Raw genomic sequence first — 144179 nt, 5'->3', positions numbered from 1 at the left:
ATAGCCTCAGAATTTCTTGGCCATGATAACCCAGCATGGTGTTAAGCAATGCTTAAATCAATACAGTTCATTGCATCATTAGTATGTTTGACTTTGTGACTTTTCAGTCCAAAAACATTTTGCATGCATTGCATTTATGACTCTACCAGCATGCATCAGGGTTTTGGAAACTTAGACATAGCTCTGTGTTCTGATTTTCTTTCCTGGGTTAGGTATTGGAATGAATTGTGTTCAGTTTCCATTTCATTGCTAACTTACCATATTCAGACTTCCAGATTCAGATATGATCTGTTTATCCACTGGTATCCAGTTTATCAGAAAGTTGTGATACAGTTCTTCAAGGTGCCAACACAGACAATACACAAGTCCCATAGTTCAAAGCATATACAAAAATGTGTGTGTAACAACAGCAGCAGCAGCAACAGCAAAAGCAAATTGATCACACCTTAGCAAGAATATGTTATAAAAATACAAAAGTGTGTATTTCATAGTAAATATGTCTGAACGTTCAGATCTTCTTTTTTTTTAAAATGTAAACCAACAGAGAAACATGAATAATGAGAGACAAGGACTGAAAAATGAGAAATACAGAGCAGCTGAAAATGACTGATTCAACCATCCTTGTTGCAGTGAAAGGGGCAACATCTTTATCTTGACATACCTTTGGAGTTTTGCATTGTGACTATTGGCTTCATTTGGCTGAGATTAGCTGAAGAGGTTTATGAATACTGATGCTGAGGTATGGAGGAAGATGCAACTGTCTCTACTTGACACTGTAACAATGGACTGGCACATCTAAGGTTAAAGTTCCGAAGTATGTTCTTGTAAGTTTAAGTGCTGAGGACCCTACTGACTTCTGCATGACTCTGGCACAATGTTAAATGTACTGTTATTGAGCATTTCTGATGCTGTGAGTAGGCATAATTGGTTTCAGAGGATCTGCTGCCAGAAAGCAAACTGGCATGTGTTCTCCCCACCACTGTCTCTAGTTTACCAAGATGTTCTTTACCATGACAACTTTTATATTTTTCAATGCACAGCTGGGCCCAATTCCAAATAAAACACTGTGTAGTCATCACCTGCCATTTTTATTTTCTAAAAATGCCAATGTGGGCAACTTAAAGACCAGAGGTAAACATAGATATAGATATATCTCAGATGGTTAGAGAGCCAAGAAAGAAGTTCAGACATATTGATGCCATAAACAGATTATCTCCCCCATACATATATGATCCTTTTATTTACTCAAGCTCACAAATATTTTTTTGATATTTTCCTATAATTTATGCATTTAAAATACATTTTAAAAATATATTTTTGTTCAAAGTAGTGAAAGATAGCTACATTTTACTGTACATAATGATTTAAGATGAGTGACTCTGGTATGGTCTTATCAAAATCTAAACTAAAAAAAAAAACCCTCTCCCCCTTTGTTATATTTTAGAGCAATATATGGTAATCCACTGTTATTCAGAACATCCATTTTGTTCTCTGTCACTCTGAGTATTAACTTTTAAAATGAATAACAGACACATAAAACTGAACACCACATATCAGTGCTATCTATTTTAGTCCCTTCTTTAATGGACTACAGTTTGATGCAGGAAAATCCACTCTTGTTCTCTTGCACATTTTCTGCTCAAAAATAATTCTGCCATCATTGGGATTCTGTAAATCTGAGGCACCGTTTTTAATAAATCCCATAAGATTTACTGAATGCTCTCTGGAGATTCAGTCCTTCTTAATTGCAAGAAACAATAGGCTATCAAAATTATTTGGATGGTTGCCAGAAATGTAGGATGCATTCAAGGATAAAGATTATTTCATTTTTTGTAATTGTTTAATGTGCATGATCACATAGCTATTCCAGAAATGCTGGTGAAGAAACTTCTCATCTACAAAAGGTCTTTATAAAACTCAGTTTGAAAATGAGTAAGATAGCTACAAAAGCCTGACACTGCTTTAAGTGTACTGAGCTTTTTAAAAATGAAAGAAAGATGGACCAGACCTTCCATACCTCTTATATTTTAAAAGGTAAATGCAATCCATACCTAGGAAATGTGTGATCTGGAAATTTTGTCTTGCTATTGTTTTTCCTCTTATGGATCTACCGGGAATGAGACATACAAATTTGTTCTGGAATCCATGACATATTTTTAAAAAATTGCTAGAGATCAAGTACAAACTTTGAAAGTTTATTTTAGTCATTTATTTGTTAGATTTGTATCCCAGCTTGTCTTCAACAGCTCAAGGCAGCTTGCACAGGGTTCTCCATTTTATCCTAACAACTACAAGCAGAGTACGTTGGGCTGAGAGAAAGCTACTGGCCTAACATCAGCTGATGACTTTCCTTGGCTGAAGAGAAACTTGAATTTGGATCTCTCCAGTCTTAGTCCAACACCTTAACCGCTATCATACTGTCTCAAAATGATAAAGATCTGCCATGCCTCATAATTGTCAGGTTTTCCTGTGAATTATAAAGTGTTATTGGTTTATTTTGGCCCATGAATAAATTCCACTGAGGCAATTAAAAAAAAAAAGTCTGATCTCGTTTTAATGGTTCATTTATTTATTTATTACCACCATCTTATGCATCTCCATCTCAACTCAAGGGAGTTCGCAATATAATAGTAGATTGTAATTTTGTAATTTTAATTGATTTTAACTATTTTGTAAACTGCCCAGAGTTGTTTCAACAAGATGGGCGGTGAAAAATTTGATAAATAAATAAATAAATAAATAGATAGATAGATAGTTAGATAGATAAATAATGAAAACAATGAAATAATAAAACACAAACATCCAAATATAATAAAATCATGTCACAAAATTACACATACACATACAAGATGCATCAGCCATCTTAAGCAGGAATCTGTTCCTGTTTCTAAAGTATAAGCCACCAAGAAGCAGCCTCTAATTTAGAATATATATATTTTTTAAAAAATGTCTTGAAACTAGCCATTCCCTTGGTATTTGTTGTTTGACACATGCATCCCAAAGGCTCTACAATCTTCATAACCCTCCTAAATGTCAATAGTGGTAATTTGTTCCAGAGTGAGAGGTCTGTGACTGAGGACTGTCTCCTCTTCCCAGCCTTTTGATACCCCAGGGGTATCTGCAGCTTGCTATCTTGGCCCATTCATACACCATGATTAGATTCTACATGAGCAGATGGTCTTAACACAGCCAGAATCTGTGCTGAAGATGACCTTATAAGTGATAAGCAGCACTTTGAATCGGACCAGTAAGAAGACTGGAGGCTGATTCATCTTCCTCAGTATCCATGTTAATGTTAATTCTGCAATAACGTACCCATTAGTAGGCATGCATCTTTAGTGTTGACCTTAGCTTTGGATTTATTATTTTGCTTTGTGAGTTGTTCACTTCTGTTTTATGTGATCTTAGGAAGGTTGGCCTTAATTTATTTTTTTTAGGAACTCTAGACATCATTACAGTCAAGCAAGATGAAATGGAATTGTTCTGATTGGAGATCAATATCAAATGAATTAGAAGATTCTTAAAAGATTTTGGCTTTGCCCATGCTATCCGGTCATGTCTTACCTTATGGTAGAATATGTATCTTCAAGTTCTTCTGCCTCTTGGCTGCAGGCATGAACCTTTCAAGGATGTGTGTATATGTGTATACATACACATGCATGTGTGCATACACGCACACACATAAATATACACCATGCCAGGAAATATATTTAGTCATTATAGTGATTCTCCTAAAAGGTGGGACTATAGTGCAGGAAGTTGAAAAAGGAAGAAGTCCTGAAAATCAGATAGATCATTAGGCAAAGTTCCCAGTCAAAGAAAGTGCCTCTGTATAATTTCTCCCTAACACCTCAGCGCATCATATTTGTTCAGGACAAATCCCTGATCCTCTGAAGAGATGTTGAGGAGGTCTGTTTGTCGTCAAAACAAACAAATATGTGTGTGTGTGTGTGTGTATATGCACACACACACACACACATGACCAGTGAATTCAATTTGCCCATGTTATAAATTATAAAAGGAGGTAGAAGAGCACTTTTCTTTTAATTATATGAATTTTTGGAAAACATGATACCAGTTTTTTCAATAGGCATACAATAGATTCTGTGCAACCAATTTTTCCCATCTTCATAATATATTATTTACCTCAGGGAAAGAATGAACTGTGTCACACAAGTTTCAGACATGTTCCTCAAAGGAAAAAGGAAAGGAAAGAGGAAAAAAAGGGAGCTTCTATAGGTTGCTCCTTTCTTAAAAGGAACTCATAGTTGCATATTTTCAGGAAGGTTGTTCCTGTAAATCCCATAGGCAATATTGTCATGATCATTCTTGGGCATCAGACAGGTATTTAACAGTTCAGATTGTCTAGGATAACAGGAATGCTGTTATGCTGAATCTCTCTACCACTGGAATGAAATGAGTTGTGACATATAAGGGAAGATTAAATTTGTAACAGAGCACATTTTAAGCACTAGCTTATAATTTCACAGTGACATTAAAAGTCTAACAGCAGTATTTAAGCAATATGACAGTTTGCTTTTCATTAGGGTCTGAATGTTATAAAAAAGGATTTGATTGTCTGGAAAGAGCCATGATAATGGCTTGTGTGAGCCAAGCACAAGATTTGGGGGCTGTTGGCTTGCAAAGCTCAGATCCTTAAATAAAACGACCAGTTTTGTTTCCTCTCCTTAGTCATTGGCCATTGGCTGCTTTAAAACAATGTAACAAATGAACATGCACATTTTGGTCCATGAAAACAGCTTCTACATATTTATATTTATGGTCCCTGTCTTTTTTTCAGAAATATTTGCTTTTTTGTATTAGTTGTAAATGTTGCTGTTATAACAGTGTGTTGTTGTTACTGGGTTGTTTTGCTGCAGCCTGTACAATAGTTGTGTCTTCTCCTTTTTTTATTCCATGCATATAAATAGTGCTATGTTAAATTATACAATATGAGAGTCCTTCTGGAAGGGACAGGTATATAAAAAATATATTGTGAAAGAGGCATTTGGCTGGGTCTGGGTCTGGTGGACTTCTCCAGAGTGTCTTCAGCTGCATAAAGAGAGGCCAGCCCAAGGCACTGTGATTGGGGTTGGCAAAGACCTTGGGAGGATATAAATAATTAAGATCATAAATCAGTCCCAGAGTTTTCAGCTTCTTTTTTGCTATTGATTAAACAGATGTACTATTTTGTGCCCAAACTCTCTTTCACTGTTCAATAAAGCATTCTGAGACCCCTGGGCACACCTACATGCCTCTTTCTGTCTCTTTCTCTGTATCCCCTAAAACAAATGTGATAACATCTCAAAAAACTGAGTATTCAGATAAAACACCTTTAGTCCAAACAAGAGGTATAAATCATGCATTCTTCATTCACCTTAAACTTACGGTTTCTGTGCTTCACAAAGACAAACTCATTAATAGAAATTCTTCTTTTCTTTAGGTCTCCACATCATAACAAATCTGCTCTTGGCCTCCCATCCTTCAGATCAGATTCTGGGCCAATCAAGCAGAGGCCATTGTTCCATGAATAGTCCATTGCATTGCTACTGTGTTTCATCCACAATGTGAATGTAATAGTCCCTGTTACATTGCATTTTGATGTTTGCTCAGAGGCATGTCCCATTTTATTCAACAGTGTTTACTCCTAGCAATGTGAACATATAACTGCTCCAATTCTCAGTCTATGTGACTAATAAAAATGCAGCTCCACAGAGGAATTGTCTTTTCTAAGGATCAGGTCTGGAGAAAGATTCTGGCAGATCTAGACGTTGTACTTACAACAAAGGTACATATTATTGAGTCAATTTTTTTTTTTACAGTTGTAACATAAGGCTATGAAAGATGGATCATCAGAAAAAGAAAAACGGATGCTTTTGAGTTATGATGTTGGAGAAAAACATTGAACAAATCATTCAGTACTAGATAAAGTAAAACCAGATTGCTGATGAAGCACTAAGAATGAAACAAAAGCTTACTTGGAGTACATAATGAGAAAGCAAGTGTCATTGGAAAAGATCCTGATGACTGGAAAAATCAAGGCAATAAAAAGAAAAGAGAGAAAGACTTACTGAAAACATAGGTAAATTTTATCACTGATGACACAAGCAGGGGTTTACAGGAACTCAAAGTAGCTCCTAACTGAGCCATTGTGAAATGGTGGCCATCAGGTCATGAAAAGCCAGAAGACACTGAATGATTCAACAATAGCAACAAATAATGCAAAAGTACATTACAATCTCTAAATCCAAAAATTAATTCCAGTTGATGAGATTGGCTTTGTAAAAAAAATCCTGATTTATAAATTCATTTGCGGAAATTATTGTAGGGCCCATTTAATGATTTCTTCATATGTTTTTGAAATTAGTGTTTCTAATATTTCATGTTTAAAACATATACTAAACTTTGCTGGAATGCAACAGGTTAAGTTTTCTATGCAGGTTGGGTTATGTTTATATTTTCTTAGCCTTGGTTAGGAGAAATGAGCTTGTGTTCTCTATGTTGTGGCAAAGTGATAGGGTTTCATTTGTTTGAAAATCTAGCACATCCCAAGAGGTTACCTTAGTGTAGATTTCGTTTTCTCTGAATTAAATTGCTTATTGTCACAAACTGTCCAGCACTGCTGGGCTTTGAAAAGACGCCTAAGAAGGATTTTTTTTCTGGTGGGTGGGGGAGGAGCTTCTATATTGAAAGGTTTTTTAGTCCTGAAAACTGGAATACAGTTTGCAGCTGTTTGGCTTGTGACAGTGATATGGATCTGATTGTATGCAGTATGCTAAGGAGCCATGGATGCAGCTGGAACAGAAGTTATGAATGTTAAAAGCAATGGAAAGGTTGCCCATTAATTGGCCACTAATAAAAGGGAACTCAACTGTTTCTAACTGTGGGAGCTGGTTCTCTGTATCTGATAACAAGAATTCATACATATTACACAGTTTGGTGATTCAGACCATGACTAATTGAAATATGAGGCATAGTGATCAAATTTAGCTTTACCAGCATGCACTCTGGTTTGGGACTGCATGGCGACAAGGTAGCATTTATTACTTATTCTCCATAACACAGCCTGATTGAAATATCTAGCTACGTTGTCAACAGAAGCCCAGCTGGGTTTTGGAGCAGCTAATTAAGTCATTAAAATGAGAGGTCAACCAATCTAACTCCTAGACGCTGAATGATAGCAAAATCTGTATTCTGCTCTCTTAAGAAATTAAAGTTTGAATGTTTACAGAGCTGTTTGGCTAAATGTCTACTGTTTTTGGAGTCTGACTAGAGAAAGTCTCTATTCGTAAAGAAATAAATGTCTCTGAACCTCTTTTAATTTTTTTTTAAATGTTATAAATGTGTTATAGTTCAGATATTACTATAAGCCATGGTTTCCTTGATTATGGCTGTCTGAAAAAAAATTGACTAGGTTTGTATAATATACTAGATTACAACTGTGATTTAAAATCCACAACATCTAGATTTGCACAGCACACTAATTTACAGATAAACCACAACCAACTTTTATTTATGGTTATTTGTGGTTAATATAAAGAAGATTTGATCATTCCTGGAAAAACAATGCTGACCTTTTTAATGGCATTTTATCACACTGATTTAAAGCCTAGGCTAGCAAATACTTGCTGGGGTGGGGGTGGGGGTGGGGGAATCGTCATTCTGGCAAGGAGATTAATTGTAAAAGATCCATCTCCAAGAAGAGCCAAGTGGAAAAATAGCGGGTACAAGCATGGATTGAAACCCTGCCCCTTGGTACATGAATTTTTTTTTTTTAGATTTTTTTATCCCCCCTTTATTTTTTTTTATAATTAACTCAAGGGGATGAACATACCTAATACTGCTTCCTCCTCCTATTTTCCCCACAACAACAGCCCTGTGAAGTGAGGACTGAGAGAGAGTGACTGGCCCAAAGTCACCCAGCTGCCTTTCATGCCTAAGGTGGGACTAGAACTCTCAGTCTTCTGGTTTCTAGCCTGGTGCCTTAACCACTAGACCAAACTGGGTTTCTCAGAAAGTGGTGGGGTTCCATCTGCTTTAATGGCATCTTCCAGCTTGACCCCTTGATTTCCCATTGTAAATGGATCTGAAATGTAAAAAAAAAAAAAAATGCATGGACATGTTAAATCCAAAGTCTATTTTATCCACTAATATGTTATGACCAGATACTTATGATAAGCTCAAAAGGGGGACATGAACAGCTAACACTAAGAAGAAATATTGCCCTGAAAAATAAATATGATATTTAGCCATCATCACAGTTAACTACTGATACCCCAGTCTGCCATGAGGATTGCCTAATAATCTTTAAAACTACCCAGTTTGGTAGATGTTACAATGTATGAATGCTCTAAGTTAACAATGTCCTCTAATAAAGAAATACCTCCTTTATCTATTCTGGATCTGCCCCATTGTTATTGCATTGTGATAGATACTTTTCCCTTACAGTTTATATATTTCTATCATGATCCTCCTTTCTGGCTCTTTTTTACATATCCCAAACTGAACTGGTTCACACACAATGCTAAACCAGGTTTTTTTAATCAATGGATTATATATAATATTAAGCCATAATAGGCAGGTTTGCACATCATTCTACTCTTAAAATAGGCAAACTCCTATATTGTCTAGCATTATGTTTGAACCAAGCTATTGTAATATTTCTTCACTGGGCAGGAAAAATAGGAGAAATATAGTCCAAGAAGGATGTCTTTATAATGAGATCAATGGCCCCTGAAGTTATTCATTTATTTGTTTGTTGTATTTTATATTGCACAGTGGTTGAAGCTTTCACACCAATTCACAAAATAACTTTACACTTATTATGTGGCATATGTAACATAACATACTGTACCAACCACAATGTAATAGAATATAATCAATGTAAAACTGACAGAAGAAACAGCAACAGTAGGAAACTTTTATTAAAAAGACTTTTGTTGAGGTAGAAAACCTTACGATTTAGATACTAAATTTGTCTCTCTGAGGAGGACATTTCACAACCAGGTGTTGCCAAGGAAAAGGCATTCTTTCTGCTAGCCATCTGCCTCACCTTATTTGATGGAGAAAGGCCTCAAAAAAAGTATTCGCATCTGGATCAATGTATATACATACATCATATAAATCTGTTCTTTCAGGTAATCTACTTGCAAACCTTTCAAGGTTAATAACATTACTTTGGGCTGCTCCTAGAAATAAAAGCTACTGCTTATTATCCAGACTTAACTAAGAGACTTCAACACCTGGTTGTGGTGTTGATAGCCATATCTATGTTGGAGTTCCAGATCACCTTCAAAAACAGCCTCATGTATAATTACTACAATACGTCAACCTGGAGACTGCCAGAACATGGATAACTATAACTAAAACTAACTATAACTAACTAACTAACTAACTAACTAACTAACTAACTAACTAACACTCTCTCTCTCTCTCTCTCTCTCTCTCTCTATATATATATATATATATATATAATTATTGTTACCTTTTCAATGGACACACTGTACTTTTTACAGAGACAATTTATTACCCAGTTATAAAGCTGAATCCAAGAGCAGTTCCAAATTTCAAAATGGATCCTTGAGAGGGCATGTAACTATTTCGAGGCAAATTGAATTCAGTCCAGTTAAGAGGATTAAGCAGCCACCAAAAGCAAGTGTACTTTATTTGGCCTTAGCCTCAGTTTATTGACCCCTCCCCCCATCCAGTAAGTCACCACAGTAGAAAAACAGCAATAACAGGGACATAAACTAAAAACTAACTAAAGGTCTGTTGAAAGGTGAATGTTTCAACCTGCCTTAAGAATGCTGAAGGGAAAGGGCCAAACGCGATGACATTTCTTAGCTCCAGGGCACCCTTGAAATCATCCTATTTCTCATGGATGCTCTTAGTATAATGAAAACAGAAGCAGGTTTCCCTCAGCTCATACTCAGTTACATAAAATACATATGCCAGTTGCAGTTTCAAAACAATCTTCATAGGAAAACCTGTGCAATAAACATTCCAGTAGTGCCATTTAAAAGAAATTATCCACTTGCATGGACTTCAGCTGCTGAAGCAATGTTTTGTGGGGCACCCTAGAGTGGATTGTAACATGGCCTCCATATCTTTATTGCTTCACAAATTTTAGAACAAGAGCAGGAAAGAGAAAATAAGATATAAATATGGAGATGGGGTGGGGGTGAGGGAACATATATAAACTAAATAATGAAAATAGAGTTCCACCTCACATAAGAAACAGTTATGGTTTTGAGATTACAGGAAAATATAATAGCTGAAACATTTTTAAAGAGTTTAACCCCCCCCCCCAGCTCTCTATATATAGTAGTCAGAGGCCACTATATTTTAGAGTTTATGGCGGGGGGAGGGGGGTTATTCTCTGTAGGAGGAGATATTTGCCACCATATTAGGCTATGGTGGCAAAATATCAAAAGGAGTCTGGTAACCTTTTTCTGACTAATTTTATTAAAAGCCATAAGCTTTCCTGACCTGCAGCACACTTCATCAGATGCATATATTGGCTAGATTGATGTAGGATTTAAGTTGGGATGAGGGATCAGGGGGAGAAGGAGGGGAAAACAGTGTATGTGAGTTCATCAACTTCTTGCTCAATAGTGAAAAAGTCCCATTTTTTTCCAAATACTATAGACCTCTGCTTTTCTTCTCTGCCATCTAATTCTCTGCTATTCTAAAAATGTGTAGCCCATTGTAGACTACCGGATACCTACCCCTGCCTTAGATTCTCAAAGTGATATACTACAATCATTAGTTACTATTAGTTTCTCTCACATATATAATGCCCTATTTGCTATATTTGAATATCCATTTATATTGTACAGAATTTGGGGGAGGGGGTGCTTAGTAGCTTTTACAGTTCTCTCCTATTCATGGTAAAATATCAGCTCACTTTAAAACATGGTTTCTTTAGAACAATTTACAAAACCTAGACTAAAATAGGAATTCTCTTGATGGCAGATGACCTTTTTGATTTCTTATGAGCAACAGGTTGCAATTTTTTAGTTAATACAGCCAGAAGCATAACAGAAAATAATTTTCAGTAACATGAATAAATATAATGAGATACATTTTGGAAGAAACTAGACTTAACTAATAAATTATGCACTTGTAAGATGAAAACTTTAAATTGCTGAATGAAGTGTTATCAGTGCTTGAAAGATAAAAGACTGTATAATTAAATATCATTAAGAGGTCTGTTTGCATGCTGGTTGTACTGGAAAAATTCTATGGAAAATTGTCAGGTTTGTTGTAAATTGTAAGTTTGGTTCATGACCTTAATACTAGTATATAGTTTCCTCTTTGCTGAATATTCTTTTCCAGAGTACTTTATGCCCAATGGCCTGACTCATGTATAATGTCTACTTCTAATGTAACACTAAATCATAATTTGGTGCTACTTGAAAGAACATGAGTAAGCTTGTACAATTATGAATTAGTCCTTCATACCAATGTAGCCATGGGCAGGATATTAGAAGCATTCCTGATTTAGATTAAGCACAATTTGCCATTATCAATGAACCAAGCCAAATTATGGTTAGTTTAAAATTATGACTTTAATTATCAATAGTTTTAGCTAATTGCAGCTGTTGATAGGCCATAATTTCAAACTGAAATTAGTTTAAGCCAGGAAGTTGATTCTTGTCTCTTTCCATACTATGCATACTGATGAACAGTCTTAAATTTTACAAGAGTAACCCATTAATAACCCATGCTTGTTGAACACACAGTCATGGCTTTTAAGTCCACAATATGGATTCTATGAAGAACTTTAGATTTATTGAGTTCTGTTAGGCAAGGAAAAGCCATAACATCTACAAAGTGCAGAGTGTGATATTCTGGCCAGCCATATTGTGAGTAAAACGATCTGTATTCCCTCAAGCTGGAGTAATATGGCTTGTCCTAGGCTCAGTTCATTTCCCCAGCCTGTTTAATATCTGCATGAAATGGAAGAGTCATCCAACAACATGGGGTGAGGTAACATTAATATACTGATGATGCCCAGTTATACAACTCTACCTTTAGCCAAATTGGAAGTGTGGTAGAAGTCCTGATCTGGTCCTTGGAAGCTGTTAGGGCCTGGGTGGAGAAAACTAGGCTCAGACCCAAACCAAGCAAGGCAGAATGGCTGTTGGTTCAGAAGCCAACTGGTTCTCGGATAGGACAGGGCTGGCATCAACTTTGGATTTTTCATTCCATCTGAAATTGCAACTTGGGTGTATTTATGACTCTTGTTAGGGAGCAAGGGTGACCAGGCATCCTTATCTATTCTGGAGATCCCACATTTGGGTGGCTGCAGTTTGCTCTACATAGAGCTGGTCTCAGAGAGCACTTTGAAATTTTAGTTGGTACAATGTGCAGCTGCTTGCGTGCTTACTGGACAATTATGATATTGTCATATAGCATCATTGCTATAGTAACTGCACTGGTTGCTTATTGGTTTTCAAATAAAATTCAAGATGCTGGTTATTACCTATAATCCCTATGTACCTCAGAGTTAGTTACGTTAGACACCATCTATCCCATGTAACTTCTGCCCACCTGGCCTAAGTGCAGAGAGAACACCTACTTCATATTAGGAGGTACAACAGGATGGAGCACACATCTTTGGAAAAGCTTACCCCTTGAGTGGTCCCCACTGTCATGGCTTTCCAGAGAATAGTTAAGAATTGGTTCTTCCAGAAGATCTTTGGAGATGAATATTTGGTTCTGAATCAATAAAGATACTGTTAATGCTTTATTATTTTATTTGCTGCTTTATAGAATATTGTTTCTATACTGTATTGAGAATTTTCTTTGCTTGGTTTGCAGCTTTACATGTTGCTAGGGCCTAGTGCATCTGTGAGAGTTATGCCATCAGTATACTAACTTCTGGCAGGGTCTTCCAAGGTGGACAAGGTCTCAGTTGACTAAGGCAAACCACCCATTTGGGCAGTAGCAATATGAGAAAGTGTTAGCAGAGGAGGATCACATATCTGTGACCACAGCAACAACACTGGAATCTATTTTAGGTTTACCATGAAAACCTAATGGATAGTCACTTCAAAATAAAATGTGATAAAGTACTAAAAGATGAGCCTTTCAGGTCAGAAGACACTCAATGAGCCACTGGGGAAGAGCTGAAGAGCCTTCAGAGTGAAGCTGGCATTTATGATGTAATTGAAACAAACACTTTGGTTGTCTGATTGCTGATATACAGTAGCTATGCATGAAATGAGGATCAGAACCTCTAAAGATGTCCCTCATATCTGGAAAGTACAAAGCATAAACCAAGCAAAACTGGAAGTGTTGAAGGATGAAGTGGAACATCAACTTGATCTACTTGTGTTACTGAACTGAAATTGACTGGCATCAGACACTTCAAATCCGATGGTACTATGCTGGAAATAAAAGATAAATAATTAATGGTGCTGTATTTATAATCAAGAAGAAGCTTGCAATATAAGATAAAGAGAACCACTACAGAGAGAACTATGTATACAAGGAAACAGAATTAGAATATATTACAGAAAAAAGAAGATTGCCTTTGCAAAAGTTATGAGAGTTAAAGAGAAATTCTAGCTTTGGAAAGATACTTGAGGATCCATGTTGAATGATGCCAAGGTGATCAAGAAAAGGTGGAAGGAATACATCAAGTAATTCTACCATAAGGATCAAGTGGATCAACAGCTATTTCAACCAGTAACTTATGATCAGGAACCATTGTTGCTGAAGAAGACGTTGAAGCAGCACTGAAAGCATTATCAAAGGACAAAATATTAGGTATTGATGGCATTCCCACTGAAATATTACAGTGGGAATGCCAATAAGGTGCAGCTGTTCTAATATTTACAAGACTTTGCCAGAAAATTTAGAAGGCAACATCATGGCCAACTAACTAGAAAACCTCAGTGTTCCTACCAAGATGGAAGAAAGGTGATGCAACTGATTGTGAAGACTATATCACAATCATCATAAGCAAGCCATATTCTGTTCAAGTCCTTTTAATGGAGACTAAAAGCAAGGAGTCAGAACTGCCTAAACTACAAGCAGGGTTCAAGAAAGGGCAAGGAACAAAATACATCATTACAGCTGTGAGATGAATCTGTGAAAATACAAAACAATAGTATAAGGATATTTACATGTATTTCATTGACAATAACAAGGCTTTTGACTGCTAAACCGTGAAAAGTCTGAGCCCAATTAAGAAGCATAAGTATACCAGAACACTTGGTAATTTTCATGTACAATCTTCTGTTGATCCAGAAGCAACAGTCCAAATAGAATAGGGAGCAACAGAATGGTTTAAAATGAACAAATGCTGCATACTTTCCTCATACTAGTTCAACTTACAGTATATGCAGAACAAATCATTGGAGAAGCAGGATTGTATGAAGAAAACTGAGCTGTGAAAATTGGTGGAGACTTGTGAACAATTTATCTATGCTGATCATGCCACATTAGTGGCTGAAAGTGCAAATGATCTGAAACATCTGCTTATTAACATCAGGAAACACTGTCTCAAAATTGGTCTTCACCATAATGGGAAATAGACAAAGATTCTAACAACTGATAACATCAATAATTTTAGCCTTGACAGAGAAGAAATAGAAATTAGCTGACAACTTCAAGTTGCTTGGATCAATAATCAATAATGAAACTAGACATAGCCAAGAAATCAAAAGACAAATTGTCCTTGGTAAAAGAGCTATGAAGGACATAGACAACATCTTTAAGTGCAAAGAGGTATTCAATGATCTGACATTCAGACATGATATTTTCAATAATATCATATGGATGTGAAAGTTGAATGCTGAAGAAACAAGACAGGAAGAAAATAGATGCTTCTGAATTATGGTGCTGAAGAAAAATACTGTGAGTACCATAGATTGCCCAATGAACAAATTAATCAATACTGGAGGAATGCAAACCTAAGCCTTTTTTAGAAGCTGAAATGACAAGACTATAATTTTATATTTTGGACATCTCATGTAAACAGAAAGATCATTTAGAAATAGATGCTATGGTTGGCAAGGCTGAAGAAAAATGCATAAAAGGAAAACTGGCAATGCAATGGATTGATTCAATAACAACAGACATGGATACCATTCTACCAATGATTACCTAACAAACACACTTCAGGACAACTATCTACTGGATGGCAGCTAACAAAACAACACTGAAAATTTATTTAGAGCCTTTGGAGTGAGTCAGTTTATAAATCTTGCAAATAAACAAACACACAGAAATGGTTTTCCTTTGTTGTGTTCACTTTTAGCCTTTGAATTGACTTTTTCTGAAACAGTAAAAAAAAAGTGGGAAAAGGCATGATTCTGTGTGGTCAAATTTTTCAATGAGGAGTCTGAGCAAAGGCCACAGGATAAAAATCTAACAAACAAATACATAAATAAAATGTCTTGGCTGAGTTAATATTTTCAGTCCTTGAAACCATGCTCTTTGTCTTCTTCATTGCATGCTCAGCTATATGAATAAACTTCTAGTTTATGCAGACCAGAGTTTGAAACAGAACTGTGGGCCATACTAAATTCTGGTTTGGAGGGCTGTAAGAATTGTAGAGTCATGTCTCAGATGTAAAATCAAATTGATTAAAGGATGACATTACTCGATAACTTAATTGTGCAACAGTAGGAGTATGCTTACAAGGATGGGGCTAATTTCCTATCCTTTGGTAGTCATCTGGGTTTGGACAGCCTAAATGTGATAGCAAAGTTGTTGGCACTCATTACTCCTTAATTTTTAAAGAAAAATTCAAAGTCTAGGCTTGTAGATAAATGCTTATGCACATGACCAGGCAGATACATGGATATGAATGCCTTTTTAATTTTATTTACTTTTAGAATTCAAGGGCTGGTCATTACCTTTAAAGTCCATTATAATGCAGTACTGGGTTATATCAGGCAATACCAATACAGAATTGGCCCATCTGTTTCAGGCATCTAGAAAGGACCTGTACAAAGTGTTCCTTCCTCCTAAGGTTCACTCTTGGTGGTTGCCCTCACTTTATAAAAGATCTTCCTCCTAGAAATACAGGTGGCCTCAATTCACCTTGTCTTTCAAGGAGCAAGTTAATTGGTGTGAAATAATGTAGATCTGCCCTTGGAGCAGGGGAAGGGAGTAATGAACCATTAAGGGAGAAGAAAAACTCAGTCCTGAGAAAGACAAAAACATGAGAAAGATCACCTTGGCAGGATTTTGTTGGTATAAGATGTAGAGAGAAACTCTGACAAGATTCTGTTGTCCCAGTGTACAAGAAGAACATTTCTGAAATCCCTTCTGTTTTTTGCTTCTGTTTTTTGACCTTGCCAGCCTCAAAGGGGCTGATAATTGGTATTATTTCAGTGAACCTTTAGCCTATAGTTCTGTTTGGATTATCATCATAGTTAAACAAGTTTAATTATTATTTTAATTGTTTTGTTTTATATTTGTATTGTATTCTGAACCACAGTATCCTGCCCATATGAACTGGAAGAGCTTATAAATATTGTTAAATAAACAACAAATTGTTGTTGTTATTATCCTAAAAGGCAGAAGCTATCCACCACTTCAATATCTTAATTGCCAATTCTAAGGGTGGTTGTTCTACCTGTTGTCATTAGTTTGGTCTTCATTATGTTTAATTTTAGTCCCATTTTTTTCACTGCGTCCTTTGTCTTATAATACTAAAGCTTGTAGATCCTTTGCATTTTTGGCTATCAGGGTAGTGTCATCAGCATAGCGCAGATTATTGATGTTTCTTCCTCCACTTTTAAAACCACACTTATCTTCTTCCAATCCAGCTTCCCTTAATACATATTCTGCATATATGTTGAATAAATAAGGGAAGAATATACAGCCTTGTCACATTCCTTTGCCAAACCTGGAGCCAGTCTGTTTTACCATGTTCTGTCTGTACTGTGGCTTCCTGACCTGTATAAAATCTTCTCATGAGGACAATGAGATGTTTTGGGATTCCCATTTTTCTGAGCACATTCCACAGTGTGACATGATCAACACTATTGAAAGCCTTTCTATAATCAATGAAGCACACAATGACTTCTTTTTGGTATTCTTTGGCTTCCTCAATTATCCAGCATGCATTAGCAATAAAGCTTAAACATCTGGCATCTCTTTTTCCATGTAAGGGTCTAATATGTGTTGGATGATCCTAAGCATTATTTTGCTAGCATGTGAAATTAAGAATATTGTACAATAGTTTGCACACTCTGTTAAGTCTCTTTTTTGGTATTGGAATGTAGATTGACCTCTTTCAATCTGTTGGCCATTATGTGGTCCTCCAGATTTGCTGGCATAGCTTGGTTACAACCTTGGCTGAATCTTCTTCTGTTGCTTGCTGTATTTTTGTGGGCATTCTATCACTTCCTGTAGCCATCCAACTTTGTAATGACCATAGTGCTAATCTAACTTCATCTTCTAGTACCACAGGTTCTTGTAAATAGGGAATATCTTGGATGTTGACATCTATACTGTACTCCTTCCATCTTCCTTTGATCTCCCTTGAATCAATTACTATATGCCTATTGTTGTCCTTTAGCATACCAATTTGATATTGGAGACATCTTCTGAGTTCAGAGATCTTATGAAAGACTTTCTTTGTTTTTCCATGTCTGTGTCCATCTTCTATGTCTTTAAAGATGTTGTTGTAATACTGCTTCTTGTCTCTTCTAACAGCTCTCTGAAACTCTTTGTTAAGCTCCTTTCTGAGATTACTGTCTTTCTTGGCATTAGCTTCTCTTCTTTTCTTGGCAATTGCCATGGTTTGTTCTGACATCCAGTTTGCTTTGTTCTCTTTCTTCAAAAGGAGATTTTAAATTCTAAGGTCTTCTATCGTCATTGCCATTGCCTAGAAGAAGGAGACATTTCTGAAACCAAAAGTTGCTACTAAATTATAATTTTTGGTGTAACAGAATGAGGATATTATTAAATGCATGCCAAGGAATAATGTTAAGGATTATGAATTAAATGTTTAAATATAAAAGCCAATTGTGATCCAGGCTCCCAAAATATTTCATATCACTGGCTGGAGAACCCGCATATCCCTTCTGCTCCTTCCACATTTGTAAATTAGAGAGAAACACGGTAATATTAAAGTTAATTACTCAGTTTTGGGCAAGCAGTTACTCTCATCTTTAAACACAGACTAAATGTTGTAACATGCTGGCAGATTTACATCTCTATGTAGCCCTGCAGGCCTATACACACTTGCATGATATGAAGAATAACAAGCTCAAAGACATCAGTAGGTTTGTATCACATAATATGCACATGCAAACAACTTTTGCAAGGAATTAAATGTTGAACAAAACATTTTCTTGAAGTTTTAAGCCCCTTCAAGAGAGAAACTGAGTGGCTCTTGTAAGAGACGGATGCCAATATAATTGCTGATAGTCAGTGATGCTCTGAAGTGTTTTTTTAATCCAGTTGTTAGACATGCAAATGAAAAATTGCCAGCATGAACCTTTGAAAATTAAAAATTGTGATACTGTTTGTGCTCTGTGAATAAAATGATAATCTTTTCATAGTTTATCATTCCCCACTTGATGAGTCTTTAAAGTCTAAAGTGTTAAAAATAAACATAATGAAGTTTCAGAATAAAACTTGTACAGTACTTATTTAAAATCTGGCCAATGTCTTTAAACTGTTTCTGTTTTATTACACTACTTTTCAGAAATTACATTGCTTCCTTCCTTCCATAAATATTTTGTCTAAGTTTTTTAACTGAGAATTTTCAGAAAAATAATCTGCGGCATTTTTATTATATAATGTTTCATTTTCCTTAGTGTTTTTATTATCAGTTGCTTGACAATCTTTGCAAAGAGATGAAAGAATAACAAACCCAGTGCATGATGGAAATTATTTGCTGACAGAACACCAAAGAACTAAAAGATAAACTTGCGAAACTGCAAAATTTTTGCTTTGAATGTATAGGAATGAAGATGACACTGTGGCTTATAGAGTAACTATTGTAGTATCTGTTATTATTGTATTGGGGGATCATTTTAAAAGCTAAATGACTTAGACAACAGTTAAGACAATGCAATGAATAAATGTACACAGTAATGATTTCACATGCTGTGACATAGATTTATGCCATATGTTCCCCTGTGATGTATCAGAGAATGCTGAACTTTAAACTATTTTTGAACATATTGAGGCATGGAGGCTCAAAGAGAAGCTTTAAAGGATCTGTGAATTTTAAAGACAATAAACAAAAGAATATTGTTGTTTTGAATTTTTTTTGCTTTCTTTGAAATGCATGCTTGTTGCCTAATACATTGAGAGTATCCTATTGTTGTCTTCAAGCATTTCCATGCTGCAATACTTATTTCAGATGGTAACTTTACTGAAGCAAGGTTTCAAATAACTTGGAAGAATTTACACTCTTCTGATGAGGACAGTCTCTTATTAACTGGGTGATTTTGATACCATTCTCATATATTAGACTAAAGAGCTAATCTAGAAAAACATTCCCAAGCTATGCAAACCATATCTTTATTGTAAAGTTTCTTTTTCCCTTGTATGGGGAATGATGGCTTACATATGGAAAAATAGTTGCCAGCAAAAGATAGAAAAATGACACGTTTTCAAAGCACTTATGATTTGAATGTATAATCCTGATTAAAATGCATGTGTGAAACCCTTTTGAATGAGGTGCATGTCTGATAGCATATTCAGGGATTTTTTGACGTGGGAAAAGAAAGCACATGGTCTCCCCACTGTTTTCATCATTATTTGCTGAACACTTTGTTTTTCCAGGGGAAATGTCTAGCAACTGCAGTTTTGCTGAAGCCCAAAGCTGGCAGGTACTGGAATCAATGGGCAAAACAGCATAAAAAAGAACAATTGATTGAACTTTGGGGGGAGGGGGAAGGAAACAAACAAATCAGCCAACATGTCCATTTTTATTGACAGTTTAAGCAAGGAGTAAAAGGTTTGCTGCTGACCTTGTTTTGAATAATCATACTTAATTTTAAATAATGATCTTCACCTGGCAATTGTTAAGTCTAAAATTTATATTCTCACCTCCTGCATGTCTCATGAGTACCTGTCAGCATCTCGATTCATTTGAGAAACATAAATCACTTCTCGATTTCAGAGATGACAGTGATAAATATTTGCCAAATATCCTTTCTGGTGACACGGGGAGGGGAAAAATTATTTTTGATGAATTATGATGTTGTACATCAGTACTATAGGTCAGTCAGAAAAATAAGAAGAGGAACAGACAGTGGGGAGAGGACTTGTTCCTGCAGCTCCTCTCCAAACACTGTCTAGAGCCTAGTAAAATAAATGAAACACTAATTTGCTCTAATTAAGAAACTGATATCTTAGAAGATGTGTTAGTATTTGTTGAAACTTTTTAAAAGGCTTAAACATTTTCAGTGCTGTAACCTAAATGACATTCAAAATGCTGATATTGTGTTATATTTAGTTATTATTTTTCGAGCGCTTTAATGCTACTTCAATAAAAAAAATCTAAGCATCTTACAAATGCAATATATAGTAATTTTATGCAATACATTATAATATTAAAAGCACAAAACCAAAAAGCATTGCCCACATATGTACATCCTAGATACATATATCCTCTGTGTCACCCTGTGCTTTAGAACATAAACATAATAGCCTATGCCCATTAACTATGTAGTTAATTCACAGTCTTATGTGGATCATGTTCTAAATGACTGTGTGCTTGATAAAACTTAGGAAATCCTCCCATATATTTATGGTACTTTTGCTTCTAACTTACGGAGAAGGCAAATTGTCAGAAATGTACTGATAGAGAGGCATAAAATTGGGAAGGCATCATCTGTTCTTTCTTCTGTCCAAAGACTCATGCTCGATTCCAGTTTTGTACCTGTGATTCATGAACAGGCACCAACATTTTAAGAATATATCCATTGAGATCACTTTTGATAAGCCTCTAAAGATCTTTGTGCTCTGTGTTAAAATGAAAGAGGGGTGTGTGAAGACAGTGTTTACTGCATTGCCTTAAGTTGTAGACTTAGTCTTCTCCAAATCTGAACTTGCTCTGAACAACCATACCTTAGCTAATATTGGCAATAATAAGGGATTGTGGAAGTTTTAAGCCAAAACACCCAGAGAAAAGAAAATGGCTATGCTAATTTAGTGCCAGGTATTAAAAAAAAACTGCTGTTTTATCTGACTCTTCTTTGCTCTTGAGCTTTAAGTCAGTTAAAACTAGTTTATTGACTGTTCCCATCAAAATGAATAAATGTTTATTTTATACTGCATATCTTGTCTTTTCCTTGGTTGTCTCACTGTCTGGAATTCCTGCTTAATTATATGAGCTTCCCAATTGATCCAAGAGAAGCTATCACTAGTTGCAGCACAATAGGCAGATCACAAGCTCTCATGTTGCACTTTGGATTATGATTGCCTTCTTTCATTTCGCAAGTTTATCTTTTAGTTCTTTGGTGTTCTGTCAGCAAATAATTTCCATCATGCGCTGGGTTCGTTATTCTTTCATCTCTTTGCATAGACTGAAGACAGGACTTGGAATGTTGTACAGCAACTGATCTGCTCTTTGGTGGAGCCCACGTTGACAAAGTTTGGAAGAGAAACTATGCCAGTATTTCTATCTGTATGATAAGCCTAAACTTTTTGTGTTCATGGAATCCTCTGACCCTTTAATTGTTCCTCATTCAGATAACAAAACTGCAGATATACGTGGAGAAAACTTTGCATTCAGCACAAAATTCTCATACATAAAAGATACAAATATATAAAAGATACAGATACAGCATGTTAGCTTTTGCTAGCTTCATTTTATTTATTTATTTATTTTTTCCTGGCAAATTGACTAGCTCTTCGGTGTTGTTCTGCTTTGGTTTTAGTAGGCAATACAAGCCCAAATGTAGAAGTGAATTTAAATTGAAGCTTGGGGATGGGTGGCTTCCACAATTTGCAATTGAACTGAAATAATTTTTCTCAGTTTTCTCTACTACCATGAGGATTTTTCAGCATTCCAGATGAAAGTGAAAGAATTCTCAGAATTCTGAGAAATAAATAAAGTTCTGTGACTAGCTAGCATGAACACGGTCAAGTTATTTTATCATCACCTGGATCCAGGAACTGCAGCAAAAAGGATAATATGCCGAATTTGATACTCATTTAGTATAATTATGCTATTCAAAGTAGTTGACAGCCTCTAATTAACTTTCAGATCTAAAAGAGAAAGGAACAAAGGGAAATGGGATTTATTACTTGCAATTTAATTTTAGTGAGTTATGGAGGTTATGGATTACTGAATGCTAGAAACCAGAAATATATGCATGGTTCCCTATGTAAAACCTATTAGTTTAAAAAATTCCCAATAAGAAGTATCTGCATAAGAGACAATATATACCTATATGAAGTTTTACCTGGAAACAATAATGGCAACTGCCCAATATTTCATATGAACTATAGCAATGTAGTTCTACTGATACCTTTAAGTATGTTAGTTTATATATTTCTAAGTCTTTATGTAGGGAATACACAAACATGGATATATCCATACACCACCAGCCATGTTTCTTATAGTAAGAACTCTGATTTCAAGTATTAATAGATTTCAGCCTTGATATAAATTTTGAAATATTAGATTTGCAGCCCAAGATACACAGTATCCAAACAATTGTCAATGAAAGCCCCACTTAGGACATGTGACAGTATTTCAAATGGGGTGCAACCATGCTAAATATCATTATGGACAAGTCTGACTTCTTTAGGAATAACTGCCTATAGTTGCCACCCTAATCTTACCTGTGGAGGCATAGTCTTAGAAGACTATGAAGATGTAGGTCAGAGCCATCTTCAACAGCATATCCAATAAGTGATTTTTAGGATTAATTTCACATTGTCCAGTCCTGGAAAACAAATTAAATATAGATTAAACTGATGATTCCAGAGAGAAAGGATGTACTGGGAGTAGTGATTCATCAACTAGCCCTGGGTCATATTGCCTATTTAGGTGAAACTTCAGTGGTCAAAATTATTTTATTTTCATTTTAAAAGAAATGTAAAAGAAAATCTCAAAATAAAAATAACCATATGGAAGAACATTTAATGTGGCTCTTCCTTGAAGTTCTTAACTCTGGCTTAAGCCTGGCATTGTTTGGGGTTTGTCAAAGTTCTGTGATTTCAGTCTGCTTCACATTATCGGTAAGGTTATGCTGCACTTTAGTGGAATAACCAAAAAGATGACTAAGACCTTCCACAGTCCAAGCAAATAATACAGCCATTTTCTCAAATTCTTTGTAGTGTATGTTGTTTTGGATTGTTAATTTTTATACTCTTTAAATCAATAGGATACAATAACATCTGGCTCTATATTTAGATCCAAAATATAGAATCCTTGTGCTTACATAAGGCAGGAAAAAAAAAAAAAAGTAAGCCGTTGCCACATAGACAAGTTTTGCTGACTGAAGTTCAAGATGCTGGGTTCTTTTGGTTATTATTTTTAGCATGCTTCAATTTTTAAAAAATTATGTTTTAAGTTCTGTTTTAATTATTGTTGAAAAATTATTTTTAAGACTCCTTGAACACCATACATTTGTGCAAAAGTAGGATATAAATCCCACAAATAAACAAATCACAAAACTTTCTTTTTGCCAACTTCTCCTTTGCATTTTATAAACACACATAACCCAAAGCCTGAAATAATTAGAACAGTTCCAGATGTCACCAATTCAATGACCTTGTTGCTTGGCAGCTACATATACAACAAAGAACTGCTTGGGGAAATCAGAAGATATTAATATCTTGTTAATTTCAGATAATTTAACAATCCTATATTTTGCTGATGGTAATGAAATAATATAGGTAGCAACCAAACAAGGTTATCCCTCTAATTAGTTAGAGTAGCCATGGAAACATGGTGGATGCTCTGGTAAAAGGATCAGCGAATGACAAAATGGCACCTCAGTGACAATGGAAAATAATGTCCCATTTCCTCATATTGAGGTAAGATTTATCAGCTGATCCAGGAAGCTTTTGCAAGTGAAATGGCAGAGGGTGCTATCTAAATCATTCTGATCACTCCTGCAAACAGAAGAATGTAGGTAGTTTTTCAAAATACTCCTAGAATCCAGAGGAAAGAAATGAAGGTCTTAGCTATGCGTTGTAATCCTACTGATTTTATTATGACTCTCAGTATTCATAAATATGTATTTTTGGGGGGAGGGGGGTTGACATTGGAGTGAGACATTTGATCAGGGCTGTTCAGATACATAACGTGGCAGGAGTTTGAATTTCTACTTAGACAAGACATTCAGTAAGTGACCCTGGTCTAAATGCTGCTTCTCAGTCTATTTTGCATCATGGCTGTGTTGCTAATATAGCTAAACTGTTATTTTCTGCACATTGAGCTTTTTAGGAGAAAATCAAGCTCTAAATATATTTTAAACAATATATATATAATATATTCGAAGAACTAGTCTCAAGACCACACAGCTTGTTCCAAGATAATGTTGGGACTCTTCTGAGGCTATGAATATGCTCTCTATCTTGGGCACAAAGTACTTGCTGAATTAGGAAAACAAAACCTTTTTCCGTCTCTGAATTAGCACAATTTCTTGCCTGAGTAATAGTCAGAATGTATTATCTATAATAAATTATGCTGGCTGTACTGTCGTCAATATTCTTATCTGTTTTGCATTTGAATGGCTCAGAATAATATCAAAGAGAAGTATTTTTTGCTGTTTTTTCATGCTGTTTCCTGCTGTTGCTAGAGGCATCTTGCTTTGTCATAACTTATACAATTATCAATAGCCCTTTTTAATTTGACATTTTAAGAGCTGTGTTAGGTAAGGGATAATTAATAGCACTTACTTGCTTTAAAGTTGAGCTTTGATTTATATATAGCATAATTACTTCTAAAGCCTCTAACTCAGTGCTTAGCCCAGTAGGTATTTCATGTGTATTTTGCTTTAATATGTCTCCTTCCTTATAGCAGGACTAATCCTTTACTTGGGCATATTAAGCTCAGAAACACTGATTACATATTGTGATCTTCTTGCAAGCACTTTCATTATTTCCTTTTCTTCAGTTATTTTGTCTTCCAGTTCAATATAAAAAAATAAAATGGTGGATGAAAATTCATAATAAAATTTGTTGCAGATGAAAATCCAATGCATAAAATTACTGTGCTTTCAGACCCCAAAATATTACAGTCTTCTAAAACCCTGAATATTTTCCCCCTAATCCCATGGTGCCATTTAACAAGTGAAACTATTTTTATTTTACTTTTTTCTAAAATTGTCAATGGCTTTTCTCAAGATTTATTGAGACATTGCTTCAGCTTCACTCATCTTTTGTATACCAAGAATATCCATAGAATTCATTTGTTTCTGGCTGTGTATTTCCCCATTTTATTCTGAAATGAAAGTTAGAAACTTAAACTGCTTACCATAAACCTGAACAATTATTTATTCATTTCTGAGTGTGCATTAAAAAAAAACCTTTCTAATAATGATGTGCCTATCAGTGTTAATGAAATGTAATTCAGCTTCAGCATTCTCAATATTTTCTTTTGAATTAATTATCCTTCTAGGCTATATTTATATTAATATAGGTTCCTCTCAGTCTCAAATTCTAAGGAGAGTAGTACCTCTAATTTATTTCCTATCTAGGAGATTATTTAAGCAGGGTCTTAACGCTGGTGATCTCTTCCTTAGTTACAAATACACTGCACGAGTGTTCTGAGATTTCTATGAGCAAGAGCAATCTGGATCATGGGCTTTATCATGCTTCTTCAGTTAAGATTAATTAACCATTATTAATAAAATTCACAAGGTAAGTAAAATGGTATCAGTGTGGTTTCATCGTTTCTTTTATTTTGGCTTAGCAATTGACACACTGTGAAATTGTTTTACATCTGGGCTTGAAAAATAACGTTATAGGAACTACAGTATACTGTTTGAGCAAGAAATGACTTGATGGCATTTTTATGTACCAACCCTTCCATAATAAGATTGTTAATTAAATAAATAATGAAATATTTAAAAAAATTATTGTAGTCAGCAGAAATATTTAAAAACAAAACAAAACTGATTTAAAATGTTTCAGTCTTAGATATATGAATATATATAAACACTCAACTGATTTTTTTTACAAATGAATGAACAGTAAAATGTAAAGGAAAGGAAATGAAGTTATGCTCTCATCTAAAATAAAAATACAGTTTGCATTTTTAAAATATATATTATTGTCATTATTACTTTGCTAAAATTATGGCAACGAAAATGGAGTTTACATGGAATATAATACAAAAATATATAATTCACAATTTATATTTCACATTTTAGTCCTATAATGAAGAAACAGGGAAATACAAGATTAAAAAATAACCTCCAATCGCATTAAGGCATATTTTATGCAACATAGGTTTTTTCCAGAATGAGGAACTGCTGTTTTTAACATGTTGCTTACATTTTAATATGCTCTATAATTAGATTCAAGTCATTACATAAGATTCTAAATCAAATTGTTGATTGAATGTTGAAGAAATTATATAAGCGTAGCTATAATTTTATTAAACTTCATACTAGAAAATAGCTGTATTTCTGACATTAAAGGTGTTTTGTGTGCAAGATCTAGATTCTGATCATCTTTAGTAGGAATAAACTGAATTTATATTTATACAATTTTTATGTTGTGAATAAGTTTGCTTGGAATTGCAACTGGCAGCTGTAATACAAAAGCTAGCCATTATTGAAACTATTTGAAACTGGGACAGAAGTAAGTTGCAGGCTATGATATAAAAGTGTAGCTGGAATTTTTCAATGACAATTAGCAATTTTTAAAAAGCTATATTTGTTTAAATTATTCACAGCCATTACTAGAAATTAAACACAATCTTTTATCATAAGCTTGTAATAAAATTGGAAGCTTATGAAATGAATATTTTGTCCCCACAGTACCTCAATGTCTCTTAAAGGAAAGTGAGTGATTCTGTGTATATTGCAAATAAGGGTCAAACCATTTGGGTTTTGATTAACCTTTCGAGCATGTGCTATGGAACTTGGTCACCCACCGTAAATAGCTTTATATACCCACCATTTATATAATAAAATTTCCAAGCCAACATGTTTGGTCTTACTCTTAACCAATATCTATTGGGAACGGTATGGCAACCTACCTACAGTCCTTAGTTAAATCATCAGTTTGCTAACTGCTGTTTGCAATCTAAACTCTCCCTCTGGAATGGACTTCTTTAAAGCAAAATGAAATAAAATAAAGGTAAGTAAAAGTAAATAGATTTTCCTATTGAAAGTTATTACTTCAAGAATGAAGAAGATAGATATTGATCTGGCCCATCCTTTGCCATTACAGTCAGGTTCACATAGATAGCACAGACACTTTATTTTAAGCAAACAGCCATTTTCTCTTCTGACTTGGATTCCAGCGAGAATTGGGAAAAAAAAAAAAGTGAAACATTTTTCTGTCCTTCTTACAGGGACAATTTAAGTTGAAGTAACAGTTTTCTGAGATACCTGCACCTGTTATTGATTTATCTCTTCTATGTCATGAACAATCTCCTGTTTCATAATACCCTTGTATACTGGCCTGAAATAGTTAATTAGAAAGAGTTTTTACTCTGAAAAAAGTTAGGAGAGGTACAAATAAAATCTTCAGAATAAAACATATACATTGGCATGTGTATTTGTAACATAGCCTCTGTTCTTTCTTATACTGCATATATTTCCAACAATAATAAAATGGAACCCTATCATAACTTCTATATTACTGAAAATAACATTTGGAATGCAAGAGTCCCATTCTTCTGGCGTATCCTGCTAGCCAAATATCACAAGATTACCTCAAAAAGCTGTAAAACCAAGAATAAAGTATCAATCCTCCAAAACGTCTATATTTCTTGTAAGAACCAGTGTGCTTCAGATTTGTACGACTGAAACGGATGCAAAGGGTAGTCTTCTCTATGTACACAACTACTTCCTTGTTTGAATATTGTATTCTCCTTTTGTAGTTCTCAATTTGATAGTTGTGGATTAAGACCTCTGGCTTTTCCCAACTATCCTTTTTTTTTTTTTTTTTACCTTTTTATCACATCTTTTGACATTTTAGCAAATAAAATTTGACAGCTATGAACATCTGCAAAAGTTATTATCATACTTTGGGCTTGATGGTGCTACTAGATGCTTATCAGATCAAATTACAGTAAAGATCAGGAGTCCATTTCAGTTTCTTTCTCTCTCACAGTCCTCTCAGATTTTCAGGAAGAATTTGTGTGTGTGTGTGTTCAGTTTTTCTTCAATAAATTGTCTTTAAAGCACAATTTATCTAGCAATCATACTCACTTAGATGTGTTTTATGACCAAAATGCATATGATACGAAAGAATACACAGGCATATTTTATATCTATTTCCCCTCCCCAGGGCCCATTTTTAATTTTTAATATATAGGTCAGTGAGCTTTCACCTGGCTTAAATCCCCTAAAGTAGCTTTTAACTTGTATAGACCTTTAGTTCTAGTAAAAGTATCCCACTTTATTATGTCTCTCTCTTATTCTGTATGCACCCAAAGAACTGCATGTATTATGTGTTTCTTAGAGAAAGCGATAGAGACAGAAATATGCAGTTAGTCATTTATGTGCATATCACATTATAAATCACAAAGATTAAGGGGAATCATATTTGGGAGCATAGCAATTTTGCAACCAAAAGCACTTAAATAATTACCTTTTTAAGCAACTTTTATTGACTATGCAGGAGGATCAAAAGTAATCTTACTTGTTTTAAATGGTATAAAGTGCCCAAATGCCATTAACAGAGTGTTACAATTCTTATTTCACTAAGATTCTTGAAGCTTATCAGGAACAGATAAAAAATGTATAAATTCAGGAGCACTGGCTAGTAATATCCCAATTTCCCAAACCATTGTCAGTGGACTTCTGCTTTCTCCTGCCAAAATATGTGGAAGCATGCATGGATTCTACTAGATTAGTAAAAGGGGCTTGTTTCCGTGGCATTAGCCAGGTATCTTAGCAACAGGATCATACCAGATTCTATCAGTGCTCTGTGGTGGTGCATGTAATATCCTGGACATAATCTGTCTTTTAATTTTCTTTGGATTGTCATGATATTACAGATACATGTGTTCAGTTATAGATCTTTATTTAATAAGAGGAATGCTTTAGCTGAAGATTTGTACTATGTCAGAAATGGGCAACTCACAATAATGTTATGGGAGGTTTAGCCTCTGCACAGCCTTGTCTCACATAGCAGATTGACAGGAAAACTTACTCCCTTCATTAAGATGTGTCTCGTAGTTCATATCTTTATGCTGTAGAGATGAGCATGCTGCCTGAATTCATAATGGTGATAACGTTATTTAATGTCAGATAGAATGCAAATTGCTTGTACAATTGAAATGTCATTCGAAAACATGCCACCGTATGCAACACCACTTTATTATAAGTCACTGAGAGCAATAGCTTAAATTTGGAATTGCACTAATCCTTCATCTGCTTTTGTTTACCTTTCATCTATAATAGAGATGTTGAATTTCCTGCAAACCACATTTGCATGGTTTATCTGCTAGCTGACATAGTACAATATGGGAAGGGAACTGTGGGCTAGGAACTTCCCTTTCATTTTTTAGTTGTTTGTATAATACAAATTAATCACACATGAGAAAAATACAAGCTAAAATGCCCCGTCAAATCTTTTCAGAGAATAAGCTAAAGCTTAGATATGAACATTTCATTATTTAAATTTGTAATACAAATTTGCCATTGGTTTACTGGTAATTGATTTTCCTGGTAATTTAGTCTCATGCAGTAGTTTTTTAAAAAATTGAAACAATAACAAGGAGTTTGCAAGATACAACATAAAAATAAATAATGTATTTGAAATAGTATACTTCTCTTACACAGACATACACTCAAACACACATATTCACAAACAATTTTACCCATAAGTTTTTCCAAAGGAAATGAATGTGTATTCCACATAACAAATCTTGTATATGAACCATGGCTTGATCACTTTGCATATAAGAGCAGATGACTAGTCCTGCGGGATCGGATCAAGCCCATATTTGTCCACAATTTTGTTCCTCCCAGTGACCATCCAGAATGCCTCTGGAGGGCTTGCCGGCAGAAAATGGAGACATATTCCTTTCTGATCACTATTCCCCTGCAACTGGTATTTGGGAGTGCTATGTTTTAATAAAGCCTTGAAGACCTGGCTTTTACAACAGGCCCTGGAGGAGAGGGGCTTGAGAACAGGCTCCCTGATGTATTTTCCATGCTATTTTGGCAACTACCTATGTTTTTATCCCAGATATAGGCATTTCATAATTCTGTTGCCAATTGTTATTACTCGTTTTTTTAAATCTTAATTATTATATTCTGTAAGATGCCCAGAGTTATGGCCATAACTGAGGTGGGTGGTAGGTTTGGTGAAATAAATAAAGCCAAAGTCAACCCAAGTAAGCAATGAGGCTCAAGATTAACAGCCCTTGATAGACCTGACCCCCAGGAATTTATCTCATTTTAAACGTGTCTGTATTAATAGCCATTCCCCCCATCTTGTGGGGCTGAATTCAACAGGTTATATCCTGTGTCAAAAATTTCTTTTGTCTGTTTTCTTTTGTCTGTTCTAATCTCTTCCCAAACATCTTCATTGGATGACCTCTGTTCCAAGTGTTTTGAGACATAATGTGCAGCAGAAATAGAAAATATAGACTGTTTTATAACTGTAGAGAAGGCAAAAACAAAACAAAACAAAAAACCATTAACAATAATGCCTTTCTTCTTCCCATAGTATTTATATTCTGGTACTAATAATGGCTCAGAATGCCATAATCCTTTATTATAATAATTATAATATTATTTATATTATAATATTTAAATTATATTATTATATATTATATATTATATAATATATTATAATATTATATAATTATATAATACTAATTATAATAATCATTATTATTACCAGAATTTATATTCTGGTACTAATAATGGCTCAGGATGCCATAATCCTTTATTATAATAATTATAATATTATTTATAATAATTATATTATTTTATTATATATTATATATTATATATTATAATATAATATAATTATATAATAATAATTATAATAATAATCCATTATTATTACCAGAATTTATATTCTGGCACTAATAATGGCTCAGGATGCCATAATCCCTACAGGATTACTGCAGTGAGTTTCTTTATTATAGTTGTGGCAAATCCTATCAGTGACTTTCTGTTTTGAACTGGAGAAAGTTGATCTCTAGATGGAAAACTTGCTTAATTTTACTGCCATAATTATAATCTTAGCTTCTCTTCACTTTATACCAATAAATGTGATAAATCCTATAGCTTTCCAATTTGCTTTAAGACAAAGGCAAAACATTTTTTAGCAAGTCAGGGGTGAATAGAGACCTTTTAATGGCACGCTGGGGTCAGATTAAAAGAGATTTAAGGAGTGATGCAGGACTTCTTTCAAAAGGTTTTTGAAGTGTGTGTATATGTCTGAGGAGCTGGGAGGAAGGCTTTAAAGTAAGTGTAGGAGGGAGAAGGCAGAGAGAAGGAAATATCACTGGAAGGAAGAGAAAGAAGAACAGGAAGAGCAAGCAAGAGCAGAGGAGGTGGCTCTTGGGAAGGAAGGGAAAAAGGCTGAGGGGCAACTATTGGGAATGGGAGATGTTGCAGAGAAATAGTGAGGGCATTGTGAGGCAGAAAAGAAGGGTAAGAGAAGAACTGGAGGATGGAGGGTCCAGGCCATTGAAATTCTGCAGCAGAATTTGGGGATATTACCAAATGCACCTAAACAGTTGATGGGTCAGATGTCATGCATAGTATGTGATGCAGAGGTGATGCAAATTCTAGAAATTTGGCTCCTGCCTTATTTAATTAAGAGTTGGGCAATGATTAGAATTTACCAGGCAGAAAAATCACAATTAATTTCATTATAGACCAGAAATTTTATGAGGGTGGTGGCAAACATACATTTGTTTTTATTTCATAATTGCACCCATATTCAGAGCTGTTTGGAACTGTTTATGGGATATTAGCAAGAAGAAAGAAATGTTTTGCCATTGCTTGGTTCCATTATATTTTATTAAAACTTCCCATTCTATCTTATAGCCTTTGGATTTTCCAGTGATTTCCCATCCATGCACTAACCAGGTGCAACCCTATGTCTCTCTTCTATGACTTCTTAAGGCTAAACTGAACCACCCAGAGACATCCATAAATGGGTAGTCATATAAATTTAATAATAAATGGGCAGTCATATAATAATAAAAATAACAACAACAACAGTGGACCACCTAGTTAGCTGCTGCAAGAAGATTGCACAGACTGACTATAAACAAAGGCATGACAAAGTAGCAACAATGGGGCATTGGAATACCTGCAAGAAATACCATTTGCCTGCAAACCAGAACTGGTGGGACCACAAAACAGACAAAGTGATAGAAAATGAAGAAGCTAAAGTGCTCTGGGACTTTAGAATTCAAACAGACAAGCAGGAAGGACTCAATAGGTGGATAAAAATGTCAAATCCAGTCTAAACATCTGGCTGACTGTGCGACCAACCATAATAATAATAAGGTATTCCCATTCTTTCAGTCTGTCTTCATGGGATTTAGTTTCTAGTCCTCTTTTGCTCTTCATTAAATTTGTTGCATTTTTTCTGAATCCAAATTTCCCAATATTGTTCATAGCAGAATGAGCTGCTCTTGGGAACCTTAGGCCAATGGACAGCAGCAATAAATGAGGTAGATTGGCTATATAATCACTAGAGACAGTGTTGTAGATATTACTGAATTACAATAGTAAAGAGGGAATGTCAATGGATGATAAATGATGAAACTGTTGTGCGAATGTAATGCAAGCTTTGTCCCTTTTATGTGTGTGTTGCGACATTTTACACACATATGAAAGTGGTGGAGCTTGTTTTGTGATGCTGCTTTCAATGGTTCAGTGAAAGCACTAGTTCTTGCAATGCTTCTGATCCAGACCTCAGAGTGCTGGTGCAGATATTTAATGGTATGCCTGCCAAGATATTGAAATCCTGAGAGCTGCTCCCAAGTGTTGGAGACTAATTCTGGATAGTTATTTGGAAGTTGAGTCATGACAACTTGACTTCTTTTCTTTTGGCTAGATACGTTTTGCTGCTTGTCCAAGCAGCTTCTTCAGTCTATATTGTCCCTTCAACAAGCCCATCATGTTAGTGAGAAATGCAGCCACCCTGGAAGACATTTATGGGTCCCCCCAATCAACTTTCTAGACTGAAGAAGCTGCTTGGACAAGCAGAGAAACATATCAAACCAAAAGAAAAGAAGTCCAGTTGCCATGACTCAACCTCCAGATAATTCCACCTGGATGACTGAGAATCTTCATCAACATCTGGATAGTTATGTACTACTTCAGTCTAAATCTCTTCAGTGTGATAGGAATAGCATGTGAAACTGCAGCTTTAGTTCTTTACATGTAAGAGGAAAATGACATTAAACAAGATGGGATGCAGATAATTAATAGTACATTTGTGTGATTTCTACCTAGGTGCTTTTTTTTTCTAGGCCTGTCCTGAAATAAATTATTTCTGGTACCACTCTGCCATGTTAAACTTATTTTTACTTTGAAGTATAAAGTATAAAATAACTGTTTTAAAACCTTTTGCTGCAAATTTATGTTCAATGTGCCTAAACAGATATGGCTGCAACATAGAGCTTGGCTGTAGCTGAAGATTTTGCATTGCAGGTAGAAGTTCAAACCATAACAGTGTTTATAGTATATATAAGGTGGATAATTTATATCAAAATATAAAGCGAGTGGAAATTCAGATCCAGTGCTTTGTAATAATTTAAGACTACAGGTGATCCTCACTTAATGATGGTAATTGTGACTATAATTTCCGTCGCTAAGCAATGTGGTCATAAAGCGTGATGTCACATGACTGTATCACTTAGCAATGGCAATCCCGACAGTCCCATTGCTATTGCGGCTGTGTGGGTAGTGAGGTATTGTGTAAGTGGGGCCAGACAAGAAGTGGTTGCTTCTGGGTCAGGGAGGGTACATCGGTGGCATGGATCTTTTCATGTGGTACCTATCTCAGATGTTTCACATGCTGCATAGGCAGGAGATGAAGGGAGAGGCATGTTCTGCTTCAGTATGTAGATGAACTTATTCATTTTCTGTGAACCAAACGAAAGATATGGGATATGATCTTTAATTGCCTACATAACTGTAGAATAGCAGCCAACCTATAATCAAGTAAGCAAGTTAATTATAAGCAGAAGGAAACAACACTGTTCTTCTCAGACATGGATGCCTGTCCCATGCATCTTTTCTTCTTACATCAAATCAATTTTAAACAGCATCGCTTGTTCCAAATAAGTCATTTGCTTGACACTGGCTATTTGACACGGACTGTCAGTGAATGTTGTTAGGTTCTGATACTCTCAGCACACCTGCTGGACTTTGTAAATCAATGTTCATTTTTTCCCAAGCACTGTTCAACAAATACCAACCTGAGAAGAGGTGACCCTTTTAATTCCTTAATATAGGCTACAGTTTGGCTTGATTTATGGAATCTGAGTGACCTATTCATAAAATATGTATCTGCAAGATGCAGTTTATGAGAAACTTGGCTTTTGGGACACATTAATTCTAAGTGGAGATCCAACTTTCATGTTTTATAATATAACTCTGACAGCTGTAATTTCAGATTAAAGATTTTTCACATTCCCACCCTGATTGCTCAGCATGGGCCTTGTATTACCTTAATGTCAATAGCAAGTGTTAGTCCTATAGGGAGTCATCTAATAACCAGCTGCCGTTTAAAGTGGAGACAGAATATTTGTTTCAGCCAGCTCAGCTCAAGGATAGTTGTTCTTCATAGGAAGCTGGGACTTCTTCAAGAAAAATAACAGACACTCACTATTGTCTTCGTTCTTTTCTTTGCAGAACCTAGTTAAAATAAACACCAATACTCTTGATGAGTTTTTCAGAGTGTCTTTGTAAGCTGTGTCTGTGCATCCATATTTTAGTTAAAGGCCAAACTTTCATATTTCTTTCTGTGTATGAATTTATAGTGTCCATTTTATAAAACCCCCTTAACATACAGGCGTAGTTACTTAAAACAATGCCAAGTTTGAAATTTTACACCTTTTTACCCATCATTTGCTTCCCCTAAGAATATTAATTTCATTTTCCATTCATCTGCTTTGTTACTGGAAAAATGTAAATTCTGCATGCACCATGTATATGAAATAAAGCGGTTTCAGAAAGGTTCTGTTTGAAATAACTTAATTTACTAGGTTTTATAAAAGTGGTTTCATGGGGGGTAATGCCTTTATTAAGTAGTTGCCTTTTAAATTTTTTTAATGTGACAGCAAAGGATTATCTTTTCTGGCTGTGACCTGTAATGTGTGGGTTTGTGTATGTATATACTGGAGGGGAAGAGATTTCAGGACAAATGGCCTCTTTCATGGCTAATTAAACTGGAAAACAAATCAATCAGTTGAAATGGCTGATGAATTTATTATATCTTCAGCAGCTTTCTCTATCCTAATGTTCTTGGTGTGCACTAAAATTACCTGTCCCATCACCATATAGAGTAAGCATTTGCCTTTAAGCTTTACATTTATCTCTAATATTGATTGGACAACCTTGGATAAGTAATGGAAACACATATTTATATAATTATCCAGTTACAAATGCAAAATCTGTAAAAACTTAGAAAAGCTGATCCTATTTATTAATTTCATTTTTTTTTCATTTAAAAAAATCAAGTTATGTATTAATGCATGGAACCATAGCCTAAGAAAAATATTGCTACTATGGAAAAAAAGGTATAACCACCAATAAACCTTTTTTGCGTTTCCATAAATCACTTCTCTATATATCATTTGCCAATTTGGAAGTGCTCATGTGTCTTTTAAAGGCTTCATAAGGTCTCCGAACATATTATTAAGAGAGCCTGGGAAAAATATTCAGGGTTTTTTTTTTTTTTTTTTGGTTACAGCAATAAATATAAACTGCAACATTGATGTTTCAAGTCTGGTTTCTCAACCAGATTTGAGCCTGGTTATTTTCTAACATTGGAATGCTGTGGTCCTATCTAGGCCAACATATAATTTGTTGGTTGGGTTAAGCATTGCCACACTTAAAAAAAAGTTAAATATTTTACAGATGAGCAAAGGGGGTTGTTCTACAGCTTGTAAATATGTCTAGCCCTGTGGTTCTGCGCTTCTAAGAAGTCCATAGATATCCATTGAGGCAAACATTTGCTGCATCTTACTATCCATCTATATTTTCCTCCTATTTATTTTAAGTTAGATTTGATATGAGGTATAGAGCAGTGTTTTTCAAATTTGGCAACTTTAAGATGTGTGGACTTCAACTCTCAGAATTCCCCAGTTACATGCTGGTAGGAGAATTCTAGGAGTTGAAATCCACACATCTTAAAGCGCCAAGTTTGGGAATCACTGTTATAGAGTCTCAATAACTGTATGTATGCATGTATGTGTATGTATGTCTATGTATATGTATATTGAACTTGATGCCTCTATGTAGAGGCTATATGGATTTCCTGAATCTCATCATCTTCAACAAATGACTCCCCCTTTGTTTTACCTTTATAATTAGCCAAACCTGATTATTTCAATTATCTCCACAATGCCACTTTTCTTTTTCTCTACATTTGGCTGCCCAAATGTTTTTGTGTACATCACCATGATTAAATTACAGATCTAATGAGTTACTGGAATTTATTTCAGAGAATTGCTTTTGAGAATGCTTGAGTTATTTTTCTTCTTTCCTTAAGATCAGCTACCTATTTGCATACTTCTATGCACCATAATGTTGTGTCTCACATGGCAAGGCTAATAGAGAATAAAATCAGCTTTCCACTATGTAAATATCTTAGGACATGAACATCTGCATTTCAATTATGCTTCTATGTGAAAAATGAATTATGTTGTCTTCATTACTGTGTTATTCTACCCAGTGTAACTAAATGAATCAGCTTAAGACATTAACACTAAGTATTTTAGGAAAAATTATATAGCAGATTTCTGTGAGTGTGTGCATGGAGACAAAACAGACAGAAGCTTTTTATTTAATGGACTTGTCACAGTTCCCAAAAATTCATATTATACAGGATATGATACTTCTTAGACTGTGTTAAACTTTAATAGTTAGAATTACAATTATTTCTTCGTGAGTCTTGGTGTTCTGGGCTATAGTGAAAGATACATGGTGGAAACTAAATTCCAAAGCTACAATCCAAATGCGTTAATATATTGTCTATACATTAAATCTCCATAGTAATCAGGGGAGACAGCCAGTTTGGTGTTGTGGTTAAGGCACCAGGTTAGAAACTGGGAGACTGTGAGTTCCAGTCCCACCTTAGGCACGAAGCCTCACTCTCTCTCAGCCTAGGAAGGAGGCAATGGCAAACCACTTCTGAAGTCTTGCCAAGAAAACTGCAGGGACTTGTCCAACACTGACTTAAAGATAAAATGAAAAAAACAAAAAACAGGGGAATGCTGTTCCCCCGTTATTTTATATACATAAATAAGGAACATCTGCATTTCAGTTACAGATACATGAATGAAAACAGTGAAACTGATGCTTATCTCAGCGCTATATCTTAACACAGTGGAAGTTGTTCATCCAAGGAGCGTGGTGAAATGATATTCATATATGATACTGAAGATATCAAAGAGACATTAGGTCTTCCTAGTATGTGTACAGGGAAAATTTCTGTGAATAGCTTAAAATGCTGTTACAGCTTTCTCAACTTCCATATTACTGGAAAACTGATTCAGCTCATTGTGAATCTGTCTAGCTATGGCATTAGCCAAATTCTGGTGTATTTGACTACTGTGCCATTTCAAAGGTGAATGCTTAGCAATTTACAGGGGATGAAAGAAAAGACACATTCAGTTAGAAGTGTAGCTGTAAGCCTTAATTGGTTTAAGCTGTAGATTAATTAACAAAATATTTGGTTGGCCAGTGGGATATCAGTTTTAATTGTTGAATAAACGATGATCAGTAAGACTAACAGTAAAGAAGAGCTGATTTCTCCATATACTAAAGAACTATTGTTGAGAAAACTCAAGGTGGAAATTGACTTCCATCCCTGTGAAGGTAAGAAGGTCCCATGTGAAGAATTTCTCAAAATAGCTTCCTAGCAAAGCTATTAGAAACAAATCATGTTTTGAAAAGTGGTCTCCGTGCAAATTAAGAATAGATTAAGAGAGTTAAGAATAAATTAAGAAAACCCACCCACTCCATACCATGGGCCCTTAAGCTTTTCTCCATCCTAGTTCTCTACTTTTTTAAAATAAGAATCTTGTTTCAGCTACAATTTAATGACTCATAAGCCAACCAGCATGAACAGTGGTCAAGGATAATTGTATCTATAGTCCAATGCAACTTCCCAAGACCTGAGTTAAATTATATTTCTGTACTTGTATACACACATATTTATTGACATTAGCATCTACAAATATATAATTACTTTTATTCTTTCATGGCATCCACAAATAGATCAGTAAATGTAGCATATCAATCTCAGAATTAAATGAAACTGCCTAATATATATTAATAATTCTATATGTGGAAATACCATTTCAAATGCTTGGTCTACATTTTAATATTTATCAGGAGACATTTTCATGTTAGATCCTGGAATGTGAATCTGGGATTCCTTGTGTTACCTTTTTTTTTTTTTTTTTTAGATTTTTATCCCACCTTATTATTTTTTATAAATAACTCAAGGCAGCAAACTTACCTAATACTCCTTCCTCCTCTTCCTTGCTTTTGGAATAGGAACAGTAAATAATAAAAATAGCAATCATTTGGTAATTGATTAATACCATTTACACATTTCTACTTTGTTAAATTATTTAGATTTGAATATTTATATAACAAAGTTTTTAAATTATGCTGTGTGGAAAACAGCAAGGTATTTTATGAAAACTGGGGATACAAATCAGCCCTGAAGAAGCAAAATGGAGTACTGGAATATTAAGAAGGCCCCTGAAACTCAAATTATTTCTTGACAGCAGTGTAAAACTAAATTTTAACCATTTCTACTTTCTTTAAATCCATCCATTCATCCATACTAAAATGATACTAAAAAGTAAAAGAAAAGAATGAAGCTCATTTGAAGCAAGTAATTTTAAAAGTTTCCATTTGTCCTGGTATAGCAAGTGTTTCAGTATTTACCACAAACAGATGTAGAAAGTCTCTAGGGGCTAATAGGCTCTTGATTGGTGTTTATTCAGCACAGCAGGGACTGGAGTGTGATAGCTGGGCTTCTATGTATTGATAAGCATGGGCTGGTGATGGGAAGTATAATTTGAAGGCTGGAAAAGGCTTGTTAGCTTTTCGTTGCTGGATGGAATGAAAGATACTTGTTTACTTAGAATTCTTAAATCTTCCTGGACTACTGTGAAATCTGTTAGTGCCCCCCCCGCCCCCCCCCGCCCCCCAGTTCCTTAATGTTTCTCAGTGGAAGTATCTGGTGATGAAAGAACTAACATGATTTATCTGTTCCAGAACTTTCAGACATATGCTGTTTTTCTCCTATCCTGCTCCCCACTTTTCCCTCCCCTTGCCATTCCATTCCCCACCCACCCAACCACTCCACAATAAACTGAACACAGATGAAATCAGGTGGGCAGTTTTAATGTCTGTAAACTTAGCTAAAAGGGTAGGCTATATTTAAGCATATGTTCTTATGAAGGAACATGATTTTAAATAAAATCTCCCAAATAATGAATCAAACAAAAAATAAATTTATCCAGACAGTAAGCAATTCTGCATCTTAATTCCTACAATATACGTCTTGGTAAGATTAATTTTACGATATAATTTTGATTATACAGATATTTGAAAATAAAGAAATGACAATGAGGAGGGATTTGGAACTGATAGCTTGTATTTCTATTGGTTTTTCAGAAAGTTGTTTGATATCTCATGAATTTATGCAGAAAACAAGAATGTTTCCTTGTTGTATTATATTTCACACTATCATATTTCAGATATATGGCTGTAGGTGAATATAATTTGGTATCCATTTATATTTCATCACATTAAAAACAGACAACAATAAAAATGATCATACACACACACACTTTTACAAAAGTTTTTTTTTTTAACTCCAGCCCTATCTTAATTTAAAACCGTACTGAACTTTAAAACAGTACTAAAACAGTGCAATTGAAAAAAATGTTCTTCCAACTTTATAAAGATACTGAAAAAAGAAGTGTTTTAAGAGCGTTTTCATATCTCAGGAAATAAGACTTCAAATGTAGTTCAAAGGAGAGTCAATTCCAAAAAATAGGAGCTAGATGGGAGAGAGCTCCAAACTGCAAGGTGACCATTCTAGCATTCTCTTGGACTGGGAGGCTCTACTCTTAGTCACTCATATGGTAGTTACTTCCCAAATAGATTATTGTAACGTGATCTACCTGGGGCTGCCCTTGAAGAGTATCTGGAAGCTTCTGCTGGTACAAAATACAGTGGTGTGGGCAGTTATGTGTGCTCCAAGAACTGCACATGTTATACTTCTGCTTCATGAGCTGCATTGCTTGCTAGTTTGCTTCTGGGTCCAATTCAAGGTGCTGGTTATGATCCTTAAAGCCCTACATGGCATGGGGCCAAGTTATTTGAGGGACTGCCTCTCCCTAGTTACATCTACCCAACTGGCAGGAGGAGTATGTTGCAGGCCCCATCAGTCAAAGAGCTTCATTTGGCGGGACCCAGGTACAGGACCCAGGAACATAATTTTCCTTGAGGTGAAATTGGCCCCAACCCTGTTGGTCTTCTGGAAGGCCCTCAAAACTTGGTTTTCCATCAGGCCTAGGGATCCCATAGAAGTGTGGAGCCCATTAAATTGTTCATGGTGTATAAGTTTAGACTGCTTTCTCCCCTGTCTTTTTGTTATTACAATTATAAAACTTTTTAAAATTGATTTTAATGTGATTGTTAGCTTGTGTTTTAACTGGGTACTCTGTCCACAGTCACATGCAAGTGAGATGGGTGGCTACATAAATTCAGTCAATCAATCAATCAATCAATCAATCAATCAATCAATAAAGTGAGGAAACCAAGTGATGCTATCTGCACAATCAAGCCAAGAACAGAAACAGGAACTGGAAAGAAATTATTCAAATACTTGTGTTTCTATCCATACAATCTGGAATGTCAGCAGAACAGTTTGAATTGGTCAGCTGAGAGACTCAGCTGATGTAGATTGATGGAAAGATGAAATTGGGAAGGTCCAGGACCACCTGGACTGTGCTATAGAAGATCTAAACCAAAGGTGAAAGGACAATATAAGGAAGACCTGCCAACGAACTGTAAAAAAGGCCAACAGAATGTGAGTTATAATAAGAAATGTTATTGAAAATATAGATGTCACTATCACAATTAATAATTATTGTATTTTAATTGGTTTTTATTCTTATTTTATTGTAAACCACCCAGAGTCACTCATTGAGTGAGATTGGCAGTGACTAAATTTGAAATAGAAATGAATAAATAAATAAATATATAAATAAATAAATAAAATAATTCCCTTATATAAATCAATGGTGTGACAGTGTCTGGAATATTGTGTACAGTTCTGGTCACTGCACCTCCAAAAGGATATAGTGGAACTAGAGAAGGTTCACAGGATGGCAACTAAGATGATGAAGGGGCTGGAGTAGCTTCTGTATGAGGAAAGATTGCAACATTTGAGGCATTTTAGTTTAGAAAGGACATGAGAGAGGCACCTTAATTGAGGTGTACAAAATTATTCATGGTGTGGATAAAATAGACAAGGTGAAGCTATCTTCCCTTCCCAGATATTAGAATCCGAGGTCACTCAATGAAATTGAATCCTGGAAGATCCAGGGGAAAAAAGGAATTTGTTTTTTTTACACAATACATTAAATTAAATAAAAATTTGGAATTCACTTCCATAAGATGTGGTGCTGGCTACCAGCTTAGAAGTGAATTCCAAAAAGGGGTTGACCAATTCATGGAATTCATGAGGATCAATTGCTATTAGCCTTGATGCCAATGTGATTGCCTCTGAGGTCAATCTGCTAGAGAGTAGAGGGCTTTCTTGTGCAGCTGATTGACCATTGTGAGAACAGACTGCTGGACTAGGTGGGTCAGGAGTCTGATCTAGCAGGGACTGCTTATGTTTTTGTTCTTAAATTATCTCAGTAATCCTAGTGAGATACCACCAAGGCATAAACTACTGATTGGTAGTCTTAAAGGTAAGAAATGGTCAAATTCTCTGGATATTCAGAAGAAAGTTGCATGCTTTTGTGATTTTATCAATGAAAGAACTCAGAGTTTCTGCTTGATAAGAACTGTCAAATCCTGCACCACTGGTGACACCGCAGTGGACAGGCTTGAAAAATAACAGAAAGAAGAAGGAACAAAGGAGGGAGGGAGGGAGGGAGGGAGGGAAGGAAGGGAGGAAGAAAAATAAGCTTTGTCTTAACCAAATTTAGTGTAAGACAGGAAGAATACATGCAACTGTAAAAACCAGTAAGATAGCAAAACATACACATTTCATTCCTTCAGTGAAAAGAGTAATCTAAACTTCAGTTACAATGTCTCAGTCTTGGGATCCCCTAGAACTTGCTACTGTAGGTCTCATGAAAATCCACCTCCCCCCCCCCTGCAAATTCCATCCCATTGCAAACATCAGAAGGGAAATTATATAGACTAGTACAAGGGTTAGTATAAAGTTGATCATGGTCTAGGGTTGTGGTGAATCAAAGAAAGACCCACCCTTCCATCTCTTCTTCTGTCCAAGCCTCCCTAACTTCTGGATTTTAAACGTAGGCCACAGGTGCATTGTTAAATGTGCATTGCCAGTCAATGAAATCTGCCCTTTGTTTAACATGATTCCAGTAATAAACACTGAAGATTAATTTTGAAAAGCTTTTAAATTTTTTGTTTTAAGTATTTTTATCTGTTAGCTTAGCTTATCATATTTATTAGATATGGCCCAAAGCAAAATGAGGAGGCTGAAAATGAACAGGCCTTTTCCAGCATTCATAATAAGCACAAAAGTGTTCTGAGTATGCACCCTGCATGTAACAGTCAAGGCTGGGAACCCTTTCCAGCTTTTGGAAGAACTACTGGAGTCTAAAGGATAACATGAAGTGCCTCATCAAGGCACATTTCACCAGCTCTAATGCACATTATGTCCTCTTCTCAACATGAAACACATCAACAAAGCAATGCAAAGGAAAACCTGCCTCAGTGAGTCCTAATGCTTAAAAATATAACAGTTTAAAACTTGGTCAATTCTGGGGAATACACTCTGTAGTTCACCCGATACTGTATTCTAGATATATTTTTTCAGTATTCATTTTCAGTCCTTAACAATATAAGAACTTAAGGAAGAGTTCTATCTTAATTTTAAAAAAACCAACTAATTTTAAAGTAGCAAATGTGTTGGTTTAAGAGCTGATTTAAGGCAATCCAGCAGCTTTGTCAAAATGTCAGGTAGATCTGCCCTCAAAGACCATCCCATTTTAGTGAAGGCTTGTTGACCTTGTTGATGTAAACCAAATGTCTGCAACTTAGTTCATTCAGGCAAAAGTTTGTGACCCTTAACCACCACATTAACATGTGTAATTGTAACTGACAGGGCAATTTCCTGGTGACTGTTGTTTGAGAGAAGCAGAGTCTGCAGCTACTAGCAATCTAAGACCTTTGACTGTCATATTAACACTTCTAATTCTAATTGACAGAGCGCTTAGGCAAATACAATCCAAAGACTGCTAGGTAGGCATTTATATTTATCATCTGATAAAGCAGAAAAACTAAGCTAAGAAAACACACATAGATACCCAAGCTATCTGAACTGCTTATTTTATATGCATATGTTCCCTTGATAGTCAGTAATTTAGAACTATTTTAACTGACACCTTATAAGTAGAGTTAATTTACACTATTTCATTCTCCAAACCAATAACTTAAAGCAAACTTTGTTACAGTCCATGACTTCTGCTTTACTCATATATCCTTCTAAAGGAGAGAGAACACTTCATTTTGTTTTTATTTTAACTGCCATTGTAGCTTTATCAGTGTTAATTGAAAACTTCCATATATGTTACCTTTTCCTGGAATTACATTTTTATTGCAATCAGCCAGTTCCAGTCATGACACAATTTTAAAAAGTGTTTAAAAAAATTGAAATGTTACACCTACATTTTCATTGCCAAGCATACATAAATACTGTTTGATTTGTCCTAGACTCAAAAGCATGATAGTGCCATGTCTTATTCCAGTTGATGAAAGATAATTTGCTTTGAAAGAAGAGAATATTGGTGAAATGTTATGGTCAGAATGTAGCATTTTTGTATCTATATAATCCTGCCTTTCACCCTACATTCATTTCTCCAGCAATTTGCAACCTCCTTGGCTTTCCAAGCTTCAGTTAAATCCCAACTGAGGAACTCAGTAAGAAACTTTTTTTATTGGTTCAGTTGAGAAGCCATAAAGTTTCTCAGAAGGTTTCAGAGCAATAGAAAGATGTGCAACTGAAAATAATATCAGTCCTAGTACCTCACATCACTTCCATCAAGAAAATAAGCTCAAAAACATAAAGAAAAAGTCAAAATAAATTCTCAAGCAGACTGACAATAAGATAGGAAAACTGAAGCTTCTTTTATAGGAGCATAAAACTTTTGAATTATTACAAAGTAGATTTTTGGCACAATATTAGAAATGAACATGGTCTCAATAATTTTAAATAGGGCTGGACTGTAATTGTCAAAGAGAATAATTTTAATCTTCAGATTCACTAGCTCAAGGCTAGTGTAAAGTGCTTGCTATATTTTGAGTTACCTGGAATGACAATGTAAATGTGACAATTTGGTAAAAGATTGCAGGGGAACAGGATAAAGAATGAAAACCCTGATTCTCAATAGATTAACTATGTTTTCTATTCATTGCTTAAGGGCCTTTAACCTAAGGTTAGGTCTAGAATATTACAAATATGTATATTACATAAAGCATAAAACAGGAATAAGTCTGTGCTTGAATTATCATCCTTTTGTTTAATTTGTTTAATGTTTTTCTGATAATTCCCCATATATTTGTATTCCATTGAGGACCTTAGCAGAGAGCCTTCCTATTGCTAATGCAAACCCAATAAAATCCTTTGTCTGTAAGAAACCAAATACTGAATAGCTTAGTGGATAAAATATCCACTTAAAATGAAACAAAATGATATCTTCTGTTCACACAAGTAACCCCAGTCATTTTAAAACAGCTGATGATTCTAGATCACAATTCATATGTATAAGAACTAAGTTCAGGTGTAAGAAAATGTGTTATTAAATAGTTGCTTCAGAAATATTTCATGCAAATAACCATATTTCGTGCTTTTTCTATTATTGTCTAGTCTCCGCATTGCTTACTCTGGAATGGATCCAAAGAATCTTGCATCTTGATGTTGGATTTGATAGTTGAACAACAGCTTTGTATGGCTTGCCTCTTTTGAAAGCAAGTTTCAACCATAGTACATAATATAACATCAATGTCTACAGTTCAAGCCACAGGAGATACTTTATTATCATTCCTGGGATATGCAACCCATTGAGCATATCCAACATTGTTCTTATTAATGGTTTTAACATACAGATTTCAAAGAAATAAAAGGTGAGTAATTGTGAGAAAATTCTTCACAAGCAGTACTTTTTCATTCAATATTCAAATGCATCTTTAATCACTTCAGACAATGATATGTTTTCCATCCCCCATCCCTTGCCCGTTATCCAATCCCCATTCTTCTGTATGCAGGTGATGCAGCTATTCTTTTGGTTTCAAAAACTGGGCCACACAGAAGCCTCAAGGGGCATTTGAGGTACTATGATAGAGTACCTCAAAGAATGCCTCTCAATAAACAAAAAGTTTAGCTTTTTCCAGAAGATGCTCTGATAATCCATCAGGCTGGCAGTTAAGGGCGGATCCATTGAGCAGGTGAAATCATTTAAATGCCTAGATATTCACCCCCAATCCTGCACATGCTGGGGTCATCCAATAAGAAAGTTATCTCTGAAAGCTCAGAAAGTATCTCTAACATTCAACAAATTTGCTGGTTGGTGGGGAAACAATTTTGTCCCTGCAGCAATTAAACTATTTAAGGCCAAGGTTCTTGGCATACTGCTACATCGATCTCAGATGTGTATTTACAAAAGCTTCTCAATCTTCGAATGAATACAAACAAGATTCTTAAAATCAATAGCACACGTTCCATATTCAACTTCTTATGCCATTACCAGATTAGAACTAGTTTGCATCTTGTTTGAGGCCTGGGCAAGATTATGGTGTCTAAGATTCTGGGTAAAACAAATAATTTGGGGAACCTCACTGGTACATCTTATTCTATATGATATATATCAATCTACTTTGCAAACACAAATCAATCAAGATCTGAGACAGTGTGGACTGTCAATACCAGTCCTACTTGCATTAGGCCTAGAAAAAAAGTCTGGTAGAATGTAAGCAGAGGTTATGGGATTTAGACATTCAGGCAGACAGAGCCAAACTTTCTCATCTCTCAGACAGACAAATTGCTGTATCCCCCTGCACATTCCCCAGTTACTTCTATAAGATTCTGTACATCCCACATAGAAGGCTCTTTTCCCTAATCTGTATAGATGGTTTCCCTACTAGGGTGGCAGGTGGTCAATATGCCAACCTTCCATATATGGAGGTGAATAAGTCTTCTTTGGGCAGCATTGTCCCAAGCCATTTGGAACTTCATAGGTCATGAATCTGACAACCACTGAACCCCTATAATGCAGTTTCCACACTCTTTTCAGAAACAGTATATTTGGACTGTATTACAGTAAGTCATCCCATATTTAATTAAATGTAAATTGTTAAACATGCATAGTTCCTTCTGGTAGATGGGCAGCTGTATAAGTTTATTCAATATATAAAATAAATATATACCAAATTTGACATTTTCAATAACGGAGATAATGAATCACCACAACAAGCTCTCCCAAAAATTACTTGGGCATCCAGGCTTAAAACAAGAACAAAAGAATTGTTTTCCATATAATATGGGTTCAACTCCAAATCCATGATTAGTCATTCTCTAACCAGGATTAGATCTGTCTCATAAAGTTTTAGATTCAGTTTGCTTATCCTCATTGTTGATTGCCATGCCAAGCAGAGATTCCAAACTTTAATGGATTTTTTGGTTGTTATAGAAAAGAATTTGGACACATAAATGCACAACCATCTATGTATTTTGTATAGATCCTGAATAATAAGGAAGGAGGAGAGGTAAAGTAAAAACTAACAGGAAGCCATTGTACAAGAACTGCCTTGGTTGGAAGGATTGGAATTATCAGAAAATAGTATGTTCAAGCCAAATCAGATACTGTTGTGATATCCAACAGAAACAAATTGCCCATGAACTATGTATTAATTATTCACCATGTGCAAAATGTCTGCAGATAAACACAGTGAAATACATCATGCCACAAAGACAGGATGTGCAGGTGATACTGGCTGTGGAGGCGATGCTGTTCATCTCATCAAGGTGCTTCATGTCATTCCAATTGCCTTATCCAATATATCCAGTGCTTCATTGAGCTACTTGCATGTATGAGATGAAGTGGCCCGAGTAATGTGAAATAAGGCCGCGTGGCAGCCATATTCTTTACAAATCAATAGGACAGTTGTTTCATGAAGAAGCTTGAAAGAGTGATTTATTCACAATGTCACTGAAGCAAAGAACCCCTTCAAAATGATTTTATTATTATATGATTGGTGTTGGAACTGAACCACATCTTATGATATTAGTGGATATGGGACTGGATCCATGGTTGAGAGACGGAGGCTCCAGAAGACCTGTGACTATTACAAAGGCCTCCATAAGGAACCTGGCTGGTGTGGGGGGATGGCGGGGGGAGCCCTAAGATTCAGCCTGGCTCAAGAGACAAGATTTGGTTTCCCCATCCATAGATGGCAGGATAACTAGTTATCAGCTTGTGCCAGGACTCATGCCAGTGTATCTATGCAGAGTTTCCCCATCTTGGCTGGGGACCCACTTATATGGCCAAGACGGGGTGGGCTGTGCATGGAATTTAACCAATAAAAATGTGATCACTATCTTCCTGTTTTCTGAAGCAAGTTATCAAGTATCTTCTTTTAAGTAACCCGTTTTGCTGCCCCCTTTTCATTTACATTTAACGTTGTAACACTGAGAATAAGTGACTAATTAATAGGTAACTTTGTAGACACTGTATGGTGTGATTTGTTACTAGAACCTATGCCAAAATACCACACATGTCTTTGAGAATAAGCATATTATCCATATTTATATGCACAGCAGCTGCTTGATTTGTTTAACAGCAATTTTGTGGCAGCACAAATGACAGTTTAGCATATAGGATTCCTAAATATTAAACAGTAAAACTGTAAGCATATCCCTTTGTTCTTTGACAGAGATCTCTGATTATATATTATCAGATATAATCAACTAGTGTAAATGAGTAACAATTAAATTTAGTTTATAGAAGAAAGGAAATGACTATAATGAAGGATTATAGAAACCATTTCTAGGGCAAGGAAGCTTCTTCCTTTCCTCCTCCTCCTCCTCCTCCTCCTCCTCCTCCTCCTCCTCCTCCTCCTCCTCCTCCTCCTTCAATGGAGTGCAATATTAGGCAGCAAGTGGCCAAGCTTTCTTGATAGTGATACTTTGATCTTCAGTGGTGGGTGGGCCCCCTGCCATCTCATGTTATGTCAGCATATTTCTTTTCTAACATTCTCCATCCCTAACATATTCTATTTCTTGAACTTAGAAATACCCACAGGTCACATATTTCTAGATTTTGATGGAGTGAGCATTTTTAATTCTTCCATTCTGCTTTTTTTTCCCTTCACTTTGACACATTCACTCTGGCTGTTCTTTTGAAGGGCAAGATATTCTTGCCAGGTGGATATTCCCAAATTCTCACAACTCTGCTCATATGGTGTTTTATCAGAATGTCTCTGAACAGTGAGAACTCATAACTCATATGAATGGGAAACAGTTGGGGGTTTGCCACACTTCATCCCACTTGATTGTTGACATTGTTAGCAGCTGCTACTGTCGATCTATCTTTTACCAACTGGGAGTACAGTATATAAAAGGGTTACAAACACAGCGCCACTCCGTCCTCCTCCTTTTGGAATTATGGACAGGGGAGAATACTTTCTGGACTTGTTGACTTGTTCATTTAAAGTCAGTCAGTGCTAACAAAATTATCATTTGAATACTTAACACATTCCTCCACTGCAGATGAAAAGCTCAATCAGCATCTGGTAGATTGGCTTTCCCCAGACCGATGCCTTCTGATATTTTGGGATCACAAATCACAAAATCCCCAGCCGTTATCTGGGATCAGCCATCAGGTTGAGGAAAGTTGCAATTTGAAGGGCCTGCATTCTCTCCTATGTTCATTTTGAGACTCTGAATTTTCAGCTATTATGGTTGATTTAAAGCTGTGCAAATGAATGACAGACTTTAATCAAGTCAAGGCAAATGCTATTGCTGATGGACAAGAAAAAAGGAAAGTCAGTATGGAACTCCAACTCTGTTGGGGTGTCCCAGAAAGGGAGTTAAGCACACGAGTGTTAGGCAAAGCTATTGCCCTGCATTTCAAAATCAATGCTCATTCAATTCTTTCAAAGAAGATCATTCCTATGAAATACTTCTAGCAGAATGTGGTGGCTTGCCTTATTTGGAGTATGTGTCCTGTCTTTTACTGTACAGTTATCTCTCCAGTGTTTTATATCTCTCCCCTTGGCTTACTGCAGTTCTATGAAATCCCCAAAAAAGTTTTTAATGTAATAGTAGCACCACTTGGGACTAGCCCTCGCTTTGATAAATTCGTAGAGACTCTTCCTTGTATTCAGCGGAATAATCTAACACATTTCCCTACAACAAATTTGGTGGACAATTTCAAAAAGCCATTGTGTCCAGCAATAAACAAAACTCTTTTCTACTTTTGCTTGCTCCAGATTCAGCGGGCTTGGAGCTAAACTTTCCTGAGGAAGCGTTTGCTTGGTTCTCATCTTACTTGAGCCCAGGAGAGAGAACGTGATGTAGCAATGATGTCATTCTGTTGAAAGACCAAAATTCCCCACACTTACCCTGAAGCTAGAGAAGAGAAGATGAGGCAAAGAGTTAAGCTGTTGGAATCCAAGCTGGATCTCAGCTTAGTACATGTTTCTGTTCTTTCCCACAGTATTAAAAAAGTAATACTAATTAAATAAATACTAATAACACTGATTCTACTAAGAGACCAGTATGATCATAACACACAACCTGAAAATCTCCCAAATTCAGCACTACACAGGTCTTGGGTGGGAGCTAGGGGTGGGCATGGAATATTCTGTGTTCTACACAGTATTCTACACATCTTTATTTCCTTAAGACCTTCTAAGAAACAAAGTTATTTCTGAATACAGACAAATGTTTTTAAAAGTTAAAGGAAAGAAAAAGGAAAAGTCATTGCTGTACCTTAGGAGAAGAAGGAAATATAGAGGGAAGAAGTGTGGGATGCACGGGGACAGGGAGACAATTGGACCAAGGCAGCGAGAACCAATGTGGAGGGTCCAGGCCTATATGTGGAAGTCTCCAGAGACATCTTGCCCAAGGCTCTCCCAGTTTCATGTTACATCTTCTATTTTTTTCCTGTGGGAGAAATACATCAATTCATTTAAAGGGGAAGGTGAAGCTGGAACATCTGATTCCAGTAATGAGGTTTAAACTGGCTGCTGTTTTCTTTTCTTATCTGGATGTTTTATAAGAACGTTGTAATCCCACAAGTATCTATCACAAGTATGCTTGCTTGTTTGTTAGATATATTTATATATGCTTATTTGCAGTTGTGTCTTGAAGCAATTTACAGTAAAAATTAATAAAATACAATACATTATAACAAACCATTCATAACTCAGGGAAGGCTTAGGGGAAGCTTCTAAAAGAGCCTTCCCATATTAGGTACTTTATAAGGATACAATAAGAAATTATTCTCTAGGTATACCACACTCATACTGTACTGCGTGACACAATGAAAAATAACTCTTTCTTAAAAAAAAAAAAACTGACTTAACCAGGAATGGAAAACAAAAATACTTGGAAAGCTTTTCTCTTCTCTCCAAAACTCCCCACTCCCAGTTTTCTTTGGATTAATTCATGTTTGCATCAGATTCTCTTTATTCACACTGAGAATACCCTAGGCCTTTCAGCAGTCCCAGTTCGGTTTGAACCCACTCAGAAAAACAATTAGCAATCAATTACATTAATTAAAAGGTTTGCCCACAGGAAAAGGCAAAGCTTTAAACAATTAGCAGGAAAAGGTTATTTTTTAAGAAACAAAGTTCTTTGGAAACAACCACCACCTGAGCGAAAATGTTTGTTTTCACAGTGCAAAGAGGCACCAGATTTTCTGTCAGCTCCTAACCTATTTCAGATGTTGGCAAATGACACATTAGAGCTTCTCTTGCCCAAAAGCTCTTTGCTACAAAGCACTGTAATATAAAGCACAATTATCTAATGGCTGAACTATGCCAATTAAAATATGATATTCAAAAACGTCAAGCAGCTACAGCTGCTCTTGACTTCACTAAGAGAGTTAGAAGTTTGACGCCTCTGAAACACAGAACATTGCAGATTTTCATGAGATCTGAACTGGATTAGGGAGTTGAAAACAAAAATATAAACCTTATTCCTTGAAATCCTGAAACACAACTGCAAAACAATCAAGCTGTTTTAACAAATCTGCCTAAAACAAGTAAGAAGATGATAATTCCTTGGCAACACTTGAGCAAAATTATTCCTCTGTCATATAGTAACTTTTACTTTCTCTGAAAATTATTCTTTTTTGTTTTCAGTATTTATGTTCCCAGTATTATGAGAAACTTGTCTTCTACTTTTTTGTAAATGTTAGTTTATTGTTACCAAGGTTTATTTTGGTCATGTTTTTGGAGTAAGTGAGCAGTGAGATGGCTTGCTTGCTTGCCTAATTCTTACACACAGCTTGATCACTTTGCTGCCTTCCTGGATGCCTATCTTCCAGATATGAAAAAGCACCACAGAAGTTCCCACATGATATCTTTCCTTGGGTTTATTTAAAGCACAGGAAGCCATGGGAGCTGCAGGCCCATGGAGTCTGAGATGAATGCACAACAAGAGACAGGATTCTCTCCCACACATTCATTCCTTGACCAGGACTAAAAAAAATAAAAGAACCCCACTGTTTACCAGATGAAAGTTTCATTGATAATTTCTTCATTAAAACAATGTTGAAAGCAATTTATTTTCAATCTGATTGAATGACAATGAGTGATAGAGATGATAGATAGATAGAGCACAACACAGGTTTCAACATAAGTTTCATGAGATTGACCAAAGGTAAAACAAGCAAAACTGTAGATAGCAACATACACAGAGTATAATTGTGTAAGAACTCTAGATTTACAACCTGATGGCCCAGTGGGTTATCATTATATAGAAATCAAGCTTTGGAGTATAGTAAAGCTAGATTTCTATATATGGTAACACATTAGCCTTCTTCAGTCATTTACATGAACATGTGAAGGCCTTCAAAATGGCTAGAGAATGTGGGATGCAAGCTAGCCTTGTCCTTTTTTCTCCCCAACTCCTATGCATTCAGCCAGGAGGTGTAAAGGACAGTTGTACTTGAGCATGCTTGATTGCAAGTACTGTTGTCCATATGAACTGAGATTAGGGTTTTGGATAGTGCTGAGAACTGCACTCTTATTCAAGCCCAATTAATTATACTTCTCCTTGAAGTCATGCTCCATTTGAAGTCAGTTTGAAGCCCTCCAGATATTCAAATGTACACTTGAAGAGGTCTAGTTTCTAATACAAAAGTTACTGTGGATGGCACTCAATATAGAAAGTGAAATAGTTCCAATACAATTCTACAAGACTATAATTCTATCAGTCTATATTCTAAATACAATTTTGAGAATTAGACTCCTAACAAATGGTCCAAACTCTACTAACTTCTTACATAATTAAAAATTTAATTGTAAACTTATCAATACTATAACAGATACTAGTGCCTGATATTAGGTTTACTCAAATAATAATAATAATAATAATAATAATAATAATAATTATTATTATTATTATTATTATTATTATTATTTGCCTTTACTCCTGCTGACTGTCTGGACAAATCCCTGCAGTTTTCTTGGCAAGATTTCCAAAGTGGTTTGCCATTGTTTGCTTCCTAAGGCTGAAAGAGAGTGACTGGCCCAAGTTCAGCCAGCTGCCTTTGTGCATAAGATGGGACTAGAACTCATGGTCCCCCCGCTTTTAGCCTTGTGCCTAAACCACTAGACCAAACTGGCTCTCTAGGTTTACTCAAACATTGCCCAGATTTATGCCATATTTTTAAAATATATGCTTGGTTTTTACTCTTTCCTCAATAATTAAGCTGCTTTTCATGTGAAACTTTTTGGGAGGTGGAAAATTTAGACATGGTTTGGAATTTGATTACTTAAGTTCTGTTGTCATTAGGATTTGAACATGTTTATATAAAATCCAGCAGTTTTGCAAATTTTAAATTTGACAGTAATTTTAAAAAGCCAAGTAGTTTCTAAAGCCTCAATAAATTTTTGGATGTTAAACTAACCATGTGGTTCCCTCCTGTTATAGATCAATTATAGTAAAAATAAGTTGACAATATATCTAATAGATGCTCATTAAGATTGTGATATGAATCCTAAGTACTTGCAAAATTGCATGGAACTGATTTTTAGAGCAACATAAGCCTTTAAAATTTGGACTTCTCACTTCAAAGCATCCATCTTCAATTTTCGTATTATAAATCAATGGGACTGAAAATACGTTGGATAGTACTTAAGTATTAAAATAGAGTACAATGCATGAACATTGATTTTTTTCCTTCACATTTCATTGAAATAAATAGAAGCTTTGTGACTGTTTACGTCATTCCTTCAATCAGTTTTGCAGAAGACCAGTTCCCCCAGTAGCTAATAGACTTAATTTCAAATAGCCTATTTCAACAATAAGAAAATACAGTAGAACAATGATCAATGAATGTTGTACGTGTATAGAGGCAGTTTGAACAGGCCTTAGAGGTTGAGAAACACAGGCATGCTGCCAAGCTTTATGCAGGGAAACATTTAACACCTTGATAACTCAACTAAATCTGAAAGGAATTACACGGGGCAAAGAAAAGGCACTTCTGTAGCCAGAGGGAAATTGGGAATTCCCTGTCACTAATATCAAAGCTGGATTGCCTGCAAAATAAAAGTATACACCTATGTATATTTTTATATTTTTTATGGATTATGGCCACAATTTCATTTCTAAAGCAGTATTTTGCCAAATGGCTTTCATAATGATTTACATAAAATACTGAGAGAGAGAGAAAGAGAGCTCAGAGAAAAGGCAAAAGGAAAATATATTGAAGAAAGCAACAGGTTTATATGCTACAAGGTCTGTTCACTTTCCTTTCCATACCCAGAGTATTTGTTTAGCTTTACTCCTCCAAATGCATAAACTATTATTAAATAAACCTTAGTCACTTGTTTTATTGCAATTAATAAGCAAGAGGGCAGGGAGAAGAGCAACTCCAAGGAAAGACAACCGTGGGAAATTGAATCTAGTAGAGGCTTTGGTTTAATGGATAAGGTGCTCGATTAGAAGCCAGGAGACTGTGAGTTCTAGTTCTGCCTTAGGTACAAAAGCCAGCTTGGTGACTTTGGGCAGTCACTCTCTCTCAGCCCTAGGAAGAAGGTACTGGCAAGCCACTACCAAAAACTGTAGGGACTTGTCCTTTTAGTCCCTAGGAGTCAGGGTAGACTCAGTGGACCATAACAAGAACAAAATGTTCTATCAGCAGAATGGCAATAGACGCCATATTCAATGGCTACTTTAATAATCTGGAGCCTTTTACCACTTCCAAATCTATTATGAAAGAAAAACTCCAGCCCACAGTAGATGTTCAAGACCAGTAGGGTGCATGGATCAGGGTATTAACCAACAATTGTCTGTTCTACTAACAAAAAATAATCAATAAATTAATTGATAAATCAATGGCTTGAAGAACATTTCATCAGTGGAATGACGCTAGGATAACTTGATTTGATTTTATTAAATTTAATATCCAAATTGATCATAAATGATGGCTGGATCAAGATAAAACTGATCTTGCTGTTTTGAAATAATCTGTTTTGATTGAGACTGCATACAAACCAAGGCAGATTGATAGATTTCAAATGTTACAAATTTAGCAATGTCCCATCATTGTTGTTGTTGTTTAGTCGTTAAGTCATGTCCGACTCTTCATGACCCCATGAACCATATTGCGCCAGGCCTTCCTGTCCTTCACTGCCTCCCTGAGTTTGCTCAGTTTCATGCTCATTGCTTCAGTGATGCTATCTAACCATCTCATCCTCTGCCGTCCTCTTCTCCTTTTGCCTTCAATCTTTCCCAGCATCAGGGTCTTCTCCAAAGAGATCTCTCTTCGCAGTCCCATCATTAGGAATGAGCTATTAGGTCTCAAAAGAAGTTAAAAAAACAGAAGAAGCAACGATTTATACAAATTAAGTGGAACAGACGTTCTAAAGCTACAAGGGCCCAGAGTGCCACAAATTTTGGAAGTTAATTGAGAGTTCCACAAATAATAGGATGGTCTGACCAGAAATTAAGATTTCATCTGAAAGATGGGAATTGTTTTACAGCAAGCTATATAGGTCCTTCCCTACCAACATTTTGCTTCCACTTACATCTTTCAACAGTATTTCCACCTGGCCACTAGTCTCTGGAAACTGTTAAATTAATCAACTAAAATGGGAAAATTCTTTATAGTATGATTTCCCCTAAATTGCTGAAAAGCAATGTTAATTGGTAGATTCCCCCACTCCACTTTGCACATAGCAAGAAGACTTTCCAAATTCCTAAAGACTGGGTTGTTTTTATTTCTTGACTTTCTTTTTTTAAGAAAGTCAACAGGACATATCCTTCCCATAGTCACTCAGTCTTCTAAGTGTTTCTTGTAAACTACACACATGCTTTCATTTTATTAAACTTCTGATTGGCTAGAGCAGGAGGGATTCTAATCAATGAATGACTTGATTTTAGGGAGGATGGGTCAATTGTGGAACCATGCGCTGTCAGGCCTAGCCCAAGGAACTCCAAGAGACAATGCCAATTCAGTCCAGCTATGTTTATTAGCTACAACCTCTAGCAAGAATCTTCCCAGACTAAAACCCCAGTTCCCAAAGTCCTCCAGCCACAACAATGTGAATTCCTCAGGGAGGTGCCAGTCTTATCCTCTAGTTCCTCTCACGCGGTTCTGGTGAGCTAAGAAAATGTTTATCTCCCTGAGCTTGGCCTTCATAATTCCATTCCACCACACTATCTCACATTTCTTAGTAGAAAAATGCCTGCATGCATGGACATAGACACATGCGCTTTACATTTCATTTTTATTTATTAAAAATCAACTAGTGATTCCATCCCCAAAGAAAAACTACATTCATTCATAAATTACTACATTCATTCATCAGTTGGAGGTACTTTTCCTTAAGATGTTGCATGAAAATACAGTTACACAAGTTGGATGCATTAGTGGCATCCATCTTTTTGTTGATATTCCAATTCAGAAAAGAGTGAAACAGGGCTGTGTCCTGCCTCCCTTCCCTTTCATATTTATGTAAATACAATTATCCCCACTGTAACTAAAGCAGAAGTCTACTTTTCTAAGTTCATCAATTGACAGTTATCTTGCCTTAAAAGAATCTTTGAGCCATAGCAGACTATTGTAGTGATAAACTACTCAAAGCCAAAATCTTTTTTTTCTACCAAAGATATTTGGAAGCCATAAACATCAATGGCAGGTAAGCAATAACAGTATAGATCAGCTTTCATTCTACAAATTTCTCAGCACTGTATTTCAGTCTTCTGGAATCTGGTATGAGCAAATTAAATCTTTTTCTGATAAGACATCCAATAATGCTAAGGCCATATGGCTTTTTCACATCAAAAAGGCAAGTATTTACCTGCTCCCTAAAACTCTTTAAAGCTAAGCCATCTCCCTGATGTTAGATGGCTTTCAGATGCTTATAACAACTTAAAGCCCTTAAGTACTATCCAGTTCAGATTCCTAAGTTGCTCTTTCAGGTCCCTTGCCACATGTTAAATGCTGCAACCTGTTTAGAAACTGGGATGAAGGATCCATATATTTTGGTTCTACCTTTTGGTTTAGCTTCAACTTTCCAGTGATTCCGTGGCCAAGATAACCCTTTTTCACCTTCTTTCCTTTTCCTTTTCTGGAAAAAAACAGAATCTGGAATGAATGATGCCAGCGTGGCTTTGTTGGCTGTGGGGACCTCATGGCTCTTCTAAACAACAGCAGAGTGGGGCCATCCCCATATCTTCTGGGGAACTTATGTATAGAGTCTTTTTATATAGTATGATTTTTTTTAGCTAATTTAATGTGGATATTTATAGTTTTTACTGTTTTTGATGTTCAATTTTAATTGTGAGCCTCCCAGAGTCACCTTCTGGGGGAGATGGGTGACATATAAATTTAATAAACAAACAAACAAATAAATAAACCTTGTTCCAGACAGCAGGTACTGGTACAGAGAAGGTGCACTTTTGGGGTTCTGAGAGATGACATTGTTTAATCAAAGGAATCCAAAGCATGCCAACCCTGCAGGATTAAATCAGCCAGACAGATGTTATAGACGACAGATGTTTTCTCAAGTAACAAGGCCCTATACCATGATTTTGTCTTAATTTTGTCTTAATTCCTGGGTTTTATACCTATGTAAAACCTTTTATGCTTTTTATGTTGTTTTATGCTCTTTTGTCACATGATTGGTCACCACAATAAAGAGTGTGTGTGTGTGTGTGTGGTGTGTGTGCGTGTGTGTATTTTCAAATAGCTGTACATAAAGAAGACTGGAAAACCAATGAATTTGCACTCGGATCTTTTGAATGATCTGTAAACATTGTAGGTACATATATTAGGGTATCTTTGTCAGATTTTGCATTCCATTTCTGCATCCACCTGCAAATTTTAAACCATCTCCCGCTAAATTAGCATTATTTTGGCACCTTAAAGACCAATTAAACATTATAATATAACATTTTGTAGCCAAGAAAATTACATCATAATACCTGATTTCTTAAGGTGCCAAAATATTTTTTTTATTTTGTATTGTTTTGATGCTACAGACTAACATGGCTACTATTCTGAAAATTATTTAAGAATATAAGAAAAAATCATAAAAATGTAAAATGAGCTAAAATCCATAAATTCTCAAACCAAATTCTTTATTATAGGTCAGGGACCCATACTAAAGAAGACTTAATAAATAAAACCTGTAGAACATACAAACCTAAAATAGGGCATATGAGGTAAAAAATGTACAATCGTGCTTGCACCATTTTGCTAGTGTGAGAGTTTTACAAGCTGCAAAAACAGACCGCAACAGTGAGAGTTATCTTGGGATCCTTGTCTGTCAGTAAAAATTGAACATAAAATTCTTTAGTCTGTCCCAGAAATGGGGCTAGAAGTGGCATTAGAAGCTCTTTACATATGTCTCCATAGAAGTTGCAATACAGCAGAATATTATTACTATTTCAATAATACCATCTTTCCAAGGGCAAAACCTTTCTGCATATGGATTGTTATAAAATTTTCCATCTAGCTCTGCTGAGAGTATAATATTGAACCATAATAATGTAAGTGCTTGCTGAAATTTATTGTTTGTAAGTTGATCTAGTTACAATGCTGCTTTGAAGTGTACATTCTAGGTCCCAGTTGTACCCTGGGTGAGAGTTTACTGTATTATGATTGTAATTCTATATCAACAATACTTTGCTTAGGCATCACTGTTGATTTTGTCCCAACGGCATTAAAAACCCAGTTTATATAAACTCCAGTTTGGAGTTTCCATGAGGAATCATATTTTATCAATTAATATTAGCTGCGTCATACTTTGAGAATGGAAAGGAATCTTTAGCCAGTATTTGAACACCCACAGCCATGCCCTCGTCTTGACTTTTATAAGTCTTGCCTGCAGCCGCAGGGCAACATTAGGCATGCATTTTGCCACTTGGAATAGCTTTCTCAGGAATTTTGGTTGAATCCTTTCCAAGTTCTGATAATTAATTGCTGGGTTTAATTGGACTCCGTATAAGAGCTGGGATAATGTCTTGGCTTCAAAAAGGTTGAGGGCAGCTGGAATGTACTGAGCATCTCTAACTATTCATTCTGAAATTGCCCAGAAAACTTTGTACAATCTCCCTACAATAATTTATTCTATTGTTAAACTATTGTAGGAGCTGTTTTAAGATTCATCACAGGATATTTTTTATATAGTTCGTGTGATAAACTATAGGCACTTCTGCATACAGAAGGTCCTGTCTCAATTTCTTCGGTATAGAGTTAAAAGGGAAATTTTCTCCTGAAGTCCTGATAAATGGATATCTTGAACACCAAAATGATGGAATGCTTAAAATCACGATGACCACTACTTCCTATTTCTGAGAGCCATGAAGCTTGTTTGAAGCATAGAAAGATATGGGAATATTCAAGAAGCAAAAGCTGCAAAACTTCCCGGATTCTAGTAGAGAACTGAAAGCACCAATCCAAGAATCTGTATCAGAAAACTTAAGTTTTTCATGTTATTTCTGCTAGAAAGAAAACCTTCTAAAAATCCTGTGGATATAATGCAAAGAATAAGAATTCAGAGGCTAGCAACTTCGGGGAGGGTGGGGGTGGGGGGGAAGATCCTGAAGCAAGAAAAACACACAAACAAACATTGGGAGCAATTTCCATTTTAGTCTTTGGTATCTTTCCCTGAACTATCTATAAAAAATTTGGAATCCACTAGGAAATGGGAAGGTGAAGTAACTTTGATAGTATCACCAAGCTCTTGAAGGGTAAGCAATGTAAAAAAACAAAACAAAAACCCTCAGTAATTGTCTACAGTACACAATCCAATTTAGAATTAAAGTTGGTGTTACAAATGTAATGCAGCCAGAAGACAAAGTTTCATTGATAACACTTACATAGGCTTGAGCTTCTGTTGATTTCATATTGTAAGCAAACGTTCTTTACATGATGGTAGGTATTTCCATTGCTAACACTTCAATGAGATCACATGATATACTTCCTTTGCTCACCAGTAATTAAACATTCAATTTGAGTAGCTATTATCAATACTTTTAGGCTACTCTTTCAACACAACTTAGAAAACAGAGCAAAAACAACACAAAATTAAAAAGCAGCAGCCATGGAAGTTTGGCCCATCAAAACTGTGGACTTTCTACTCTCCCTGCTTCAGTTCTCTTAAGATTAAGCTGTATCAGGTTTGTCTCATTTGTTCCAAATTGGCTTGTAGATTCCTGTTCAAGAGATTCATAGCTTTTCTGGATCATTAGTTTCAAATGTAAGATAGTAGTGTGTGCCATCAGCATACTGATGGTACTTTAACTCATTTCCAGCTAAGATCTCTGACTGGCATTAAAAAAAAAGTTCATATGCAATCTGACCAAAAGGAAACTTATTAACTTACCTTCTATGCATTTAATAAATTAAATTAAAGTTTTTCTGCTAGAAGCAGTCACTTACTATAATGTGGTTTATAGTATACCACTCAAACCAAGCACATAACCTGCTCTGAACAAAAAATGGGTAGGAATAGTATTCTCCTTCATTGGAAAGACAGATACCAATTTAGTGCCCGCATCCTGAAGCCCATGCAAACAATCTAAACTTTTGAATAGTCTGAAAGTTTATTAACAGGGTTCCCTATTTTTACATTATGATCACTGAAATTTTCTAAGGAGAGATAAACATGTGAAGCTCAGATCTGGCTTCTTTCAGGTTATTCATTGTTGGAGGTAAAAAAGAAACAGTCTAGACATGATAGTGGATTAAAAACTAGCAACAAGAGGTTTAAGGATTATAACAGAAGGCAAGTATAATCTTCCCAATCCTTTGTTGGGCTTACTTTATATCAAATGTCATCCCTTTTTCTCTAACACTTTCTTAGAGACAATGCCTTTGTTGATAGTCTTTCCTGAACACTTGCTCAGGCACTGTGTTTGGGCCAGTTTGCCTTTGGAATATCTAGGTGTGGTCATGGGTTTGAATATCAGAAAGGAAATGCCGGAGACTTTTCTTCAATATCATGGCTGTTTACATTTTCCTGCTTCTAAAAAAGTGACTAGTTTAATCATGAAAGAAAGCACCAAAATACAAAATATGTCATAAGATATAAGCTTCACACAAGCAAAAGCTTTGTATTGTTACAGGGATGAGTTAATACCCAGTTAAAGATGTTTGAACAACTATAGCACCTTGAACAGTCATCTTGTTGGAACATATCAACCAAATAAGTCAGTGGTTAGTTGGGTCATATTCAGACAGAACTCAAGGTCTTATAGCAAGTGAATGTAATCTGTCACTAGCAGTTTATGTCAGTGTTGATATTATACCTTCTTGCAGAGAAAAGCAATTATACAGGATATTATATTTTAAGAGAAGTTGATACAGCAAGCCTTCCCATGTCAATGCTAGTTTGTTAAATGTGTGCAAGGTCAATTGTTTTAAATTGTGATCAAGAGCATTAGGGTCCTTGATTTTCTAACAGCATATGTGTACCTTCTAAAACTGATGCTGATTGTCTGTTTGGACAGGCAGTTAATGTAACTTGGCAGTCTGCCTGTTTCCATTGGGTGAAACAAATAGTAGCAAGCAGAGATAAATTGGAGGGTTTCTTACTTAAGAACATAAATATGTGTTACAGTTTCTTCTTCCTCCAAAAAGGAGATGGCCAAAATGGCTCAGGCAGTAGATCAACAGTAAGCATCTCTGTCTAAAAAATAGTATAATTTTAAAAAGCATTAAAATACAAGAATAGCTGAAAAGTGTATGAAAAAAAATCTCAAAACATCTGTACAAATTGATGGAGCAAGTAAACAAAAAAATGTTTTTTTTTAAAAAAGGAACTTCTCTAGACTGAACTAAAACACTAGCAAGATAGGAAAATTTGATATTCCCATGGAAAGATGTTCCATGTGCTGAGCAACAGGTTCTTGGACATGATTTTTCTTTTTCTACCTCACATTCAGCATGCTTGAGAATTTCCTTCAATTTTATTTTGTAGTATTTATGAACCTACAGTACATTGTTATTAACAGAGATCAATTATGTTGTTATTGTTTTGTTTGATTGGATTGGATTGGATATCTCTTTTTCACTATGCAATTGTCCATACTTCCAATCTGAAAAAGCCCCAAGCATGGAATTTCCTTATGATACATTCCCCTGGATCTAACTGAATTGGCGGAAGCCAAGGTGGCTGCAGATCATAGGAGAGATTATGGTATAGTAAAAGGCAGGATGTCAAACAGATCACATCCCAGGCTTACCATGAAAAACTAAATGCAATATCCCCACTTGTAAACATGAGGATTTCTTGTTCTTGAAACAAAAGTAATGAATAAAAATTCTTGAAAAAAACAGAAGCACTCAGCTAATCTAAAGGACATACATTTGCCAGAGTAAATGTTTTTGAGACAATCTGAAAAATGTTCTGAGTTTATGCTCTAAAAAAATGATAAGCAGGTGGATGGCTAGATCTGTACTGAGTAGAACCACAGTTGTATATTTTATGGACAGAGAATGTACTCCTATTATAAATTAGTAGATTATATTTATGTCAGACAGATAAATTGTTATCTAAAGCAATTTCTCAAACCAAAATTCCCTGAAGACGCTAAGACAAATGGAGACAACATTTTTCCCTCTACTTCATTTGAGAGCTTGTAACAGAGATGCTGATAAAAGGCAGCTGGCCTGGTCAATTCTGATGCCAGATTTGTAAAGCAAACATAGCATAACTTGGCTAGAGTGCAAAAATTAAATTAAATTAATTAAATTAAATTAAATTAAATTAAATTAAATTCATGTATGTTCTTGCCACTGATTTCAAGAGAATGTGGGCAAAATCTATTATAGTTTAGTAAATGTTACTACCTGTGCATTCTGTAGCCTAAACACTAAAGGAACATGTGGTTAAAAAGCTTTTCCAAGAAAGGCATCTTCTTCTAAATATTTTTGAGATCTGTAAACATTATTTTGACTCTGGAGTAAAAAAATGAACATTGCTAACTAAATATTGATGTGGTATGCATTTTCATTATCAACAAAGCATTATTTTATTTTCAGATTAAACATTAAAATCTAGTATGCAATATCTAGTATGTATATTGTGAAACTGATGGTGCTATGCATCATATTAAGTCTTAAGAAGATATTTTGATTACTTGAAATCCGAAAGAAGTCTGCCTATTTAGATTCCAGCAAAATATCATATGAGATCTGATTATGTGGTGAGTGAACTTCTGGGGTGGAAACATGGCGGACTAGCACATCCCCATATACTAGGCGGTGATCCCAAGCTAACGGAGCTTCTCCGGACAAGGAAAAAGCCACAAGCTTGAACACTTGAGCTCTGCAGGGCAGCTTCTTGTGAGCAAACCTGCAGGATCTGGAGGGACCCTGTGGGCAACTCGCAAGTAAGAGCACCAGGAGCTGCGGGAGGAAACAGCTTGCTCACAGCCTAAAGCAAAGCCTGTTTAAAGGATACTGGGTTCACCCAATCCACTTTTCTAAAGCACTTTTGGATGGAGAACATTTAAAGTGTGAAGAGACCTTCAGAGCAGGAGAGCATCCAAAGCCACCTGGGTGAGTGTACCTTTGGCCTGAAAGATTAAAGTAAAAAGTAAGGATACAACTATAAAGACTTAAAAAAAAAATTAAAAGCAAAAATCTTGCCGGGAATTTGGAAAGCAAAAGTTAAAAATGGACTAAGGGAACAGTTAAATTTGGAGTATTGCCTTATTTATAGTACTATTGGATTAATTAAATAAATAATACAATCCATGGGAAAGAGGATTGTTTAAACTTCCCAAGGAGGATGATTGGCTGACTTCATTTAACAAAGAGATAAGTGGAGAAAGAAGGGAAACAAGAAGAAATAGAAATAAAATGAATTTTGTAAAACAGAAGAATTTTGTGTTAACAAATAAACCAGGGAAATGGCTAGCATATAAACTGAGAAAAGAAAGTGAGAAGAAAATGATATTAAAATTACAAAATGGGAATGCTATGGTAACAGATAACACAAATATGCAAAGAATATTCCACCAGTATTATACAAAACTTATAAAGGAGAAGAAATTTCCCTGGCAAAAGTGGGTGAATATTTAAAAAAAAAATTAACAAAGATAACAGTTTAACAAAAGCAGATGACGAATGGACCTATAACAATAAGGGAAGTCTGTGAGGCTATAAAAAAGGTTAAAATAGGGAAATATCCTGGCCCAGATGGATTGCCAGCCTCCTATTATAAACTTTTTGAAGATGAACTGTTATAACCTCTTCAAAAAATGATGAATTCCATTCTGGATAGTTGAGGGATAACAGAAAGTTGGACAGGTGCAAACATAGCATTAATTCCCAAAGAAAGCCAAGACCCAATTTTATCAAAAAATTACTGACCAATATCTGCATTAAACAATGACTATAACATATTTACTATGATTTTAGCAGAAAGGATGAAAAGTGTCTTGCAAGATTTTATACATGAAGATCAATGTGGGGTTTTTTTGCCTAAAAGACAGTTAACAGACAATATTAGAAATATTCTTAACATATTAGAATATTTGGAACATAATAAAAAACAAGCCGCGTTGATATTTTCTGATGCAGAGAAAGCATTTGATAATGCTTGAACTGGAGTTTCCTGTTTAAAATTTTGGAAAATTGTGGAATTTGGAAAAAAATGTATTAAGTGGGTGAGATTGATACTGTATATACTTTACAAACAGCACAAATTATAATTAATGCTGAATTGACAAAACCCTGTGAAATACAGAAAGGAAGAAGATAAGGATGCCCACTTTCACTGCTGCTGTTCATTCTGGCTCTTGAAGTTTTGAATAGAGATATAAGACAAGATGAGAGAATAGTTGGGGTGAAGGCGAAAAAACAAGTATATAAACTAAGGGAATTTGTGGATGATTTGGTTTTAATTTGGAAAATCCTATGGAAGGAATATATACATTAATGGAAAAAATTAAAGGCATGTGCCTGATATCAAATTGTATTTTACTGCCTTCTGTTTGGTTTGGATGAAAGAGTGGGTTTTGCTGAGAAATAAAAGAATGTTAGAATTGGACATAACCTGAAATTTTGTTGGCATGGGTTTTTATGGTACGATAAGGTTAAGGTTAATGTACATTTCAGAAATCAATGTGTGAGAAGTCCCCAGGACGTAGAACAAATATGGACCCAGGTTGTGCCCAAAAATACTCTTACTGGTCTCAGCACAGGAAGCATTTTACAGAAAAGAAACAGTGGGTAAAAAGAAATGATTAACATATCAAAACTTATTAATACAGGAAGATGGGCAACTTAAGATGAAGTCAAGAGAACAATTAACTGCAGAAGGATTTAGTTTTCAATGGTTTTCATATGCACAATTAAGAGAAAGATTTAATAGAGATAAAAAGGTAATGGAGATTGAACAACATAAGACAGAATTTGAAAATGAATTGTGTACAAATGATGAACGTGTGATTGCAAAAATGTATAAACTTTTGTTGAAATTTGAAACAGAAGAGGAACAAGTTAAATTTGCATGATAAAATGGACTAAGAATTTTGGTTACAATACAGAGATGGATCAATGGGAATGCGGATAAAAGGGCTGAAATTCAGATTATGTTACAATGTAACAGATACATTTTATAAATCAATGTACCATTGGTATATGACACCACAGAAATTATGAAGGGACATTTTACCAAGCATGGTGGACTTGTGAAAAAGCAAAAAAAAAAAAAAAAAAAAGGGAAACGAATACATATGTTGATGCAAAGAATTCTGAAGACTAATATTGAGATAAAACCAGAACTTTTCTTACTAGGACTTATGGAAAGTCAGTTAGAAGACTGATTTTATATATGACATCTGCAGCAAGATTTATATGCATAAATATGGAGAAATATTGAAATACTCACAATGGAGGAATGGATTGTGAAGATGGCAGGATTAGCAGAGATGGCAACACTCATTTGTTTGCTTAGGGATATAAAACAAGTAGTTTTATAAAAGACTGGAAATCCTTTATGGACTTTTTGCTGAAAATGAAAAAAGGCAAAATGATAATTTTTGGATTTCTTGATTGAAAAAGGATTGAATAAGGGGCTGAAGGGATTGTTGCAGTGAAGGAAGAAGGAGGAATAATAAGTTTGTTTGTAACTGCTGTAAAGAAGGATGGCAGTCACTTCTTTAATTTTCTTTTCTGTCTTTAACTGTATTGTTCTGTGCTTTTCCTTTTCTCTTTTTCTCTGTTTTTATTATATATTTCTGTATTTGTCTTTTATCTATGCAAAAACTCTTAATGAGATCTCTTTTTTAATATAATTTTTATTATGTGGTGATAAATGTACTAGAACTTAAGCTAGTGCCTTAGATTCATCTCCATGAAGAGCTTTGTGCTGTTGCGATAAGACAATTCTCTTCATCCAACCAAAGAGGCAATGTGATTCGCGTTGACAAGACACTTCGCATCACTTTGTCTTCCTAGACTGACCATTGTAAGTACCCATCAAGACTGGCAAACAGAAGTTGCTCCTTGGATCTTAGAAATGAAAAGGCTGTATTGCAAGAGAAACCTTCACCAAAGCAAAACAGCACATCCAAGCTCTGCGTAGCCCTCTTGATTGCACATTTTAAAGAGATCTTTCTTTTACAGGATTGTATTTCATTAATTCCATCAGGACACTGTGATGCAAGAACTAGTTACTAGATTCCAGGATACCAATGAATGTCAAAAGAATTTAAAAATTCTTCTGTTTCAATATACTGTATTACACATGTCATGTTGCAATAGATCATGTTGCCTCATTTCCTCTTGGATAAAGACAAATGCTATTTCAACTTCCATGATTTATGGGTACCTTATTACATTCATTGAACAGCACAGAACTAGAGGTCAAGAATTACAAAAATGCAGGAACTGCCACTAATGCCATATAATTTACTTATTTCAATCCCACCCCCACCCTGGACCTCCAACTCTTCAGTAGAAGGGACACAGAACTGTACATTTAGCTATATTAATTTGATAAAGGAAGGCCCAGCACCAAGTTAAATGAAATCTGGGCAAGATAAGATTCAAGGTATTTCACCTGAAAATTTGGGCTGACCCAGATGGTGGCTCTGAAAGTAACTTAACACCAGTTATTTGATATCTCAGCCTATCACTGTAAGATAGAAAGAAAATTGCCAATTAAGGCAAATATGGCTTACATTTTCTGCACCTAGAATATATTGCAGCCTGCCTCTGATGTAATCATATATAAGGTACAGTTCAAAGCATAATGATGTTAGCCATAGCTATTTAGCCAATATCTCTCCTTGCAGCAAAAGACTAGTAAAAAATAAATAAGTAGCAAAACTGAGATGATTTTGTCCATGAAGAAATACCAGTATATTTACCTAAAAAGAAGATGAACATAAAGTTAAGATTTACTTAATTATCCACTGGGCTTAAATGCCACTCTATTTGCCACTGATTCTGAGCAGTTTACTCACTCTATTCTGTTAGATAAAACTAAACGTTATAGATAGATATCAAATGAGTAACAATCCATAATTCCAGGCCATGATCAATAAACCATCTCAAGTCAAAAACGAAACACAACATTCCACAAGAGAACACTTCATGACACAACAGTCCCATGCTGGAAAAGCTAGGTTTTTAAATGGCCATTTAAAAGTTGGATCCATCTAGATCTACAGGGAATACAATCCCAAAGAAGGGGCAGCAGTTTAGAAGGCCCACCACTAAGGTCCCTGAAGATGACATTTCCTGAGTGAAGGGATTGAAAGGGAAGGGTTTTGTTTTTTGTTTTTACCTATGGTAACTAGTGACCATTGGAAGAAGATGGTTCCACAGATGCCCAAGTCTTGAGCCAGGAAGCATTCTAAAAGTGACAAGCAGCACTTTGAATTACACCCAGAAGCAATCTAGTAATCAGAGCAGTTCTGGAGTACAGGTGTTATATAGGCAAATCATGTAGCTCTCATAACTACCCAAGCTACCATATCCTGGAGCAACAGTAGGACTTCAAAGACAGGCCCAGGTACAATGCACTGTAATAAAAAAACAGGAGGTGACCAAGACATTTATTTATGTACTGTCCCAGACCAGTAAAACATAAAAAACAAGCCTGAAGCAATTAGGAGAGGATACCAACAGGTTTCTACAAGACATAGCTATTGCTGGGAGACTCTTTTAGCGACTACCCATATTTGATTCTATGGGAAAAAGTCTAGTTTCTTGGTCATAAAGAAACTAAGATTTTTGATGATCAGATTTGTAACTGTCAGACATCATGGGTGATACAATGGACAATTTAACAATACACGCATGACTGACTCTGTATTTGGACTTCTGAGTTTGAACATGATTATCATTTGGGAAAGTTGTTTATTTATTTATTATTAATCTACCCCACCACAATCAGGTGATTGTCTTATTATGTAAACAAAATTAGGTTAGGTAAACAAAAATAAAACATCCACGGTGATATTAAAATCCAGATAATCATGAAACTTTTTAAAAAATAACCACATTAATCCTCTCATACAAACATAGAAAATACAGAAGGAACAAAAGCAAAGAATAAACAAAAGACAAAAGACAGCATGGCATCAGGAAAAGGCCCTCTGTCAACCTATTGCCATAATGGATAATGCACCAATTTGGGCCAAGGTTAAAAAACTCCTGTGAGGAACGGGTAGTATAATAAGAGTGTCCAGAAATTGTCCAAGGGGGGAGTCAGACCAAGGCATGAATGATTATGCTTTCTCTCCAGGAAAGGTTTTACCAGGAGCTTAAGGTGAAGCTGTGAAAAGGCCCTGCAACTGCTTCTACCTGATCTTTGAGTTGCAGCTGTCAATCAAGAATGATATCCAGATTACAAATCATTCAGAACAGAGGAGTATGACCCTGTCCATAAGTAGAGATAGAATCTCCCTGAATTTAGATGGCTTCCTAAGTGGAAACCACTCTGACTTGCTGGGATTAAGGGTAAACTTGTTCCTCTCCATCCAGACCCAGAATTCTCCAGGTACTGGAAGAGAACATTGACTGTATCACCTGTGAGATTTGGGATGGAGATACAATGTTGTTGATGTATCATCTCTCCCAGTAGATTCATGTTAAGTAGAAGTGGGAAGACCATCAAGCTCTGTAGCACCACATAAACCTCCAAGATTAAACTGAAAAAAAAGAAAAACCTCTTCTGCATCCATTACTAGTCTTAGAGATCTAAAATGACCTTCTCATTTTAAAGATAAATTATTTGGGGAACATGTCTTTTGAAGAAAAGGATAGTAATGCAATTTTTAAACTTTATTATTAAACTGGGCTACAGTTTCATATTTCTTTGACACTAGTGAGAGACTGTATCCATCATCTCTGAAGGCAAGCTATATCAAGGGATTCAAGGTATGCCATGTGACACTCCATGGTTTCCTCCAATGCCTTGCTGCTGTTCCATTATCTGATGTCTAAAGTGACAGCTCACTCTAACAGTAGTGCCTGATATGCTTATAATACATTTCGCCAAATTTAATGTCTTGGCTAAAGGCACAAGGGCAGGACATAACAAGGCTTGGATTAAGGAGTGGCAAAGGACAGAAGAGTAACTGATAAAGCACATAAACTTGTAAAAAGTGAGTCTAATGAGAAAGCATCTAAAGATAAAAATTGAGAGATAAGTGGTAAATTCTTTGAGACTAATGTGTGGGAGAAGACCTATTCTTACATCTTTGTAGCATTAGCTGTATCTCTGGTCCAGCACATACTTTATAGAGGTTTTGCATAGAATGCACTGCTTTGTTAAGCAGGCTCTTTCATTGCCTTTTCTGAATTTCTGCCCTGATACTATATGATTTTAGAGAGAAGAGAAAGTATTCATGGGAAAAGGTGTCTATTCTTTTGCTAACCTCTGGCTTCTAAAATATGGTAAAAATCATATGAATATAGTAAGAAAGCATTTGCCAGTTCCTGGCTTTAAAAAAAATCATAATAATATTGGATGTACATTGATGTTCAATGAATCCATGCAATTAGTGCTGGAATTAGAAATGAGGATATTCATTTTGGGATCCATAATCTAAGAACTGTAAAGTAATTATTTGACAAAAGTTATTTGCAAATCCTGAAGAGGGTGGATATACTATCATCACAACTTACTCAGATAACTTTGTATTTCATCTTGTACATGAATCTGTTCCATTAAAGCCATCAAACTTTACAATGAACTTCTATGAATTTTGGATTTCAATCTCTGTTTTAATTTATGTTTATTGCTTTACTTTGTTTGATATTATTATTACTGTTATTATTAGCAGCAGCAATAATAAATTTCACATTCACATAGTGATGGAGAGAAAGGATAAATGTGGAATTATTCAATATCCTGTCCCTCATGATCTTAGAGGCAGAGACTAATCATTGAAATATTCAATGATTAAAATTAAAATTAAAATATTCAATTCCATTAAAATGAACTTAAATCCCCAAGAAAGCATGGTTTGGGACAATTTTTATACTGTATATAGCGTGTCATTTACATTTTGTCTAGGCTTTCCTTCCTTAAAATTCAAAGAAAACTTTAAAAAATGAGTAAAATCCTTTCAAGAACAAAAATAATGTTTATAGAACTTACTGACCTATATTCCTGAGTACTTCAAAAGTAAGAGAAACTTTTAAAAATTAGTCTCTGGGAAGAGCAGTAGGATGATTTAGCATACACCTTTTAACAGTGATGACTTCATTTGACATAAAATAGAATGTGGTTTTCCAACACTCAATAATGTTTATTTATATTACACATGAAACCTAGGTTGTATGCTATATGAAATGCATGAATAAGAACTCGTTAATCATAATTATTAATTTGAACACTGTGACATCCATTTGAAAAGTAATAAACAATGGCTCTTCTGTAACATGAGTCATTTTAGACTAGTGAAAAATGGAGCTGATAATCTGAACCAGAAATTGGTCTGGATGTTGTGTGTGTGCTTGTATAAAATCTTTTCACATGCAGGTTGTGTGCATACATCTATATATATATATTTTGCTTTGAAATTTCCTGACATGTTTTTGTGAACTCCATAGAATCATTGTTAAACCAGCATCACAAATTTCTATCTACTTTTATTAGGTTAACTTTGCATCTTTCAGGTTTTTGTTGCGTCAGTAGTTAAAGAAAGGTTAGTGCTGATAGAAAAACATTGTTATGTGAGGGTAATCAGTCTACAACAAAACTGAACTTCAAAGAGGAAGCACATATGGTTTTGACTTTTATAAAAATGGCAGGTGGTCATGAAAATCTTGATTTCAAAATTTATTTTCACGATAACAGGAACTTCTTAAAAGTCCAGGTGGAAGATTATTTTTCAAATTAAAATTCCTTATAACTGAAACAAGATCATGGTTTTACAATTTCCTGAGGCAGAGACTAGGTCCTGTTGATATAATATACCAATGGTAGGATAAAGTATAAGTGCCAAGAGAGAGCAATGTTATGAGAAAACTGTTTAAAAGCAAAGCACATGTCAGGGGCAAGTTATTCCATTATTCTTTTCTTGCAATACATATTCAAGAGCAAATTACTTGGTTTAAATGACTCCTCTTAGCAGAAATATGCTGGAGTTTCCCATTATGTCTTTAATGAAAATAGCAATTTACATTTGCTTGATTTTGTCAGTCATGAGAAACAAATTCTGTTTTTAAGGACTTCTTTCTTATATTTAAGAAATATAGCCATCTTCTCATCATCTTCATGACAAACAACAAAAGCAATCTACTTCAGCGGCAACCTGAAGAAGAAAAAATATGCTTTAACATGCTATTGCAGGATATCATAGTGTGAGGTAGAAATTAAAGTAGGTAACAAGAATGGAGAGACTCAGCCATGGAAATTTCACTGGTGATTTCAAGCCAGTCATTATCTTCACTAAGCCTACTTCACAAGGCTACTGTTACTGATACAAAGAAAAAATGGGCAAGAGCAACGTTTCTCAACTTCAGCTACTTTAAGAAGTGTGGACTTCAACTCCCAGAAATCCCCAGCTTGCTTGCTGGTGAATTCTGGCAGTTGAGGTGTACACATCTTAAAGTTGCTGAGTTGCAAAACACAAGACAAGAGAATACTTTGGGGTCCTGGAAGAAAAGTAGAATATAAATCTGTCATCCTATCTCACAGGTATAGCAAATAAAAATAAATATGGGGCTAGTTTATTTTTCCTTTTAAAAAGCCTTGCAAGATTTGCTGTTATAATACTATACTGAGAATTTTTATTATAATGACACATATTCTCAGCAGTTGATGATGCCTATCTGATGGTCTTTGGGCTGAGAAACTAAGCTGGGTTCTGAAAAAAGGCAATGGCAAACAATTCTATGTTGTTTCAAAGAAAGCTGCATGTTCACAAAATCTCCAGGAGTCAAGTTCAGCTCAAAGGAGGCCTCACTTTACTTTTCTTGGTGTACACTCATGAGTCCAACTTGATCTGGAGTAGATTTTTTGTACTGTAAGGAAGTCTTTTTTAGAAGCTATGTTACAGTAAGCCTGTGTGAATCATCCCTAATTTGAACAGATTCAAGATCAGAAGGAGACATTCATTTTGAGTTTGTGATTGCTAAACCAATTTGGTTTGAACTGCTTCATGATTCAAGACTCACTTTAAAGAAAGATCCATCTAGAAGCTATAATGGGGAAGGATCAAAACACCTGCAGCTTCTTCATTGTTTTTGCAGAATGGGATGAGAAGAGCAGGAATGGCTGAGCCTTTAAAGCCAAATTTGCCAAGTTTTAGCTGGATGTCTTGAAGGCCTTCTGCGGGACATTCTTGAAATATTATTGCTGTATCCCTTATACAATAGAGATAACAAGAATAAAGAAAGAATATCACAGAGACCTCTAAATCACCAATAAAGAGCCTAAATCGACTCTTATTCCAATATAAAAATTAAAGCTTTCAAAAACTGTTAAAAAGTAATCTCTTTTCCAGCTGTTTGTCTGGGATCCAAGGATTTGCATGAGAGTGAAGAATGACCTACCTTTATGGGGTGAGGTGGTTGGCTACCTCTGATCACTGAGTTTTGAGGAGTGCCCGGAAGCCTGGCATACCAATTGGAAAACTGATGTCTCTTGCAAGCATCACTTCATCACTGACTCTAGAGGGGTAGAAGGCTGGGCAGGGCACATTGGCAGGGCCTGACCTTTTCTCGCAGGACTCAGAAGAATGATCACTAACTTCCCTTATGGGGTAGTGTAGCTTTCCTGCCCCTCATTAGTTTTGTGAGGGGAAGAGTGAAAGAGATTAGCAAAGCCAGTTGACAAATGTGGTCCCTTCTGGAAACAGCCCCTTCATCAATGGCAGGATTCAAATGTGCCAGGATTGTGACCTATTGACAATTCTCAAGGTTAGTTAGTTAGTTATAGTTAACTAATTAACAGAGGCAGAAGAAAACTACCTAAGTGAGATAGACCGTGTGCCAGGCCACTGGTGCCTATAGGGGGCAGGGGCAGTCAGGCTAACATTGCAGCATTACAGTGATGCAACACAAGCCCTAACCCTTTTCTACATGCATCCCATTGTTGCACACATTGTTGCTACAACTTGTAGCAAGACGGCACTATATTGCTTTATCAGTCTGACAAAAGTTATGAAGTCCTGTGAATACCTGTGCCAGTCATACCTTGGAAAGGGCATTCCAAAGTTGGAAGGCTGTCACTGAGAAGGTCCATTTCCAGGTGGCCACTTGTCACCTCTCAGTTATGGGAAAGAGACATAACAGAGGTCAGGTTGGAGCAGGGTCTGTAAAGATAACCATAGGGCATGAGTGGGAATATAAAGAAAAAAATACTTTAATCAAATGTTAATTAAATCATAGCTTAGTGACTTAATTCCTTGCATTTGCACAAGTTGTGCATTACTCAATAGGATATTTTAGAAAAAAACTTTTTTCTTAAAGAGTGGGCCTCAGGTCTGATGGCTCTACTTGCCTGGTTAGAAGATTTCTAAGCTTTTTCATTGGTCATGTGTAAGACCCCAAGCTGGCCCCTCCATACAGAAGGGGCCAGTTCCTCTCTAGGTCAGCCTCAACTCCTTATATAATCAGTTCTGTAACATGCTTCTCAATTAACTAGTATTACCCTGTTATAGTTCATTCACAATTCAACATCACAACACATTGAACCATTAGGTAATACCACTGCTGTGGTCTGGACAGGAAAACACTTATTAAACAACCACATTTTAGCCTACAACTAAAATGATCAAACCCAGCTAAATTCTGGCCCCCATTCTGGCTTTAAAGGTTAATGTGAGCACTTAGAATTGGACCTGGAATCAAACCCAGAGCTTAAAAATAAACTGTTTAAAATACGATCTCACATACACACGCAAACAAAACACAAACACAAACACACATACTGGAAGCCTAACAGCAAGAGGTTTGGTTTTTTTGTTTATCTTAAAAGATTGCCAGGAAAATAAGCAAACAAACAAGTGATATAAACATTTGCAATGAAAACAAAGGAGTTTCACTAAAAGTTTCTTAGGTTCTGCAGGAAGATTTTCATAACCAAACTGGTTCCTTTTTTTGCTATTATCGTCTTCCTATGAAGCAAAGAGTGAGACTGCACTACAGCCTATTGTGGCCTTAATGTATCATCTTAAAAAAAAAAACTTTAGACAAAATAGTTTTCTTATGATACCCTCATGATTCATAGTTTAAGTTTACGACCAATTGTTTTCTATGCTCTGGGCACCATTTTTTCTCCGAAGCTTCTGTATAAATGCTTCAGACTTGTGCAAACAATACTTTTCTTCAGAAACAGACACTAAGGGCTTATCCGCACTGCCTAGTTTCCCCATCACCAGAATGGGCAGGAAACCATTTCTGAAAGGCAGAAACAGATAATATCATCCTTTATCAATTAAAGAGACCTCAGGACATGTATCTCTGCTCCATTTGCAAAGTATACAGTACTTTAACACAGTTTACTGCTGAGTTAGGCACGTCGACCTGTTTTGGGCAGGGAGCTTCAGGGTGTTGCACCGTGCCCTCAGCAGTTCATTGGTCCTCCCGCAGAATAAGGGCCACACTTTTGACTGAGCCAATGTTTATGATGCACTCTAATAAGTTCTAAAGCTCCCTTTAACCGCTTGACTGAAATAGCATCGTGTTTAGAAAACTTTTTTTTTTCCTTGTTAAATTTGTGCTTTTCTTATTTTGGGCAGGTAGTTTTCTCCTGGGACTTTAAAAAAAAAAAAAATCCAGGGCTTTACCATTTTCCCATTTTCCCTGCCACCTGGTGTGGAAAGGTTTCACGACAAGTGTGAGATAATCTGTAAGTCTCTTTCATGCACATGAAATGTTTGCTACAAAGGTGGCAAATGGGGAGGGGAAAATAGCTGTCCCAAAAATAATTTAAAAAAACTTTTCCACTCACAGATACAAATTTGTAATATAAGCTTTGCATGATGATGCTTGGTTTATATAACATTATAGGATCTATGTTACAAATACTGAGATTGTTATTGAAATAGGAGTATTTTATTACCATTTTGTGTATCTATGAAATGGCTCCCTTTCTTTTCAGAGAACAGCTGTGTTCACTTACCAACTGCCTCATTTAGTAACCGTTTGAAGTTACAACAATGTAAAAAAAAAATTTGTGACCAATCCTCACATTAACAACCATCATAGCATCCTGTAGTCACATTCTTGCCATTCAGGTATTTGCAATTGGTGTGCATTTACGATTGTTGCAGTATCCCATGGTCACGTGATCGTCATTTATACACTTTGCAACAGTCACACATTTATGACCATTGCAGCATCCTGGAATCACATGATTGCTGTTTGGTGTTTTGCAACTGGTGCACATTTATGACCATTGCAACATCCCTCAGTCATGTGATCACCATTCATGTGCTTTGCAACTGGCTTGCGACAAAGAGTGAATAAAAAAGGTGGAAGTAAAATCATAAGTTGCAGTCACATGATGTTTCACTTAACAACTGAAGGGGAAGTATGGTCATAATCTGTCATGGTCACATGATTTCCTGCTTAGCGCCCTGGCATTTAGTGATGGAGTTGCTGGTTCCAGTTGTGGTCACTAACCGAGAACTATCTGTTCTCACATGGTATGATATGCAGTATTCAGTCCCAAAAGCAGTATCAGTTGGGCATAACAGAAACCAAGAATATTCTCTTGCCCTGCTTAAATTCATCTGAACTACTTGTCTTTCCAAAACTTATCTGAAAGTAATAACATGGAAAGCTCACAGTGTAAAGGACATAACATCAGGATGCCTAGAAAAATATACTTCTGAAGTTCTTCCTACATATATTTCTGAAGGGCATTGTGGGATTAGTTGTTTTAGAGAGCTGTTTCTTAAACTGGTATCCACCAGATGTTAGGGCCCAGCATTCTTTCATGTCATCTTTGCTATATATATTACTCATCTGTTGTTTATCATGCAAGATAAGAACTTCTTAAAAATCCTTATGGCACAAGCTAAAGGGGTTTTTTATTGTAAAATTGGGGTTCTTTCTAGAGTGGGCCAAATTCTACGCCCATATTCCAAACATTTTTTAATCCTTATGGAAGAGATAAGGTTTTTCTTTTGATTCTATCACAAGGATCACATGAGTTCACTGAAATAATTGCCTAACTGGTAGGATTTATACCTGTGTTTATCATCTTTAAAAATCTTTTTCTTTTTAGGGGGATTCTTAAATTCAGGATCATCTTTCTTTCAGGTAAAGATCGTATTGTTATATAATATTGCCATATTAATGGGAGAATGGAATTTTAAATGTCTAGTCCTATTTTTATCTTCTGCTAAAGTATTCAGTGGGGTCAAAGCTCAAGTTGTTTTTTTTCTTCTTTTTTTTACAAAAAGCCAAATAAAATTATTGGTTATAAATTATTAAAACCATCCTTGAATGGAAATATACTTATGAAACATTATTTCAAAAAATATTGTTGAGATAAATTAAAGAGTGTATGGAATTCATTAAAAATCAAACATAAGATATCAGCAATGTTTCCTTTAAACCTGAACATTATGGTTGCTGGCATATTTGCAGTTCTTCCAGCCCCTGTTTTCCCTCCATTCCTGTGCCATGTCTTGGTCATTTGTTTTGGAAGAGAAACACTGAGCACTGCTGAAGATTGGAAAAAGAGCTTGGGGTCAAAGGTCGACACAGTACGGGAGTTTGCTCTTTAAGAGGTTATCTGTGGATCTGCAAAGCCAAAGTGTAATTGGGTTCTGTGATGTGATTTTAGTGTGTAATTGTATATGATCTTGGCTAGTTTCAAAGACAAGGTTGGAAGATTTTTTTCACTGGTTGTGATAGCAATATTGGACCCACTCTGAAAGCCTCTGGGGGACAATTTTGTTCTTTCACAAGGACAGGTGATAATAAATCATAAGGCCATGATTTGATTCACTTTAATTATGCATTTAGTAAGCTGGCTGTAATGAGGACTATCCTGCTTACTTCAAGAGGTGTTACCTCTGTAAATGAAAACACTAACTCTATTGAGAATCACTGTAAACAACTCTTGTTTCTTATTTGTTTCTGAGAGTTAGTTCTTCTGTTACACATAGAGTGGTTTCACATCTTTATTAACTCTACACAATCTTTACCTTTTAAATGAATTGGTCTCTCTAGTCTCTGTCTCTCTCTCTCTTTGCCATTTGGGTTGATCAGATTTTGCAGCCCTATTTTTTTGCTTTTGTTTTTTTCCTTATCCAAACAATGTGAAACAAACATTTCCTATTGTTTTAGTTGTTTAGGCTTTTCTTGATTAAGCTATCACTGCTGTCAGTTATACTCTTATAAGCCCAGTTGGATCTATTTCATGTTAAGAAAAAGCTCAGATAATTCCAGGAAAGCTTACTGTTTATCCAATGTGAAAATAATTACTCAAAAGTGTTATTCTTAATCCAGATAATTAGAGTGAGGAAGGAAAGATCAGTGTCATTGTGAATTATGCCCTGGCAATTGACTCTTGGTCGTTGTAAGTTTCAGGTGAAGATGTGAATGGATAAAGGTTAGATTAACCATAATCCAAAGTAGCTGCAACCTTAATCTGTTATGATACAAGGATGATCAGTTAAAAAGAGCTGGATTGTGGGATTGTTTCTGGTTGGATAAGATGCTGCTCAACTGGGACTCATCTTAAAACATGCTTAGTACCATGTCACTGCAGCTGTAAGCACTTCTGCACGGCTGCAGACTGTCACAGCTCAGAGGCAGCCAACTTTTACTGGCCCCATATGTTGTATTTGGTAATATTACACTACACAGTAGTAGTATCTGTGTTTTGAATTAGCATGCCTTAATGTCAGTGTTATGGGAAAATGGACAAGGACTTCTACACAAAAAGGCATGCTTGATGACAATTCAGATGTGCTTTGTAGAAAAATAACAATTTCTGCCAATTCTGAGTCATAGACATCAGTGCAACAATGTGTAGTATTGTATGTATGTATGTATGTATGTATGTATGTATGTATGTATTTAACAATGTTTGTTGACTGTCCCACTCAATGATAACTCTGGATAACTTACAGTAAGGAGCCACAATGAAAAGAACAGAAGCCATAACAATAGACATAAATAAATCTAACTATAATGGTCCCTCAAAATCAATAAGCACCAAAGGCACAGTGGAATAACATGGTCTTAAGCAATGTGTAGAATGCGAGAAGGGAAGGTTATTTTAGGAGGAATGTGTTCCAAGTGTAGAGGTTACCTCAGAGAAGGACTGTCATTTTACCTATACCCTATAGAGCTCACAGGGGTGGGGGTGGAGGGTGATTCCTAACAGGGCCTTTCTAGATGTTTGGTCCAGACAAGCAAAATCAATTCTAGGAAGGCAGTGCCTGATGTATCGTGCTATTACCTCCATATTTTGCTTTATAGATGATAACCACCCCTTGAAGTGGGCTTAGAATCCTACAGGTAACCAATGTGCCCTTAACATTGGTACTGACCTGCGCTAGCAGGGTTGTCTCACCTGCAGTCTTGCTCCTGCATTCTGTATCCGCTATAACTTCCAGATCATCTGCAAAGGCAGCCAGTCTCCAGAGTTATAGTACTCCCTTTTCTCATACAAGTTATTAGTGATTTTCATGCTTGAAGAAGTGATGCATTAAACATTTCTGTTGTTCATATGCTTTATTATTAGAACAACATTGTCAATAATAATATTCAGGATCAGTTAGTTCAGCTTTTGTCAACAACTTTATCATTGTCCAGTTATAGTCAAAATGGGCAAAGGATATATTATTTTATTTTTCCAGTATTTAACATTATTTTCAGTACCATCTGGATTCTAATATATTCATTACAGTGATTTTTTTTTTAAAGGTGGGAAGCAAATTTGGGATCATGTACTCATGGTATTAACAAGAAAGTAGAGATTTAAAAAAAAAAATCAGGTCATTGAGTGAGAAATATTGGCCAAATTATTTTTGAAGCATAATTGCTTGCATTTGTGCTTTGGTAATGTAGATGTGTTAATTCAGACATGGGAAATTCTGGCCCACTTAGATTTTCCACCTTCTCCCTCTGTATCCATTCCACTTCAAGCCACCATATCTGTTCCTATGACTTCCTAGATCTTTCTTCCCAGATTCTTCTTGCACTACACTTACAGACAGTAAGCAGCAGATGCAGTCACCACATCTCCATCATCTATATAGATATCCCACAGTGCAAGCCTTGGTTTGAATCCCTTATTTACCTGTGTTCTCTGATATTGAGATATAACTTTGTGACTGAACACAAAATATCCAATCCCTGGCATCTTACAAAAGAGGTTAGAAAGATTCATCCTCAGACCATAACATATATTGCCAAAGTAAACAACACTGGAAGTTATTACCTTTGGTACAAACAATTTTGTATGCTCATATATTTATTACTGTTTTCAGCATTCTGTTACCAGAGAGTAAATTAAGTCTTTTCTACAGTTAGTCATCGACTTACAACTAATTGTTTAGTGACCGTTCAAAGTTATGACAGTGAAAAAAGTGATATACAAATGGCCCTTACACTTACGACTGTTGCAGGGTCCCCCATGGTCACATGATTGCAATTTAGGCACTTGGCAACTGGTATGTATTTATGATGATTGCAGCATCCTGGGGTCATGTGATCTCCATTTGTGACCTTCCCATCTGACTTCTGACAAAGCAAAATCAATGGAGGAAGCCAGATTTGCTTAACGACTGCATGATTTGCTTAACAACCACAGTAATTTGCTTAATGACCATGGCAAAAATGGTCATGAAATTGGCTGTGGTCATGTGATGCCTTGCCTAATGACCACACAGCTTAACAACAAAATTTCCAGTCCCTATTGTGGTCATAAGTCAAGGACGTATTCTGATCTCTACTATTAATTTAATTTATTTATTTATTTCATTCAATTTATATGGCTGCCCATCTCACCTTGGTGACTGGGTGGCTAACAATAGTTAAAAACACACCCAACAATGAGAATAGAATACTTAACTGGCAGCCAATTTAGCAGATCCAAGAATGAAATTTGAGAGAAATCTGAGCAATAGTATGATATAGTGGTCAAGATTTTGAATTAAGAATGGGGAGGCCCCGGTTCCAGTCTACCCACAGTCAAGGAAGCTCATTGAATAACTCTGGGTTAATCTTTCTTTCTCAGCCCAACTTACCTCAAAGAGTTATGGTGGGAAAGGCACACATTGCATTCAGCCCCTGGAGGAAAGGCAGAATATATATCTACCAAACAAATGGACTATTTGTGTCCTGTAAAGGCTAGATTGAGCTGTGAACAGAAATTCTCAGCTACACAACCTACCATTGTCTCTAAACTTCATATTTTTCCTCCCCACATCTGTCAAGTGGAGATAACAGCACACTGTATATATTATTGTAAGGATTGTACTAAAATAATATATGGGAATTGCTCTGCAAGCCTCCCAAAGTGCAATATAAATGCTAAATATTAATGGACCATATCATTAACTGGCATCAACTTTATTTGCAGTATTCTTTTCTATTACAAATGTTGACACAAAGGAGTTTAAATAAAGCTAATGTTTTCGTTTTAGCTACCAAAAAAAAAAAAAAGCCATCCATTAGCCATTTAACGCTTATGATGATAATGCTTCTTGGTAGCATTCCACTTTGTGGGTCACAGGGGGTGGGTCAATAAAGGGAATTTAATCCTTCTGATGACTTCTGTCTCCCTGAGACATTCACCAAACAAGCAACATTAAATATGTGAGGTGTCTAGTAACAGTATGAAGTAAAATATGAACTTGCTGTGAGAAATCCTATTGCTAGCCAGACAGAATGATTATTTAATACCCCTGGATGGCTAGAAAAGAAATAAATACCTAAGACAACCATGGAAAACTGTACAAATTAGTCATAGTTTAATCTATCAACTGTCTCAGATGTTTGCCTTTTGTTTGAGGCAGGGTAGGTCTGGTCAAAGTATTTTGTGCTCCATTTCATTTTGCTACCACAAAAAATAGGTTATTTTTTAAAAAGAGTGTTGAATTAGCTCTGAAAAAATTGCTACCTTTTAGACTTATCAAAAATTATAATGCTGATGTAGAGAAGTAGAAATGATGACTGTTCAATCCTTTGGTGCCTCAGAGTGTTGCTATACAGCACTCCAATTTAGATCCTTCAGATCTCAGTTTAGAAATGGATTGCCATCAAATCAGAAGCTTCTGTAGTACCTGAAACAACAGGTACTATGTACCTGTAACTGTAAATATACAGTTTGGTATAGTGGCACCAGGATAAACACTAGGAGACCATGAATTGTTCCATCTTAGGTACAAAGCCAGATGGATGGCTGGGACAGTCACTGTCTTTCAACCTTAGGAAGAAGTCAATAGCAAACCACTTCTGAAAATGTTGCCAAGAAAACTGCAGGGACTTGTCCAGGCAGTTGCTAGGAGTCAAGGCACAAAATTACACAGCTGTATCATTCTGATTCATGACAGAGGTCCTTCGGACAGAAGAAAGGCCATCAAGTTCAAGTTGTAACAGCCCAATTAGTCAAACAAGTGTAAAAGACATTAGGGATGTGCAACTTCAAGAAATCCTTTTTATTCTACTGACCACTTTGATAAGGCCATTTTCAGCAGTAGCTATTCTTTGTCAGGATTTTAAAATGAGGGCTGAATGCTAACTTATTGAGGATGCATTAGCAGATTCCTGCACTGAGCAGAGGGTTGGTCTACATACGCTATGAGTCTCCTTCTAGCCCAAATATTCCCTGACTCTAATAATGCTATTTTTCATTTTCCTGTCCATCAACATGTCGGGTGAACAGTGACTGCAATTACTTTATATATATATATATATATATATATATATATATATATATATATATAAGCGGATGGATAGCGTAGTGTTTAGAACACTGCCTTTGATGCAGGAGACTGGGGTTCAAATCCCAGCTGGTACCTACCTTACCAGTAGGGGTCCTTGGGCAAAGATACCCTAACACTTCACCTGCCTAGCTTAAATATGAGAGTGACATGAACTAAGAGAGTCATGCCGGCTTGGACGTCACCCAGATTAACAAGGTCCTCATCAGATGTTGGGGAACCAGGACAATCTGATGTTAAGTGGGCTACTGGAACAAACCATACATGGACAAGACAAGAGAACTTGGAATTGATGGAATGCTATTACAACAGCAGACCTAATGAAAGGGGATATATGAAACGTATGACGGAATTATGGATAGACAGAAGGCCTACATCCACACTAACTGAGAAACAACTAGTTACCCAGTGCTTCAACATAGTGAAGAGGAAGCTGCTCTCACAACTTGGGATAGACCAACTCCACATTGCAACCCGGACTCAAGCAGACCTAGAAGAACAACTGGATGTGCAGCCAACACCTGAAGCTGGAATGTCACTGCCACCCCTTCCATTACAGCAGCTGATAAGATCATGGATAAACTAGCTACAGTCAACCCTCGAATCCAATTACCAAGACTCAGTGGAAAAGTACCATCAGATAGTATGCTAGAAGATGCCAACAGAGCCCTCCAGACAATCCCTACTACCACCATAACTGAAACCAATGAATTGGTATATGTAATCCAGGAAATGTTTGGCTACACGATCAAGAAGAACAGCAGTACATACCCACCCTGGAAAATGAGATTGGAGGCTAAGATCAAGGCAGCTCGGAGAGAGGTCAGTCAGCTGGTGGAACTACAGAAGGGTGTGGAGATTAAGGATAAGACTTGGCTGCTGAAAAAATATATGGGCCTGACTCCATCTGAAGCCCTAGAGACTGCTAAACAATGGCTCACAGCATTGGCTGCCAGGCTAAGGAGATAAATGCCCTGTTCTCCAAAGAACCATCCAACATGTACTCCCAACTGCAGTGCAACCACACAGTAACAGCTGAGCTGAGCTGTTCAGCAGAAACTGAACAGTACTGGAAGAACATATGGGAGAAAGCGAAGACACATAACACCAGTGCACAGTGGCTGCAGGGCCTGAAAGCAGACCACAGCAATCTCCCAGAACAGGAACCAGTCACCATCACAGTAGCAGACATGCGGGTCAAGAACATGAAAAGCTGGACAGCACCTGGCCCGGACATGATCCACACCTACTGGCTAAAGAAACTAACAGCAGTGCATGAACACCTAGCAGCATAGATGAACCAACTGCTAGCAGCAGGCTCCCACCCAGACTGGCTAACACAAGGAAGGACAGTGCTGATCATGAAAGACCCTCACAAGAGAACAGCACCATCCAACTACCAGCCAATAACCTGCCTTCCCACAACATGGAAAGTTCTATCCTAGCTGCCAAGCTACAAGACCATATGGGCCAGTACATGAGCACAGCTCAGAAGGACATTGGGAACAACACCAGAGGCTCAGAACACCAGTTACTCATAGATAGAGCAGTCGCCCAAGATTCAAGGTCTAGGCAGACCAATCTGACCACAGCCTGGATTGACTACAGGAAAGCCTATGACTCAATGCCACACACATGGATCTGTGAATGCCTGGCGCTATACAAAGTCAACAGGACACTAAGGACCTTCCTCAAGAACTCAATGGGACTGTGGAGGACAACACTGGAAGTCAACTCAAGACAGCTCACACAAGTGGCCATCAAGTGCGGCATATACCAAGGTGATGCACTGTCACCACTACTGTTCTGCATAGGCTTAAACCCCCCCAGCCAGATAATCACAAGGACTGGATATGGGTACAAGTTCAAGAGTGGAATCACCATCAGCCACCTCCTCTACATGGATGACATTAAGCTGTATGCTAAGAGTGAATGAGACATCGACTCACTGATCCACCTGACATGGATCTACAGCGAGGACATTGGGATGTCATTCAGACTGGAGAAGTGTGGCAGGATGATAGTAAAGAGAGGGAAGGTAGTTAAGACTGATGGAGTGGAACTACCAGTGGGCCACATAGCAGACATAGAGACCAGCTATAAATACCTTGGTGTCCCACAGTCACATGGGAACCATGATGAGTACGCAAGGAAGACAGCAACATCCAAGTACCATCAAAGGATAAGACAGGTCCTGAAGAGCCAGCTCGATGGGAAGAACAAGATCCATGCCATCAACATGTATGCCCTGCCAGTCATCAGATACCCTGCCGGTATAGTGAGCTGGCCAAAGGAAGATATGGAGGCTGCTGATGTGAAGACCCGGAAGCTCCTCACAATGTATAGATGTTTTCACCCCAAGTCCAACACCCAGAGATTGTACACCAGCTGCAAAGAGGCCGGGAGGGGTCTGATGAGTGTCAAAGCCACTGTCCTGGATGAAACCTGGAGCATCCAGGAGTACATCAGTAAGATGGCACCCAAAGATGAGCTGCTGAGAGAATGCGTGAGGCAGCAGCAGGCATGGGAGGAAGTTCAAGTGAAGGAAATACCATGGCAAGACAAGCCCCTGCATGGGATGTACCATCAACAGATAGCTGAGGTGGCTGACATTGGGAAATCCTATCAGTGGCTGGAAAGGGCTGGACTAAAAGACAGCACTGAGGCATTGATCATAGCACTACAAGAACAGGCACTAAACACCAGATTCATAGAAGCAGGAGTCTACCACACTAGACAGGACCCAAGGTGCAGGTTGTGTAAAGATGCCTCAGAGACAGTCCAACACATAGTGGCAGGGTGTAAGATGCAGGCAGGAACAGCATATACTAAATGGCACAACCAAGTAGCTGGCATTGTGTACAGGAACATCTGCACAGTGTATGGGCTAGCCCCCCCCCCCCCCAAGTTCAGATGGGAGATTCCACAGAAGGTTGTGGAGAATAACAGGGCTAAGATCCTGTGGGACTTCCAGATCCAGATGGACAGGCAGGTACTGGCCAATCAACCAGACATCGTGGTAGTAGACAAAGACCAGAAGACAGCAGTAGTGATAGATAGCCAAGTGACAGCAACATCAGGAAAAAGGAGCATGAGAAACTGGAGAAGTACCAGGGCCTGAAGGAGGAACTAGAGAGGATGTGGAAAGTAAAGGCCAAAGTGGTCCCTGTGGTGGTAGGAGCACTCAGGGCCGTGACTTCTAAGCTGGGAGAGTGGCTCCAACAAAATCCCAGGAACAACATCCGAGCTCTCTGTCCAGAAGAGTGCAGTGCTAGGAACAGCTAAGATACTACGCAGAACCCTCAAACTCCCAGGCCTCTGGTAGAGGACCTGAGATTGAGGAAGACACGTACCACCCATAGGGCTGAGATGGGAATTTTTTATATATATAGCATTTATCTATGCTCCTGCAATCAGAAAGACTCTTGTTGGCTTACATAGACCATTTCATCAACAAACAGCTGAAAGATCTTTAGATAGTTCTGAGTCCAGAGAAAGGCTTTATCCATTTATTACCATTTCTTGGTATCATTATTTTAGGAAACAATATTACTTCATAATAGAGTCATTCCAGAGAACACTGGAGAAAATCTGAAGCTGCTATGAAAAAAGCCTAGCACTGCTAGAAATCTATCATCTATGTATCTATCATCTATCTGGAAGAGATGCTGTAGCCTTCTTGATTTTGAAAAATTATCCATACTCCTCACTCTATCCATTTATAGAAAGTACCTTCAGATATAGATGGCTTTGTTAAGAAAGTTGATTTGAAAAAAATAATTCAGAAGAAGGAATATTGGCTAGTATGATGTAGACCTCAATGAAATATGGCCTAATGCAGCTTTCAGCTACATACAAGAATTTACACTGCCAATTTTTGACAGCAACTTGCTTGGCAGAGCATGGAGAACCAGATGGATGTACTGGTTTTGTCAAATTAATTCTCTATTTTGCCACACTATTTCATTCTCTAGGGTCTGACTTGTTCATTTTTATTATTTACTGTGCTAATGTATAAAACACATGTACCTCGTGTGTGTGTGTTTGTGTGTGGACACACACACACACACACATAGGATAATCTGAAGAAGAGTCAAGACTTTAATTGGAGAGGGGAAAGATTTATGTAATTATCATGCTTCAGAAGTGATGAGTCACAAGTGAATGTGAGTAATCACGTTACATTTTGTGGTCACTTTAGTTATATAAAGACATATATGTCTCCTAGATCATCCTAATCTTTTTTGTTTGTTGTCATTTTTAATTGAAAGAGAAGAGAGCACAGGAGCCTAAATATGTCAAATAAGATATATTAAAACTTCTGTGCAAGAAGCACAGAAAATCTTACCTAATCCAATAGTTTTAGTAAAATTTTAAACACTTTCACATGCAAGTAAATTATATTACCAGTAAACTCTCATAAATAAAAGAAATGCTTATTTCATTTATTCCTCACCTTATTTCCATGATAGAACTCAAGTTCCTTCATCTCCCAACCAGGTTTAGCTTCACTCAGTTTATTGTGTCATGATTCTTTAGCCTTCGGCCTGGATTAATAACATCCCATCCCATTCTATAGCAGACTGAGACTCATTACTAGAATGATTAAATCAGTAAGGCAATTATTATGCCTTAATATGCCCGAAGACATAAAAATGATAGAAATATTAATCCTTTCTTTAAAAAAGCAGTTCATAAAGTGAATTTGCCATTTAAATTATAGTATTAATTCAACAAATTAATTAATATAGTATTAATTCAACAATTTCTTTGATTCACATCAGAGTGAGTGCAGTAATTTCTGAGTAGATTTCTGAATGGGCACTTCCATTCCAACTGCTAAAACTACTAATTTCTATGACCAAATATTCACTGATGAATGTTGGATTTGAATGAATTTGAGCAGAAGCACATATTCAGATGACAATTTCAGATCCTGAAATAATTGTTTTCAGTAATCCATTGCTCACTTTCAGCAGTTTAGAGGTTCATCAGATTATGTTTGTGATTTAAGATTATATCAGTCATGAACAAAATACCACCAACAAAGCATTATGTCTTGATAGCAGATTAAATAATTTGCACATTTAAATGGGGCATAAACAAGAATTTGTTCAATGCATATGGCTTATGATTTGAAAATAGTCCAGGATAAAAATCCATGGTTTCTATCCAAAAAACTACTGAGTAGAAGAATATTTTGCATTCCTCAGTAGCCTCATCTCATTCAGTAGTACTGTTTCCTCAGTGTCCATTTTTGTAGTAGGGTCTCTGGTTGACTTGTTCCTTCCCGCACTAAACTCCCTGTTCTGTTTTGTTTCGTTCATTTACCCCAGTTGCAAGTCTCAGCAGCCTTTTTTCTAAAGAGTGTGACTATCAGCTCCTCTTCATGCTTGAGATGTACCTGTTTTAATAAGTTTAACCATTCACACTTTGTGACTTTCCAATATGGCTATGAAAAGGGGACATTTATACTCATTCTCCAATAAAAAGTTACACTCCCAGGTTCAAAAAATCATGAAGAGCTGTCCCAACAGCAAAATGGAGCCACAGGCTTTCCTTAGTGCCAGCTTTATTTCCTCCCAGTTCCTTCTGTGGTCTTCTCCTTTCTTCCCTTCCCATCAGTTCTCACTCTTTCCTTCTGCCTTAGCTCTCTTTCCTCTAACCTGAAAACAGTTAAGCTATGCTGCAGAACAAAACTATGATTGCATCAAGAAATGGGTCTCTCAGGGAGGAGGGAGGGAGGAGGACAGACATGGCACTGAATTGGGGGGTTATTTGTCCTGTGGGTCCTGAATCTTAGCCCAGTGGTGTAGCTGTAGTGGTTCAGTGGTTAGGACTTCAATTAGTAATCCGTTTGTAACTATGTGCACTTATTGTGAAGAGCTTCTCTGAGCAGTTTTAAAATATTGACCCATGCAAGTGGCAGGCAGTATGAAGCCCATGGCCAGCTGATGTATGGATATTTTCATATATGCATATATCGCGTATTCACATACTTTGGGAGTGAGAGAAACTCCTTATACCTGCTGCACTTAGGTTATGTTCTACTTTATCTCACATCTGGAAAAGAAAAAAGTGTATAAGCCTTAAGAGTATGACCCATGTGTTTCTCTATAATATAACAATTTAGGCTCCTTTCCATAGAAATATCTGTAGTAATTTTATAGAGGGTTTATAGATTATAAAGTTTTACTGATATTTACAGTGAAAAACTAACACATGCCTTGACCTATGGTACAAAAGAGATATTACATAGGAGAAATTTAGCTTGGTTTTTAGCTGATGATGGTTGCCATTAGTTTTTCTAGCAGGTTTGCATCAATGTTATTCTTTTTCTCTTTCTAAATGTTAATTATGTTAATAGTTCACAAAAAAGTTGGTCCCTGAAAAACAAATGCTTTATTATATTTCACACTAAGTTATATGGCACTTTTGTCAAATTAATAGCATGAATTTCAAATGATCCTCCTGACCTAACAAGCAATACAAGTTTCAAAGGGAAAACCAAGCTAAATTTCTCCTATGTAATATCTCTTTTGTACCATAGGTCAAGGCATGTGTTAGTTTTTCACTGTAAATATCAGTAAAACTTTATAATCTATAAACCCTCTATAAAATTACTACAGATATTTCTATGGAAAGGAGCCTAAATTGTTATATTATACAGAATTACAATGTGTGTGAGAGAGACTATAAACTATTTCCCAGATTTATTTTATTAGATCCACCACAAGAATGATTTTTGTTCAGCAATGACTTCATAGCTTGATTACACTGTGGATTAACCTTGGAAAACAGTGGAAAATATTCCAGGATCACAAATGGAATTGTGCTATTGATTAACCACCAAAGGTTACCCTTGGAATACTGCACAGGATAAAATGTTTGTTCATCAAATCTACATCTACTCTGAGAGACAGTGACTCTGATGGGTTTCAAGCACTTGCTTCCATAATTTATTTTTAAATGGAAGTGCCAGAAAGTCAAACTGAGATCTTCAGCTTGCAAAGTATGATGTTTTTCAGTAAATTATAGTCCTTTCCTATCAGCAATTATATGATTAAAATTAATGGCAAGGGATATTGGGGCAGGAAAAAACATATTTCCAAGTGGTCTTAATCCATAGCACTTTTATTTGGGAAAGTTAACACTGCCTATCTGTCATTTTTAATTCCTGTCATACAATAAAGGCCTAATTCATTAAGTATTAATTTTAAGAAACACTGCATTACTTTAGCAAACTTTGGTCAATGGCTAAAACACATATATAACCAATTTAGTCAAATAGGGTTAATAACTCATTTACAAGTTCAGTGGTAATGCATGTAGCAAAATTTTGTTCCTCATCATGATCACATCTGGTTAATGACATCAGCAGAAGCTGTTTCAATTAATGAAAGGCTCTGCAACAGACTTCTGAACAACTTCTGAAGGTCCTCCACGGTCTGTTTGTGGACGATTTTGATGGAAAAACAACAATAACAAAAAACACTCATACTAGTACTGGATGCCATTATTAGCTTTATATCCAATGACAATGTATACATTTTTAAAAGGCAAGTAATTTAAGAATATGGACAAAGTATTTAGAAGATCACAATTCATCATCTAGTTGCTATGCTTTCATCCATCTTGGTTTATAAAATTTGGCAGAACTATTTGAGAAATAGTTAATTCCTCTGCAGATGCTTTTAAGGAAAGCAGTAGCAAGGCACTATTATAATCATTTATAATTTATAATTATAATTATAAATGAAGAGTGAAAACTAGGCTTTTCAAGAAAGTCTTGGGAGAATGATTGGAGCCACTGTATTAAGTGCTTCAAGTTCCAACCTGTTGTCTTGGGAATGGAATGGTTGGCTGGGGTTTTACCATAAATGTTTTAATTTTTATATTCTTTTCTATTGTAAATTGCTGGGAGTCTTGCCATTTTTGGTGACATATAGATTCAATGAAAAAAAAAATAATATAATTATTATTCAGTATCCTATGTGTCATTTTTGGTAAGATGTTATAACAAGTTATCCAGATTTTAATATTGGATTATTTAATTTTACTGGATGCTACTTCATGTTTCTGGTATGATTTGGAAATAATCTTGGTTCCCCTGATAGATAATCTGTCAAGGAATGAAAACACATTAGTTCTCTTAGACATCCCAGTGGTTCTTGATACCATCTTTCTGAATTAAATCTTGCTATATTTAGGATCAGTAGTTTTATAAGCTTTTACAGAGAGAGTTCTGCTCAACTCATTAGCATTTTTTCCTATGAGATACAATAAAATTAACAAGTATTTATTGGATCTTGCTTGTTCTGTTTGTGGAATGGCCATGGCAAACAGACTACCAATGTATTAGCATATATTGTAACACAGAAGCTTGTCCTGAGTTTACGAGTTAAATCTCCAAGATTTCCCAAGCAGAATATCTTTCAGTTCCTACAGAATTTATTTTAGCCTAGCCAGCTGCCAAACCTTCCCCAGCAAGTGGGCTCTAAAGGGTGATTTCTCTTCTTTCTGAGACATCCTGTAAGGGGGGAAAAAATCCCTAGTAGTTAACTTTTTACAGCTCTTCTTATTTTATTACAGAACAGCAAGCAGACACCTGAACACAGAACAATAGGAACTTTAAACAGCATTAAGCTATTGAAAACAATAGCAATAAATCCCCCAGAGTCCTGCAGCAAGGTGTGCTCAGAGTTAGAGGTCGTCCTCTTGCATTATAGGGTAAAGGTCCAGTACATATGAAAAGCTGCAGAGCAGCAAAAGTGGAATTGAGATATTTCTGCCTTTTATCCTACTGGGCAGATGATTTATTGCTACACTGCTCTATAAGAAGTTGCCTGGACAGTGTATGTTCTTGATTATATGGAATATGCTCTATTTTAGGCATCTTATATTTCTCACATTATAATTTCTGTATCATCAGGAAATCTGAGTTTTTGTAACCTTTTATTTCCAGTATTAAATAAGAGTGGTAATTGTGTGTGGGGCGGAGGACAGTTAATTAGGATTATGCACCAGATTCAGAAGAAATCTGAATCCAGATGTGAAAGTTCCAAACCCAGATTTTACAGCCCTCGGGCAAAATGGGAACAATTCAAATTAGCTTCATTTATCCGGACCTCTGCTTAATTATTCAGTGACATCTACTTCAGGTGCTCTAGGAATATTATCCATTGTTTCCACATTCAGCAGGAATAGATAATGAAAAAAGGGTAAGACTAATGCATTTATCCCTTGTACTTGCACTGTAATTGTAAGAAAATCATCTTTGCCTTACTGAGAAGAGATCATTCCTTAACATTCCTTCCCTTCTCACATTGATTGTATAACCTCTATATGGGTCTCACTGCAGAAATCACTGTCATTATAGATTTAGCACATTCTGTTTCAAATTAGAAAAATGATAGGCACTTGTAAAAATAGTAATCATTTAAATGAATATAGCCTGAAAATTCCTAGATAGATTTCCATAAATAGGATAGACTTTATCCCATTTAAGGCTAACTGATTTGCAAATGTCACCTCATTTCTATACAAAGCAAACATGTTATGTCCATTTGTGTTTTTGCCACACTAAACAATGAGATGAATAAAATTCTACTTTAACAAATCTTGCTCTAGATCCAGACAAATTGGATCAGAAAATCTCTGGTTGAGTCCAGAGTGAATCACACCAGTCCTGAGATTACAAATTATTCAAAATACAAATACAAATACAAATACAAATACAAATACAAATACAAATACAAATAATCCATTAACTACATTCTTAACCCATTTATTTTCACCAGTTCTTATTTCACAGCTACCTGGGAAGTATAGCCTGTGAGGCATTTTCATTTATTGTTTAACTTTTTTCTAAAATAATTTAAGCCACCTTTAGAGGCATAATCCTATTCACCTCTTCATCCCTAAAATTATATTAGCTCATGGAAATATGTACTTGTCTTGTTTGATTTTGGTAACATATGCTCAGTTAGTTTACCTTTGGAAGCCAAGTAGATCTGGCTAGCCTGCAAGGTTTGGAAATGTATCTTCATAAAATAAAGATGAACTGAAAAATTAGAAGAATAGCTGCCAGGTGAAATTTCTATTTCTGTTGACCACTATGGTTCTCTCTGTTATCTGTTGAAATACCAGTTATCACTTGAATGTGAGGGCATGAATTTTTCAAAATGAGCCCATTATTATATAGGCCCCAAAATGTTTCTGCTGACTGCATTTCTTGTATCACTCTGCATAGGTAAATACTAAATCCTACCCAAACACTTCACAAGATAACATCTACTCGATACTGTTTACTCCCAACTTGTTCTTTTTAATAGAAAGATTTGTACATAAGGTTTCTATTGTCCATGCAAGAAGGAAAGGTTGGCAGAATCAATTTTCTCTTAAACATATTGACAAAAAACTCCAGATATAGGGTCTCGAAAGAAAGGTGGGGGGACCTGAGACACTAGATTTACCTTTGTGTGACCTGTGTAGGAATGTTGGAAAAATTAATTCCAGAATATTATGTCAACATTCCTTGAAGCTGTGGATATGATTTACATAGTAGGTCTTCTCTCTCTGTCCAGCTTCTTTCATCTTGGTACTGTAAATTGCTTTCATTTCTCCCCCTGCCCACTCCATTCCCCAATCTGTATGCTTGAGGTATTGTTGTGATAAATTATTGAGGTACAGAACTGAAAATGGTGTGTAGATTGTCTAAGAAATTGAGTGCAGTCAGCCTTAAAAGTGGTGAATGATGTGCTAAAGCAGCTACCTTACCCTGGTCATGTCACATATGTCGTCAATGAGCAGTTGCTTTTAACTTTTGCCTTTGCCCAGGGGCACTCAAGAGCAGCTGGATTTATTGAATTAATAATTGCTGTTTGGGGTGTTTTGTTTTCCAGAGACCTTGAAAACTGGCTGTAATGTAAGCAAAGTGTAAGACCGTTGCTTCTGAACCAAACAAGGGGGTGTCTTCTGTTTTACTCTCATGCCTCTTCATCCTCATAGCAGAAGATAATGGGAAATCTGATCAATTGTGGAATGGTATCATCCTTGAAATAACAGGGATAAAGGGGAAGTGGCCTTGTGGAGAAGTGCAAATCCATGATGGAAAGAAAATGTAATTATAAAATATACAAATTAACTGGTACCTCTCAGTGTTTTATGAGATACTCTACCTGTCTGAACATTCACAGTTTTTAATTGGATTTGTTATCTCATGACATCACCCACTCTTTTCTATAGTAAACTATAAGCTTTATTCCAATTGTTATAGGCCAGTGTTTCTCAACCTTGGGAACTTTAAGATGGGTGGACTTCAACTCCCAGAATCCATGGCTGGGTGGGGAATTTTGGGAGTTGAAGTCCACACATCTTAAAGTTCCCAAGGTTGAGAAATGCTACTATAGGGAATCTGGGCTTCTTCACTGAGCGGGCTCTCTTGCCAATAGTGGCAATATGTCACACATGGAGAAAGTTGAATGAACAATTTTTAATACCTTTGAACACCGAAATTTGAGATTAGTGTCCTGACACAGAGTTGCAAGGCAATGTTAATAAATACTTTTTTTGTTCTGAATTACTTCGTTCTGAATCAGCTGATCATTTTCCAGAAACAGTATATAATGTAATATTTTAAATTTCATCACTATGGTACGTAATAATGTATCAGCAATCTTCACTGTTCTTATTTCTCATGAAAGAACTGGTGGCACCATAATATTATGTTAAAAAGAATGGTTGGAAATTCTATCTGCTTTTTCTTGGCTAAGAGAAAACAGGCAAAATTATTTCTTTTTTGATCAAAATCAGTTTTTCTACTATGCACTGCATAAGTGTCCAAATAAATAAATAAAAACAAAAATTCATGATGGGGTGTGAAGAACATGACTTTTCACACTGATTTCACAGCAGCCACCCATTGTCACTGAGTCCATTGAACAGAGCCAGACCACTTTGTAGATTTTTTTAAAAGTCTTTAAAATAATCTTTTTGAACAGACTTTTAAGTGTAGATTAATTTTGATTTATCTTAAATATACATAGTTTTCATATTATTTTGGGTTCGGTTTCTGTAAACTACATTATCAAGTAGAGTTGTACAGTGCTCAAATCCAAAGCAGCCAAAAATTGTGGGCACCCTTGCTGGATCTGTCAGCAGCTCCCTAAAGAAATGGCACTTTTTTCTGGAATCCATGATGGCAGCAAGGATTCAAGAAAATAGGTGTTTGAGTTAGGAAATGTTACGGAGATGAAGACAGGCTTGGAGTGGGTGCTGCCGCCGTGAATTCTCTTTTCTCAAGGCACTTTTTCTTGAACCCAAGCTGGTACCATGATAACTCACAAAGAGATGCCATTCCTTTAATAAGACATTGACAGTGTCTCTGGATACAATTATAAAAAAATACAATACTATTAAAGCTAACACTGAAGAAAATGGGGATAATGTTAAACATCTGGAAATCTATATCTACTCTATTCATATACAGCTGATGCTGAAAATCAATTCTGGATTTAGATAGGTACATACACCAAAATATGCCAACACGTATTTCAGTCTAGCTCAGAGGAACAACAGAGTTTGGATGCAAAGGTCTACTGGGTGCATGTTTGGGTAATATGATATACTTAGTTAGATTTCTAAAAATGGCACAAGACTTCAAATGGAGGATTGTTTGTCCTGGACCTAATCTGAGAAAGGGTCAACATCTGCTTTGAATGCTTCCAAATCCTCTCTGCCACCTCCATTATATAAAGTTTGTTTTGGCTAAGCCAGAAACCAAGCTATGTAACTTCATAAATATGGGAATAGCAAACGTCTTTTGCATTGCTTGCAGTGTTCTCCCCACATATGTTTAACTGGGTAGAAGTATTAAATTAATATATTGTTGCACCAGTACAACAAAAAGGAAACTAATCTGGAGATTCTTATATGAACAACAGTTGCTCTACAATCAGTTCAGATCAATGTTGGATTATCACATCAACTACAGTGGTCACAAAATTTCACGAAGAACAAAACTGGGTTACAGCCACACAGTAGCAACTGGAACAATTCCATTCAAATTATGAAACTGCATGTGTGTTATTTTTCTTCTTTTTCTTCACACACATACACACGCACTTACGTGGTAGATATGACGGGCAGCAGCTCATTTTCCCCAACATATGAGTTAGGAAGCCATGTTGCTGAGGTTACTAGATGACGATTCTTCTGATTATGCATATGAGAATACATAAACAGATATATTTCTCTGAAATTAATGTTGTTATAACATACAGGACATACATTTAAACATTAAGCAGCATTTCATATTAGATGCTTTCTTCTTCAGTACAGAATGATCAGTAGTTGTAACAGAATGATTTGCCTATTTAAAGAATAAGTTTCTCTCTCCCACTGTGTGTGTAATCTGCGTGGCCACAAATGATTTATTCTTTACATCTGGCATGGAGCTGTAATGATTCACTACTTTGTAAGATGAGTTTGGCAAGTTTATCTTGCTTGCCATTCGCATTTTTGAAAATGAAAATATATTCCAGAGCTTTTGATGTGTCGATTGGGAAGAAGGTAAAGACAGCTGCACACACTTCCCAAGAGAATCAGTTCAATAGCTAAATGAAGACCTTGAGTGCTTTCTTGTTAGCCAAGATAGATCTACATCCAGATGAACCAAAATTAGTCAATAGCAAGGCTCTTAGGAGTAGGTGATCAGAAGCCACAAATCAGTTTTCCCGGGGACTTGGTTATTGGCAGATTGTGCCTTAGGCTATGTCCTGCTGCTGCGTGCCGAGCTGTAATTTTTCCCCCAGTGAAGTTTTAAAGTCACTGGCTGATACTATAACAGCAGTCTCCTGACAATGAGATTGTCAGCAGTCCATCAGATATCAATTTGTTATCAAGTAAATTATCTGTGGCTTTAAAGTTCTCTTTCTTTCTTTCTTTCTTTCTTTCTTTCTTTCTTTCTTTCTTTCTTTCTTTCTTTCTTTCTTTCTTTCTCTTTTAAAAGATTGTTTAATGGATATAAAATGTTTGAAAATGTGGTTTAGTTTGGACTGCTGATATTTGTATGAGCCTGATATACTGAAGCACAAAAGTGATCAATCTTTTTCTTAATTCACCTTCCAGTACTTGGTCAGTAAGATGCCACAAACTACTGAAGTCTTTTTTTTTTTTTTGTTGTCTGCGCTCAGTCATTGCTGACCCTGCAGTGACTGCTTGGACAAATCCTTGCAGTTTTCAAGGCAATTGTTTTTCGGAAGTGGTTTGCCAGAGCCTCCTTCCTAGAGCAGAGCCCAGCTGGTGTGTGCAGGAGGCAGGGTTTCCATTGCTTCGCGCCCTTTTCGGGCACGCACGGTTTTTCGCACTTACTGGTAGCTGCTCCCAACTCCATTTTGCAAAGCGCCGCCAGCATTTTTCCTCCCACCGGAGTGAGAGTACCCATTTGTCTACCCACGTGAGTTTTCGACCTGTTGGGTTGACAGGAACTGGGGAGGAAACAGGAGCTCACCCTGTTTAACGCGAAGGCTGGACTCGAACCGCTGGTGATGCCTTTAATGGCTCAACCGAAAGGACCCCAAAAAGTATGCAAGATTTTTATTGTTGTTCTCTAGAAATCTTAATCAGGCAAGTTGTTACAAAAAGAAAGGGGAGAGAGAAGAAGCAAGCAAGTGCAAAATTAGGCCAGATATTGCAGGTCCTGTGGTCTCAAGATGGAAGTTATGGACCATACATAGAATCAGTTGCTACAAAAAGAAAGGGGAGAGAGAAGAAGCAAGCAAGTGCAAAATTAGGCCAGATATTGTAGGTCCTGCGGTCTCAAGATGGAAGTTATGGACCATATGTAGAGGTTGTTGGTAGACAATTATTGCTAAAGCAGTCCAACTCCTGGACTTTCTTGTTCTTCCCTACTCACTGGTTTTAGTGGCTATCATTTCCTGGAACAAAAATAATACTGATAATCACAATCATCTCCAAAACTATGATGATTGTGATAATCAATACTATTATTGTTGTGATTATTATCATCATAATATTATTTATAAAGTCAATACTACTACTAATAATAATTTATTGTGCAATCAGCAATGTACCTGACCAACATGCAAAAAAATATATGGAAGCTCCTTCTCTATATCAAGCAATAGTTCTTTGAGAGGAAATCCTTGCAAGCGATTTACATGGCACCTGCTACTGAAATTGATTTCCAGCAATATTTATTCCTTCAGTTAAAGTCCTTAGTTATAGGAGAATTTCAAGCCTGTATTAAGCTCAAAGAAGCTTGACACAGTTCTAGTGTGTCAGCACAACACATTGGATTTTGAGTTCTAGCTCTTTAATTCTGCTTTGTTTGTTTCAGTTCTCATTTTGGTTAGAAAGGAGCAGTATTATTTTAGTATTAATAAAGCATGATCTAATGGCGATCTCTATATGTTACCATATACGATATTCCTTATGATGGAAATCTGCAATCTGAAGCAGTCCAGTCCAGGTACAGATACATAATACATGACTATTAAAAATGAACTTGCTTGCTCTTTCATATTCCAGATAAGTGTAGTTCTATTTTCTTGCACCAGATAATGAATCTGACACCTTTATCTTTGGTCACAGGAATATATGCACATTTCATGCACAAGACTTGATGTCTCTTCTGTACCATCTCCTTGAACTCAAACATAGCAAATACCACAGAGATCATCCTTCTGAGAAATACATTAGCTGAGTCATATCAAGTCAAGTCACATGTCTTTTTTTCTCTCTGTTCAGCTCTGCCAATAATGGAGAAATTAAGGCCAGCGACAGCAAAAGTAATTCTTCGTAGATGGTTTAAGCGTATCTAAGGAGTGCTGTATACTTTTACAGCACCCTGCAGTGCTACTGATTAGTTGAAATAACACTACGGTCCTGTTACTATTATATTTTTTTAGAAACTCTTTAAATTATATATAGATAGAATAAGAAATTAATTAAAATGTTTGACAATAACAAAATCAGGAATATCTATATTTGCAGTCTTTCCTTCTGTGCTTGCATACACCTTGTGTCTGTCAAGTGTAGCAAATAGCTAATTAGCCTTTTTTAAGTGCTTCAGTGCTTACACTGGTTGGAAGGAGTTGGTTGTCATACTTGAGTCCAAGAGGGAGGGTTTTATAAGAACATTGCAGCTGAGAAATGCCTATTCTGTCTAGGCTATGAATCAGGGTTTTGTTTTGTTTTTTAAGTTATGCTTTGGAGCTTTATTTACCATTTTCAAAAAAGACTAGAATATTTGAGGTTTTGACATGAATTTTTGGATAAGCTTTCAAGTCACACGAACAACTTGACCTGCCAGTAGTCTATGTCATCCTCCTCTTGGTCTAAATTCAGCAAGTTATCTGTGCGTTTTAAAATTGACCAAACTGGGATTTTTCCCTACAAATCATTCCATTAGAAGAAAACATCTGGAGCTTAGGGATGAACTGTGGAGTTCTTGGTACTCCCTGAACTTGGTTTGCCTGCAGATATTTCATTACCCAACTAGGTAACATCATCACTAACAAATCATGCCATTACTTTCTGGACCTGGAGCTGTTAAAGCCATGTGCTCTGTTTTGTTTTTTTGACATTCCACCTGCAGGCACAAATGTCTGACATTTGACATGAGGTCAGTTCCTGAATGTATTTTAGTCCTTGATCAATGTCAATAACATATTTTACTAAATATAAATACAATTTCAAGTTTTTATAAATAAATACATACATTTTTATTTATATATATATATATATATATATATATATATATATATATACACATTTCAATTGATTGAATAAAGAATAATTTCACATCCCAGCCACTTCCAATTCTTCTGGATTCCCAAAGCCTAGAACTGTCCCCAGAATTATAGTTTGTTTGTATAATGACAACCCTGACTTATCTTAAAAAGCTGATCAGGTTGGGAACTGGTTTAGAACTTCAGTGAGAGACCACCAAGAAATCAAGGGCTGTCTGCTAAACTGGGAATTGTGGGGTCAGAGTGGGGGGAATATCTATCAAGAAGAGGACAATGGCAACCTCTTCCATACTACTTCCAGAACTACTATCAATAGTCAGCAGCAGATGAATTTGACTCAAGTGAGTCTTTATTTTATGTTACTATTTAGATACTATTACTGGATTCAGAGATATAAATAGGAGCTTCATCTTGCAATATATAGAATTAAATCTATCCCATCTGGGCTGCAAAAATGGAACTGGCCACTAGATGGCAACAAAGAGGGTTTTCTGTAGCTTTTCCTGCCATCTAGTGCTCATCTGGATTTTTGTAGCTGATATACAGTATGATAGCCCTAATAGGATTATTATGTTATATTATGTGATTAATTAAATTTGCTCTGGACAGCATTTTTGCTCTTTCCTATTGCTTCAGGAGCCATGATCTGCCTTGCATTTTATTCCATTTTAAGCGTAGTTACCTACAGAAGGCCATCATGCAAGCACCTCTCTGTCATGCCAAGACAAAACTAATTTTAGTCCTGAAAAATCCTCTAATGTTATCAACAGCATTATTACATCAAATGCTACATGTGGTTCACTATATTTTAATATTTACATTTGAAAGCTACAGTAACAGAGGGAGATATTTATGTAAACTTTCAGGATAGATGTGGCTCCAGTAAATGAAAGTTGTGTCATACAATGTCAGATGTCATCTTGAGCTGACCACAGAAATAGCTCAGGGCGCCACTGTGCTATAGTCAACAGCTGTGCAGTGATGATGTTTTAACGCAGGTGAAGGAAAACCTTAGAACACAAAGGAAGAGGAAGATTAAGTAACTGAATGATTGCCTAAGAAAGTAACTATTTCTTGCTGCACTATCACATACTTTCTCTTTTCTTTGATGGCTCCAAAGAATAAGGACTACTGTGTCTGATTGAATGTAGCCATAACTATTTTTCAGTTTGATAGGTTCATGCTGTAAAGTTTTACGTGATTTATTTGTGCTGTGACCATAAGCGTATGCTTCATTAGTGCACCAAGCATCAAGAGTTCCCAGAAAAAAGTATAAAATGCTTTTCAAAGAAATTAGATTTGTATATTTGATTGCTTGAGTTCACCTACTGGAACTGCAAAGATCCAGACAACCACTAGATAACATCAAAATGAGGCCAAAAACTCACTCTTTGCTAGCATCTAGTGCTTGTTCTGATGTCTAAGCCTAAATATCAGAGTCTTAGTTGTATTATTCAGAACAATCATTTGCAAGTTTTTCAGAAATACTGTTATGTGTGAGTCACAAGGCCAAAATGTGGTTTGCTTGTTGATGCTGTAGCATGTTGTGTAAACCAGGCTCTGTGGTTTTTGTACCTAGGCTTATGATTTATAGTGTAGTGTAAACTGAGCCAGCTAGACTTCCTTCAATAAACCATATTTAATCAACCATGGTTGACTGGGTTGTATGAACCAGTCCAGTAGAATGCTTTCCTTTGAAACAAGAACCAGAAAACAAAGATGGGCATTCACAAATAGGAATAATTGGAATCTTAATGTTATGAAACTGCTAGGCATTTTTATAGATTTAAACATGCCTGCAGTTTGAAGTTCAGTTTGAAGTTATTTAGCATGTTTCCATTCTTTTATAGGCCTATATATTATTAGCTGGATTCTGATGGCATTTGTAAAGGAATGTAATATATTATATGTAATCAATTTTTTATTGGATTATAGCAATACATTTTGGGGTTTTTTTAATCTTTAGATAAAAGGTTTTCATTTGAAGTTTTGGACTTAAACCTCTCCTTACCCTTTATAGGTGATCACTGATAAAGAACTGATCTCTGTTTTGGCATTTTGTGTGTGCTGAGCTTGCTGACCATCTTTCTCTTCCAGATTTGTTCCCTTTCACTATCGGTTAGGAATGAATGGCTGGGTTCTATTCCTGGTTTGTGTCAGTCTCACATGGATTAATTCATAAGTCTCCTATGTCTTGTTTTCATATTTATCTTTAAAAAAGTCTGCACAAAATTCTTGGCATACATTTGCCTCCAAAATCCACAGTTCTAAGCATATTCTCTCGCCAAGCTATGCATTTCTGAATATTGTTGTTCCAGAATGTGCATTTTATATTTTAAAACTGAAAATGCATCACAAAAATGAAAGAAATGCAAAATCCAAAGGGCAGAGTTTTCTGTCTACCTTTCTAAGATGAATTAAGAGCAACTATAGGCATCGGTGTTGGCATAGACCCTAAAGGTAGGAAAAGAGTGGTGTAAGCATTGTATGAGCACAAACAGAAACACACAGACACACACATAATCAGTAGATGTAATCAGGCATTTGTATTTATTTCTCAGTGTATTTTATATGATTTCTTTATCAACAACAACTTGGTAAGACAACAGGTGCTCTTATGAACCAACACTGGCTAAAGAACAGGAAACAGAATATGGGCAATTTTCAAACTGGAGAGATGTTCAAAGTGGGAGCCCCAGTAATTAGTATTATGTCTTTTTAATTTGTTTATAGATTATTTGGAGTGGGATAGCCAAGTTTGCTGATGCCAGTAAACTGTTTAGAGTAGTAAAATCAAAATTGGAAACGCTCTAATATAATCTCTACAAACTGCATCAATGGGCCTCAAATATAGTTCTGGGTAATCAAGTGCAAATTGATGCATATCGACAAAGCAGTCCAGACATTCATAGGATCAGAGGTGGCAATCAGTGATTGGAAAAGGGAACTTGGGATCCTGGTGGATAGCCTGATGAACATGTTAATCCAGTGTGTGACTGCTAAATAAAAAGCAAATTTCATTCTTGGACTAATTAGGATGGGACTTGAAAATAAAGTTGCAATATAGTTGCAATATACAACTATAGTTGCAATACAACAACTTATACAAGCCTATGATGAGACTGCGCTTGAAATATTGAGTGTATTTTTGATAACCTCAGGCGAGAAAGGATATTATAGAGCTGGGAAAGGTGCAAAGAATGGCAATAAAAATGATTACAAAGCTCAAGCAACTTCCTATAAAGAAAGACTGTGTCCTTGGGCTCTTTTTAGTGAAGAGCAAAGGCAGGTAAGTGAAGACAAACTACAGGGTTATAAAATCGTTATAGTATGGAAAATGTAAAAATGTGGAGAAAAAAATTAATTTCTGTGTAATATTAGAACTGAGAATCATCAGTTAAATTCTTGGAGCTTCAGGACCAGTAAAAGGAAGCACTTCTTTATATAATGCAAAGTTAAACTAGAATTCACTATCAGATATGGTGATAGCCACTGCTTGAGATTATTTTCTCCCATATGGATCTACCTAGATCTTAAGATCTTCTGATGAGGCCTTCCTCCAGGTCTCCTTTCTAAGTTGGGTGAGGTGGGTCTATTCAAGGGAAAGTTTTTCGTGGATGGCAGCCCATTTATGGAATGTCGTCCCAAGAGAGGCTTGTCTGGACCCACATTGCATTATTTACATACCAAGTGAATAACTTTTTATTTTCCCAGATTTTTAAATTGTATATAATTTCAATTTTTCTTTAGATTTTCATGACAATCTTGCTGCTGCCTAGGTTATATGGTGTCTTTTAAAAATTTTATTTTATTGGGTATGTTTAAACCAAAGTTGTATTATTTTGGGGTGGGTGGGTGTATTTATTGCAAACTGTGCAGAAGGCTTTGGCTACTAGTTTAAATACTTTAAATAAACAAACAAATACTTTCTAACTAATGAATTTTATTTTCCCCACCATCCCTTGTTAGTAATATCTTTTAGTTGTACTTTATGGGGTGGGGGGGACAGTTGCACTTTGAGGTGTGTCACCCAGAACTTAGATATGGTGTAGTAGACAAATCATTAAATAAACATAGAGATTAAAGCAACATAAAACTAGAAAAATAGCCACTTGCCAATTATGTTCATGCAATATAAGATGTCTTTGGTATTTACAATGTGCAAATGCTTTGCATTCTAACAACTGAATTTCATGGTCTCCTATTTTCTATTTTTGAGTCTGTAACTTGATCTTGGCATTTTCCAAATATTTGCAATAATTGTATATACATACAGCATTCAGGATAGGATGCACAGTATAATTTTATCTTATGTTTTTAAATTAGCACTTGATATTTATTTTGACCAGTTGTGCATTTTTTAAATACAAATAACTTAGAAATGGGTGTGCATCATTACTTAATGTTATTGTTTATATTTATACAATCATAGGCATATGATTGCTTATTACAAACATAGGGATATGATTGCTTAAAATATCCAAACATGACCCCTATTTTTGAGGCCTAAAAATTGATTATCAGTTAATAAATTATGTTACAGTAGCTTCTTTATTATACTATCACTTACATTTTTAATGCAAAGTTTTTCTATAAGGAACTCAATGTCATTTGCCTACTGTACGGTCTTATAAAAAGCAATGTTCTTGCAGACCCAGCTCCCAAACTGTAAAATGTGACTATTAAAGGCTTATTATTTAGTTAGTTATTTTGATTTTGTCTCCACAATTATTCTGGGCATCTATAGGCAATAGCCTAAATGATAAACCTTTAATTCCCCCATTTATTGATTGATTTATAGCTTGTTCTTCAAACTATAGTTTTGAAACATCTAGTTTTCCACAAATCCATCCCCTAAAAAAGCAGTCTAGAGGTATTTTAAATACATTCATTAATAAAGTTTTAATTACAGCATCATAAAACACAAAATGACAATAAGAAGCAGCTTCTTGATTTTCAGAATTCTTGGAAAATGAAATATGACGTGTTTGTTTCTAAAAAGATAACCTGTAAGTGTTAGTCAAGCTTCCTTGGAGACAATATTCCATAGGTGTTGATGCCATAACAAAAAACCTATGCACCTATTCCTTTGTCTGTAACCACTTTGCACCTTGTATATGACTTCTCAGGGGCACATGGTGAAGGGCTGGCTTGGGGGGGAAAAAACCTGATCAGCACTGATGTTTTATTTTAATCCCAAAAGACTAAGTCTGAAAGACTGTGTCTGTACAGTTGTTTATAAACCAGTAACATATGCTTCCAAGGCCCAGCCCTACTTAACCATCTTGCAACTGAATTAAAAGCATTACTAAGGCAATCCTTGGGAAGAGTTGTGAAATCTGAAATGCACTACATAAATTTGGTCAGCTGCATTAGGTTCACAAACTTCAATAGTCTCGCCTCTGAGTTCTCACAATATCTTATTCAAGAAAGTAAAATCTCAAGATATACTGAACAGTTGAAAAAATTTAGGTGCACATTGTGTGTGTAGGAAGGTACGTGTAATATATCTACACATACATTTACAGATATAGGATTATATAATATTTTATGTAATGCTTTATGTTGTTTTCTTAGGGATAATTTATATTCCTCAGAATTAAAACTAAATTTGATTATAAATTAATTTCCATGTATGGTCTGAAGCTAACCACTAAAACTCAGTATCTTAAATAGGCTGTGGTACTAGCTATTTTAATCTTTTACTTTCTAAACGTAATGTGAACATCTCATTTGCTAGGACTTGGATGTGGAATGAGTTTTACCCATTTCCTTCCATCTACCCACTACCTCCACCTTCACCAATGGCTTCATGTTGCTCAATAATAGTAAAATCAGGACATATCAGGATGAATGATATGATGCATCTCACTATAGCTTGGAAAACACACCACAGAAGCAACATCTGATAGGAAGGAACTACATGAAAATATTGTTGCCTGAAAACTGAAAGTTTGGAAAAACTTTGATGCATGCCTATTCTACAGTCTTTCCCAAACTGATAGCCTGCAGATGTGATGGACTGCAATGTCACCTGAAATAATGGGAACTACAATCCAGTAGATCAGGGTGGCATCAACTTAAGGAATGAATTTACATAGTACCACTGTAGTTTTATTTACTTTTTTATTTCATTTCATTTTGGCACCATCCAACTCCAGATCGACTCTGGGCAGCTTGTAATATAGAGCAGTATTGCAGATACTGTACAATAACATAATAAAAAATTCAGTAAGAGGAATAACAGAATGGCAGTCTAGACAATAAAATCAACACACACACACACAAACAAACAAACAAATGAAAAATATAAATCATTTCTAACAAGTGAGGTTCCATCCACCCTACCACAAGGCCTAGGAGAATGGCCAGGTCTTCAAGACCTTCCTGAATGCCATCAGGGTAGGAGCTGTCCAGATCTCAGGGAGCATCTCATTGCAGAGAACAGGCATGTGTCATCAGTAAGCAACCACTGATATTTAGCAAATATTTTGTGCATGTGTCTGGAAAATAGCTAACTTTGGGACTTTAATACAACAATACCTATACATAACTTTTTAAACAATCTATATTGGAGGAGAAACCTTGGGTAAATAACGCTTGATTCATAGCATAGCTGAGAACTTTGAGATGGACACCTTTGAATACCAAACCATGAGATTATGAATTTCAACAAATTCACATATGGGAATTTACTAACTTCAAACTGCCCCTATTTCAAAATCTACTTTGATATTGGTCATAAAGAAAGCCTTATTAAGGGCAAAACAATTTTTCTCCCTTGAAAGTTCTTGTCAGCAAAGCTTTGCTAAATATGCCATAACTCTGATCTTTCTAAATGCCATTAAACAAGAGTTATAGGTCTGACCAGAACACTTTATATCCGCTACTTTTTGTTTTTTCATAAAGTTTTCCTAAATGATAAATACGAAGCATAAAACATCTATTCATATAAAATATCACTATATTTAGTGCCTTATAACCATCCATCACATCAAGTCATATCTGTCTCTCTATCCCTAGCAAAGACTTCTGTTTCATTATGCTCCTTTGTTTGTGACCTCCTGCCAAATTCATCGGTATGCATCATCTCCAGTAATATTGAGAGTTGTGTCTTCCATGAGTCTTTGCCACTGCATGATAAAGCGCTCTATTTATATTAAAATGAAGAAGTTCCTAAGGGAGACATAGAACCGAATGAAACAACAAACAGAGCTTTAGAGACTGAATATGTGAAGTGACAGCAACAGCAAAATGGTCACTCTTGTTATAGAGTGGCCCAAAGGTCTGCTGCAAGACTTATAGTGGGATCCATCATGGTGTGTACTTGGCATCTCTTGTGAGCTTAAGTACTTGCCATGAAAAGGATGTTTTCCAATACACACATTGATTAAATAATTTATTGGGAATTGCATAGCTTGGCATGGTGTGTCATTGCCATATTGTGTGATTGCTTGTGTGTGCATGTAGAAACAGTCAATATTCTACAGAGGCTGGATAGTCCAGTTTATGATTAAAACTGCAATCCAGAAACAATTCAGCATTTGGAAAAGTTTGAGGAATGAAGCTGTGACTACCTGACTCATTAGCATGGATGCATTTCATCATACAAAAGGTAACATTTGATCGGAGTCAGAACATAATTTCCATAGAAAGGAGTATCCAGCAAATGATAATTTCTTGCACCAGGTTAATAACCATCACCCCTAGCTTTTGTACATCCTGCTTTCTTGCCAATGTGAAAAGCAAGAAGAAAGGTGAACTGTACTGATATCTTTCTCATTCATTCATTCATTCATTTATTCATTCATTCATTCATTCATTCATTCATTCATTCATTCATTCCCTTTGAGTCAGTGTTGACTCCTGGCAACTGCCTGGACTAGTCCCCGCAGTTTTTTGGGCAAGGTTTATCAGAAGTGGTTTGCCATTGCCTGCTTCCTAGGGCTGAGAGAGAGTGACTGGCCCAAGGTCACTCAGCCAACTTTCATGCCTAAGGCAGACTAGAACTCAGTTTCCTGGTTTCTAGCTGGTGCTTTAACCACTATTCCAAACTGGCTTTCTTTCTCATAAGATATGTGAAAAAAAAAAAAGAACACTTGGGATTTCTTCAGTTCCCTCTCTAACTATTAGTTAGTTAGTATAAAAATCAGCTATTTTCACATAACAAAGCACACACAAACACACATAGATATAAATACATGCCCATATATAAACATATAGAATCCAAGATATCCTATTGTAATGAAACTGAAAATATGACACTTTTCAATCCAAAAGGTCTGATATGGGATGCAATTTTTATCACATAAAAGCAGCCAGCACTGCTGACACAAGGAAAGCCTCAACAATACATACTAAAAAAAAGTGTTTACCTTCATACAGTTAACTAACAATTCAATTCGGGAGCAAGGAGCTTCAATGGCAGCCAAAAATATTAGATGAAATAGGACAAGAATATTTTACAATAAAAGCTAATGTGAATTAATTGTCTTCAGTGTTTGCTTTCAGGTATAAAATATATCAACTAAAACTCATTTACCCATTCCTTTATCATGAAATAACTTTATCATTGTCCCCATAATAAATAATCTTAATGGGAATTATGCATCCAATTTACAAACATAGTTAACTTTCAGCTCAATATATTGTCTCACAATTTTGTTTCTGGATACCTTTAAAAACTTTTATTGTTTCATAGAAAGATAGATTGCCAAAATTATTTATTTATTTATTTATATAGCTGCCCATCTCACCACAGGTGACTCTGGGTGGCGTACAACAAAGCTAAAAAGAGTAAAATACATTAAAAATTTAAAAAATATAAAACAAAACAGAATAAAAATAAGTTAAAAATAAGGGAGTCACCTCACTAATTCCCCCTTTCCCTGGAGTCCCCTGGCCTGCTGGCATAACCAAGTCTTATGGGACCTCTGGAAGCTCAACAATGATGAGGCCAATCTTACCTCATGGGGGAGAAGATTGTGCAGCGTAGGTACTACAGCAGAAAAGGCCCGCTGCCTGAGGCCTGCCAAATGTATCTTCCTAAGCTATGGAACCTGTAACATGCCCTTTCTGCTGGATCTGGTGGGACAGGCAGATGAAATCAGGGAGAGGCGATCCCTCAGATAACCCAGCCCCATGCCATGAAGGGCTTTAAAGGTCAACACCAGCACCTTGAATTGGAACTGGAAACAAACTGGTAACCAATGCACTCACGAAGCAGAGATGTAACATGTGTTCTACTAGAAACACACATAACTGCTTGTGCTGCTGCATTTTGCACCAGCTGAAATTTCCAGGTACTCTTCAAGGGCAGCCCCATGTAGAGCGCATTGCAGTAATCTAACTGGGAGGTGTCCAGAGCATAGGTGACTGTGAAAAGGTCCCTCTGATCTAGGAATTGGCGCAATTGGTGCACAATACAAAGTTGTGTGAAGATCCTTCTAGCCATGACTGCCACCTGTTCTTTGAGCAGGAGTCATGAATCCAGGAGGACCCCCAGATTGTGCACAGGGTCTGTTTGGGGCAGTGTAACCCCATCCAGTACCAAAGATGCTAAAATCCTAGAACCAGAGGGGCTCAAAACCCAAAGCCACTCAGTCTTGCCAGGGTTCAGTTGAAGCCTGTTGTTCCCCATCCAGATCCTCACAGCTTCCAGACACTGAGATAGGATGCCCACAGTATCACTTGAGTCACCAGGGGCAGAGATGTACAATTGAGTATCATCAGCATACCGATGATACCTCACCCCATGGCAACGGATGAGCTCACCCAGCCGTCTCATGTAAAAGTTAAATAGAAGAGTTGAGAGCACTGACCCTTGTGGCACCCCACATACCAGGGAGCGGGGGCAGGATATCTCCTCTCCAATCATCACCATCTGGAACTGACCCTAGAGAAAGGAGGCGAACCAGCACGATACCGTGCCACCCACCCCCAATTCTATGAGTTGGTCGATGGTATCAAAAGCTGCTGAGAGGTCAAGTAAGGCAAGGATGGATGCACAACCACCATCCCACCCACACCAGAGATCATCCAATAATGTCTTCTTTCACACCCATATGCTTTCACAGGAAATATAATGATAATGGCATGAAAAAGCTGGCTCTGGGGTGAATGTTCTTTCAGGGAAAAACCTTTCAGAAATTCCATGCAATGGTAACAGGGGCCCAAACATTCATTGACCCATACACATTTTCTTACACGCACCAAAACCATATTCGTATGTTATCTCTATTACACATCTTTCCTTACATGACAAAGATACCTATTCTTGCCCACTCTCTTTCTTTCTTATCTTTTCTCCTCCCCCCCCCCCCCTTTATATCCTCCTTAATCCTATAAGGATATTCTGATGCTAGAGAAAAATGCTGGGAATATTTTGAATCTCATGAAGAACAAAACAAAGCAAGGATGAATAAGAAGATCCTGAAGCCTGAAAAAGTTGAATAAATAAAATGCAGTTAACTAACTAAAGATTACTAGATACTATCATTGATGACATAAGCTTCAGCTTGCAGCCATTGCAAACTGATGTCCGTTGAGGTCATAAAGAATCAGAAGTGACTGAATGATTCAACAAGAAGTGATAGGAAATGACAGTGCAGTATAAAGCTTCTATGAAAAAGAGAAATTAGGGTTAGTATGCCACAAGTTCAACCTAAACTGAGTTTTACCTCTAGCATGTTCTTACTATTCAATGAAAGCTAAAGAAAGGGGTTCCACTAAGGGAGGGGGTTCAACTAAAGGAGCTGCCACTACAGTCCCCTTTCTCCTTATGACAACATAGCTACCTGATGCAATCATCTCCTTTTGCCTAATAATTGGGCTGATTTTGATTTTCTCTTTGCCATCCCCCCTTCCCCCTCCCATATTATTGGCATGCATGTGCTCTGATAAAACATGACAAAGGAAGAGGGTTCTTTATATGTGAATATCCATCAGGAAATAGCTAAAATAGTCTAAGAAAAGCTGTTAATTCTGTGTTTAGCACCTGCTAGTGTGTGTGTGCATATGTGAATCAGTGAAACATCACAGAAAAAAGAACCTCTTGGTCCAATCACATCAAGGTTTCTATTTTACAATGTTTTATCGAGGAAGCTGCCATGTTGGGACAAAACAAAACAATGAGATCTTGGCAAACTGTCTGTAAGTGCCATTTCAGAATTAATTTCAGAAATTCTCTTAGTAAAACCAGAATTCGTAGTACATGGATCTGTAACTGTAGAGCTGAACTCAGTAAAATCCTTGTCTTCTCCTCCTCCTTATGTCCTCCTCCTCCTTTTATGGATTCTCCAGCCATCTATTCACTCATTTTAAAAATGTGTCCATGGCTAATAGACAAATTTCACTGCCTGAATAGTTTGATCATTATAAAGTCCCTTAATTACTGAAAGATTCTATCTGTGCTGTATGTGGAACAAGAGAGGGCTCTCTTAATTTCTTCTCCTTTGTTTACTCATTTCTGTGAAAGATGAGGTTTCCCCTCTTTTAAGACATATTCTTATTATGTATTGCATGGGAAGCCAAAAAATAATGTACATGATAACCTACCAAGGGCGTTTCTGCTGTATAAATAAGTACCCTAAGAAATTAAGGTGCCAAAACATGTCTGATGTAATTGTTCCATGCTTATTAGAAGCTTTCCCTAACTGGAATCTCTTGGTATTTCATGTCCATCCTAATGTGCATACATAAGGGGAGAGTGTAATTAGCAACTATGTCATTCATTCAGTAAACATTTCTGTGCTGTTTGATGTGACTGAACTGGGCATCACATATAATTTTACACTTTTATCATACCAAGCAATTGACAGGTCTCTAATGTCAGTCTCAGAGCTTTTGCTCAGGTTGAACTTTGCCTCACAGAGGTCATTTTCTTGCCACTTGGGGAAAGAAGCCACGTCCGGTAAATCCTACAGAGTCGATAGATACGATAATAGCTTTAGGCACATTTTCTTAGAATCTAGGGATTTTTTTTTCAATAAATATAAAGCAATACTAACTTCTATACATATACTAGGTAAGCAAATGTTCTAGCAGCACAGTTCCCTTAGTTCTGTTTATTGTTTTATGTCCTTGCAAGAAACACTTTTAATAACATTATGCATGTTTTGTTTTGTTTTGCATACTAATATACGCTTATTTTTATATATTGTTTAAAGGCAAGTGGAGATATTACAGCAAGGAAAGAAAAGGAAGGACATGGAACTGCTTGGAAAATACATTATGCAGTAGAGTAAATCTTTAGCTGTCAAAACTGAGCAATACCAAAAATGTTGTCATTGATCCTGATTTCAGTGGCCTAAACGCCTGATTCCTTAGATAAAGGAAGCTGTTAGCAAAACAACTGTTCTGAAAATATGACCCATAGCGCTACAGACAGTAGCAAGGCATTTATATCTGTGTGTTTAGCAGTTTCTGCAAATCTAGGATTTTAAATAAATGAGTCATAGAAAGCAGCTTTTTTGCATGTCTATCAGGATAATTTATAGATTATTTATCTGTAGCAGATGTCTGAGATAAAGAGAAAAAACAATATTCTTTGACCGGTTTTAAAAAATGTGTTTTTATATTATTTGCACATGCCTAGTGTTAAGAAAAACTACTGATATAAAACGAAACAAAAATTCTTTTAAAAACATTTGATTTATTTCTAAGTTCTCTTTAATTCCTTCATTCTCCTTTTTCCTAACTATATATTTCTTATGCAAAGGAACGGATCTTGAAAGTAAAGTATCCCCTTCAGTAAAATATTTTAACCTGTTTACCTTAGAGAATTCAGCTGCAGTGAGGGGGAAAAAAAATATGAATGCCTGGAACAGCTTCAGATTCAATAGGCTGTTGGATCTTCCTTCAATTGATCTTTCTAAATATACCAGTCCAATCGTCCAGTGATCACTGTGTATGTTATCTACAATGGAGGCTCTTAAATCCTATAACTCTACTATTCAAACAAATGCCAAATATTAGTCAAATTTTTCACAGGCAAGCCTCATCAGCTTATGGGCATGCTGTTTCCATAAAGCCATCAAATAATAAAACAAGAGCCCAGTTTTGCTGCTGGACCTGTTTTTTTCATTCCCCACCTCCACCCCTCTGTTCATATCACCCAGCGTCTATAACTGCTGCAACATGGTGAGTTGAACATGAGGATTCCCTCCAGTCCAGTATAAACATAGCAGCAAAGCCAGTTTTTGTTTAGATTTTTAGACAGTTCAGGTCCAAGCAGCATAGGAGGCAATAGGGTGGGCAGGGCATGGCATGGCAAGAACCTTCATAAAAGTGAAACAGGATTGTGATAAAGGAAAATGAAAGAGAGAAAGGCATAAAACAGCAGCAGATAGAATGCCAAGGAATCATTTGCCTGCATGTAATATTTATTAATAGGGCATGAGAAATACACAAAAGCATCCATCTTTCAAGTCTAAGGTCAAAGCTTAAGGCCAACTTCTTTTTTTTTTATTTTTTCCAAGTGGGAAGAATATTTAGCCCTTGGTAGAAGACCACAACTACAAGCTGGCATGGGATTCTGGTGGCTTACCAGATGCTTTATTCATTTATGTACCAAGAAGTACTTTCTTCCATTCCTGACTTTCAGAATGACAAGCTAGAGTAGGTGTGCCAAGCTTTTTAAAGGCCCACATCCCTGCAGGTTAAAAAGAAGCTCATATTCAATGCCAGATTAAGAGTAAACAGAAGTCAATTTCCCTGCTCTCTCTCTCACCTCACTTTATCTCCATTTGGCCTTCTGCACCAGGATTGTTTACCTAGCCTGCAACCCTTCACCCCTTTACTTAGGAGCAAGCTCTACTGGACTCAATGGGACATACTTTTAAGTAGAAATCTGTACTCTTGCACTGTAAATAACCATTACTTCTTAAGAGGAAAAGGAAGATGCCTGCAGTAGCATTAAAAGTGTGTGCCAGTTCTAGCAGAAAGCAAGCTTTAAATGATATTTCAACAGCTTCACATTTTCCCACAAGTTCGGTTGAGATAATTTATAGCAGCCCAGTAAGGTTTGACGCTTTACATCTGAAAATCCTCTGTGTTCCATGGACCAGCACTGCCAACTTTTGCGGAACGAGAAAGAGAGAAAGAGAAAGGAACTTGAACTTCCTAGTCTTTTTCTAAATAAGTCATTCTGACCAAGTAGTGAGATGATAACCCTCTTCTTGAAATGAGGTCCTTGCCAGTGTTTAATCAGTTTATCTGCCAACCACTGAGTGAGATCGTATTTAATCAGATCAGTCATGTCAGGCCTGTTAATGAGAGCAGCTAAGAGGAAAATTTCAGCACTGGAGCCAGAACATATGGTCCATGGAGAAGGAATATTATTTACCACTGAAGAGAAACTTTTGAAGGAGCTCTGCAAATAAAAGATGTCTATGGGCAAGGAAAGGTAATCAAGTGGCATGTATTGTCACCCCGTGTGTCCAATTGGTTTAGTTCAAGGACTCAATGCGACAGTTATGTTTTGCTCTGGAATACTTTCTAAGCAGTAAATATTTGGATGAAATTTCCCATGTATTTATTTCATTAAGAGTGGAAGTTTTCAAAGCTATGATATTAATTTGGAAATGATAAAAGCACAAAAATGAAACTTATGCAGAGCATTTTCTGGGTGAAATCTAGAGGTGGTATCTGTGGAGATGGGTGGCCACCATCTTAGCTATTGTTTAGTTTTAAAAAAAAAAGTCATTTAAAATCAGATTCATAGTGGTGAGGGAGATGAACCAAGAATTGTAAGGGAAGTAGGGAACTAATTCATGTAAGAGTTAAGATAGTCACCAACAGTTCTCAGAGAGGGCTGTATACATATGACAATTTCTTGGCTTCAAGGCCACCAAGCACCATGCAAAATGTCCATTAATTTGGAAAAGTGGGATGAAGAAACCATGAGTTTTAACCTTTGAAAGTCATTTATATCTTTTCTCTGACAGTGGGCAATCAGCTTTATGTATCGACTCATTCTTGTAATCAGTAAGGATTCCTATCTAGCAAGTAGCTGTGAATCTTCTGCCAACTCAAGCTGAGCAGTTGAATTAACCTGTGAAGTGTCAGGGAAACTGAGGTTTACTGCCAAGTCCAGGCTGGGAAGCCTGACACAAAGGCCTATGTTCTTAAGATATATAAGCAAGGTGATACAGCAAAAAATGAAAGAGGGCAAGAAGAGCATTTTAAGAGCATCACCTATGGTGGTGGGAGGGTTTTCATAATTAATAGTACCTAAATCAGGCCCTGTAATAAATAAATAATTTTTTTATAACAAAATTAGTGTGGTTAACTTTGAGTTCCTTTGATGCAATCCACTGAAAAGCAAATCTCAGTTATAGAATAGAGACTGTAAGACAAAAGTGTTGATAGCTAAGATGCTGGAGAGAAGGAAAGGAGCACACCAGACAATTCTAATGAAGTAATATACCCACATAAATTGCACAGTAATTGCATAACAAGATTTTGGTTAGCTTCTGCTGAGGTGGCTCATCACATATCATACCAAACAAACCATAGCTCATAAACCATGATTATCTGGGTTCACACAAAACCTAAGCCATAAGTACAGTAATATTTTAGAAACCACAATGGATGGATTCACATCTCATGCTAAGACCAATTGCAGCATTGTTGGCTTAATGTGGTGTACAAATCAGGTCATAATGTGCAGCTGTGTTCCCTTGGATGTTTCTAACAAATAGAATTGCATTCTATTGAGTGTTTCTAATTTTAAAGGCTACTGGTTAGATGAAGATTTTAAAAAATCCTACTTTGGATATATAAAATAATGTTCTAGCCAAATAAAATATTAAATTCATCAGGATTTCCATTTTTTTTTCATGAATAATGGATCTGAATTTAAGGCAGGTGATCAGGATACTCCAATGGCTATAGATTTTAATTTCTAATTAAGATTTTCCAATTCAAATGTTTTCAATTCTCCCTAGCACCTTGTTGGGGAAAGCAGTGTTTTGGTAATACTGCTAGAACTAAATTTTATAAATTTTCTAAAAACAGCCAAGATCTATTGAGAAGTGTTTTATTGCTTACAACTCCAAATTTAGCTTTCATAGAAGAGGAATAGATCCATGTTATTGTCAGGAATCAAGAAGAATAAACCAGAGCTCTTGAAATTTTTAGTCAGTCTTTTTTTCCCTTCTCATTGTCATGAGAATTCAGGATATTATGCGCACACTTATCCCATGAGTTAATGATCAATATATGCTAAATAAAAATGAATGGTATACTTCTGAAACATTCAGGACAGCTTTAGTTAAAAAAGGTAATGCTTTCTAGGTTTTCTAGTCCAAATAGTGGTTGCCAGACTGTATCTAGCAGCTTACCCAGTTCTGAGAGAAATAAATAATTACTCCCTATAGCTGGTTTACAATATTCAAGTGGTAACTGTTTAGATAAGGACAACGTTTACCATAATAATTGAGTAAAACTAGGATGACAGAGCCAAATACCAGCAATTCATCTGTAAGCAGAACTTGAAGTCACATTTTCTAGAGTAAACAGTAGGTCCATATCAGATCTGGTTTACATATATATCTCTAAAAAATAATTTACAATGCAATGTCCCCATTTTTTTCTATTCTACTGTGTTCATTGAGCTTCCAATTCAGTATTTCAGAATTGCAGTTTTTTAAGATTAAATACCAAAATGTATGTTCATTATTTGGCAGTAATTTGCATCTAAAGATTCAAAATAACTGAAAAGTACTTCTCTGTGTTCAGAAATGGCCAGAATGACCATTAATATAAAAGAGACTGACACTCCTAAGCTACAAGTGGGATCAATTTGGTACCTTAAGCAACAGCCTCCAGAATCAATGTAATAAGTCAATTTTTCCAGACAGGGTTTGATTAGGTTCCATTGGCTTCCAACAGCAGGAGAAAGAGAGTTTTCTAAATGGAATGAATGCAGAATGGATTGCCTTCACTGAACTATCTTGTCCAATTGATCCTGCAAATTGCTGAGTGGTACAGTGATAATATTCTGCACTCAGCAAAGTTGAGGTTTATTGGTCCTATATTTGTGTTTCTTACATAAGCACTAAAAGTTCAAGAACCTCACAAGCCACAACTACCATTTGTACTTCAGAGGTATTATCTTGCCGAGAAGTATTGCCAGTCAGAACTTATTCCAATGGACTAATAGCAACCCCATAAAACACAATTAAATTGCCTTTCTATAATATGTACTCCATCCCAAACATCAACATGTTGTTTTTATAGCTCCGGTCTTTACCTGGTCAGTCTCATCAGCCTGAGCATTTTCTCTATGCTCTGAGCTTGCACTGAGATAATAACAAAACGGAGTAATATAAATGTATTGGTGACACATATCTCCAAAGTTCAGCACAATTCCATCTAGATATTGAAAAACTTTGATGATAAAATAATAATCCTTGTAGAGCTACCTGCAGCAGATCTTGAGATGCTGAGATTATCTGAGAGAGATATATACACACACACACACACACACACACATACACATACACACACACACACAACCCTTCAAACGAAGTCAATGTAGCTGAAGAGAAAATCTAATAATCTCAAGGAGATATTCTCAGCATCAGAGCAAAACATTACTGTAAGAATCCAGATTTACCAATAAGGAATAATTTCACAGTCAGCCAGCTAGACTACCAAAGCTGTCATAATACCATTACAATAGTATGCTAAGTAAGACATGATGAATGGAAAAAAGGTATGCCAGCATTTTTCTTTTACTAGTTATTCCATTTATGAAGCCAGTGTTTAATGACGATTGTGTCAGTGAGAGAAATCAAAGATTCAACTGGAGACAGACAAAATTCATGCTCCATATTTTATTCAATATTTTGTGTTAAGAGTTTTAGAATACATTTTAAAGAACTGCAGTTTATTGTGGATAAACTGAAGAATTTGCCTGAATCCATTCCATGCTCCAGCTCATAAATGTTTCACTAGGTCTACACAGAAGGTTATAACTACTGGTATATTCTAGTTTCATGCCTACCTTTGCAGAGTCTACAGAATTTACAATGTGAAATGAAACTTTTCATTCTTTTAGATCAGATATGGACAATTCTTTTTTTTTTTTGGCCTGACAGGATAGATAGAAGATAGGTAGATGATAGACAGACAGACACATAGACAGACAGACAGACAGACAGACAGACAGACAGACATTGGATTTTAAAAGTCATAGAGGCCAAGTTCAGTGCCATATTAAGTCCCTGGGTACATATGGTTGGGCGTGGGGGATGTAATCATAAAGCTTTATGGACTTAACATACAATTTTTTACCTTTACTTTAGGGAAAAATTGCTAGAAATCACTTAATAAAAAATAAACTATTTTGCCCTCACATATGACCTAAAGGTACCCCAAGTTGCAAACTGGATATTGCATGTATCCCATGAGTTGCTTCACCATTTGATGGAAGATCTGGCTGTCTGTATTTAATATATTTAAAATTATTGGAATCAAATATTTCTCTTATTCTTAATAAGACTTAAATATATATTTAGAACCATTTACAATAATAGAAACATAGAACTTAGAGTTGGAAGGGACCACAAGGATCATCTAGTCCAAACTTCTGTAGTATGCAGGAAAACCCTTTAGATTATCCATGAGAAGCAGCTGTCCAGCCTCTTCTTAAAAACCTCCAGAGATAAAGTACTCTCAACCTCCATAATCGGATTGGTTCATTGTTTCACAGATCTTACCTTAAGGAATTTGGCCTTGTATTTAAATGAATCGAGGTAGTTGCATCTAATATTGTTTAGACCAGTGTCTATTCTGGGAGTTGAAGTCCACTCATCTTAAAGTGGCCAAGTTTGGACAACACTGGTTTAGACACATTGAGGAAGCAGGATCTGAGGATTTATGACTTCCTGCTATTCTGGTGCAGTAGGAGTGGCCCATTTGAGGTGTTCCTGAAAGCTACAGTGTGCCCAAAGAAAGAAAGAAAGAAATGCAACTGTCTCCTATTCCAAAGGCCTGCTTTGTCAAAACAAGAATTAGTAATCAAAAAATGACACTAGATTGCTCAGGAGAACCAGGGGACAGACAAACCAAAGTCCTACTCAAGAACAGAAGCTGGTGGTAGACAGACCACTCCATCACAACTGACCTCTATTCATCAGCCTTGTTACCTTAAAGCCTGGGCATATGACAGATGACAAGAAATTTCCTGGTGCTTTTTTTGAAAGGAGTAAGCAGCTTGGAGATCCAATGCAATAACATCAAAATTCTCTCAGTAGTAGCTGAGTGGGGGAAAGTAGCAACTTTAGAATCCTGGCAGGCAAGGAGAGTAGACGGGAATTTTTGGCAGCATATTTTCAAGAATGCAGTTTTTAGTTAATTTTGCATTTATATACTTCCCCCAAAAGTATTCCTTGTGTATATCTCACCTTTCCTCTAAAAGCTCAAGATGGCACAGATAAAGTTTGTTCCTTGTTTCAACCTCACAGCAGCACCTCTACAAGGTGTGTTAAGCTGAGAGATAGTGACTGGCTCACAGTCATCCTACAGTTGAGAAGAAATATGAACCTGAAGCTCCCTGAGAACTTTCTGGTCTCAGTTCAATTCTTCAGTTGGTTTGTGAAGGTTTGCCCCCCACCCCCAGATTTTGAGTAAAACAGTCAATGCTAAAAATTAGGAGGAAATCCTCATTCTAATTGGGGCACTCCAAAATCTCACTCACCCAGAATGATGGGATATAATGGAACAGCTAATTCAGTGGTTCTGGTTTATATAAAAACTCTTGAGATTATTGGTGCTCTTAGTCTAGGGGACTAAATAGCTCTTGTCTGTCTCTCTGTACCTTAATCTACCTTCTGTTTGAACCTCTCCACTGTTTGTTCATCTCCAAGACACCTAACCTCAGTGAACCAGATGAAATGCACAATCAAAATCATCCAGTCCTAATTCCATGTATAATTTATAAATGAATGTGACATGATCCAAGCAAATGATAAAAATTACTATGATTTTTAATGTGTAAATAACCAATTCAGATATGGACCCTGGTAACAGAAAGGACAGAGACAGCTGGGATCTTTCCCTCTACAACTGCTATATACAGTATACTGGAAAGAAAGTTCCAGAGAATGCACAAGGCATCAAGTCTAGATTAGGTCTGCCACAAAAGGTAAGAAATTAAAGCGTCCTATATTCTCCAAACAGGTCTGGATCCAAATTGGTCCTGTTGTACTAGCTATTTAACTAAAACTAAAATGTCCCACAATTCCTAATTGTGTGAACGATGTAGTTTGTTGAGATTCACTGGGGCTTAAGTCATATAAGTGCATCTAAAATTGCTTCCCAAGTTACATTTTTCTAAAGCTCAGAAATCTCACTCTAAATTTATCTGTATTTAATAAGCCTTTAAACAACTGTGATTGCTCCATCTTATCAAGTTCATGGAACTGAGCCCAGCCCACATATTCTTAAGTAACTAAGAGTATACTATTGTGTTTCCTTAGATGTCTTGGCAACAGCCTCCTTAGACAGTTCATGCCACATATTCTATTTTTAACTTTATTCATTTATAACATGGTTTAATAGGTATTTATCTTCTTGCAGAGATAAAGTTATCAGAAACTATTCCTCTCCAAAGCCATGCCACAAATTTCCATTATGATAAAATAAACAAAGATTATTGTGTTGATCCATGAAAAACAAAATCAACATTTGAGGAGTCCAGGGCCACTCAGCCTTTTGATCTTCCAGGGGCCACAGGGAGTCATCCAGTGCTGTGATAACATCACTCAAGGAGGTGGACCAAAATATATATTCTGTTTTGTTTTTTCTCCAGGGTTTGATGGATGGGAGAGGGATGGAGAGAAAACTACAGAAACCTTCCCCAACTACAGTGAGATATTTCAGTGCTGGTGGCCATATGTAGACCGCAGGCCGCAGATTGGCCACCCATGCTTTAATAGAACAAAAGAATGCAAACTTTCACTTTTCATAGAGACACATGGGAGGGAGCAATCTAATGATCCTTCTGGGGGTGGCTAAAAAACTATAAGATGCAGTAGAACTGCCAAGCTTCTAGCAGAGAAGGAGCCGCACAATGGAACAGCATATTCACTGCTAAAAAGTCCCCTAACAATGCTGTAGAGAGTGGTGTAGCTGTCCCACCAAGAATGTGGGATAAAAAGCATATTATGGATGTGTGGACATTTAAAGTGATGTTTCAGTTCGATGAAAGCAGATTAACAAGACTTATTGCTCCAAATGGAATGTTTGGTCCTTTCCACACCACAAAAAGTTCAGTTCAAATACTCTTTTTTTTTTTTCTGTGACATAGCTATTTCTCTGGCATTATATTTTATTATGTCACCCTGCTTCTGTTGTCTCTGCTAATTACCTAATTAACAAGAAATATTGTCCCAAAGCCACAAACAACCTAGCTCTGCCTGGATGAAGCTATATCTTGCCAATGTGTTCTGCCCAGCTCGCAAACAGAATCAAGCTTGTCACCCAGCTATTCCAACCTCCTGGCACCACAAAACCCAGTGACTTGATGGAAGAGCAAGTAAATGGACATTCTTCAATGACATGATGAGCTTGGTACCCAATGAATGCAAGGACGAGGGACTTCCTTCTAGGACAGGCCAAGCATCTCACAGACCCCAGCTGCATCTTCCCACAAAGCAAAGTCACTGGGCCTTTGGCAGCCAGGTAAAAGCTGAAGTTTTAAATACCATATGAAAGTTTTTATTCTAAAATTAGGATAAATACTCTCTGCATTGGTTCAGTATGTGCCTTCTCTATAGACTGTGTCCTGGATGATTTGTAACCTTCTGGGCTATCTTTCCTCATACCTGATACTTTTGCTTTAAAAGAGATTAGGGGAAGTATTTTAAAATAATTATTGTAGTGAAATTGTTGAATGTATTCAGCTGAAACTTCCTTAAAGGGTTATAATATCTTCCTAGTTGATTTCATATCCAGCAAGTCTCCCCTCCCCCCCAAATAATAAGCTTCAAGTATTATTATTATTATTATTATTATTATTATTATTATTATTATTATTATTATTATTACTTTACCATTAGACTTGATGGATGATTTTTTTCCCTACTTGCAGCTCAAATCTTGAAGCTGTTGGAATCAAATCGATTTTGCCCACAAATCTCAGATCACAAACTCAAAGTTAATCATGCCCTCTAAAACTCAAATCTCCAATCTGAAATGAATTGGGTTTGTCTTGCAGCAGCCTATGTCGTGCCAGGGAGCTATAGGCATCTGGTACAGATCAAACGATGAAAAACTGACGAAATAAGCATCTCGACGTCATAATACAACCCCCAGTCTTTTGTACTTGTATCCCAACATTGCAAGTCACATGGTTTGTGTCATGATGTCACAATGCACATTACATTAGTTATTAAAAGGAAATAAAATCCTTTGGTTACTGTGATAGTATCTGGAAATGACCTTGGGGACAGGAGGGTGCGCTGCAGACTGGACAACCAGTGTGTAAAAGGTATCTCAGCACATTGAAGGGGAGATGGCATGGGAAATATTCCAGAAGGGACCTTCCCTAGCTTTCCAGAGAGTAAAAGGAAAGGAGGGAGAAATACTTTCAGTCTTGCAAGATTCTGTTAATGTGACCTTACAATAAAGATAGAGCTAGTTCTCCTGGTTGTGCTTCTGGCTACCTCACAGGGCTAACAGTAACAGAACACTTTAAATGATTGTTGCTGTGCTTCAGTGCCTCTGATTATTTTCCAGTGCCTATTATTATTGTCGTTGTTGTTATTTTCAATGCCTCTTATTATAAACCTTGCACATATTAGGTTGTTCAATTTTGATTTATCAGGAAGGTATGAAGCAGCCATGGAAGTGATATGATTTGCTTTCAAGGCACTTCACACTACCTCTTTAGCTTGACTTCTGCACATGCATAGAAGCTTCTCTTGGAAGTGCAGCCAAGACTGTATAGGAACCCTGGAGCAGGGGGGCTATAACGTTTCCCAAAGCACCTTTCCTAAGTATTTACCAAAGATTAATGTGAAACAACATTTCAAAGCACTGCTTAGAGCTGTTTCTTACACTGAGCACTGTCACATACTTTTCAAGAGGATGATTATCTCTCTCCCACCTAATTGACTTTGGACCTGCTTAGTACTTGGATGGGTGACCACCAGGAAATGTTAGGGTTTAGGCTAGACTGGGATGTAAAAAATAATGTCCCAGAAGAAAGCAACCCCAAAGCACTTCTGTACTATTGCCAAAACTGGGATTTGAGCTTGACTCAAAGGAGATTTTACACTTTTTCTTCACCGTTATTGTAGTGAATAATTGTTTTCTGCAGTTTTATAAATGTTCATTGTTCACCTTTGATGGTGGTTGAGAAGTGAACTCTGAAATATGTGGGCCAAATTTGTGCACTTTGAAGATTTCATCTTTTTCTCTCTCTCCTTCATCTGTACGTGAAAAAGAGGTAGCAGCTGTCAGCTTTTATTTGAGAAGTAGAGTTAAGGCCAGTAAAACACATATTTTGGCACATAGAACCCTCTGCTGGAAATCTCATGTGAGCAAGCAAACCTGCTTCTTCTGGTATTTTCCTCTGCCTTTATAGCATCGTGAATTATGGAAGTTCTTCCATCAGTGAAAGTCAAAGGACTATGGAGCCAAGAGCTGTAAGAGCAGTTCAACACTATAGCTTGAAAGGTTAGTAAGGACTAAAAACACTTTAGGCAGATTCTTTGGGGGATGCTAAAAACTGCTGGATAGAATCATCAGCAGAATGTTCCAAGAGTAGCATTTAGCATTTAGAGGAAAGACAGTCAGACCTCAAAATCTTTGGGGACATCCTGTAGGCAGCAAAGGGGACTGCATTGTTTCAAAGAATCTTAGGCCTTTCAAGCTTGAAAAGTTATTATTCTGCTCATATGTCAGAAACCAAATGCCACCAGAAACAAAAATTTACATTAATCTCTTCCATTTACTTTACAAGAGACCATAGGGACGTATTACATAAATGTGACACTAACAAAAGATACTAACTGAAGTAGAAAATAGTTATTAACAAATTATTTTTAAACTGCTTTTCTCTGAAACATTTTTCTGAAGATGATTTAGAAAAAGTTACAAATGCAAAATCTATTGAGTTTAACTAGGAACTACCACTGTTATCAGGAACTTTTGGTCTGATCCAGTTAGTTACTGGTCTATAACTAATTTATAGATATTATTTTAAAAACATTTCAAGAACAATCATTCTTGATTCTGTGTTAGCATCAATTATGGAATGATGGATTAGCTCCCCAAACTTGAACGACTGGGTTAAACCTGGCTTGTTGTCTGTTTCTTAGTATATAACATGCAATGAGATGGGGAGGGAGGGCTTTCTTTTGCAAAATGAACCCCCCCCCCTTTTTCAGTAAAAACTCCAAGACTTGGCAATGTAAAGCCAGTTCATCTAATTACAGATCAAGCCAATCACTTGATATCTTGTAAGGCTAGAGGTCACCAGCCCAGTATAAGCAATTAGCTGAGTTTCTCTGGTATTCTTAATACTTGCACTTCAGATCTGTAGCCCAATTCCCTAGACTGATTTCCCTGTGTCCCATTGCTTCAAGTAATGTAAATTGTATCTTGTCCCTAGGTAATCGAGATCAGCGTTGTCTTGTCTGTCCACTCGCTGTTGATGCCCTCTCAGTGCTGCGATAATGGTTTTGGTGGGCAATCAGACAAGAAGCCTTCTTGACTCATCTCTCATAATAGGTTGTCCTCCTCAGGCAAAATTGAATAACCCCCGATATGGCCTGGAGGCACGCAATACAAATTCAATAAGTCTGCAGTGTCAATGCCCTGTCATTTTTTTTTGGCAAGCAAGTAATTATTCTGCACCAACATTCAGTAATAGGAGGAGGAAACAGCTTGAGATAGCTTCGTCCACATACCTGGAACCGTCACGTTAATGGGATATTTCTCTAATAAGAAGTAATTCCATCTCTTTCCAGTGCCCCTTTGCTCCCAGATTCCTCTGCTCCTGAACATTTCAAGTATATGTTCTGTGAAGGCTTTTACCAGCAGCATCTGTGGGAAAGTTTAACAACTTCGCTGCCTGTTGTTTAATATTTTCCACTTTTATGAGTTACAGTTGTGCTGTCTATTTGCTTTTACTGATTTGTCAAAGATTTATTATAAACCAAATACAGCTGTTCTTCCTTTTCCATAAACTGAAGCTGTTTTGGCAAACCTATTTTCCACTATGAAAATAAATTTAAAATTGTTTTCCTTCTCTTACAGAGCATCTGCAGCCAGTTGTCATTTAGTGGTCAGTTGGGTGCCAAACTGGTGGTCACCTCACTTAGTGGAAAGCAAATGCCTATGATTTAAAAATAAACAGCCAAAAAGACAAGTAGCTGACCTCTCTCCTTTTCTGTTCAGCTCCCTAAGAGAAATTAAACCATTTGTATATTCTGCAGTTCTATTTACATTGGTTAATTGTGCATTTTAAAAACCTTTACCTTAAGCTAATATTATGGTTACATCTTAATAACTTTAAAATGTGTTCCTCCCATATATACTCCCAGATGTAATCCTGGAGTATCTTTTAAAGGGGAAAGTTTTACTGTCACTTTCTGAAGTAAGAATTTGGATTGTAAAAACATCCATTTGTAAGCGTGTATCTCTCTCTTTCTCTCTCTCTCTCTCTCTCTCTCTCTCATATATACCTTGTACAACTGACTACCTTTTACAGTAGATAGGAATAATACTCTCTTTATCCAACCATTCAGTATAATTAATTGATTAACTGTTGAGGGAGATATTTTTCCCCACTGATTTGTTGTTTTGTTTTGCTAGGCACAGGATTCAATAAATACTTGCTTCATTCTTGTTGGAGTAACTCTGCATAGAATAAGATACTTCAGATGTCTTTTATACAGCAAGGAAATTATTGGTTTATTAATGGTAAGAAGTCTTTATTTTTCCCTCCTGAGAACTATACAAGTGTAATAAAGAACCCTGTACAAAAGCATAATAAACAGTTTCCATGACTGATTGATGATTGATTATTGTGGGATAATTTCCTGTTGAGGGTCATCACAACTCCTGTGTTGTTATTGTTTTTGACAGCCATTCTCCTTTCCCAAACAGAAAAAGAAGCATTTTTATCCAGTTTGGTAACTGAGATCCAGAATATTGCTGCCCACATTTTATAACTGCAAATTATTAGATTATCAACACTAAAAATAAAATAAAATGCTGAAAATATGCATATCTTGAAGTCTAACGAAGATTTTCCTTATTGAAAAGGCTTTATACCTAAGAATTCCTTTATTTTCTCCCTTTTCTCCTGTTTCCATCACTCAATTAAAATGCAATTTAAATGCAGTCTTCGTATAATTTGATTTAGCCACAAGAATTTGCTGCTCATTTATTGTGGTGACATTCCACCATAAAATTAATCTCAGCTTATGTTTTTACCAGTTAAGCTTCATCTTTTGCTCCTAGGTTGTTTTTTTTTTTTAAATGATGCACTGTTAGTAGACCAGCCCAAACAATAAGGTACACTATAATTCAGTAGCCAATCCACCTTTCAGGTTTTTTGAGAGGAGTGGAGGGGGCATATTAGTAACCCTTCTTAAAAATGCTTACTTGATTTCTTTGGTGCAAAGCAGAAAAAACATTGCAAGAGAGGATCTAGTACACTAATGGACTGAGCAAGAATAATAGTGGAACAATTCCAGGGTGCCTTTATAGTTCTTATACAACAAGGTGATCTGGGAATGATCATGTTGCATTGGTGCATTCATGAATGAGGATACAGCCATATTTATTTATTTATTTATTCAATTTATATAGCTGTCCATCTCAAACCAGTGACTCTGGGTGGCTAACAATAATAAATGCACTGTGTGGTTGCATCTGTAAAGTCAGAGGGTTAGTTTCTGACATCAACAATTTGAGAGTCACAGGCAGGCCTGACCTCAGAGCACTTTTCAACTAAAAAGTGACGGTATACTCTTTTGCCTGTTTAAAGCAGAAAGACATTTTTTAAAAAAGCACATCCTCGCTCCCCAGAAAATCCAGAAATCCTTGCCCAAAACATGGGCAAAATCCTGTCACCCACCCATTATAGCCATGGCCCTCCTAAGAGATTGTCTATTCCTGTCTAAGAGGCCTTATACTCTAAAGGAAACAAAAAGTTCTTAATACTTGGCAAGGATGCAGTACAGAATGTACAGATAGTTCTTTATATAAACCATATGATATGCCACTATTCAAAAGCCAAACAGGATACTGTAAACTAAATGAAATGAGAAGTTGGAGTGGCAGAAGATTTATTATTTAATTTTTATCTTGAAACTTTCAGCATGTAGCTATGATAAAAAGCATATGAATAAGAACAAGTGCACTTTTTCAACTTCATCAAGAATACTGATTGATGTTGAAAGTGTGTTTGTGTGTTTAACATAGAATTGCTTGTTTAATTTCTTCTGCATTCATTAATGCCAACAAGCTACAACACTCATCAATAAACCTGAATGATTAATTTCGTTAAGTATTTAAAAGTATACTTGCTCATTATTGTACTGTATATGTATATAAGACAGAATTATGGAGAGTAATAAGTTTTCCAGATAGAAACCCTATAAACAAATAAGTCCTACAGTTATCTCAAGCCATGGTGTTAGTTTCCTTCTTCATGTAATCCCTTGGCACTTTTATTACCCTTAATATCAGGAAAAGGTAATGCACCAGGTTTTTTTCCTTTTTTTCCTCTGTTATTTTGTGAAATCTTATGCATATCTACTCAAAAGTAAGCTTCATTGTGTCCAGTGGAATTTACTTCTCTTTCTAGGTAAGTGTACATAGAATTGCCACCTTAAAGTACTTCTCTTTGTAATAGAGAAGAGATCTGAAAGTATACATTGAAATTGTTTATAGCAAAGTATTTCAGATAATGATCTGATCAATCATGGTGCGTGTTTGCGTGTATAGGGATCAGACAAAAGAAAAAAAATGCTTATTTTCAATCATACATTTTGCACATAAAGAAAATACACTGTTGATGAATTTATTGTTTAGGAAACGTAAGTGAAGCATTGAATGAAAGCTGGGTAAGCACCAGCTTTATCATAAATCATCTATATAGTTTATAAAATCCCTTTCTGTGACATAAATTAAAAGTTCAGTGGGTAGCTTTGCTTTCTATCTTCAGTAAATAGGTGAACATCCAGTTGAAAAGCTGTGTAATTTTTCTTTTCTTTTCTTTTCTTTTTCTTTTTGAAAGAGTGGATTGGACTCATTAGCTTTCCAGCACCATCTCTTAAAAGTCATCACCTTCTTCCCACAATAGTAATTACACGGTTACCTTTTTGGAAATGTATGTAAGAACAAGTCACAATATTGTGATTAAAGCATCAGTTGTAAGTCTGTTAAATTAACTTTTAGATCCCATTCTACACATTAAAACAGTGCTTTTCCTTCATCCATATTCTCAAGGGAGAAAACGATTCTTGAATTATACAAGGATCTATATTAATGAGTCAGCTCCTTGCCTTTGAAAATCAGAATGATCCCTTTGGTTCAGAAAAGCAATGGCCAGCTTAGTGCCAAACAATAAGAATTAGGGTAATTTGGATACTTCATGGCTGGTTGATTATATAGCAAGGATAACTTAACTTACATACTGTAGATAAGGAAAAAGTGACCTCATCATCTAAAAACAGAATTGCCAAAGCTGGCATCACCTCTTAGTGCAGGGTTGAATATTAAATGAGGGAATGGGAAGTACTTCCACCATAGACCTCAGTTTCTAGGTCTGGAGTAGATCTGCATCACTCAGCATCAATATTGAGTGTAATTGTAATTCTACACTATAATTCTATTGCAACACCATGTACTGTATCAGAACTCCAGTGACTACATTGCCAAATACTCTCTGGAGAATAAAGAAAATCAGAAACATTCCAGAAATGTTTCAGGACAAAAAAATCTATCTTGCATCCCCTTCTTTCTTTCATGTGTAGCCTCACCTATATTCCTGCTAGTATTGGCCCATTGGCCCATGAATCATGAAAAGTCATGCAGAATCAAAGAAAAGAAGACCAGGGCAAATGTTAAGATCTTAAGTAGATCTTGTTGCTCAAATTTTGATTGAGACAAGAAACTCTCTTATTTCCATGCTTGTCTAGGAGATTCAGGCTGAATAAAGTCATCCCAGAAGGTTATTAATGAAGAAGTTGTACTGCCATAGCTCACCATATAGGATAATGGTTATCAGCTCCTACCAGTTTAAGATTTTTAGTTATTTTTACATAAATATATAATATTTCAGGACTAAATGATTGTGGAACAAAAGAAGAACAAAATATCCACAGTAAAAGAGTTAAGACAAGCATTCTGTCACCTCTTCCAATGTTCTCATATGCAAATTACTTTTCCCCCAGCCCACCCCACCTCTAACACAAGGGAAAACAGAAACATACATGGAACTGTATGATAATATATATGTTACCGCTCAGTACCTTTTCTGCACAGATACCAGATTTTATGGATTAAGACATTTGATAGTATTTGGGAACATTTTCTAGAATCATGCTCTAATTGCAATCAGAAATTATGGATATTATTAGTGCTTCTTTACTTTAACTTCCTCTCTTAATGATAGCTATTTTTAAAATATCATGTTGATCTAATAGAAATCAGAGCTTTTTGCACCAAAACAATGGTGGATAGTTGATCCTTACTAATTTCCTTGTCAAGTTGATCTTATGTAGAACCTTTTACAGAGTTTCCTATAGAGTCAGAAATATTTCAAGTGTGCATACCCTGCTACCAATACTGGAAATTTAGTATTGGATGAACCTCTCTAATTAATACTGGCATCATCAATACATGTTGGAAAACATCTATCTATCACTTTATCTCTTAGCAGCTATCCCTCTTTCTCTAGTGTTACATTAACTATCAACATTCCAAAACATAGCCACAGATGTATAATTCATTCCTGGGCAAAGGCCATCCAAACTTATTTATCTGTCATGGTGAATTTGATACAACATCATAAATTGCTCAAGCCATTGAAAAACAATAAACTGAACATGTTACAAGAGTAGGCAGTTCCTTTCATTGGTATTGCATCTTTCAAGATGACAGGAAACCTCAAGAGACTAGGACATTCTTAGTTGTATGAGTTTGTGACTAATAGGTAGTTTGATGTGACAAGAGCTAAGTGTCTAGGGAAATAGGAGCATCTTTAAACTCAAAAACCTTTGTGCTCCATTCTTCTTTAGGGTTATTGTTGCAAAATCTGTAGGGGCCTCTTTTACAGTTTGCATTTACAGACAATATGCAATCAGCAAGAACTCTGTAGTTTTACTGTCAGTATTGATCTGCTGTCATTCAATTCTGTAGCTAATTTGCTTGTTAGCAGTATTTTCAAAAGGTTATTATAATTTGTTTGTATTAAATTTTGTTTAATTAATTAATACATTTGTCTCTGTATTCAATTTTGCATATATTAAATAATGCAGTGTGTCCACAAAACGTTATTCAGCGTTTATGTCATGGAAGGATATGTTACAAAATTAAATTTTATTTCAATGTATTTGTATGGGATTCTCATGCAAATTTCAAATCAGCTTTTGGAATTTTGAAATTTATCTCATTTTGCATCTGCATGTTACTATAATAAACTGCAGGTATCTGAAAATCAGAAATTACATTTTTAATCATTTTGAATTCTAAGGGAAAAAATTCAGTTAATTCTACATACACCAATGACTTATCAATGTGAGATGATTTAAATGCTAGGCTATCATAGTTTTAAAATTCTGAAGCCATCAAATAATTTGAAACTGCTTCTTTCATTCATTAATAATATGAGCATTAGTAATATAAATCTGAGAAAGGGTCTTGTCACTAAAATAGGAGTCCCCACTTTTCAGCTCATTGACCCCTTCATGAAGTTTCAGATTGTTCATTGAAATTCATCATATAAAAATAATTTAATAAATGCTACTATAATAACAATAACAATAATAATAACAACAACAACTAAAAGCCTGATAGGAAGACCAGAAAAATAATGACAATGAATCATGCCCTCCATCCATGCAGCGATGCTGACAGACTCTACTTATCAAAGAGCAGAGGTGGGCGTGGAAAGTTACGAGTACATCAGACAGTTGAAAAAGAAAAAAGGGCATTGGAAAAATATCTGAAGGACAGTGAAGAAGATTCACTGAAGTCAGTACACCATGAAGGCTTACTGAGTACTGAAGAAACCAAACTGGCCTGTAAGAAAGACCAAATGAAGAATAGAAAAGAGACATGGCAAGGCAAAGTATTACATGTCCAGTACATGAAAAAACTAGCAGGCAAAGCAGATAACAAGAAGACCTGGAAATGGGTAAGAGCAGGAAAGTTGAAGAAAGAGATAGAGGCTAATTCTGGCTGCACAAGACCAAGCCTTAAGAACAAATGCATCTAAAGCCAGAACTGAGAAGACAGCAACAGACAGCAAATGCCGCCTCTGCAAAGAGACTGAAGAAACAGTGGACCACCTAGTCAGCTGCTGCAAGAAGATCACACAGACTGACTACAAATAACAGCATGACAAAGTGCAATAATAGTGCACTGGAATATCTGCAAGAAATCCCGTTTGCCTGCAAGCAAGAACTGGTGGGACCACAAAACTGACAAATAGAAAAGGAAGAAGCTAAAGTGCTCTGGGACTTTAGAATTGAAACAGACAAGCACCTGCCACATAACACCCCAGACTTGACAATTATTGATAAGACAAAAAAGTCTGGATAGTGGACATTGCAATGCCTGGAGACAGCAGAAGAGAAGAAAAAGAACTGGAGAAAATCACAAAATATAAAGGGCTGCAAATAGAAGTAGAACAACTTTGGCAAAAGAAAGCAAAGATAGTACCAATGGTAATAGGCACCTTGGGTGCAATCCCAAAATAGCTGGAGCACGACTTGAACACCATCGGCATTGACAAAGTCACCCTCAGTCAATTGTAAAAGGCAGTTTTACTTGGAACAGCTTATATCCTGCAACGATACCTTTAACAACATCAAGCAACAACATCTGCATATCCCAGGTCCTTGGGAGGGACTCAGTAGGTGGATAAAAATGCCAAATCCAGTCTAAACATCTGGCTGACTGTGCAACCAACCATAATAAAATTAGTATTATTAATAATAATAATAATAATAATAATAATAAGGCATCTGGAATCATAAATCATACAAAAGAGACCAGCAGATTAACACTGATTTATAATACGAAATAAAGTATTCACAGAAGTAGAATTGGAAGAACTGCAAAGGTCTACCCAAGGGAAAGAAACCAAAGCCTTACAAAGAAACAGCTAGAACAAGTATTAAAAGATGTCAATACTGTAATATGAAATATAAGCGCCAGCTCACTGAAGAAACAAATCAACTAATGTACAACATGGCTGCAGTTATAACTGAATACCTTAGATGCAAAATCAACAAACAAGAAAAAAGACAAACAGTACAGTACGAAAATGGAAGATCAGGCTGGAAAATAAGATCAGCTTACTAAGATCACATGCAAGCAAGCTAGAACAGATGAAAGAAAAGAAGCTGAAGAACAAAAAGATGAAAGAATACCTGTCCAGAAGTATCACCTAGAAACAAGGAAGATCAAAGAAGCACTGGAAATAATAAAGCAGCAAATAACAGCCATAGCCAAAAAGATCAGCAGATAGGAAACTAGAATTGCACAGGCAGGTATTAAAAGGTATTATAGGCAGGTACTGTATTATAGGCAAAATCTGCAATTTCAGTTGAATCAGAAATGTTTCTACCAATCCATCAATGGAGAGACTGCAATGAACCAGTCAGCAGCCAGACAAAGAAGAAACGGTGCAGTTCTTTGGACAACCCAAAGGAATACAACAAGAATGCAGCTTGGATAAAAGATAAGAATAAAAAAGAAACTGAAATGAAAGAACTTGTAATAAGAGCAGAAACGGTGGAGAAAAGGGCAAGTCAAGAATTGGTCAGCACCAGGTGAAGATGAATCATTGTTCTGCAATAATTTTATTTTGTTTTGGGCCGCCACAAATGCTCTGACTCTGAGGCTGACTAGTGATATGATACACTGCCTTCTATATTTTATATTTCTGGAAGATTCAGATGTGAATTGTATATAGCTCAAGACACATGTGTTTTAAAATGATGCATACCTTCTTCATGAAGTGTCTCAGGAACCCTTACAAGAATGACTGGAGTTTTCAATATGTTTCTAAGAAGCTTGCATTCTGGACTGCCCTCATAGGATCTATGTTGTGACTGCATTTCAGAATGGGCTGGTGATGATTCCTATTTTTCCTTAGCAAAATTTCAAAATTATGTATGTATAAAAGCAAGTAATATTATAAATTGACTATTCTGGTACTTTCTCCCTCAAGTTGCTCATCATATGTTGCCTCATCATAGCAGGGGCAGAAGGAGAAACAAAGAATGCTGGGAGTGTACACTAGGTACACTTCCATCAGAGTCACCAAAAACATGGAGGTCATCTCTGCTGCCCAGTTAAAATAAGCAGGTAACTATATGGAGCTGCAGAAATATAGGAAGAAGCAGAGGGCAGCTGATCATTTTAGTGACAATGGCAAAGGCATTATTTTATATTGTATGGGAGAAGGCAATGGTAAACTACTACTGTATTTTACCAAGAAAATCACATACATAGACAATATAAGATGATTAACACTATAGTGCCAGATGATGGGCTGTCAGGATCACACTCAACATGCTTCTGCATAAGCGCTAAGGACCATTCAGAGTACTAATGGTGTTTACTACATGGCTGGATTAAAACCTTTGGGATGTCTAGTTGCTGATGTTGACAGACAGGGAAAGAAAATCCAAGCTGCAAAGACAGAATTACAGAGAGGACATGGAATATAAAAAACATGAACACGGGTAAGCTCAACACAGTGGAAGATGAAATAAATCAATTACACATTGACATCTTAGGCATTAACAAAATGAAATGGATTGAAATTGGACACCTTTAGTCAGGAGATCACATAGTTTATTATTTGGGACATGAAAAACAAAGAAGGAATCGTGTTGCTTTCATAGTTAGGAAGGATATAACAAGGACATTACTTGGGTACACTCAGTGACCAAATAATATTAGACTTCACATACAATCCTTTAATATGACAATTATCCAAGTTTATGCTTCAGCCACCAATGCAGAAGGAGGTTGACAAGTTTTATGGTCAACCTCAATCTGAAACTGACAGAACATAGAAGCAAAATATGCTTCTTGTGATTGGAGACTTGAATGCCAAAGTTGGAACTATGGAAATAGAAGATTGACATATCAATTTCTGCCAATCCAATTTTTTTTTATTGCTAACACAGACTTTCATCAACCAAAACCACACCTGGTTTTGCATTCTGGACTGCCTTCATAAGATCTATGTTGTGACTGCATTTCAGAATGGGTTGGTGATTATTCCTACACAGAAATCAAATTGAAGATATTAATGGTACAAGGAGGTGGAAGAGTTCTGTTTTAACAATAGAGACATGGCCAGGAGCTAACTGTGGAACAGATCATGAAGTGCTTGTGTGCAATTTCAAACTCAGGCTAAAGCAGAAGAAAGCCAACCACTTCTAGTTATATGATCTTGAGCATATGCCCACCATTTTCAAAGAGAACAGCAGAATCATTTTGAAGTCCTGAACTTTATTGAAAGAGAGCCAAAGGAACTACAAAATAAAGTCAAAGAGGTTATTAAACATGAATGTGAAAACAGAATTGAAGTTTGTTGCCATTTCTGGTTAGCTAATCAAGAAAAATCATTTTAAATAGAACTGAAATATATGGGAAATCAGTAAGGATTCTTGTCTTCAATAGATCAGATTTAGGAAGAATTAAAAGAATTAAAACTTAAACTGGCATAATGACTTTTTAAGACTCCAAACAGCCAGTGTAAAATAAAAATGTTTCTTCTAGTACCTATCCATCCATCCATCCATCCATCCATCCATCCATCCATCCATCCATAAAATACTGTAACTGAAATTATACTAATGGGAGAAAATAATCAGTTCTTTATTAATGCCATATACCACTGCATAGGCAAAACAGTAGCTGAAATAGCATCTAATATTAAAATTGCTTGTAAAACTTAGTGGAACAAGTGACTTACATTTTTCGTTAGATATATTAATCTCATCTCACAGGAGCTGTCAGTGTTATAACTAACCCCGGAGCTGTAAAATAAGCTGTAAAATGGATTTGATGTTAGAATATTATAAGTTCTGTCATTATGGATAAGATTAACGACACAGCCTGATGATCGTCTATTGCTCTTAGTGATATGGCAATGTCTAACACATGAACTGCTTAGTAATTATAGCTGACTTAGTGGAAATAAAAGGGCATGAGAGGGATACTCTGAAATAATTATGAGTAATAGAGAGACAAACGCTTTGCACAAGTGAATAGGGAGATTGCAATTTCATGGGGACTGATTTTAGAAAGGGTTAAGTCACAAATAAGTTAACAGCTTTAATGCAAGAATAAAGTTCTAATTTATTTTCATTCAATTGAATTATAAACCAGAAATTTCCTTGATATGTAAGATTTGTCTTTAGGGATCTATTCAAGCTATTGTTGAAAGCAGTTTTTTAATTATATTGTTAGTTCTCTCTCATGCGGATGTTACATACACATTACAAAATGTAAAGCTGATGTTCAGGTCCACCTTTGCTATGCAAATGATCTATGCATAGGATACAGAGAGATTCTCCAGACCACTAGTCATATGTCACCTGGGTTTAGAAAGTACTGATCAGAGAATCACAGAATCAAAGGGGGGGTATTTTTTTCTTAGCTCTTCTCCTTATTGTGTTCTGATTACTTCTCTGAAATTTTGCATTCACTTTATCATATAATTTTTGATTTGTTGCATCTCCATGTCATATTTCATAATAATTTAAATATATGTCATAATAGAAGAACTTGGTTTTGTAAAACTGTTTCAAATTCTGTCACCTTTCTCAAGGTCCCTCCTTCTTTCCTGAGATTACTTTTTCTTCTTCCAACAATTTATAAATACATCAATTATGTAAATTCCTACCTTCATAGAATAGTTTTTGCTGTGTCTTTAGTTTGCTTTTTGAGTCTAGATGTACCATATTGGCATGTGTTATTAAATCTTTCTGGCTGATGTTATCTGTTGTGAAATAAAAGGTATTTGACAGTGACACTAATGCTGAGGTCATTGGACTTATTTTTGTTTTTAGAAGATTCCATATTTTTAACAAACTTTGTCTTATAATATGTCCTATCAAATTATTTTCTTCTTTTTTATATATATCATAAATAAGGCCAATATAGCATTAATACCTAAAGAGGGACAAGATTTGACTTTGACAAGAAACTATAGGCCAATATCATTATTGAATAATGACTATAAGTTGTTTCTAGCTGATAGATTGAAAATAATTTTGCAAGAATTTATTCATGAGGATCAATGTAAACATTCCTGTCTTGTTCCTTTTTGTATTTCACAGAGTTTTGTTAGATCTCCATTAACAATAATTTGTGCTTTCTGTGAAGCATAAATCAATCTTACCCATAAAGTTCTCTCCAACATTCATATCTTCCAAAACCTTGAACAAGCCCAGTTCAAATTGTCAAAGGCCTTCTCTGCATCTAAGAAAATCAGTGCGGCTTGTTTCTCATTATGTTGTTCCAAATATTCCAAAGTGTCCAACACATTTCTAACATTGTCCTTTAACTGTCTTTTAGGTTAGGAAATGCAAGTCTGCTTCTTTCTTTTGAATCTTGCAAAATGTTGATACTCTTTGTTATTTCCCACTCCATATAAATGTGTTGATTATTCTTTGCCAATCCTACAAGGTTTTGTCTGAAATGGTAATTGGTGCCATTTGGAATACAAAGTTCATCTTGGGTAGTATATTCAGTTTTAGTGTTGCAATAAGTCCTAGCCAAAAAAGGTTTTCCATCTATCAAGATTTTGCTTTATTTCTTCCCATAATTTATTATAATTGTTACTCCAAGCTACAATTTAAGGGAAAATTGGTATAAAATGTTTTACAGATGGTATGTAAGTCCTTCGATAATTACTATGTTAGCTAAATCATATAACAATAAATGTTAGAAATGCTACAACAAAGAAGGGACATTTTATCATATGTGATGGTCATGTAAAAAAACTCAGAAATACTGGAAAGAAATACATCAAAATATTCATACAATTTTAAAAGTAAAATCTGAAGTGAAACCACAAATATTTCTATTAGGTAAAATTCCAGAATACACAAATGAAAAATACCACAATTTACTAAGCTACCTGCTGACAGCTGTAAGAACAAATTTGTCACAGCATTGGAAAAGAGAAACTTTGCCTATGATACAAGATTGGGAGACCAAAACTGGAGAATATGAAGCAACGGCAAAACTGACATTATATATCCACAACAGAAGTCTAACCAAATTTAAGCAGGATTGGCTCCTTATATACTACACATTATACAACAAGGCAAATTAGACATTTGGAATATGGTTTTTACGAAAAGAGTTATGAGGCCAATCAAAAATAATAGATGAAATGACTTAAACAGACACTAGCAATAATCTTCAATGTTCAACATTCGGTGTAAAGTACAAATATTTAGATTGTGGTAAGCAGTTGGGGAACAAATGAAAGGGTAGGGGAGAATGGATCACTAAAGTTTTTCCATAATATTTTAGTCATGCTTTATTCTTAGCTGTTTTTTCTTTACTGTGTTTTTGTGTCTTTATTCTGGTGTAACATTCTTTAAAAAATTTTAAGAGCTTAAGTAAAAAAAAATTAAAAGTATCAGTTTAAAAAAGGCTGTGTAGGCTGGATTCATGCATTATGCTAAGAAAATGGGGTAATTAGGCCTTTGATCCAATGCAAAAATGTAAATTTAAAACCTTGTCAACAGATTAATATGCAGCTTTGGCTTGAATACATTGAATTAACAAGAAGATCCCTTCTCTTATATAATTGGTTCCTCCTTCAAACTGCTCTTGCTGTTCAGAATTTTTTTTCCAACATACAACTAGACTGTGATCCTTCCTTGTCTTGCACAAAACTCTTCTTCTAACACTCCTTTAGATCTCTGGAGCATGCTACTCTATTCCCTTCCTTCTCTTCTCTAGGCTAAAGTCTGCTTCTCAAGGCCAGCAGCAGACATCCTGAAATAAAATTAGTCCATTACAGAAACAAGGGATATTTAAAAATCCTTCCAGTGGTTCCAGAGTAGAAGGCCTCAAGCTAGCACATACAATGATAAGCCACAATGTCAAAATGATGGCACATGAGTCATGAAGTCATAAACAAAGAGCACAATTTAGTACTTGTCTCACAACATATGATACAAAAGCAGTATGTAAGATATATTATTTGCATCATGAGGACACAAAACACATATAATTGCCTCCCCCATGCCCCACCTCCCCCGATGGATATGTGTGCTTCAAGCTCATTGTACTATACAGGTGGGAAAAAGAGGCACGACAACAACAGTAGGCAATTACTGGAATTCTTTCTTAATCGTTTTCTTATTTCTTACAATAAACTAATCGTAGAAGAGTGTCCTTGAATCATTCCTTGTATGACTTCCAGTTCTGGAAACAGCCACGAAGAGAAGCCTGACAAATAACATACTCAGTTCCCTAATTTTCTTCTTGAAAGTCTTAGTTTCTGGTGCCACAAATTGAGCACAATATCCAGTAGTGTATCTTACAAGCGTTGACTAGAAGGGAGCTTTCATAACTTCCTGATACATGTGAATATGATTCAATCTTTCACCATATTTTTGTAATCGAACTGACCTCACTGATCATTTGTTTAGCTACCTTGTGGAAACTGTAGCTTCTATGATTCAGTGTTATTTCTTTCTTGTAGACAGAATGTTAATTCCATGGCATGATCTTTTACTTTTATATCTACAAGTTGGCTCAGGGTTGTCCGTACATTAATGGTGATCAATAATGTCTTAAAATTCTGGAATGAGTTTTCAAATTTAAAATCAAAAGAGCTTTTTTTCCAGGAAAAATGCCTCATGGGGACATCCTTTCAAAACCCAATAGCATGACTGGTAATCATTAATATTTACCTAGGAGCCTTGATGTGTGTGCATGCATGTGTATGAGTTTTTTGAGTATGAGTATGCATATGAGTTTTAAACAGATTTCACTGAAATATTTCGTACAGGCTATTTGGGATCTGGAGGTGAAACCCTTCTATCTTAGGTGACTGAAAAAACAATAAAATGAAACCTTTGGACTTATTTTTTTTAAGGGGGGGGAACTACCTAATAAAAAAATAGAATTTGTAATTAATAACAAAAACAAAACATTTCTGCCAGATTTCAAACCAGCAACTTTCTCTATGTTAAGTGAAGGTCTTAACCACTCTGCTATTTTAGCCATGCTGATAAAGGAAGCTATAGAAACATTAGAATGCATGAAAGCATTGGCTCAATTGAAGGGACAGCCCTTCTTTTGCAAATAGCAATGAATTGTTGAGGTTATCCTTCAGCCAACTGACAGGCTCTAGCCCAAACCAACATAACAGCACTGGAGCACTCCATAGCACTGGAGGCAACATAACAGAGAAAAGTAAGCAGAGTAGAGAAACATGAGCTGACAGCACTTTGAAGGTAAGTGTGCAATTAATGGAGTGTAATATCATCCATTTCTGCCCTTTAGAAATAGTCGTCTGCCCGTTCTGGCAACAGGACAACCGGGCAGTGCATTTCAGTGCTATGAAGCCTTGCTAGCTCATTCCTGGCCTAAAGAGTCTTCCTAAAGAAAGTGGGTGGAGACTCTCTTCCCAATGTTGGGTTCTTGATCCATTAGTGTGATTGAATATGGATAGACCCAGAGGTAAGGAGATTTGATAGAATTAGGTGGCTGAAAGAGTAATGTATTTTATGAGAATAGTGTCAACTCATTTTTATATCTAGCTTAGAACTACTGTATATACTCTGCCAGCAGCAGGTTACAAGTTGTCTGTTGGATCTTAATTACCAGATTAAAACTACACATAGTATATAGGTGCAGATACTGAACCCTTGTTGCACTTAAGAGGGCAACATCCATTTAATGTTGACAGAACGCAATCCAATCAGATGCCCAGAAGAGGAATGTTAGTTATCAGTGGAATATGTACAAAGTTTTGCCATCCCACAAAGAGGGAAGGGTATAGGCAACAACTTCTAAATATACTTGTTCTATATTTATTCATCTTACACTTGGGAAGAATTCACACCCCAGGTGGTTGGAATGGGTCTGGCTTTTCCATATCACTGCAATATCTGTGGTCATTGTAGTTAAATTTAGAGAAAATGGAAGCTATGAATTTCTCTGTGTGAAGGTGTGCATGTATATTTGTGCAAGAGAGAGTCATTTTTGCCTGTTTCAGTGAAGCATCTGATTACAAGTACAGTACTACATAATACTAGTTACTATTAATATTCTTTTAAGAGCTATGGTGAACAAATTTGTCCTTCAAAAATGATTTAGCTTTCTACCTTTTTATTTAGTGTTTTCAGCGGAAAGGTTTATTTTTGAATCAAGAATGCAATTAGTTTGACTATCTAATTATTACTGGCTACATTAATTTTAAGTCCTGTTTTTATTCACAGGAGTAAGGGTGCTTATTGAATAACTAACAGGGGAAATTCCTGTTTGACTTTAGAGATGGAATTTCTTAATTCCTCTGGATTTTGACCATTTGGAAATGACAATGATCATATAAGGTGTTCCTGGGTTGGTCATTCACCACAAAAAATGTTCTGAATCTGATATGAGGTATTCCCTTTACATCTGTTCTGGAAATGAACAGTCATTTTTGATCTTTGGTGAGATAACAGAACTTGGAGAAATGAAGTCCAAAATTCAATATGAATGTATCTGTGTGGTTAGGTAAAGCAAACAACGCATGACTGAATGACACAAGGAAAAAATGAAAAATAATGCGTTCCATTAAGTAAAAATATGGCTTTTTATGTTTTATTATCTAATAATATATTTGCTTAAGCTATGTGTGTGTGTTTTTATACTTATCTTGTTCTCCAACTCCTTAAGAGGAATGATGGGAATATCTGTGCAAGTATATCAGGAAAGTTCCATGTTGTCTATCCTAAATTTAGGCAATCGATAAAGATGACCTAAAACATTTATAGCTACAAGCCAGTTGAATGATATGATCAGAACTTGGGAAAGGCTTTTTCTGATTAGAAATGTTAGTTATAAGTTTCACTGAGGATGCTTTATGAGATGTTTTGAATGCTTCCCAAGATTATTAGAACATGCTTTTTTCCCCCTAGGGAAAATGGTAGTATCTGAACTATTGTGAGTAAGATTGGGAAATTTCAGTCCTGCCAATTGGAGATTTCTTTCCAATGTAAGAAGCAGCTGGAATGAGATTTTTCCCCCCCAGAATTGTGGCAATGAAATTTAAATCTAATTCCACCAGCTCCTGTGATTTTAATAGAGCAGCTTTCTAAAAGTTTAATACAAATATGCTTATTGGTGAGCTGCTTCTTCCTATTCTTTTTTTAAAATATTTTATAGTCAAGAGGTAAGCAGCTGGCCATACATATCATTATTTGAATTATATTTTTACTTTAAAAGCACATTGTTGTAAAATGTTTAACATCAAGTTGCCAAAAAAACTTTCATTGTATTCTTTAATTCACAAGTTTCCAGGGTTGTAAGTTAATTTGAGTGGGTATTGTAAGCCAAGTGGAGTGAAAAGTTCAAAGCACAGGTTTGATGGGGCAAGCCTGACCCAATCTATTTTCTAAATACTGTAAGAACAGTATATTGCCATATAAGCAAGACTGTGAGGAAAGGAGATCAGCTTTGTATGTTAAATATAGCATATGGTTCACCATTTCTTTCTGACCTAGAAGAGATTATCTCCTTTGTCTTCCTTTTCTTTATGGTATATTGTCATATGAGTTGCTATACAGTAGATATGTAGACAATTGAGTCAGTGAGCGTCTCTCTCTCCCCCCCCCCCTTATATGAGCCACTTTGGGAAGCAGTGGTTGTCTCAAAATTGGGATAAATAGCCAAAGAAATTAATTGAACTAGGAAATAAACAGCAGCTGTATATCAGGAAATCACTATAGCATACTTTGCAACTCAGTCAACATAGGATGGGCATCTAAAACCTCAACCATAACTCCCAGTGCATGAGATTATTAAGTGCAGTCTAAAATTAATTCGCTGCAGCACTGGAAGTTTGTTTAATATACTAATTTAGTTCAAAGTTGTTCCAATGCCCCTTCTACCTTTCCTGTCCTTGTAATGCAGGAAGCTTGAAATCTTATGTATGTTGTATTCACTCCAGTTAAAATAAGCCATAATATGGTCATTGCAGAAAGTGCCAAGAAAGAAATTCTCAGTCTTCAAAACTCTTTATAATGCTAAGAGTGTGGTGGACTTTTAAATGTTCTTTAAATTGCCATCTTGCAAAGCTTATATGAGTAAGTGCAAATTTCATCTACTGCTATATTGGAAAACAGGCCCCCAAAACAGACAGTTAAACAGAATGGACTATTCTGGTCTGCTAATCACTCTTCAGAAATACAATCTCATCTAAACAGATGAATCCTTGAAACAAAAATGACAAATTATCAGTTCCTTATATATTCTTATATGTGATTTCCAATTCACTCCATTACAGAGTGGCTTCAGAAAGAGGCACAGTAAATCGTCTTCCTCAACACTGAAATAATACCACAATCTGTCTCTGATTTTCACCACTTAGTATACTCTGCCATTTTTGAATCGCATTCATGTGGGATAAAAATATTGATGCATATGTCAACATTTCTGATGAGACCAAAATGATCCTTTACATACTCACCATATTTTAATGCTCATGCTTCTGCACTTTCTTATTTTTTTCATTTTATATCTGACAGCCCCATGAATTGGTGAGTCTATTTGTTTGTCTACCTGTTTGTCTTTAAGCAAAGGCCCTTTCCTTTTTTCAGCTTGATGACCCCCTAAGTAAATAACAGAGGGCCTTAGGTAGACTCCACATGTCTTTTGTGTGATTATTTATAGGCCTACAGTGAATTCTCCACATTAAGGGTTTTTATTGGAGCTTATTTCTGGATAATCCAACCAGCCATTTTTTTTTTCCTACAGAAATGTCAACCACTGGGCCTGTCCTACCTAGGGTTTATTTGGTGGCACAATACTCCCCATATTCAAAATTGTGTTTATACTTGTTGCATTCAAAAATTTTTAATACAGAATTAATTTTTGGTAAGTCCCACAGAAATATTATTCAGAGTATAGAAACACTATTTTTGAATCAGAACATTCAAATAAGTGTATTATTGCATGTATTCTGTCACAAATTCTTACATTTAATGCTGGGGAAAAACAAAAATATCTTAGTCATTTCATGCACTTAATAAAATATGTCTATGCTTTCCTGTGCCTCTACTGTAATCTTCTATGCATAATCTTAATTCTTGTAACTTCTTCAGTTGTCTTACCCTATATAAATAGGTGAAAAATGAAAATGAAGAAATCTAGACCTACTGTGGCGGAAGGCTGGGGGTGGGTGTTGAACAAAGAAACCCAGGAATGTACGCCAAGAGCATATATCCCAGCAGGGTCACCCAAGGTGTGAAGATCTAAAGTGAGCAGGCTGCATTTATATGCTCATATCAAAGAAAGGAGACTTAATAGAATGTGCAAACTGTGGAACAATATCTTTAATTTCACATACTAGGAAATAATGCTTAGGATTATCCAATGTGGATAAGAGCCTTACATGAAAAGGAGATGCCAGAAGTTCAAGCTGGTTTTAGAAAAGACTGAGGAACAAGTTACATTATTGCTGATGCTCACTGGGAATGGAAAGAATACCAGAAAAAGTCAATATGTGCTCCATTGATTATAGAAAGGCTTCAGTTGTGTTGAACATGTCAAATTGTAGGATGTCCTTAGGAAAATGAGAATCCTAGATCTGTTTGTCCTCATGTCAAACCTATACACAGGACAGGAAGCCACAACTTGGATGAAACATGGTGAAATAGCCTGGCTCAAGGTCAGCAAAGTAATGAGACAAGGTTGAATACTCTCCTCCAGGTATTTGTTTAATTATATGCTGAATATATATTGAGCAAGGCTGGCCTGGAAGAAGATGAGTGTGTTTTTTAATTGGAAGAAGCAGCATCAATAACCTGCATTATGTGATGACAATACTCCGATAGCTGAAAATGGAAAAGATTTTGCAGCTCTAGTATCGGAAGTTAAGGAGCATAATGAAAAAAATGGGACTAATTAAATATCAAGAATATGAAACTAATGACAACAGGTACAGCTACCAGACTGACAATGAAGAGTGCTAGCTTCTGCCTTTTAGGATCAGCTATCAACATTAAAGGTACCAGGAAACAAGAAAGAGAAATTGGTAGGGTAACAATGAAAGCCTTGGATATTTAGATGTTGTCTAAACCTACAAAGATCAGAATTCTGCAGGCAATGGTTTTTCCTCTAACCTTGCAATGTACCCAGAAACACACCAATAACCAACGCAGCTCACAAAGTAATGGTGTCAAATGTGTCAAGTAATTGGCACCATTTCTACTCATTCTGCTGCATTTTACATCAGTTGAAGCTTCTGGATACTCTTCAAGGGCAGCACCATGTAGAACACATTGCGATAGTCCAGATGGAAGATCA

Source organism: Python bivittatus, unplaced genomic scaffold, assembly GCF_059951505.1.
Source record: "Python bivittatus isolate LINGU-HERP-01145 unplaced genomic scaffold, Pbiv_v1 ctg000070_np1212, whole genome shotgun sequence".
In the NCBI taxonomy this organism is placed as follows: domain Eukaryota; kingdom Metazoa; phylum Chordata; class Lepidosauria; order Squamata; family Pythonidae; genus Python; species Python bivittatus.
The sequence above is the reverse complement of the archived record's forward strand: the minus strand, read 5'-3'. Positions refer to the sequence as shown.